The 142,026-nt window shown below is 54.6% G+C and overlaps 2 protein-coding genes across 3 annotated transcripts; both read left to right on the top strand.

Annotated features, from left to right (window-relative positions):
* The first annotated feature begins 56,828 nt into the window (after positions 1-56,828).
* Znf469 (zinc finger protein 469) lies at positions 56,829-70,975 on the top strand. Its single transcript, XM_052728943.1, is given in 3 exon segments — positions 56,829-56,894; positions 58,213-69,109; positions 69,111-70,975. Coding segments are annotated over 2 exon segments (11,421 nt in total). The 5' UTR covers positions 56,829-56,894; positions 58,213-58,339; the 3' UTR covers positions 69,762-70,975.
* Positions 70,976-80,968: 9,993 nt separating this feature from the next.
* Zfpm1 (zinc finger protein, FOG family member 1) lies at positions 80,969-141,794 on the top strand. Of its 2 annotated transcripts, none has more exons than XM_052728551.1 (10): positions 80,969-81,053; positions 104,162-104,284; positions 107,883-108,032; positions 126,653-126,786; positions 135,769-135,868; positions 137,555-137,764; positions 138,346-138,576; positions 138,874-138,969; positions 139,055-139,201; positions 139,363-141,794. In XM_052728551.1, exons 2-10 carry the CDS (start codon positions 104,176-104,178, stop codon positions 141,126-141,128), a joined length of 2,943 nt encoding a protein of 980 aa, XP_052584511.1. In that variant the 5' UTR covers positions 80,969-81,053; positions 104,162-104,175; the 3' UTR covers positions 141,129-141,794. The 2 variants fall into 2 exon arrangements, with proteins under 2 accessions (XP_052584511.1, XP_052584512.1); XM_052728552.1 differs by lacking the exon at positions 80,969-81,053 and adding an exon at positions 81,379-81,621.
* Positions 141,795-142,026: the final 232 nt, after the last annotated feature.

Raw genomic sequence — 142,026 nt, 5'->3', positions numbered from 1 at the left:
TCCCAAATGAATAAATAATAATCGCAAGACAGTAAATGGTTCCCAGACACTATAAGAAAACTCATCCCATCAGAAGGGAAGGAGGGTCCTGTGCCAAGTGGGAGCCATGCTGGGAAGTAGGGGATGAGAGGCTGGAAAGCCACTTCAGGCCGACAGTGACAGTTGGGTGGGCTCAGCCAGGGGACCGAGACCCATCTCATGGAAGGACGCACTGCTGGTATGGGCGCTACCATGACACCACAAGAAGGCACTTGCTCTGGATCATCCTCCAGATGACCCCTTACCCAGTTAAGCCTTGAGGAAAGCATCCGGGCACTGCAGAGCCCCTGAGCCACAGTCCTAAAAATGACTCTGGGCGCCATGTAGCAAGAATAGTCGAGGAGGCTGTCATAGTGGAGTTCATGATGGGAGATGTGGCTGGGACTCCTCACTTCTCCATAGATCTTGCACAGGAAGCAGACAGTAGACAGGAAGTGGGGCTACACGATAAAACCACAACCCCCCCCCCCAGAGACCTACTTCCACAGATGTAGAACCCCCCCCCCCCCCGCAAGGTTCTACAGTCTCACAAAACAGTGCCACCATCTGGGGACCGAGTGTTCAAATACGTGAGCCATCAGAAGACAGTTTACGTTCATTTTACTGTCCACCCTCGCCTCCCTTTGCCAACTCTTGTTCTCACCCAGATCCCAAGCTGTATCAGCCAACCACTGCTGTGTAACAAATAGCCACAGAAATCACAGCGGCACACAGTGATAGGCATGTGTTTCTCACTTACCTTTGGGTCAGGTAGTACTGTTAGGCGCATCTGCACTCAGCCGAGCAGGCTGCAAGCCTGGCCTTCTTCAGCTTCACCCCACGAGAGTCTCATTCTTCTCAGTCTGAGGAGATCCCAGGGCTTACTTCTGTCATGGCAGGCTCAGGATCCCCCAAGGGAAATAGGAAACACAGCCACTGCCCAGGTCCTGGCTCAGACTCCGTTGTTCATCCACCTACATTCTTCTCACTAAGGCCACCCTCTTCCATAGGCAAGGACCTGCTGTCACTCTGTAGAGATCAATGAGAAAAAGGTGATTTCTTGCTGAAGTGTCTTCCTTGCAGGCCTGTGTTGGTGAAGGACATTGGGTGTAGCTGTAGGAGCAGAAGGCTTAGGGGTGAGAAGAGCTGTGTGGAGGACTGTGCATCCACTCACATGGGCCTCAGGCACGTCATGTCCCTCTTGGCTTCAGGCCCCATTTCAGAGCAAGATGAGGTCTCAGGACTGACCATGCAGGATCTTAGGTCTGGGCAGGCTGCCTTCTTCAGCCACATGGGGACACTCTAGTGTCATGTGCATTCCACAGGGAACCTCATTATGACGGAGTCCTCTTCTCATACCTTTCTCCAGCTGCTGAACACTGACCAGGTGGTCTTTCACACTGGTGACACTGAGCTCTGGAAGGACAGTGGGTTGCAGAGGATGACAAGTCATCTCAGTGGGGTTCATCAGCCAAGAGGACGAATGTCTATTTCACTAGGCTCTGCATCTGTTCATCACAGAGGTGCCCTGGCTCTGCTTCTCCTGCCCTTACCCTTGTTCTGCTGGCCCACTCACCCGTTGATCTGCCCCCAGTCCAGCATCACTCTGATGATTGGCACCACATTACCCTGGACGGAGCACAGGAAAACGACTCCATCTGCTCCCATTATTCTTGGATGAAGTACGGTGTGTGAGGTGGAGTTTTGGAAGGCTAGGCTGTGGGCTCTCCACTCAGATTTCTGGCTGAAGTACTGAACTTAGCAGCCGAGACCATTAAAAAAGAATTTTTATTCCATTTCTACTTTCTTTGTTGGTGCCCGGGCTGACATCTCCAGGGATCAGAATTCTTGACTTCATCCAGTTGGCCTTGTAAATGCAGGGACAGGCCAGCTTCAGGAGCTGGGCAAAGGGCGATACATGGGCTCTGGTTTCATCATTTACAGGGTGCCTAAAAAAAAGGCTGTGGCCGTGGAGGGTGGGACTCCATGGTGCTTGCCCCCTGGTCTCCAGGTCAGGGATGCTGAGCTCTAGCAGACCTCTCCGGGACACAGTGCCAGCTCCTTCTGAACCCCTCCCTGTGGACTCTGGCTTGAACCTTCACATGGGGCCACTTGAAGCCACAGAACTCACCTTCCAAGCAGAGACCTTTGTGTCCACTTTTACGAAGTGACAAGATGGACAGCTACATGTCCAGGGCCCCATGGCCACCTGACAGACAGCTGGCCCCAAGCCAGAGCCCATCTTCTAGCTCTCCTGTCCCTGTTGTGTTCAGGCTGCCCCAGCTGCTGTCAGGCTGTCCATGATACCACAGAGTGGGGCTCAGCAGTAGAGGGCATCCCACTGTGAGGGTGGCATGGAGTTCCCACCACTGTGGCTGCCAAACTGCTCCTTGGTTCTCTGAGGGGTGAGCTCATGAACTGGGAGAAACATTCTGATTCTTCCTGGTTCTGAGAAAAAAAAAAAGTAAAATATATTCATGGGAAAATGCAAACGTGTCCACATGTGAACAGACAGCGTAGCCGAGCTCTGTCCAGACTTGGGGAGTTCTCATCGGGTCTGGCTCATGTTTTGTGGAGCAAGCCCTGCTCCCACCCTGTCTCCTGCCTACTAAGGGTTTGGGCCCCACCCCAGGTTCCAAAGCAGTGTCCAGGGGGGCCTCTGATCCTCTGGACGAAACCCCACAGTGATGTTGGCAGCATCGATGTCCCTCTCATATACCTGTGAGGGCCACTCTTGGAAATAGGGCCTTGGGGAAGAGCCAGTTAGGATGAGATCAGGAGGGTGGGCCCAAGGCCAGTGCCTGGTGTCCTTTTAAAGGGGAAAATTGGACTGGGACACAGGCCCATACAGAGGGAGTCAGGACAAGAGGAAGGCCTGGGACCCAATGCTCCCTCCAGTCTCAGAGAGCTGGCTACGCCCCTACCTTGTCCTCAGTCCTGCCCCTCTGTCCTTTGGCCTGGACTGGGCATGGCTTGAGAAGCCCCAGAGGGACCTCTGGTCCCAGAATGAAGGCTAGAAGTTCATTTTCAAGACATCCTCCATCTACACGAGTTCCTAAGTGGCCCTGACAAAGGACCCCAATCTGAGGGTTCAGACAACAGAGATGCCTTGTGTTTGCTCTGTTTTGAGACCAGGTCTTGTATATCTCGGGCTAGCATCGAACTCACTATGTAGCTGAGGATGACTTTGAACTCCTGATCCTCCTGCCTCTACCTCTAGAGTGCTGGGACACCACTACATCCTGTTTTATGTGGCTCTGAGGATAGAACCCAGGGTTTGTGCCTGCTGAGCTGTACTCTGCAACAGAGCGCTGCCTCAACACAGCAGACGTGACTTCTGTCACGTCACAGGCCAAGCTGGTGCCTGGCTGGCTCCTGGGGACCCTGAGAGGAATCTTCTCAGGCCTCTATCCAGCTCCTGCTGCCCAGCAGGGCTTGGTGGCCCTTAGCTAGGCCATGTCACCCTGTCTCTGTTCTGTCTTCATATGGCTTCACCCTGTTTTTCTCCTTAGGTACACCCCACCCCAGGCACATAACTTGGGCCACCTTCTCCATCATGACCTCTTACCAGGTCACACCTTCACAGACCCTGTTTCCAGCCCAGGGTGTGTGTGTGTGTGTGTGTGTGTGTGTGTGTGTGTGTGTGTGTGTGTGTGTATACAACTCTGAGTCAGGGCTCTGCATGGACTCATGCAGAGCATGTGTAAGTCTGTAGCCCTGTCTGCTGTGTGGGGCGGGTAGATACAGTTCTCTCACCCCGGTTTCCATCGCTTCACTCGGAAAGATCTGCAGGCAGCACAGCTCTAGCCAGGAGGCAGAGGGTTCCAGCAGTGTGGAGAAGCAGTGAGCAGCCATGTTCCCTGTTGCCAGCAAATCGACTCAGATTCCCAGGCCACAAGCAGGGTAGCCCAGCTCCACAGAGGAGGGGGCCGAAGCCCACAGCGGAGACTAGTCTTTGCAGCCACAGAGAACTCCACAGAGGCCTAGCTTCCACAGTTCTTCCACAAAGAAGCCAACACACTACACAAACGCATGCTGTACCCACACAGTAGCTGGTAGCACACACACATACACACTACACACATGCATGCTGTACTCACACAGCAGCTGGGAGCACACACACACACACACACACACACACACACACATGCACGCACGCACACATATCCTATACTCACACAACAGCTGGTAGCATATACACTACACACACACAAACACACACACACACACACACACACACACACACATCCAGCAGCCAGCTACACTTATGCACACTCATGCATGCTGTATCCACACGTCACACAAATATATTATATGGCACATATGCTATGTATGCTCATACCACACACAGTACATGTGTATGCATGATACACATACACAGTGCACACACTGCATACTAATCCATACCATACATGCTAAACAAACACACGTGTATATCCCCCACCACGTTAGTGACACACAGAGGAACATTCATGTGTGTCTCATACACAACCCACACACCACACAGAGTACACACCATGCACACAAACACACCCCCATCCACTTAAGCTGTGGATCACAGTTGGTCCCAGCTGCCAACAACCTCTCTTTTAGGCAGCCTCACCACAGGCGAGCTCCACCTTCTGTCACATTCCCTCTTGCCCGTCATCATAGGGGTGATGGCCTCAACACAGGGTTGCTGTGCGTCCTGAAGAAAGAGGCAGCCAGCAAGGCCTCGCTAACCTGACCGCTGAAGATGCCCCAGGCAGCTGACTGTCGGGCCCTCAGTTCTCTCACACAGGCCCTGTCTTCTGCACCATCCTCTCATCTCCAGCCATGTAAGGACCTGCCCAGATCCAGCTTTGGCTCAGCTTGCCTGTGTCCCAGCACTGCTACCCACTGGCTCTGACAGAGAACAGCAGGGGGGAGCATGGGCCCGGCCTCACCATGCCCCTCGTCAGCTCGCCTCTCTGGGCCTGTCCTCCCTTCTGTAAGACAGTTAAGAACGAGAAAGGGTAGCCTGTGCTCGGCGGAACGATAGTCCCCAGGATGCCCACGTCCCAGTCCTGTGACATCCTGCCTTGACAAAAGGGAACCTGTATGCGGTGGTTCCTATGGGCTTTTATATGCTCAGGAGGTGTGGCCTTATTGGAGGAGGTGTGTCCCTTGGGGTGGGCTTTGAGGTTTCAAAAGGCCATGCCATTTCCAGTTGGTGCTCCCTCTCTGCCTCAGGCTGGTGGTTCAGATGTGAGCTCTCAGCTCCTACTCCACTGGCATGCCTGCATGCCTGCTGCCATGTTCTCCGTCATGATCGTCATGGACTCTAGTTTCTGGACCTGTGAGCCCCAAATTAAATGCTTTCTTTAAGTTGCCTTGGTCACGGTGCTTGTTTGGTCACAGCAATAGAAAAGTCACTGTGAAGCCGGGTGCAGTGGCCCATGCCTTTAATCCCAGCCCTTTGTGAGGGGAGGAGGGGGGCAGATTCAAAAAAACAAAAAAAAAAAGAAGAAAAGAAAAAGAAAGAAAAGTCCCTGTGATGTCCCTACTGTGACATAAAGGAACTATGACTGCCACCACCACCATCCCCACCATGGTGAAAGGGACTTTGCTGATAGGCTCAGGCCTTAGTTTGGGGCTTGACATGGAAGCATGTCCAGCATCATCCAAGGAACCAAAAGTCATCGCAGGATCCTTTGAGGTGGGAACGCTGCTCCTCTGGTCAACTGGAGCCATAAGGGTGCACATGGGGTCCCAGAGGGTACACCAGTAGCTCTGAAGGTGGAGGGAGAGTCCCAGGTCCAGGGATATGGTGACCACCAGAAGCCAGGAAGCAATGACCGTGCTACCTTCTGGAGCATCCAAGAGGAAGTGGCTCTACTAGACCTGGAAGGTAGAAGGTCAGTGAATGACCTTGAACGCAAGCTTCCAGAGTGGCTGTGGAGTGAGTCAGTAAGGCTTGTTTTGTTTTTCCTCTTTTGTGGGAGTACTAGAGACAGACCCAGGGCCTTGTGCATGCTAGGCAAGCCCTTACCACTGAGACGTGTCCCAGCCTTAAACATGTGGTTTAAGCCGCTGAATGTGGCAGTTTGCTCCATCAGCTACAGGTACCTGAACACCCCCCAGATGAGGCTATGTGACCTTATACAAGTGTCATGACCTTGCCAGGATGTGGCCTTGTCATTAACAGATGACTAAAGATTCTGCTCAGCACTCACTCTAGGAACTGGGGCCATAGTGGTAAGTCATGTGGCATGCAGCTTGTCCCTGATGGGACATTGGGGGGGGGGGGGGGCAGTCAAAGACTCAGATGGTATCTACCTGCTGTGACACAGGATGCCTGTTAGTAAGTTCCCAGACTGCTGTGGGATATCTTTCTGTATGCTGTGAATATGTGTTGCTCTGACTGATTGATAAATAAAGCTGCATTGGCTTATGGCAGGGCAGGGTGGAGCCAGGCAGGAAAATCCAGGAGAGAGAGGAGGAAGAGAAAGGAGAGGCAGGGAGATGCCATTCCACCGTCCAGGGAGCAGCATGTAATGGCACACAGGTAAAGCCAAGGAACACATGGTGACATACAGATTAAGAGAAATGGGCTGAGTTTAAGTGTAAGAGCTAGTCAGTAATAAGCCTGAGCTAATGGCTAAGCAGTTATAAATAATATAAGCCTCTGTGTTTACTTGGGGGATGTGAGTGGGAGAGATTTGTCCCGACTGCCGGCCAGGCAGGACACAGGAAAACTTCTGACTACACCAGATTGCCTTGGACCATAGTCACCTTCCCCTAAAAGAAGGATGTCACTCTTCCAAGATATTCTCCCATCCAGCTCCTGCTGGCTTTAGGACTGTTGTAAAGGGCTCTGACCTCCAGGAGCTGGAGTCCTGTGGGTCCTTGAATGGCAGAAATGCCTATGATGTCACCACTGCTCCCAGGAAAGTCGCCAGAGCTGCTGGCCCATGTTTCTGTTTATAGAGCCCAGTGAATTCTGGTGGCTTCACGGGGCTATAGAGTTAGGATCCAGGCAGCCCTCTGTTGGATCCATATACAACCCCACCCAGTACTCCCCTACAAGAAGCTATCAGGAGCTTCCAGGACATTCTGTGGATGCTTGGAGTAACTGTGCACATCCCAAAGGTCCCGATGGATTCCTGGCTCAGGTCTAACCCACTCCGCCTCCACCCGCCCTTCTCCCCTGCTGTCCCAGATGCACAGTGACAGAGTGATGTGGCTTTCACTTGCTGTCTCGTTTGGGCATGCCCAGTGGGTTTCAGAATTGGACCATCCAGTTGAGGCATGAGTAAACACGTGTCCCGTGTGTAATGTCACTGTGTCGGCACCATGTGGAGGACAGAGGTGCTGACATGCCACAGCATGTTTGGACCCTGGATCACGGTGCTGAGTGACAGGCCATCACAGACACTGTTAGGGGAATGACTCCACAGAGAGAGGACAAACCACTGTTTCTGGGGCTGCATATGGGATAGGCGACTGCTGATGGGAACTAAGAATCTCCAGAGCTGGTAGAGGTGACAGATGTCCATCACTGTCTGTGTCCCTCATATATCCAGATCTTTAACAGCGACCCCATGGTAAATCTCATGTACAGATACTTTGTAATTTAAAGGCTCACACAAACCCATCCCTGGACTTGGGACTCTCCTTTACCATGTACCTTTAGCAGCTGTGGTACAAACAAAAATTTTTGAGACTTGGCCTCACTGTATAACCCAAGCTGACTTCAAATTGTGATTTTCCTGGTTTGGCCTCTGAGTGTTAGAATGATAGGTGTGTACCACATTTTCTAAAAGTAATTTAACCAGCTGTGGATATAGCTCAGCTGGCAGAATGTTTGCCTAGCATGTAGAAAACAAAACAAAACAAAAAAACAGGTTTGATTCTAGCACTATATAAATTGGGAATGGTGGCCCAGACCTGTAATCCCAGAACTCAGGAGGTACAGACAGGAGGATCAGGAGTTCAAGGCCATCCTCAGCTACATAGCAAGTTCTAAGCCAACTAGGCTACATGAGACCCTGATTAAAAAGTAAGTAAATAAACAAATAAATTAGTGAAAACTCCTGTGGAGGGCCCAGTGGGAGCGGTGAGGGGTAGACATATGCTCAGGGTCTCCTATTCATGAACCTGTATACCCACATGCATGCCAGCAGCCCAGGCACTGGGGCTGAGCCATCATAAGGCAGCCAGGCTACAGGGATGAGTTCCTGAAGCCACCCAGCCTCAGTTTCTTCGAGTGTCCAGCAATGGCAAGCCTCTAGCTGACTTCATTTGTGGTGTTATGGAGAGAGACGAGGGCTGTGGTGTGTCTCTAAGACTCTGCCATGGATAGTTGGGCACAGATGCTCCCATGGGAAAGGGCCCAGCTGCTCCCCCAGCTGGTGGCAGTCCCACGGGACAGTAACAATCTGTGAGCATCTTCTCTCCCCTTCTTCCTCCTCCAAGGCAGCTTCATACCACAGGGAGCTACCAAGCTCAGCCTGTGCCCCGCCCCACTGTGTGCCAGCCCCTGGGCACCTCCCACAGAGAGTCACTCCTCTCAGCTCTTGCCCATGGCAGGCTCTGTCCTGAAGGGAAGGGAAATGGGGCCAAGGGCTAGCTCAGCTCCAGTGGGCACCGAGGCAGGTGCAGGTTGGCAGGCAGCAGGGCAGGGGCAGCAGTCTTGACAGGAGGAATGCCATTCAGTGCCTGCTAGGCACTCCGTCAGAGGCACTTGAGAGAGTTCAATGAAAGTGGCTGACCCTCCTGGGGTGCTTGCGCCGTCCACCCAGTTTCTCCTCTCAGGAGAGACTCAATGCCAGAAGTCGGCATTCAGACCACGTGACAGCTCCTGTGTTCAATAGCAACCCAGGGATGAAGCCTCACATCCTGGTCAGCTGCCCACTGCCAGCACAGAACCCAGCTGTTTGTAGGGCTGGGACTCTGGGCTTCCTTGTAGGATAGCTGCTGCTTGGTTCTCTGGCTACCCTCTGAAACTAGAGCATGGGGGTCAGTAATGGAGGCTGTGCAGCCGTGGCCTGTCTGTACGTAACAGTGACGACCTCAGGTTCCAGAGATCCCTCACCCAGCCATGCACCCTCAGCCAGGCAGCCTAAGCTGACAACTCTGGTTTCCCTGCCGGTCCAACAGGGCCAAGAGCAATGTGTCCAAGACTCAGAGACGAGTGTGGAAGCCTTTTGCCCCAGGCCTGGCACAGACACACATACAGAGCACCTGTTGTTACTATGCACAAGTCTGTCCGCCCATCCTCCTCCCATTTATCTCCTGTTCAGGCCAGTCTTCTGTGGAGAGCATGGACCCTGAACTTTCTCCTTCCAGTGGGCAGGCTTCCTTCCAACCTCCCTAGACAACCTTGACTTAAAGGGGCTGATTTGGCACTGAGTGGGCACCATAGTGAAAGTGAGAAGTCACTGGCAAAATTGGGTTGGCTGAGTCCAGAAGCCCATGTAGAGGCCACCAGAGAGCGGCATCCAGCTTGGCTTATCCCCTCTGGGCTTCTGTCTACCCTGGACAGGGACCACAGTGCTCGCCCATGCTTGTGAGAGGGACAAGGCTCCTGGCGAGTATAGGACAGGGTATCAGATCTGGAGGCAGGGCCACATGCTGAACGGCTGACTACTCCCTAATCCACACCCCTGCCTTTTCTTCTCTAAACAAGGCTGGGGGCCCTCCTGAGGTCCAGAAGCTCCCCCAGAGAGTTAGCAAAGTGGTTTCTCCCATGACTCCTGCAGTGGACTGTAAGTGGTTCCTGAACTTGGTGGCCTCAGCTGCCCTTAGTGCTACCCTGCCTGGCCAGGAAATGAAAACCCTGAAAACACAGCCTAGAGCCTGGAACTCCTGCCCACCCCAGCCTCTGTGCCAACCCCAAACGTACAAGCTGCCCAACCTGAACCAACTTGGGATGGATCTAGCACAAGCCCCTGGCTCCTGGGGAGTTGAAGTGAGGTCCCAGGGTTCAGGTTGATCCTCAGGTCAGCTGGCCACAGCCTGGAAGCAGAAGTCTGCCTGTATGTTGCTGGTGTGTCCAGAGCTCATGGGAAACCAGGGGTCCTTGGGCATGCTGGCCCCAGTACATGCGGGGAGAGAGAGCCCTCTTATCTCATTCCATGACACCAGATGGAGGTGGGCCACAGTGTTGCCCAGGTGCTGAGGAGGTGTGCAAAGGGCATGCCAGCCTGGGCCTGAGGGGCACATGAGCAGTTGTAGCAAATACAGCCAGGCTGTGGCTGCCAGTACACCTTCTAAGATGCCTCTAGGCCACTCCGAGTCCAAACGACCCTCACATAGACAGAAGCTGGGAAGAGCCCCTGACTGGCAGGTTTCTGATGAGGGCCTCATTACCCTGTGCCACTTTTAGGACAGAGGTTCCAGAGCTGGCAAAATGCCCCCTCATGCCCTTCCTCAGCCATTATCAAAACTGAATATCTGACCCTGCTTCTGACCCTGCTTCTCCCACCCTGTATTCCCATCAAAGTCATGTCTGAATGCTTGACCCCCACAGACCTATCACTGCTCGGCTCCCAGCAGACACATCTGTCAGGATGGGGAAGACTAGGGTCTGAGGACATTGCACCAATGTCCCTGGTCACAGGGGACCAACCAACCCTGGGAGCTGGGGGTTCAAGTGAGACGTCATGGAGAAGTGGTTGGGTCCAAAGCTTTGGGGGTCAAGTTCTAACTCTGCTTTCTCCTGGGTCTGACCAACTGCACCTTCTGCTGTCAGTGTGACACGGGCCTCCCCAGGAAGCAGCCCTGCCTACCCCACAGTACAGTGCACAAACCAGGTCTGAGCCTATGGCGCTGGGAGGGACTGCTTCTCCTAGTGAATATGTGTGTATGCATGCATGGGTGTGCACACACACTCGTACCTGTGTGGAGCTGAGATGGTACGTGTCTGTTTCGGTGTGTGCCTGTGTTGGAGTGTGCCTGTCTCAGTGTGTCCATGTTGGCGGTTTACCTGGGGTATGTGCCTGGGCACATGTGGTCCGTTATTACCTTACGACTGGACATCTGAGAGCACATATACCTGATCTTGAGGTTGTGATGCGACCGTGTACTCACACAAACTAGCAGCTATGACATCACTGCTCAGCATTGACAGAAATATCACCAGAACCACACCCATGGTTTTAACTACGGACATTGTCACCCCAGGCTCCCTGCAGATGGCAATCATAGAGGAAGCATCTCATGGGGTCCTGGCATGTGGGGGCTCTAGCTCAGCCAGGTGCTTGCAGCTCTTAGGAAGCTCCTTGGATAGGAACCACAAGCTATGCAAGATGCATGGACTAGGATCAGTGGGACTGCGTGGGAAGCCTGGATCTCATGCTGATGGCTGTGAAGCCTTGGAGAAGCTTCTAGATACTGGGTGTGTTCTGCTGTGAAGTGGGAATGGAGCTGTGGGTCTCAGCACTGCACTGTATAGTTTAGGGCTGGGCCTGGGAGGGCCACACACACTCCCTTGCAGCTATAGCTTGGGGCCTTGGAGAGGGTAGCACTGAAGGAACACTGGGGACAGGCCTGTCCCTCTGCATCTTCAGGCCCAATGACACAGCTACGGTCCCTGAGGTGCTTTTGTGCTCTCTCGTGTTCTCTGTCTCTCTCATGTTCTCTCTGTCTCTGTCTGTCTTTGTCTCTGTCTCTCTGTCTCTCTTTCCCCCCCTCTGTACAATGGGAAGAATAAAAAAACCCCACAGAGATGTCATAAAGAGCCTTGGAAGACATCAATCAGAGGCAGAGCCAACTGTCACCAGGGTGAGCTTTCCCATCACCTGCAGGTGGCTATCACCCAAAGCTTGCAGAAGGCCTCCCAGTGACCCGGAGAAGTTGAGCTGCAAGTCGAGGCTGGGTCCTGAACACAGGAGCCTACCTGTCCCTAGCTTAGGTGGGTGGATGGAGGTCAACTGGGAAGTGGACCGATCTAATGGCCCTTTCCCACCTGGTGCTCACGGTATGAGGACCACCCAGGAGGGGAGAGCTGGGCACGTGTTGATCACTGGGATAGTGTGAGACATGATGTGGTGATGGTTCAATCGGCAGACAGTCAGCATCCAGCACATCAGGCCGCTCCCAAGTTGTGTGGAGTTATTTTACTTTTGACTTTTGGGAGATCATGATTCAGTCAGTCCTTCAGTAGCCCATAAATGAAGAACTCTAGTGTGCCACAAGTGTCGCTATTAAGGAACAACCCAGACATGATGCGTGGGCAGGGAGCAGAGGGGAGCAGGCAGTGAGAACAGAGCCTACTGGAGTGAATGAAGCAGAAGCGAATAGACTTTTCCCTGAAAGTCCCCTTGTCATCCCACTAGGGCTACAGAGGGGAAACTGAGGCATGGAATAGGTGGAGTGACCAAGATCACCTGTGTGCACAGGGAGTCAAAGAGCTCCAGCTGGCGACCCAGGGGCATTGAAACACACATTCCATCATGCTGGGCTGCCCCCAGGCCACCCCTCTGCATCTATAGCTCTTCCCAGTGCGTCACAGCACGTGACCTCAGACCCCGAAGCACAGAGGCAGCATTGTGAGGGCCAGCTAGGCAAGCAGATGGCCCGGAGGCTGGGATTCCCCTGTGCCCAGGGCTCTGACCTTACATCCTAGGGTTCCCCAGCTGGAAGGACCACAGGGCCTTCCCACCTAGCCCTGGGGCATCCCTGTGGGCCAAGATTCTCCAAGACTATGAGGTCCTGTATCTACAGAAAGCTCCACAACTCTAACCTACCCAGGTCTGACCACCAGCACAGGAACATCCAGAGCCCAGCATAGACACTCAGTGTTGTCTTGATCTGTCTCCTGTTTTCGATGTTTTTAGGATGGTCAATCTAATCTGTATGGAAGGGAACCTCACTGTGTTCAATATTATTGGCTATTGGAATATCAAGTATTTTTAGTTTCTTTCTTTCCTTTTTTTTTTTTTTTTTTTGAGGTAGGGTGCTCGAGTGCGTGAGTGCATGAGTGCATGCATGTGTGCTTGTGAGTGTGTGTGTGTGTGTGTGTATTGAATTAGGGTCCTGCTATGTAGCTCAGGCTAACCTCAAATTTGTGAACCTCCTGCCTCAGCTCCCTGAATGATGGGATTACAGATGTGTGCCACATCACCTAGCCCAAGTGTTTGCTCACTTACCTAAGATGATGTCTCTTTTTCTTGTTAATTTTAGAAGTATCTAAAAAAAATCTAGATACCATCTTTGGTTGGGAGAAAAAGTGTTGCAAATATTTTCTTTAACTCTAACTCATGTGTGCTCCCAATATTTGATTATGAAATGTTCAAGGATATAAAATGCTTGAAAGAATTTGACACTAGCCTCCTATATGCCTGGATTCCATAATTGACCGTAAGTGTACTTGTTTTGTGGCCACTAGATTCTTCAGTACATCCAGCAATCCTTAGATGCATTTAAAAGTGGAACTCACTATGTAAAACAGGCTGGCCTTGAACTCACAGAGATCCACCTATCTCTGCTTCCTGAGTACTGGGGTTAAAGGTGATCACCACTATGCCTGGCCTCAAAGTAAAACAGTTTTTAAAGAATGAGTTGATTGTCCAATACGCTGCCGAACAGCTAAAACATGTCATCTGCTTCCCGTAGCTTCAGATGAAGCCTTGAACTTGCTGAGGCAAGCCCCCGACTCTGTTCTTGTTTTTCAGTATTACCTTAGATACTCATCCCTCAATTTTAAATTAGTTTATTCATGCCTACCAAAAGATCCTATGAGACTATTCAAATTATGTCAGCGTCACCATCAGCACCATCACAGCCGTCACCATCATCACCATCATCATAACTGTTGTCACCTTCATTATTACTATCAACACCATCACCATCATCACCACCACCACCACCACCTCCACCACCACCACCTCCACCACCATCATTGCCATCTTGTTTTGTTCAAAGCCCACACCTATGTCATCTCCCTTTGTGTCCCCACAGAACTTGTCATAGAGACTGGCATGTGAGTGCTTAGCTAAGGTTCTTTTAAGTAAACGGAATAAATGTCCATGCTCTGCATTTTGACAATATGAAAAAATGAGTTAGATGCTAAACTCTCAAACTGAGTGTTCAAGTTCACTTTAAGGATGAGAGGGAAAAAAATCAAAGCTCCCAAACTTAGTGATGGTGTTGGGATCTGAGCATGCTCTGGCTGTCTCTGAAGCCTGGCCTTGTCTCCTGAGGAAGTCTAGGGAGAAGGCCCTCTGCTCTGGAACGTCTGTGTACTGTGAACAGGAAATCTGGGAGGAGGGCTTCAGAAGGAAACGTGCATGGTAAACTCAAGCAGGCATTTCTAAAGCGGGGCAAGTGGCCCCAGCCACCAATGGAAGGCTGTGTGAGCATTCTTTGTGCTGGAGTTGATAGGAGCGCATCGACCACCCACTATGCACCAGGCACTGCTGGTCCCAGAGGCACCTTCCTGGGCTTGACACACAGCTAGCTGGCCACCGGCTGGGCTCTGGCCCTGGTCTCTGGGGTCCAGGGCTCATGTCCTCATCTGGAATTCAGAACAATGCGATGAAGAGTCCAGCTTTCCAAGACACGTAGTTATGAAAATACAAGAACACAGCTCTCCCAAGCAGCTCCACGGCGGTGAACTCAGTGGACCTGGGCTGGCGCAAACAGCCCTGCATTCTTACCCCTAGCCAGCGTCCGTGCAGAAGTCCCCTGTGCCCACAGATGAAAGCATCCCCATCCCGGCTTAATTCCGGATGAGTATCCTCCCTCCAAATTATGAGAGGAAATTCAATATTATTTTAGGACTTGCCTTTGCATAATAGCCAAGGAGAGCGGAGAACAATCCAGGGCTTATGTCAAACACAAACAAGCCATTCCCTCAGCTGACAGCCCCAATTCTGCCCAGGAAGGGAGCTGGGCATCAAGTAGCTGTACCTTTCTGGATAGATCAAGAATAGATCATAGCCATGGGAATGCATGGTGGGTGGAGCAAGGGATAGACAAAAACCCCAGCACGTGATGGACAGTGTTAGGGATCCTCCTGGACTTGGACAGGGCCCTGACCCTGAGTATAGGATTTGCCTGCTCTGAGGAAGGCAGAGCTGGTCTGCGAAGCCCTGTTTTCTTGAGCACCTAGCTAAGTCTTTGCTACAAGCAGCCTGGAAGGAGGTGTGGCTACAGGTGCAGATCTAGAGGACTTGGTGGTAAGGGAGGGCATGGCTGTGGGCATGGTCTTGGAAGGGGAAGTGGTAGGGGCATGGCCTCTACTGTGGCTCTGTGGTTCCTTGTTCTCAGAAGGGGGTCTGAGCAGTGGTCTCTGTAGGTGGAGTGGCTGGCTTCTGGGCAGGGTGTGGCACTGTGAATCCTCCTGGACCCTCAAACTAGAGATTTCCTCTGGCCCCAACTAAAAATCAACCCTTCCTTCCAGGTAAGCAAGACATTCAACACAGGCATCCCTCTGCCCTGTGTGCATCACTGTGGGCCAGCCTGGAATGCACATAAGTGCAAGTGACATTCGAGTTCACCTTGCTCCTTCCTGGAGCTCCTTGGCATGCTTTGGTTTGTAGGATGGAGACAGCACAGGAGGACAGGAGTCACCTGCCACCATTTCCGCCTAGCAGGAGGCAGCCAAGCCATGGGGGGACAACATGGAATTAAAGTCATCCCATAGCCCTCTGCTGGGTGATCCTGGGCAATTCACTTTGCCCTTCTGAGCCCAGAAACCTTCTCTGGAGACGACGCTAGCATAATATCAAGTCAAGTTCACAGAACAGCTAGGCCAGCAGTGGCAGAACACGCCTTCAATCCCAGTCAGTACTCAGGAGGCAGATCTCTGAGTTCGAGGCCAGCCTAGTCTACAGAGCAAGTTCCAGGACAGCCAGGGCTACAGAGAGAGAACCTGTCTCTAAAAACAAACAAACAAAAACAAATTCACAGGACAGTCCTCACAGCCATTACGGGTAGTACTCTTCCCACCACCCTGATTCTCAGATGACGAAGCAGGCTTACTCTTGCTGCGCTGGGTAGACATGCACCAAGAGGTGAGAAAGCTTGGTCCCAGGGTCCCAGAGCCATAACGAAGTAAGGTCAAGCAGCTTGTATTTGTTCCTTTTCTCATTGCTGTGGAAAAATTACTTGGACAGAGCAACTTAGGGGAGAAAGGGTCTCTTTGGGCTCACAGTTTGAGGGATCATCAGTCACGGTGGGAAAGACTCGATGACAGGATCTTGAGGCAGCTGGTCACATTGCATCTGCAATCAGGAAGGAAGCAGAGTGAGATGAACACTGGTGCTCAGCTCATGTCCTCCTTTTTACTCAGTCCAGGACCTCAGCCCAGGGATGGTTCTGCCTTTCCCTCCCCAGTTAACCCAGCTTAGAACCTCGCTCAGAGACAGGCCCAGGGGTTTGTCTCCTAGGCAATTCTAGATCCTGTCAGGATTAGCCATCACACTGTTCTATAGTGTGTCAAAGTGACATCTGTCTGCCCCTGTCATCCAGGGTCCTGGCACTAGCCAGCCTGTGCAGTATGGCTTTGACCATGTGAGCCCTAAGACAAGCCTGTTGCTTTAATTGGCATCATTGTCCTGTTTCGGAAGCACTGTGCTCTCCACAAAGGTAAGAAACTACAGCAGAGCCCAGGCAGGAGAAGTTCACAGTCATCCATTCTGTAACCCGGAAGCTCTTGCCCTCAGCTGATCTGCTATGGTGTTCCCCTCCTAGGAGTAAATTTTAGTCTTCATGTTGCCTTTCAGTAAAATTAGTGCAGGATTGGGGCACAGTGCAGTAGTAGGACACTTGCCTGGTGAGTAGGATCCCTGGGTTCCATTCCCAGTGTAGGAAAAAAAATGTAGACACCTCTTGTAATAGCTTTTTACTCGCTATTTACTGTGGGGGGAAAAGCCTGGCCTTCATGCGGTTTTCTGGCTGCAGCCTGCTTGTTCACGCCATTCTTCTATGGAAGGTCTTCTATCCTCAGCCTCCAACTCTAACCTGGTATCATAAGGAGCTGAGTGGCTGGTCCCCCTCATCACAAAGCTCTATCATCCTCAAAGTGAGTTCAGGAAATGGAGCCTCTGGCTCTGAGTGTTCTGGAACATGTGAGGTGTGAATGTTCGCTCTCTAGCCTTAACCAGCCTGGTGGACCTACAGGTGATAAGTCTTCAGTAGTCTACTAAAGAAAATAATGTACTGTTATTCAACTCCTAAAAGAAGGTGGATGTCCATGGTGCTGTGGGCTCTGGCATTCCTCACTCATGTCCCCTGTCTGTACTGACTAGCTTTCTTCAGGACTGAAGTGTGTGAGGCCCCGGAACTGCTGTGACAGATCCCTGCACACTAGATTAGTGACATCAACAGGCATGGATGCTCTCTTGGTCTCAAGAGAGGGCTGGGGTCAAGACTAAGCTCTGCTCAGTTTCTCTGCTTTGTTTCATGGTCCTTCATGTGACCCAATGTGACAACAGTCACCTGAAGAGGACCAAGTCTTACCCAAACCAAAGTGGACAGCTCCACAGGACATACCAAGGATACTGCTGACCTCCTGGCGCCCTCTTTCCATCATGGAGAGCCAATGGCTTGCTCAGGGTCACACCTTACAAAGCCTTAGCCCCAAGCAAGGTATCATAGCTCAGGCCTACCCCTGAACTCAGGCCTCCTGCCCATTTTTGTGCCTTCAGACCCAGAGACCTACAACCCACAGAAGGAGGCACCTACTCTGTAAGTCAGTCTTTCTGATGCCCTGGTTCCACAGGACCCACTGCCCAAAGCTACAGAAGCCGTCCCTGGGCACAGCCATTGGTGCCTTCCCTAAACAGCCTCCTTCCTGCATGTGGCCCCCTGCAGCTCCTGTCATGCATGTCTGCACAGTGAAGTATTCAGTCTCCCATTTAAAATAAACAAAACCCCCAAACCTTTGCCTGGGGCTGGGTTCAGCTCAGCTTAACACCCCTTAAATTCAGCCCCAAGAGGCCCTTATGACAGAGGAGTACCCTGGACTTTGTGGGGCACCTGGACACTCCTCATGGCTTCACTAGTGCTTTAGTGAGGCCAGCTAACTCAATATTCAAGCTGTATGCTCCTCTGTTAGCCCCCGAGAGTCAGGCCAGGAGCAGATGTGTCCCCTGAAGATAGGCCCCACCATACCTCACTGACGCCCTGGTACACAGCCTGAGAATATCCCTGGCAGGGACTATAATATGTGCCCTTGAGTTACATGCTCTGAAGACATCGCTGACCCTCTGCGCCCAAACGCAGTGTGTTCTTCATGCTCTGTAGGATGGCAGCCAACAAGGTGTGTGCCATGCTTGCATCATACAAGGTGTTTCTGGCTCAGTGGCCCTGTGCAGCCCTGAGAGAAATGTTCTCTCTGGGTCCCCACGTAACAGCTCACCATATCAAGACTTCAAGAAGACAAGGGAGCTGGCCCAAGACCCTCAGTAGGTCCCAGCAGCAATCCCTGTGACCCATCTTGACCCCAGAGCCATTGTGATGCCTGAGCTCCCTCACAGGTGACTAATGTCTTCCCTCCCATCAGAGCCTGATTCTCCATTCCTTGAATTCACTCCCACAGTGTGACACCAGTAAATGGGGCACAAGCAGCAAAACACAGAAACTTGGCTGGTGGGTGTTTGCCCTCCATGCTGAGAACCTGTAATCCCCACTGGCTGAGCAAGCCAGCTAACTGCTGGATGATGAAGTGTGGGGCCCAGCAACATCTGTACTCAACTGATGAAAGACAGCCATGGACAACCCAGGCCCACCAAGATGGCACCAGTCAGCCAAGCCAACCCACACCAGAGAACTGTTGGTGCCCTGTGGATCTTCAGTGCCCATATTTTAGCCATTTGTTGTGGGATTGGTTGTTATGCAGCAAAGACTAACCGCTACAGCATCAGATACAGATATTGCTTCTTCTCTGTCTTGAGACTGAGCTGCTTGGTCTTCTCCTGAGGCAGGAATACAAGACAGGGCTTAATAGGTGCCATTCTTCAGGGAAGGGAAGTCTGAGACACAGACTCACCCTAGGATCCTCACACAGCCAAATGCCCACCCCTCTAGCTATGTAGACCATGCCAGTTGACAATGAGCTTGGTGCAGGTCCACAGACCTCTGACAGAAGCCCTGCAGGTCTGATCATCAGTGTGATGAGCCCTGCAAGGGGAGGTGATCTTCTGGGTCCCACACTATGCTCTGCAGAGGCAGAACTCAAGCCTAGGTCTCCCACAAGTAAGTTAAAGCACCATGCTGCCAACAAAACATGTTGACACTCATTCTCAGAGCGCATGTGGCCTGTCCTTCCTGGTCCAGTTCTTTCTCAGTGACATCACTAGTGACTGAACACTGCTTGTTCTTTGTTCTCTGTTTGCAATGCTCAGTTTGGGATCCTGGAAGCCTCGGTGCATTGCTCTGTGACATTTTCGTCATTACTATGCTCTTCACTTTAGTCCTCCTCATGCCATCCTCAAGCCCATCATCCTGACATCACCACCACCACCAGCAGCAGCAGCAGCATCACCACCACTATCATCACCAGCATCATTACATCATCACTCTCATCATCAGTGTCATCACCACCACCATTATCCTTACCCTAACCGCTACTATCATCAGCAACACCATCATCACCACCACCACCGTCATCCCATCATACCCTCACTGTCAGTCACGGCAGCACCACTATGATCCTGTTTGCCATCATCCTCATCATTACCAGCAGTAACAGCATCATCACCCTCATCCCATCTCATAGTTACTGTAGCTAGAGTTTTCCTGCCTGGCCCACAGTCAGGACAAATCTCTGACACCCGCCAGTCCCACAGCCATTCAGACCCAACCAAATAAACACAGAGACTTATATTGGTTTCAAACTGTATGGCCGTGGCAGGCTTTTTGCTAACTGTTCTTACAGCTTAAATTAATCCATTTCTATTAATCTATACCTTGCCACGTGGCTTGTGACTTACCAGTACTTTACATCTTCCTTGTCCTGTTGGCGGCTGGCAGTGTCTCCCTCACCCAGCTTCCTGTTCTCTCCATTCTCCTCTCTGTTAGTCCCGCCTATACTTCCTGCCTGGCCACTGACCAATCAGTGATTTATTCATTGACCAATCAGCAACACATTTGACATACAGACCATCCCACAGCAGTTACTATTATCATTACCATAATCAGTCACCATTATCACTGTGATCCCAATCCTCATAGTCACTATCATCCCCATCCCCATCAGGATGTCATCACCACCATCATCATCATCACCATCATTGTTACCATCATCATCACATCACTACTGTAATAAATCACCATCACCATCATCCCCTCTCCATCAGTATCATCATCATCATCACCATCATTGTTACCATCATCATCACATCACTACTGTAATAAATCACCATCACCATCATCACCTCTCCATCAGTATCATCATCATTACCATCATTGTTTCTTTTATCAACATCATCATCCCCACCACCACCATTGTCAACTTCACCGTCATCTTCTCCACCCCTTACCACCCTCATCATATTGGGATGAAAACACTGTCCGATGACCCTGTGCCAGGCACCTCTTAAGCACATTCTATTATTTCACTGAATCTTATGACTACCCTTTAAGATGGTTTCTATATGTTAATTCTACCTTTCAAATGAAAACGTTGGAATTTCTGGGGGCATGGGAGGGGAAATGCAACTTGTCCAAGTTCCACAGCTGCAGCAGGCAGGGTCTCCTTCCTCTCTGGCCACCATTGCACAGACTCCCTTCAGGGGTGTCTCCTCTTGCAGTGAGACCATGGAAGCAGGCTGTGGGTAGTGAAATAAGCGAGGGCACAGGAGAGTCAGCAAATAGGAACAGAGTGTTGGATTTGCCCTCAAGACAGGATGCTGAACTACCTCTATGGGGCAGACAGGGTGACGTGCAGATGGCAGTTTTGGACTTCTGGCCTAAAGAACACATAAAGCCCTCTTCAGGGACTGAACCCTGCTTATGCCCTCATGGCATCTCTTCTTCCCTAAGCCTCAGTTTCTGTGTCTGTGATATGAAAAGCCTAGAGCAAGCTGTGTCCCCGAGGCTTCTGGGCCTGGTCTCCTCATGACGACACCCATGACGTGTCCACACTAGGTTAAGCACGGAGGGCTTTCTGGAGGTGCAGTTTTCCTGAGAAGGTTTTAAAGGACAGAAAGAGCTTCTAGTGTCAAAGGTGAGAGCATTCCATGTCGGGGAGTGAGTATGGTGTGATGGAGTGGAGGGATGGACCCTGTCTGTCATGGACGGATAAAGCAGTGTTCAGGCCCAAGCTTCTGCAATGGAGTAGACAGTAGGTCCTGCCACCTAGGGTCCAGCAGAGGAGGAGGGTGCACAGATAGCTACAGGCCACAGCAGGAGGAGGTGACCCGTGTGGATCTTGAAGAGTAAGTCAGAGTTTTCCCAGCCAGCAGAGGTTGCAGGATGAAGGAATTTTCCAAGAAAGAAGAACATCAAATGCAGAGTCATCGAGGAGTAAGGGACTGAGGAGCGCTGGGATGACAGACAGCAGCTCCTACAGCTTGAGTTGAGGTGGGGGAAAGTGATCCCAAGACTGCTTTAAGGGCACGAGGCTGTAGCTGAGTATGAATCTTTCCTATGGGGGCCAGGAAGCCACAGGGTCCTTCTGAGAGGGGACATGGCACCTCAGTCTGTTTAAGGCTTGTCCATGGAGTCCATGAACATTTATGCAAATGTCTGGTGGACGGTGACCCCCATTAGCAATTAAAGCATGGCGAACGTGTTGACAGCATGACCGCTGGGCACCCGTGGGGGCCAGGAGCTGCTGGGTACCTGGCTGCTCCAGCCTGAGGTTCACACCACTCGCGTGACACCTGCAGTCACACCCTGACAGCACGGATGTAAGAACGGCCTCATGCCCCGAGCCTGTGTCTGCCGCAGTAACAGGGCTATGTGCACAGACAGGCAGTAATGGTGAAGACAGGCTTGGTGTTGTAACAGGCTCTCAAGTGTGGTGGGTGATTGACATTAGTAGACTTCTTATTGATAGGAAAGTATAATTTGTGGCCAGTGTAGAAATGTGGGACAGTGGACGTGAAAATAAGTCACCTATAAATGTCACCAAAGGAGCTAGGGAGATGTCTCAGTCAGGGAAATGCTGACTAAGTAAGCTGAGGATGTGAATATGGATCTCCAGCACCCATGTAAAAAAAAATGCTGGTACAGTCCAGGTCCTCTCAGTCTTGGGGCTTCAGAGACAAAAGAATCCCTGCAACTCACCAGCCAGACTGTCTAGCTCAACTGGCAAGTCCCAGGTTCAGTGAAAAGCCTTGCCTAAAAATGAGATTGAAAGTGGTAGAGGACACACAGTGTCAACCTCTGGCCTCCACACACACATCCATACAAACCCATGTACACATGCACACATATAACATACACAGAAAGCCACCAAGACTAGTAAGAGTCATCCGTGAGAATCCATCGTGGGTGTCTCTTAGGGTTGGGGAAACTGAGGCAAGGGGAGGCACCACAGTGTTGAAACTTGAACCTGGAGTCTCTCTCAGGCTCGTGACCCTTTGGTAGTGAGGTGGACAAGTTCCCAAGTCCAGGTCTTTGAAAGCCCCCCAGGGGCAGTATTATACTGTTACCAGAGGTCCATGCTTCCTACCCAAGGACTCAGCTTGTTCCTCGTACGTTTCCTTTCTGCCAGTTTTTGTGTTTCTGTTCCTGTATTCGCTCAACAAATACAAACTATTCTACATGCCAGGCATGCTCAGGGCCCTGGAGTCACTGCCACTGGCTGGACTGGGGCCATCAGCCTTCACTGTCGCACAGAAGGAAGTCTGCTGACTGCTATCCTGCCCAGATGAAGTCAGAGGGGACCATTGTTCAGGCCATAGCAGCAGGTGGTAAAACGGAAGCGAGGTTTTTCTTTAGTGTCGCCAAAGGGAAGAGGTGCTGGCTTGAGTCTGGCTGGCCTGGGATGGTAAGTTATCTGGAGAAAGATCCCAGGAGCCTTGCCACATTTTTTTCTAAAAGAATGTTGGAAGTCTCAGTGGCCAGGTATGGAAAAGACAGCTTGGGCACACTGAGGCCATTCAGGGTGCTGACGCAGACCCAGGTGGCAGAGAGAAGGACGCTGCTGTTCACCACAGACCCTCAAAGGGCCAGTTGTCTGCACACTCAGTGGGCACCCTGCAGATGAACAAAAACACTCCTCACAGTGCCTTTTACACAAACCTTTCTTGCAAACCTTCCCTGGCACCCCGAGTGAGTGATGGACTAGGACATGCAGAGCCACAGAATTATAGAAAAATAAAGGCTTAAAGATTTAGACGGAGGACATCCAAGTTCCTTTGCAAGCCAGGTTGGGATGCAGAGAAAGGATGGAGGCTGGCCCCAGGCTGCTGTCCCTCTCCTCCATGCCCAAGGAACTGCCACTCCTTGGGCCCAGCCTGGTGCCTCAGCCTGGCCTCACTCTGGTTGTGACTCATGAAAGGGCCCATTCATGCCCTGGCTGCTGGCTTGGGTTACTGCAGCGGCTGGTCTCCACAGCCTCTGTTTTCTTTTCATTAGAACTCCCGTCCTGAAGGTCCGTGCTTGGCTGAGTCAGGGATGCTCCAGAGAGGATGTCTCGACAGAGCCACCCACAGGCCCCAGCACATTAACTGAATGGCAGATGGGGAAACTGAGGCCACGCTGCTCGGAGTGTAGGAGTGGTTTGGGCTTAAGCCACCAGCTGCTATGGTACCTCAGACACTCAAAGGGGCTCAGAGGCAACCAGAAGGCAGGGAGCCCTGATAAGATGAGTGTTTACAGCCAGCAGGGTTCCTTTTCAGACATGCCCAGAGCCTCTAGGGATCCAGCTTCCCATCCTACACACGGGATGAGTGGTGTTTACCAGGGCTGGGAGCATGGAGGACCTGGTTCCCAGCAATATAGCCTCAGCCACTCCTAAGAAGGACTTTCCAGGGGCTCAGACAGGTGCTCAGGACCTTCACACCCTGCTTCTCTCAGGTCTTCCCAAGTTCCCTTGATGGAGGCAGGACTCGGACCTCAGGCAGTGCCCATGGGAAGCTCTATGGGACCGAAGAGGGAGGGCTTCATGGAGGAGGTGTCAGCCTAGTTGGGGTAAAAAGGCTCTCACACAGAAGACCCTCTGCCAATGAAGGTCAGTGGCCTTGACCAGCCACGTGCTCAGTGAATGTGGGTGGGTGAGCATCATTGATGTGTGAAACTCTCAGGAAGGACATCTTTGCCTGACCCCTCTTTAAAAAAAAAAAAAAAATGGGACCACTTGGAAGCTAAGCAGAAAAAAAGTCTTGCTCAGGGCTCTGAGTCATGCGCCACCGTCTGTCTGGAATGTCTCCTGGCCCTGCAGCTATTCACTCAACACTCAGCCCGCCCTAACTGGGCCTGACCAGTGAAGCTTCCCGAATCAGATGAGGTCAGGGTGGTTTGACCGCAGACCCCTCCTTTGCTGTCTTCTCTCCCCATCCCTCACTCCCTCTTTCTTCTTCCCTTCCCTGCAACCTTTCCACCACTATCTGTCCTCTCCTCCCTCTCTTCCCATCCTTCCCTCTCCTTCCCTCCCTCCCTCCATCCTCCTTTGCTCCTCCCTCCCCTCTCCCTGCTCCTGCCTGCTCCAGGTACAACAGGCCCCTTATAATGTGCGGAGTTAAGAGATGAGCTGAGAGCAGCATTGAGCTTTATTCATTCCTGTGTGATTTCCTTCCTCTACCCCAGAGCCTGTATTTTGTTTTCTGATGCCAGGGGAAAAACTTGGCCCCAGTTCTGACCAGACACTCAGGAGCAGGGTAACCTGGGGATCTCAGAAAGCTGTTCCCAGGGCCAGCACCCCTACATCTTCAGAAGACCCACATGTTCCTCCTGCCTTGGACAGCAGTTGCTAGGTACAACTGATCTTGACACCCCCCCCCCCCCGCCCCCCGCTCCGCCCCGTGGCAGGGCATGTGAGGACAGAGGCACCAAGGCCTCTGGCAGCTCTGCCCTCCTGACCAGGGGATGTTGAGATGGCTGCCAACCAGAGCAAGTGGAAACTCAGAGAGGTTGCTTACTTACCCAAGGACACAGAGCTGGCAGGAAGCACGGGAGTGGGTGGAGCCAAGCGTCTAGTGAACTCTTTGGATGGTTACAGACCTGAACTTCTGAACTGACCAGTGGGATCCACAGACACTGGCCGTGCTCCTAGTGGAGCACATGGCTGCACTTCCCACCAGCCCCACAGATGTTCCACTCTCTGCACTGGCCTAGTGGCAGTTCCTAGAGAAGTCTCTAGAGCTGTCAGAGCATCCTGATGAGGAACAGGCATAGGACCCTCCAAGTCCACTTGCCTCCATAGGCCCCAGGCCCCAGGACAGAGAGTATGGATCTACCTAAGCACACATCCCATGATGTGGGAGCACCACTGTCCCTTTGGCTTTTCGTGAAATGCCTTTACATGAGATGCTGAACTGGCCAGGGAAGGAAGGGGAGCTTGACCCTAAGCCTGGAGCCCAGGCTGTTCCCACTCTACCCTAGCCTCAGTGAGGAGGCAAGACAGGCAGAATAGTGTGATGGTTGTGCCCAGGTGTGCTCCACCAGCCTCCCATGCCTGTCTGGGTGTGCTTCTGTGGTCTTCCAGCCTCATCCAGCCTCCATTTCTCCATTCTAGCAACTGGCTTTGAAAATGCCCGGAGGAATCCAAGCAGCACACAGTTGCTCAGGCTCTAATTGAGGCTGGTCTATGGGGTGGAGCATCACCTCTCAACACTTATTGGGGTGAGTGTCCTGATGCCCCCAAATGTTTCTGGTGCAGGCATCTGGGGCAGGGTGAGACCTGGCCTTCAAAGTGTGTGTGTGTGTGTGTGTGTGTGTGTGTGTGTGTGTGTGTGTGTGTGTGTATGACTTGTGACCACAGGCTAAGGCTAAGGTAGCTGGAGTCAAGCTTGCTGGAGTGTGACAGACAATGTGGTCCGGGAATCTGCCGACGGCTTCTGCTCCTCCCAGCCTGCTCTGGTGATGGTGGTGTGGTTTGTTTCTGCTTCAGGCAGAAGTTATGACGATGACTCAGGAGCACTGCTGGCTCCCTGGACGCTCCAGAGCCAGGAAACCTCTGCCAGAGAGTGGCCAGCACCGGCCTTGAGTGCTGGGTTGAGAGGGCCTTGGTCAGGTCTAGAGACCTGGACTCTACCAAAGTGGCTGGATAAATCGAGTTAGTCACTCTGGGTGAGCCCTGATTCCCCTGGCGAATGGAGGTTCAGAACTCTCAGTTCTTCCCAAACAGTTCATGCTGGGGTGAAAGGCAGGAACAGAGGTCCATGCTCCCCAGGAACCCCTTCTCTTCCCAAAGCCACCATGACTCACCACCCCGCCCCCCAGCAGCTCCTCCCAGGGTCAACAGGTCACACTGTCAGGAACTCTGGCCCATGTTCAGGACTGAGAGGAGGAGGTAAGGCTACTGGAGATGAGCCCAAGGCATCCATGAGGACCCTGTCACCCAGAAAAGCCACATAACAGTATTCTCATGCTCACATGACTGATGTCTAGAGTTGGGGGGGAGACCTTGTGCCAGCCATCCCATGCACAACTGAGGCTTCATAGTATCACAGTGGCCCCCACCTGCGCCATCCTGAACAACACTGGTCAGTCACAGGCAGATGTGGAAGAGTACAAGACAAGCTTCCTCCAAACAGAGGGCTGGAGACAGCACAGGAGCCTGGAAAAGGTCAGCAGCTCCCAGAGCAGAGGAGGCCTGCTGTGCTTGTGGCCTCCTGGGCAGTAGAGCATGGTTATAGGCTTTACACCTGCCTGGCCCCAGGAAGCACAGGGTCCACCCACTGTTAAAGGCTGTGGCAACAGGTATGGTCACCAGTGACCATGTCTATTGTGTCTGTACCCTGGGCAGTGTCCAGGGGCACAGAGCTAGAGAAATGTGTACATACACTGCATGCATGCACACATATACATATCCACGCACGAATACATGTGCACATGTGCACACACATGTATATGTTTACACATACACATGCATAGTATGTATGAATACACATGCACACACCAATACACTGGTGTATTTTGAAATCCTGGCCTTTCTTAGAGTCAAAGCAGACACCAAGAGGAAAAGAAGGTCATGTCTTCCAAGGTCTCTGAGGTGGGGACTCCTGCTATAGGGACTAGGAAGCCCTGTTGCTGAGGCACGCCTGCACTCCCAGTTGCTCAGACCTTTCCTGGGTGTTTTCTGAGGAGCAGGAGATCCTGGGTCCACAGGCCCAGAATGATGCTGCAGAAATGTGATCTGAGTCCCAGTCCTGGGGTACAGGGCAGGGTGGGGGCCTCTCAGCCCCTACCCAGGTTCCATTCACATTTGCCCATTTCTGGCTCCCTGTCACGTGCCATGCTGGAAAGTCCCAGGAAGATCAGCTTTGCTCTGCAGTTCACTAGAGCTCATAGCGAATCACAGGTGAGTTGTTCCGCATAGGCCTTGGGGCCTGCCCAAGGCCAGGAGTTTCCCAGGAAGCAGCCTAGAAGCCTGGGCCGAGCCTTGCTTTGCATGATAAAGGTGTTCCCAGGAGGAGTGAAACCGGAACTTCTGAGTGGCAGCTAGACCCACTGTAGGGGTGGGGTGGGGGGAGCTGTTGAAGGGACTCACTCTAACAGGGTCTCTGTCTGTGAAGAGTCTTCACCTGGTCGTTTACCATGGAGAAGCCCACAAATCCGTGGTCAGTAACCTGGTTCATCTAAATTGGGGGTGACCTCAATGGTCCTATCTCTCTGCACTTGGTGTGTGAGCTCACATCTTGTCTGTGTGTGCATGCGTATGGAAACCAGAGGTCAGCCTCGGGTGTCATTTCTCAAATGTTGTCCACTTTGTTTTGGAAGATAGGGTCTCTCATTGCCTTGGAGCTCACCAATTAAACTAGGCTGCCTGGCCAGCAAGCCTCAGCATTCTGCCCAGCTCTGCTTCCCCTGCGCTGGGATTATAAACATGCACCACACCTTGCTTTTTACCGGAGTGCTGGGCATCGAACTTACGTCCTCATGCTGAGCTCAATATCTTAAAATAACCCCTTCCAGATTTGTGGCCTCTGGCAGGTCCCTGATCTGTGAAGCTTAGGTTCATGTGTTGGATGTAGCATTTGGTCAGATGATCTTAAAGGGGCCCCTCCCTCTCTAGGGACCTAAATGGGACTCCTTTTCTCCTTACTGTGTTTCAATGTGCCCAGCCCCAGGCTGGATGAGGGCCCAGCAGGAAGCCACCAGGGTTGGGGACTGCAAGCTCTTCTTTGATGACAAGAGCCCCCTGGACATCTACTACCATAGTTCCTTGGAGTGCCAGACTTGGGAGAGGGGGTGTTGCTCAAGCTGAAGTTTCCCTTAAAACAGGTGCCAGTTGTGATCCGGCCTTCTGACCTTCCGGGCCAGAAGCCAGAGGAAGAGGTTTAGTTGCTTTTGGTGGCCCAGGGACTGGGAGGACAGAGGGACGGACAGAAACTGCGACTGGAAGCCACACGGTGGAATGGTGGCAGCTGTTTCCAAAGTTGCGCCGAAGCCAGGCTTTCCGCCCAGCGGCGTGCCAGCTGTAGAACTGGCCAAGGAGAGTGGAGGGGGGTTGGTGGCCCGGGAGAGAGTTTCCCACCAGGCCGGCGTGGCTAGGTGGATCCCATGAAACCAACACCTAGGAAAAGCCGTGCTAAAAATAGCCGGGGCGGGGCGGGGGGCAAGCGTGTAACCCAAGCCGGGGCGCTGCTGTCGGGCTGCGCGTCCGGCCTCCGCGCGAGCGCTGCCCGCGGACCGGCCCGGGAGGCGGCCCTCTGCTCGCACCCCGCCCCAGGCGCAGCGCGGCGGCTCGGTGCCCGGCGGGCGGGCGGCCGGGGCGCTGCGGGCGGGGATGAGCGCAGGGGCTGCGCGGGCCGGGCGCGGGCGCCCCGCGCGTCCCGGGAGCTGGAACTGCGCGTGGCCAGGGCGGAGGTGAGTGCGCGGCGCTGGAGTGTGCGGGGACGGGCGCGGTCAGCGCGCCGCGCTCAAGGCGCACGGCCGGCCTCGGGTCCCCAAGCGTAGTGAGACGAGCTGAGTGCGCCGAGCACCGAACACGGGGCGGCCTGGCGGGGGCCCTGGAAGAGCGGTTGGCGATGTCGCCGGCGTGTTTCGAAGCGCAGAACCGGCGTCGCCAGCGCCCTGGGGAGTCGGAGCCGCGGGGCTGCCGGAGGTGGTGCGGTGGCTCATTCATTGCGCCCTGGAGCCGTTCGTCTGCGACCCCACCGCCGCCCGCTCGGGACATCCTAAGGTCCGATGCCGCGGGCGGGATGGGGTTCTGCTAGGGGACTGGAGGGTCGCCACGCTGTTGCTTCCGCCTGGAGGCCCATCGCGCCCCCACCCACCCTTTGCTTTGGGGCAGCTCCGCTGGAGAAGTCCACAGAGTTAAGCTAAGCAGACCGCGGGGACACTGCGCCCCTCGTGGCGATGGCGGGAAGGGGAGAGTATGGGGATTCGTCCCGATTCAGTGGCCGCCCAGACCCTGTCCTGCACCCCGGACCTCAGGGTGGAGACAGCGATGCACACAGGAGACTGTGAAAACGGGGCAGCTGGGCTGCCGAGTGGGGCTCGGACTCCAGCTGAGGCAGTTGACTGCTTCTCTGCCGGCTGGGCTGACCGGACTGTGTGGGGACTATGCCACGTGTTACTACTGCATTTAATCTTCAGTCGTGAGATGGGTGGGACCCCGTGCTCTCGATGAAGAAAGCGAGGGTCAGAGTGGCCTGCGTTGCACAGATGGAAAGCAGCAGAGGAGCTGACAGTGTCTACCCACACTGCCAGTTGATCCTGGTCCAGTTCTGCCTGTTAGAGGGATGAAGGTGTGTTGAGGCCTCTATGTCCTGCACTGTCCCAACTGTCTTGACTCAGCCAACACCCAAGTCCGGAAAATAACAAGACAAGCAAGTAAAATGCCTGGGCGTGTTGACAGGGCTAGTCGGGGAGAGCAGGAACTGGACAGGGGGTCCCTTTAAGATGACAGCCTTCTTCTGCCACAAGCTTGGTCCGACAGGTCCCAGATAGATGGGCAGAGCCAACAGAGTGTGTCTTCCTAATTGTGAATAGGAGAAGGACAGCCCAGAGTCGCTGTGAGGTGCAGCTTGGAAGATACAGGTGAGAGCCAGGGAGTGGACTCCTGACGGGCAATACCCCAGGCTTTGTGAAGGTCAGCAAGTTCCAGGGTTTCAGAGCCAAAGAGGGCTCTAAGGTCGTGAACTTACAGCCCTCTGCAATGTTCTGGTCTCCACAAGACCCCACCCTTCAGGTCATTAGCTGCTTGCAGGCCTCCTGTGATGGGATCTCACCTCTTCAATAACAGCCTGCGCCTACTGTCCTGCCAGTAGTAGGGGATCTGTTTAAGTTTGGCCCAGAGCTCCTAGCTGTCAGTCATCTGGAGTGACAGGCAACCTATTAAGCTAACTCACACAGCTGCCCTTGGCGAAGTTAATAGTATGCCACTTCCTACCGGGTCTTTGGAGTGTGTAACTTTTCTGACTTAGCGCTGCAGGCCAGGAAGCATCCTGCCACCACCCTTAGGAGACATGCCCTGGGTCTCTGCATGCCCCTCACCCTTGTTAAACACCAGGGTGGCCTGGAAGCAGAGGCTAAGCTACCCACTTGCTGACACTCATCTGCAGCGTGGGCTTCTGGGCCAGCCCTCCCACCCCTCTTGAGAAGAATTCCATTTCTGTGTCTGCTTCCTCCTCTAGAACTGTAACCGAGTGAGTGTGGGGGTGGGGCATATCTTCAAAGAAGTACCCAGGGTGGGGACATTTCGGGCAGGTTGTGTGGCCTTGGGCAAGTCACCAAAGCTCTCGGGGCCTGGGTAGCAGAAAGATGGGAAAGACCTGTGAGGGTGTAAGGTTCCAGCTGACAGTCAATGTGGGGCAGGTAGCCAGGACACACGATGCCATCTGCTTTTCCTCAGCAGCCTTCCATCTGCCCCCCTTCACCTCGTTTCCTCCAGGAACTCCTGAGTGAAAGAGAAGGATGAAGAGTGAGATCACCCGCAGTGCAGCCCCTACCTCACACACCCACCCTGGGGACCAAGCCCAGGACCCTCATTTCCCTTCTCATCTGGGACACCTCCCATTCTGTCCCTGTCCTCGCTGGCCATCACCAGAGCAGGTGAAATGGTGTCCCTCCCCCAAAGGAACAACACTCCCAGTATGGTCCAGCCCATTTCCAAATAGCATTCTGCTCCCTCGGACTCTGACTGACACCCTCAGCCCCATTCTCTGTGGAGCTGACCGGAGCATGGCAAGAGGGTGATACCAGGTGGGCTCTGGGCTTTGTGTTGAGGTGAGATGGCCTACCTGGAAAGGTTTCTTTAGCCTCCCCCTTCTATTTATGCATGCCATTCACCCTGGGGGCTGGGGCGGGGGTGGTGGAAGCTGTCTAGTGTTATTTATCGTCCACTCCCATCATGAAGTCTGCCAACAGTCCACCATTTCCAATGGCAAAAAAAGTAGGTCAGTCCAGGTGGGTAGATGTTCACTGCACTAGGGTGCTTTGCTCACCAAGACTCCACACAGCCCAGGGCTCTTTCCTCGCTCGCAGAGGAGCACTTCATCTTGTGTATGAAAGCCCCCACATTGGCCCCATGATGTCTGTGCTGTATGTGAGGGGCTGTTTTTGCTTCCAAAGACTGCACTCAGCCTAGTGAGTTGTGCATATTGGAAATTGACCTCCCTTCCCAGAGACCCAAAGAGCCAAGGCAGCCATCATTTCCGACTTGGGACCCCCTCCTCAGGTGTTGTCTTCTTGTGTACATCTCTCCCCCATGGTAGGGGAAAGGGTGAGGAGCCGGTGGTGAGGCTCCCGGGACCCACCCGGAGGTGCTGCAGGCCTGGCTTGCCTGTGGTCAGCAATGAGTTCCTGCCTCCAGATGTTCTTTAGAACTGATCTCTGCCCCTCTCTCGCTGCTGCTGCAGAAGCTCGTACTGAGTCCAAACTGGAGCACGTGTGCCTGGCAGAGTGGAGCTGGGGCCCGTGACCTGTCTTTAAACCATATGCTTCCATGTCCAGCCTGGCAGGATTGAAGTGGTCTCTGAGAATTACACTGTTGTTTAAATGGAGCCTGCTCTAGGGAGGCAACGCCCAAGCTAAGCTCTGCTTCTGAGCATGGAGAGGCTATAGGGAGGCTTGTCTGAGGACACTGGCCATGCACCCAACACCCAGCCATTCTAGACCTCCCCTAGCCAGTCCTTCCCATCACCCAGCGCTTAAAGAAAGAGGGGTGCAATATCTGCTGAGAGCTGGGGATCAAGTTCTCCTTTCCTCTAGGTGACTCTCAGCCCCCGCCCCGCCTCCGCTCAGTCCTGCTTCTTCCAGATCAGAGGGGTGAGCCCCATGGGTGAGAAGAATGTAAGCCTCTGAGCTCCAGGCCTAGTTTCTTTTCTCCTGGCCCCTGCAGTATACAAGACCAGGACAGGCTTGGAGCCATGGTCTGCAAAGAGTGGCCAGAAATGGGAGGCTACTCTGCTTGACCCCTCCCTGACCTAGGACCCTAGGTTACTGAACAGACTCTATCTGACTGTGAGAGAGCAAAGACAGGTGAGAGCTTTGGTAAATGGCCTCCCACGTGAGTTGCTGGAGACGATGCCCAGGAGACAGGCTGAGGAAGCTTCCCCTCCCATCCCGGCTCCTCCTGCTGGTGCCGGTGCCAGTGGCAGAATGGGGGACATTCCGTCCCCTGGCTGCCTCTCACAGTGTCTGTCCTGTCTTTGGCTGCTCCGGGGCTGGCATCTCAGCCAGCCACCTAACAGAGTCAACATTCATGAGCAGCAGTCAAGGCCCCAACCGGCTGGGGCACTGCAGCGCCTGCAGAATGTGACCGTTAGGAGCGCCCCTGAGCGGCATTTTCCACATTCCTCGGGGGCCACCCGGCCAATCTGGCCTTAGCTGTGTGTAAACAGGCTGCTCTGCAGGACCTGGATGTGGCCACTGGGCACACGGGAGCAGGAGCATGGAGTGCTGAGACTATGTCCAGGCCAGGAGCCAGCCTGCTGGTCTGGTCCTGGAAGAAACAGCTCTTTTGGCAGAGGCTGGGGTGCAAGCTGTGGTGGATACCATCGCTGTCCATGGCAGCCTACAAGGCAGGGGCTTTCCCCCCCCTCACTTACCACACAGCACCCTTTCAAAGTGTAAGGTTCTGTGGGCTTTAGTATGCTCACAGTGCTGTGCCATCACGATCTAGTTCTAGAACATTCCATCCCCTCCCCCCAACTCCTCCCAGCCTCCAGCAACCGCTAATCTCCTCTTTACCTCTATGGATTTGCTTATTCTGGACATTTCGTGTACATACACTCATGCTCTGTGGCTTTCTGTGTCTGGCTTCTCTCACTGGATGTCATGTGTTCAGAACTTGAGAGCTGGCTGCCTCCGTCAGAGCTTCGGCCTGTGTATGGCTGGACAGTGTCCTGCTTTGGGCACCATGTACCCGTCAGTGCAGCAGATGTGTGGTCACTGTGCATCCTGCTGCTGTAGACATGTGTGTTCAGGTGTTTGTGTAGGCGGATGTTTTCATTTCTCTTGGGTAATCCCCTCGTGGACGTACCGGGCCCACGGTTGCTCATGAAGAGCCATCAAACTTCGTTTTCCACCATGCCTGTGCCTTGTCACATCCCCACAAGCCAGTGAACAATAGGAGCCATTTACTCCTTTCTGAGGATGAGGGCCATGGACTCTAGTGGATAATGCATTGTTCAGGGTCAGATTCCCACTCGGCAAGGCCAAGAGAGCAGTGGTCAGGACTCAGCCATATCCAGGGGACAGTTCTTTCCTGTTGTAGGCTCTATCCTGCCCCTCCTAAGATGCCAGAGACCCCACTTGCTCACTGGGCTGTGTTCCAGCCTCTGCGCAAAGCATGCCGTGTCTTCCTCGTGAGACCCAAGCTACCCAGACTCCTGCAGGAGACTGGGCCTTGGGGAGGGATCCTAGACATGATCAAAACCGCATCCTGTCAATCCTTCTTGCAGCCTCCTTCAAGGGAGCTGGCACCTGACTAGAGTCACTGGGTTTAAAAGACAGTGGGTTATCAGACCCTTGGGGAGCCCCTTGATAACGGCTCTGAACTGCCATTGAGAGCGGGAGAGCATCTTGTGCTTTCGGAGCTCAGGTGGACTATTCAAACCTGTCTCTATCCTGGTGGGTCCCTGATCCCATCCTGCAGATCTTGACCTGGCCCTGGAATGCACTCGGGAGAGGCAGGCCAAGTGGACAGGATACACACAGCTCTTGGTGAGGCACGTGCCCCAAACTACCCAGTGATACGTAATGATGGTCAGGGGGACTAGGCCAGGCCACTAAACCCCTGTGGGCCCTGGACAGGAAGTTGCCACTACACCGTGTGTTTCTGCTGATATAGCCAGGGCAACCATGTCAGGTGGATATGGACTTGATAGGGGGAGGACTGGGGCTTACATGACAAGGCCCTAATGCTGGCACTAAGCACCTATCCAGAGAGAGTCTGGAAGCCAGGATGCACTTCAGGGACAAGTGCTGTGGCAGTTCACTGTGCCAGGAACGCAGGCTGGGGGAGGAAGGGACATGGACCCAGCACCTCAATGGAGAAGCTGAGGAGAAAGACTCCATGGTAGTTCTAGGAAATGCAGGGAGATCGTGGACAACCTGCCTTGGAGCCCAAGCCAGTGCAGAGCAATAGCCCAGGGACTTCCCCACCTTTAGGGCCCAGAGTGTGGCCAAGGGGAGGTGCTGAGGCCAGGGTCTGCAGGGGGAGGGGAACTCTACCTGAGATTTCATCTCCCCAGGAGCAGGCTGCTCTTGCCCTGTTTTATAGGTGAGGAAATGGAAGAACAGAAAGTGAGGTGACTTGCCAGGAAAGATTTATGATGCCTGCCATCAGGAGCCCGGGACCTGTACATGTATGCGCAGCTGGAGGGCCCAGGTGCTCTCAGAAGCTTGCATGAAAAGTTTCTCTGTAAAGTGCTGCTCCAGTGGGTACTGGCCCGGTGTGAGGCCACCAGGGCCACGCTGTGGTTTGTCACCCAGGGCTTGTTCTGTGGATATCAGGCCAGGCCCATGGTACCTGTACTGCCCTAGCCTGAGAACAGAACACATGTGGCCAGGACATACTTCATCCAAAAAGTATGAATGTGGTTGGTTTTTGTTTGGTTTGGTTGGCGTTTTGTTTTGGTGTGTGTGTGTGTGTGTGTGTGTGTGTGTGTGTGTGTGTGTGTGTGTGTGTGTATGTGTGTGGTCAACCTCAGGTATTATTCCTCAACTATCATCCACCTTCCTCTTTTTGAGACAGGGTCTTTTACTGACCTAGAATTGGCCAGTTCAGCTAGGCTTGTTGACAGGGACTCCACCTGTCCCCACCTCACCGGTGCTGAGATGACAAGTCCGCACAACCATGCCTGACTTTTCTTGTGGGTCCTGAGGATGGATGTCAGGGTCTCATACTCATTGCGAGCGCCTTTTTGACTGAGTCAGCTTCCCAGCCCTGGCCATTCATTTTGGATGCTGTACATAGAACATAGTTATAAAGAGTTTTGCTTTGCTGTGTGTTGGTGCTGGATGATACATTCTCCTTCTAAAGCTGTGATTCCCCTTATCGTTATATCCGCTTGGCTCATGGCTTTGCACTGAGAGTTTCCAATGCCTTCACCCACTGACTAACAGCTGTAGTGTTCTGCCTCTCCGTGCTTTTGCTCAGGAATCGCCTGCACAGCTGGTTGTCCAGCTACAGGGTGAGCTATAACCCTGCCATTCCCTTTGGAGTAGGTAACTAACAGAGACCAAGGAGACAGCCCAGTGCCTGAGGACCCAGGGAAGACTCCCTGGAGCTTTAGGTCTGTGAGCTGGCTTTTGAAGGATGACAAAGGTTTGTCATGCATTCCTAATAGGGCACAGGAATCTGAACAAAGGAGGCGGCATGTGCAGTGGCCCAGAGACACTTCCCTATGGCGTATCCTGAACCCCTGGTGTTTCTTGTCCACAGCTATTCATGCACAGCTCCTGTCTGTACCCCCCGACCACTGCCCAAGAACTCAGTCCACACCAGCTGGCCTCTATGTTGCTGTTATGAATTAGCAAATGGAATGGGGCTGTGGACCCCCATGTTACCTATCATCTGTGAAGCCCCAGCAAAGCCATACTTGTTGAGAACCTGTTTCCTCAACTTCCCGATAGAGAGACAGGATGTAGCAACTCTGGGAGAACTAAGTATATGCTGAGTCCCAAGGGGACAGCACTGGCACCAATGGACGGGGCTCAGAAGTGTTGTAGGTCAAAGTCACCAAGTCACTCCAGGGGAATTTAGGGTGTGTTAGATTTATTTATGCGCTATGAATGTGGTTGTCCATGTCTCTTAGCTCTGGTATCCCTGGTCTGGGTCTACCTCTGGGTAAAGCCCTTGGGACAGCATACCCAGACATCTGTGGTCCAAGAGAAGCCTCCCAGATTGTGTTGTCTGCAGGGCTTTCCTAGGGACATCATGATCAGCCTCAGGGTCACCCTAACAAATGAAGGAGGCCAGGATCCGCTTCTCAGGCTGACCTATACTTCTTACTGGAGAGAAGGCTTCTGGGCCTGCAGAGAACCAAGAATCTGCATCCACAAGCCTTGCCTAATGGAGGGGCTCATCACAGCCACCTCTGAGGCTTTCCTGAGAAATTTCTCACTTTGGAGCATGGGTAACTGATCTGGGAATTCTGAGAATGTCCAAACACTGTGTAGGCTCTGGTCAGAGCTGCTCAAAACACAGGATCATATACTAAGGTGACTCAAAGGCAGAAGCTGTGGGTAACATATGGACATGACAGGAGTAGCCTGATGTCTTTAATCCTTTTGATTTTCACACTAGCCCCCCTTCTCTCGTTCCTGGACCATGACACCAGTTGAGGGCTGTCCCCATTCAAAGTTAAGGGCCAACAGAGCCCTAGTGCAGAGGGGCCTCTGGGTGTGGATGTGGGATGAGTCGGGATGTGGGTGGATAAGTTGGTCCCTACAATCTCAGTAAACATCTGGCCACATGGCCCGGCAGGAACCTGACCTTGTGGGCACCACTCAGCTGGCAGCTGTGACCACTCTATAAATATATTCTGAACTGGACCAGCCCAATTGCATTCCTGCCTCCGCACCCCAAGTGCCCTCCCAGCGGAAGACAGGCCGCCAGGGGCCTTGTGCCTGGCCAGGCAGTCACTCCTGGTGAGTGGGAATATGTCCACCCTGGGGTCAGCTCAGGGCTCACAGCATCCGATTGTTATCTGAGTACCCACAGCCTGCCCAGTACCGGCGTCTGCATTTAGCTTGGGGAAAGGCTCCCGTGCCGGCAGCCTGCTTTTCTTGGATGTCTAAGCTGTGTTTATGCCAGGCTGGAGCCTGGGGAGTAATTAGAGTCTCCAAGGGGCCTGCCTGCCCTGGGTGGCCAAGGTCTGGGCACCAGTGCTGTCAGAGTCAGGGACCCTCTTGGGGAAAGGGGAAAGGTGGGTTTGGCCGAGGCTAAGCAGACAGCGTTCGGCAGAAGGGAACTTGGAGTGGGATCAGCCCTGAAGCGGTGAGCTCTGTTGAAGTATGTTACCTCTTAGAGCCTCTGATTCCCACATTTATCCAGAGATCACAGGCTCAGCCTTTTTTGAACAGGGTGAGGCTGGCAGCTGATCTGAGAGCCTTTGCACACTGTGGGCTGGCCCTAGTGCCCCCCATTATTGTTCCCACAAAAAGTAGAGTTGGTGCTATGTCACCAGACTCTCACTCAGGGGTACCTTAGGTGCATGTGTCTAGCCAAGGTCACCAGGGCTCTCAAAGCATGAGCATGCTGGCTTCAGGCAGAAGGGGCCACATCCTCACCTGCACCTGCTGTACAAGATGAGTGTGACATCCAGTGTCCTTTCAGAAGTTGTAGTGGCCACATGAGGAAAAGAAGTGGGTGGCAGGGCCTTGATGGGTGTGATTTATAACAAACCACTTATATTCCACGTGAAATCTGTATTTTTAAGTATCTGAGATATGTTTTCTGATTTTTAACTCCCGGCTTCAAAGGCAAGGATCTGTTTGTGTGTGCTGCATCTTGGGAGCCACACATGGAAGGGAGCAATGAGGGGTAGATCTGGGGGACACAGGACAGATATCCCAACCTTTGCCCTTTGGGCCATTCCTAGAGTTGTCTCTGGGTAGTTTCCCCAAGACACTAGCTGTGAATTGTCATTGACTTGATTCTAAAGACCAGGGGACATCAGGTGTTCAGAGTCGGAGGATTCTAAGTCTCCCAGAGAGTGACTGTGGTATCTAGACACTGAGCATGCTAGAGTCTGTTCAATGTGTCTCCTCTTACAATCTGTGGTCACTGCAGATACCCCACATCTACTGCACCCATGACCCTCTCAGCAGCCTTTCCTCCCTCCCGTTCTACAGGTGCTTTTACTATGCCTCATCCTCTGTGGCAGCTTTACCAGCACCAGCTTCTCTATTCTGAGATCCAGACTTTACTGCCAGCTTGCTTCCTGCAGCTTTGGGATCCCTCCCATGGCTCCCCTGGGAATGAGTTATCTCTAGCAACCTTTCACCTAGAGAGTTTCAAACAAGAGAAAGTTTCTCCTATGACTGTGGTGAGCCCATTGGAGAGCACCATGGGCAGGCAGATACATACATTTCATAATCCTTGTGAACACCTATACTTATGTCACTATATGTTATGCATGTTTTTACATAAATGACATGTAACTACATGTACATGTATATATTGTCACAGGTGTGTACTATATATTTTTATGTATTACTTGGTTATTGAGTTTGAGTGTGCCATTCTTGACTATATCAAACATTGTTTGGGACTTTGCCCTGATTTTTGTTGCCTGTCCCCTCATAGTCACCCTGTGGCAGGTGACAATACTATGCCACCTCCCACTAGGGCATCAGAGGCTGAAGTGAGATTGCACAACCCCGCAAGCAGGCAGGATGACTACCAATGCATAAACTCTAAAGCCAGTCTCCTGCACTCTGCCCTGGGTCGTCTACAATCCAGAGAAGCTACAGGCACATGGCACCTGGGGCAGATCAGCAGCATGTGTCAACTGGCATCTCTGGCCTGGATCAGTTAGAAACAGGTGCCACATCCAGAGAGCTCTTGCTTTGTCTCCAGCACCTGTGCCCAAATGCTGTGGCCCTGGCTGTGCAGGTGCCCTTGGCAGGGCAGAGTGAGGCCCTCTGCTGACAGTTAGTGTCCAAACGGCAGAGGGGAGTGAGGGCATCTGCCATGTGGACTCAGGTTCCACATCCAGCAAGCAGAGGATCCCAGAAAGCTCATCTGTCATTTCTAGGTCCTGCTGCACGTTTGACCCTGTCTCCTTTCTCTCCATGACTCTGCCCTTTAGTTGGCTGTCCTTGTACTCCAGACTTAAGTATGAACAATGGAAATACAATTTAGACATCACAGAAGGGAAGTTACTGTCTTGTGAGCCCAAGACACATGCACGGAGTGGGTTTCAGACAGAGGTATATCCAGGTTCCCTGGCAGCGCCATCAGAATCAGCCACATCCCTTGGCCCATTCTGGCTCCAGTCTCCAGAGACCCTCTTCAGGGTAGCTCAGAGACCACTCACCGCAAGCAGTTTCCCTGATCTGTGATGGACAAGCTCTTCTGCAGACAGCTCCAGGTCACGTCTATCCTGAGACCAGCAGTATGATTGGCCCCTCCCAGGGCTCTGGGGTGGGAGTGCCCTTCCTCCCCACCCTGCATCCCTTTGTCCCCAGATCTCTGAGGCTGTCGTCTTGACTAAGATGGCTGTCCTCTTGACTAAGATGGCCGCCAGGGAAGACCAGTGGTAGGGAAGAGAGGCTGGGTGGTGAATTTCAAGCTCTCAGGGCAGGAGGGCAAGGGCACGACTCTGCTAAATTAGCAACATTGGCCATCCTGTGGACATGAATTTGGTGTTAATACACACGGAAATGTGTCTTCAGTATGTGAGGTAGACAAATTGAAGGACAGAATGGGAAGACAGGTGATGGGGAGACCTATGAGGGTGTACATTACACAGACGATTAAGAATGGATGGAGAGAGAATTGATAGATGCATAGATGACAGAGGGATAGATGATAAAAAAAAAATCATTTAGTGGTGGATACTCCTCTGTGACACTTAGGAGATTTGAACAAAGATTTCATGGCCTGAGAGTTGAGGGTCCCCACTGGAGAGGCCTGGGACTCTGTGCCACAGACCAGTTGGAGCTGTGTGTGGGCATGGGCACCAAACTCAACAGTGGCATAGGTGCCTGTGCCCACCTCCCACTGGACCTGGAGATCAGAATGCTGTACCTGCCCCCATGTACCCTGCCAGAGGCTGTTGCAGGGGCCGTAGGGTGCTCAGCAGCTGAGTGGGCAGAGGCCTTCAGTAGGCAGCTACACAGAGCCTGTTAGAAAAGATGGAACAGGAGCCAAAGGCTTGCTGTCTATAAAGCGAACACCCGGGAAGCGGGCCTTTGATCCCGACACCTGTGTGTGATCCTGCCCTCAGGGGCCAGCTCTGTAACCTCGAGCTCTTTAAGGTAGCAGTGAGCACTGAGTCCTCCTCAGGACTAGCCCTTTTCTTACACCCTAGAGGAAAGGTCTCAGAGTGGGCCAGACTTGGGCACAGAGCCCCTGCTGCAGACTCTTCCAGGAACTGTCCTTCGCCGTCAGAGATGTCAGGCAGGAGGTGCCACAGAGAGAAAGCGTTCAGCCATCTGCGGCTTCTCGTTCTCTGCAGTTTGGGGTTCTCTGCTCTTGCCTAGCAGCCACTCATGGGACTGCTTTCAGTTGGCAACTGGATTCTGAGTTCAACCCCTGGGGGGCATTTTGGGGAGTGCCAGGGCCCTCTACTCCCCTCTCTCTAGATGAGAGCAGAAACAGCAAAGCTCCACTGCCTAGACTTTCAGGATGTCACTTCCTCTTGTTTATGTTGGCCAGCCTGGGCCCTGGGAAGGGGACATAATCCCTGTCCTGACATGAGGTACCTTGGTGGCCACATGATGTTCCCTGTGGTGTCCCTTGGCTCAAAGATGGCAACACTAGATGTTGAAACAAGCTTGGATGAGGGGCTCTCTATGGTGGGTGGTCTGGGAGCCACAGATGGCCAGGGAATACAGCATACATGAGCCTATGTGAGGGGACAGTGGCATGACAGAGATAGTTGCCCTCCAGTGAGCCCCATAGACACAGGAACCTGATGACCTGATGTCCAAAATCGTCCTTGATGTCTACACTGCTCTGTATCTATGCATCTTAACAGCCGGTACCTTTGGGGGAGGGGGAGACTATAGCAGCTGCCCTCACCTTTCCCCTCACTGAAGTCTCAGGATGGGTAATCTGGAGCCAGGACCCTGGGCAGCAACCCCCTTCCTCTTCCCCCCTTCCCAGGGCTCTGCCATGCTGGACTCAGCAGATGAACAGGAGTCTGGGACACAATGATGTTGTGGGAAAAACACCTTCCAGTGTCTGCTTTGGCTTCAGGTGGTGGAAGCATGATGGCCCTGCCCTGAGGATCTGTGGACTATGTGACACCCTCCTATCCTTCTCTGGACCTGGATTCTTGTCCAGGAACCCAGGGATTGTGTCATTGCTGCCCTGGCAGGGATTAATACAAGAGTCAGCCCAGACAGATGTGGCAGTAGATCTTGGGGTCAAGGTGGCACCAGGGAGCCGTGTTTACTGTGGGGTCAGGTAGCAACTGGGGGAGCTCTTCTGTCACTTTGTTCCAGAGCCATTGCTGAGGTCCAGAGTCCACAGAAAAGCCTTCTGGGATTGCAGACCTAAGTTGGATTCTAGTTCTACACCAACCCAAGGGGTGACCCTGAATTTCCATCCCTTGATAGGATGGATGGATAATGGATGAGTGGCCCTGAAATATAGCCTCTGGGGCCTAGCATCCATATGGCTCCACCACGAGGAGTTCAGAAGAAAAGCTGCATACACCCAGGCCAGCAGTTCACAGCCTGGCTGAGGGACCAGCCAGAGGGACAGCAGCTGCTCTTCCCGATGGAAGAGTGAGGCGGACAGGCCCACAGACAGGCCAGGGCCCACGTTCAGCCTCTGCCTCCCTGGGATCATCCTCCTGCCTGCCGGCCAGGCCAGGAAGGAGCCCCATCTGGGCTGCTGTGGGTCATGGAGCCTCCAGGCCAGGTGGCCCCCTTGGAGCCCGAGTCCCTTCTCTCAGCTGTGAAAACAGCATTGACATCAGGAGGGCAGTCCACATCAGCTCCACACAACCTCCTTAAAAAGCAAAAATAAAAAGTGTATATGTGGTAAGTGTGTGTGTGTGTGTGTGTGTGTGTGTGTGTGTGTGTGTGTGTGTGTGTGTGTGTAGGTAGGTACATAGGTAGATAGGTAGGTGAGTACCATCTGCCAGGCACTGTGCCAAACACAAGAAACACAGCAGTGACCCTGTCCCTGCTTCCTGGAGCTTCCTGCTGATGCAGATTCACCCTGTCTTCTTGGGCTAAGGACTTGCTCCTATCCATGCTGAGGTCTTTGTGTTCCGAGCAGACACTGCAGCCAGACCACAAATTCACAGATGTACAGGAGAGAACTTCAGGGGAGGTGAGGCCAGGGGTGCCTGTGGGGAGAGGGTGCTCCATGCCATGTTGCATCTGAAGAGCCCCACAGAGATAGCTATGTCCCTGCCTCAGTTTACCCTACGTAAGTTTACATTTACCCCAGCTTGGACCCCTTTGTGGTTGATGAATCTGTGCCTGCACCAAGCTGGCCTCATCTCTCCATGGGCTGGCTCCCTTCACCACTTCATTTTACCAGAGGGGAAACTGAGGCTGGAGGGCCAGCCCAGGGACAATGATTCTGTTAGGCAATCCCAGGGCTCTGCTGACCAGTGGCTTTCTGTGGCTGAGAACAGGGAGCCCTACCCTCCAGGGAGATGGCAGCAGAAACTACCAGCCATAGACATCAGAACGCAAAGCCGTGGGTATAAGAGAGTCCACAAGAGCTGAATGAGAACACAGAGGAGAGGGCAAGGCAGGAAAATAGGGTAAAGGAGGCCAGTGGGGAATCAGGCCAAGCTGGTGACCCTGTACAAGGTGACCCAAGCTGGTGACCCTGTTCAAGGTGACCCAGGCTGGTGGTATAGATTCACCCTGGACTATGGTAAGTCAAGGATTCACTCCTGTATGTGAAGTGGCTGTTCCCTTCCTCTGTATGTCCAGCAGGGTGACCATGTGTCATGGTTTCCCTAGAACAGTCCCTGAGGCCCCATCCTGGCTGGCCAAGTCTTTCCTGTTTTAACTCAGTTCAGTGGCCTCTAAAACCCTCTGGGTTGGTGCCTGGCCCTGGGCATGTCTTAGACATGTCCCTGGAGATGCACAAGGATGTCTTAACTGAGGTAGAATCAGACAGGCTGGTCATGGTGACCACTGCCCCCCACGCTGCAGACCTGCTGCTGTCTCAAGAGCAGTGGGAGACAGGGAGAGACTGCCCTCTGCGCTGCAACAGCTTCAGAGCAGTGAGATTTGATTGGGGCAATCCTGAACGCCTCCAGAAACAGCCAGAACTTCCCTCATGATGGTTATTCTCATGTGTTTACTATAGATCATTTTTAAACTTTCACAGAAGCAGACATAGAGGTGCCATATGCCCCACACCCAGCCACCACCAGAGGTGGTACAACTCCCGGTATCTGGCTTCATCAGCTTGTGTGCCTCAATCACTCTGTATTGTTAGAGGACATCAGAGATGCCAGGCTATACTCCTGTAGGGAGGCCATATCACTGTAGAGACTTCTGCCAAGACAGCAGGTACCCTTCAGGGTGTGACAGACATGAGAGACAGGGCTGGCATCCACACCGTGTGCTGACAAGCTACCAGTGTGTGTTGGTCATCTGTGCGATTTCAGTTAGCGCAGTGTCATGGTGACTGTGTCCTGGTGTCCTTTCCTCAGCCTCTTGGAGAGAGGGAGGACCACAAGGAGACCCTGCCCCAGCTACAAGGCAGGCCCTGGGGCTACCTGGAATCTTCTGAGACAAGAGTTCCTGAGCACTCACACATAAGCCAACGTATAACCGAATGCACTCCCCAGCTGGCTTAAGCCTTCTGGTCTTGTGAATGTGAGGTGTGGGCACAGAGGGACACTATGGAAAGGAGGTACAGACAACCAAGGTGGACTAAGCAGGTGTTAAATGAGTATGGTTGTGAGGCTTAATCCCCACGACAGCCACATGGATGTGTGACAGACCCATGACACAGCAGTGAGTACCCAGAAGGACCATCTCTGAGTCCCCCACGTGGGTTCAGGTTAGTTAAACACAGGGGAAAAAATCCAACTCAAAGTAGGCTTAGCAGAAAGTACACCATTGGCTCAAACAGCCTGGCTATGGAGGGGTCCTTCGGGTGTAGCTCAATCCAGGTGCTCAGACATGGACTGAGAGGAGGGATGGGGCAACTCCCTGGAGGAAACTTGAAGTGTTGCTGCCAGCAGCAAGAAGATGGGAGAGGTGACAAGGGACAGATGGACACAACAAAGGGCCAGGGAGGAAAAAAAGCAGAGTAGGAAGCCCCCAGCCCAGACCCCCCAACTGCAGTCTGGCAGCCTGGGCCACACCCACCCAGCACATGTTTGCATCCTGCAAAACTGTCCACGCTTTTGCAGAAGCAGGAGAGATGTGTCCAGGCTGAGCCTGGGAGCAAATATGGGGTAGGACTAGGCACTGATGCCTGTGGGGTGGCTGTCAATTCTCATATCGTCCTGGGTCTCCAGCACTGCCCCTTTCCCACTGACCTCATTGAGCCTCTCACCCAGCACCTAGAGATTCTGGCCCAGTGGACCTTGCTAGAGAAGGCTTCCAGGGAGTTGATGCAGGTCTGCACTGAGACACATGACACTGTTGACCATGACCAAGGCACAGCTGGGCCTGCAGACTCAACTGGAATTTAGACACCCCCCCAACCAGGAAATGCCAACAGATCTTGAGGTCTCCAGACCCTAAAGCCAGTCCCTCTGAACCTCCATGGTGGGGGACTGCCTCATCTGACCTGTCCCAGACCCTTCCTTCCAGGACCTTCCTCCAACCCTGCCACTGCCCAGGCCAGACCTGCCCTTTGCTGTTGGCCCCAGAAGCAGAAAAGCCCTGCAGCTCCATGTGGCCCTGTGTTCCCCGACCCCCGCCCTGACACACCCCAGAGCTCTTGGCAGCTGGAGAGCGCTAACGTGGCTGAATGGCTTTGGGGGACTTTGAAGGAAACTAATTAAAACCAGCTGAGATGTGGGAACTGGGAGGTGGGGAGCCAGGGGCGCTTTCCACAGGATGTGGAGGGTACAGAGGCCCTCGTAGTGGCCCACTGCCTCTATGCTGTGGCCAGGGAGCCTTGCTGGGCTGACAACCCACCCAGTCCACCTCAGCCTAGCCAGAGGTGAAACTGGCAGGGATTGCCCTGCTATGAGGTAAGGGGCCTGAGTACAGGAAATGAACAGAAGTGTGGTATGTTTTAGGGTCCATGTGTGCATGCGTGTGCACTCATGTGACTGTTTATAAGTGTACTCCTGGGATGTGTGACTCAAAGTGGTCCTGTGTGCATGCCTCAGTTTACCCTCTATCCAAGGGTGCTCTGCAGCATTTGCTCAGTTGGGTGCTGACCTCCTTCCTGGAAGGAGCTGCCTGCAGGGTCAGGACCAGCCGTTCAGCTTGGTCAGTCAGTGTGGGGTTCAGCAGAAGATGCAGGACTCTTTGGAAGACTTGACCCTTGGTCTTTACATTATTAAAGCATCCCTCACTTTGTGTCTGATGTCCAGAGAGGGTGATGTGGGAAGTACCCAGTCTCCACCTCTATGGGTACTGTTGCCTCTAACTGTGCATACCTGGGCAGCCGAGGGCTCTGGTTGGTTTTCGTGAGGTCAGAAGTGATGTCTGTGTTCGTTACTTTTCCATTTCACTGACCACAGTATCTGATGGGAAAAAGGAAGGGAGGAAGGAAGGAAGGAAGGGGGGAGGGCAAGGGAGGGAAGGGGAAGGGAAGGGAAAGGAGGAAGGAAGGAAGGAAGGAAGGAAGGAAGGAAGGAAGGAAGGAAGGAAGGAAGGACGGGCTTATTTTGACTCACACTTGCAAATGGTTAGTTTCCTTCCATCGTGGTGGGGAGAGCCTGGCAAGCAGCTCCATTCATGGCAGTGGGAATGTATGGCAGAGGCTGCTCACATCATCATGGACCAGGAAGCAGAGAGCACACTAGGAACCAGTGGCAGGTACAGCCTTGCATGGCCTGCATCAGTGATCTACTTCCACCAGCCAGGCCCCACCTCTTGGAGTTTCCAGAGCCTCCCAAAATAGCTGGAGCAAAGCATGAGTCTACGGTGGCGTTTCAGATTCTAACCACAGCAGCTTTCCTTGGTGTCAACCCAGCTGGGTCTCCCCCTTTCCTTAGGGCAGTGTAATATCCCCATCAAGCCAAGAGGAGACTATGGCTGCCTCCCCAGAGCCCCAGGTGTAAGAAAGCCAATGCTAAGCAGGCCTCAGCTTCACAGCCAGGTCCAGGCTGGCCAGGGCCAGAGAAATCTGTCATACCCATTTTTCCTGATGGGAAAGTGGAATCTTGAAAGGATGTTCTCATCACTGTTGTTTTCATTTGAGCTGAATTTGGAAGCACACACCTACAGTCCCAGCACTCGGGAGGCTGAGGCAGAGGGAGTTCCAGGTCAGCTCCAGAACTTAGTGAGAACTCTGGTGTGTATGTGTGTGTGTGTGTGTGTGTGTGTGAGAGAGAGAGAGAGAGAGAGAGAGAGAGAGAGAGAGAGAGAGAGAGAGAGGAGAGAGAGAGAGAGAGAGAGAGAGAGAGAGAGAGAGAGAGAGAGAGAGAGAGAATTTCATGTACCTGAAAAGGACTTTGAACTTCAGATCCAGCTGCTCCCATTGAGTGCTGTGATCACAGGTGTGCACCACCACACATGGAGCTTGCTTTTTTTGTTTTTTGTTTTAATGTGGTTTTGAGAATCAAACTCAGGGCTTCATGCACCCAAGGCAAGCACTCTACCAACTGAGCTATAGCCCCAGCCCTCGACTGTTTTTCAATTAACCCTTTATTTCCCTCTATTGCTGGGCATGGAACCCAGGTCCTCACTCATGCAAGGCAAACACTCTACTCTCTAGCTACACCCTGGCCCACAAATCACTTTTTAGGTAGCCACATCCACTTTTTAAATGGCCCATCTCTGCCACTCTAGTGCAGACTGGGACAGATAAATATACAATGGTGAAGCCACCGTCGGTATTACTGAGAACTGTCACCTGCTGGACAACGTGTTCCCACAAACTCTAAGAGGCAGGACCTGTTTTCAGACCTGTTTGCAGGTGGCACATGAAGCTCAGAGAGGCTGAGTCAGTTATCTGTGGTCACACAGCAAGGAAGTGCAGAGCCTGCTCTTTAACCAACACCTACCAAGAAGGATTAATGGCACTTGTGCTATTAATCTCTAGGTTATCCTATACTCAGTGCCCTGGCTGATCGAGTCCAGGAATCAGGCCACATGTCATGGACTGTCAACTGCAATTGGGTCCCTTATCTGTGTCACAAATCTCATCCCAGACCGTCCGGGGAGACTGGGTCTGTGAACGTGTGCCACCAGGGCTACCATTTTGGCCAGTGGGGTTTCCCCTCTAGCATGACAGGCTCTGGATCTCCAAAGCAGCAAGCCCTGCAGGCTGTAGGTGCACAGACCACCCTGGGATCCCTCCTATCACCTTTACCCGAGGTGGCTACCCCACTGCCTACATTAGACTCCCGTGCCTTGGGGTATGATGTCCCCAGAGGTCTAGGCTGGCGAGAACTCCTGTAGGGAGGCCCATGCCCACAGCCCTACAGTTACCCCACTTGGTTTGTGGAGGGGTCTGAGCTGAGTGATAAGGGACTTGTCATGCCTTGGCTCGTGGGCAGCTGGGCACAGGCATCTAGTCAGATGTGGCAGCACCACGGAAATCGCGAAGGGGCTCAGGCTGTTTGTTACTGAACCTGTGATGTGAGAATCCACTGAGCATCTGCATTTGGTGTTTACCACATGCTGTGAGGAGAAGATTGGTTAGAAGAGTTCCCAGAGGACACTCTGCCACCCTCCTATACTCACTTCCTTTTGGACAGAAAATGGGAGAGACAAGCTCACTGTGACTTACTCCCTTTCTGCCCTGGTCATCAGGAAGCTCCTCCCCTAAGGCTTATTCTTCCGGTTTGTGTTGTGAGCACTTTGTGATCACTAAACTTGCTGTGGTGCCTTTTGGGCAGAGAGAGTGCATGTTTTGAAGAAATGGAGTTGGGGTGGCAGGATTAAGGAATATGGGGGAAAGCTGCCACAGTGGGCCACTGTGGAGACAAGTCTCAAAATGGCCAGATGACTAGAAATCCGTCCTGCAGTTCCTTATAAAGCACTGGTGTGTGCATAGAACTAAACAATAAACTCACTCCTTCCAGAACCCACTGTCTCCTTCCTGCTTACTCCTGTTCTCGTGGGCTTCTAAGACTGCCCTGTCCTCTTACCTGGGTCCTTCCATGTGGGGCTCAAGCCGGGCCTCACCCTCTTGACCCAACTCCCAGGCCTCTGTGCACCCTAGCCCAGCAAACACTCTCCTGGAAAGGTGGGAACTGGAGGAGGAAAATACCACAGAGAAGAAAGGGGGCAGAACAGGAGAGAGGAAGAGGGGAGGAAAGAGAAGGGAGGAGGAAAAAAGGGAGGAGGGAGAAGGGAGGAGGAAAAAAGGGAGGAGGGAGAAGGGAGGAGGGAGAAAGAGCTGTGCTGGTCCCAGCCAACACAAGCCTGCAGGCCACGGAGCTGCCTGTGAGATGAATGTTAGCCTTATTCAGCAGCACCCCATTTCCCTCAAATGGGCCCCTCTGTAACCGGCTGCTGGGAATGGGGGCTGAGCCCAGTGAGGGCATCCCTGCTAGGCCCTTCTGCAATGAGAGGGTCACATGGCCCATGACCACAGAGATGTGGCCTGGAGCTGGGAACCCAGACTCAGGTCAGTGTGCTGGGTGAGGAGATTCCTGGCCTCATTGTGCCTCAGTTTCTTTACCTGAAAAAGTAGGGTGGTGACAGAGCCAGAGTGGGCTTATGAGACCAGGGCTCAGCTGTACAATCTGTGACTTTGGCAGGACCCATGGCGGGGATGCAGGCTGGAGACCCATCCATATTGGGGCAGGAGACCCCAGTGGAGAGGAGTGACCTTATTATAGGATAGGAAGACCCCATGGGAAGGGAAATGGAGACCCTGCGGAAGGAATGGGGAAACCCCACAGTGTGGAGGGGGAACTCGCAGTGTGGATGAGTAGACCTGCTTAGCATGCAGGAGACTGTAGCAGAGTGCAGGAGACGATGTGCTGTAGGTTTCATGTGTGTTGTGTGCATGTGTCATGTGCACATGTCGTGCATATGATCCCTGGATACAGAGAGAGAGAGACAGAGCTGGTGGAAACAGGAAGAGTATGCACAGGTTGTGTGGCTGCAGTCAGGGGACTTTGCTGCTGACTGGCTGTCTGCTGGCAGCTTCGCCAGACCCAGGCTTCTAAGTCTTCACAGCCTCTCTATCCCCAGTCCCTGGCACATCCTCAGAGCTCACCCTCACAGGGCCCTTTCTACAGCCTTCTTGTATACTTGGGCACATTGCTAAGCCCCTCTGAGCTCTGCTGCATGGGCAGCCTACAAAGTGATTCTCCAGTAAAGAACTTCCTGCCCCAGTAGTGGTTGTGAAAGTCACTAGAACTTTCTAGGATATGGCATTCCTTTTAAACCCAGGAGACCTCTGAGGATATCCCTACTGGGCCAGTGGGACCAGTCAATCTCAGCCACAACAATGTCCCATTACTGAGGCAGGGTGTATTGTGTGGGTGAATAAATGAATGAGTGAATTAATGAGTGCATAAGTGAAGGATTAAATGAGAAAGCAAATGAGTGAGTATGTGAGTATGTGAATGAATGAGTATGTGAGTATGTAAATGAATGAGTATGTGAGTATGTGAGCATGTGAATGAAAGGGTGAGTATGTGAGTGAATGGGTGAGTATGTGAATGAATGAGTGAGTGAATATGTAAGTGTGTGAATGAAAGGGTATGTGAGTATGTGAGTGAATGGGTGAGTATGTGAGTGTATGAATACATGAGTGAGTGAATAAGTGAGTATGTGGACAAGTGAGTGAGTGAATGAGTGTATAACTAAATGAGCGAGTATATGAACAAGTGAATGGGTGTGTGAATACATGAGTGAGCAAGGATATGAGTATATGAACAAGTGAATGAGTATGTGAGTGTGTGAATACATGAGTGAGTGAATAAGTGAGTATATGGACAAGTGAGTGAGTGTATAACTAAATGAGTGAGTATATGAACAAGTGAATGGGTGTGTGAATACATGAGTGAGTAAGGATATGAGTGTATGAATCGGCTCTGGTGAGGACAGCTGGACCTGTGTGCCCAAAGGAAGGTCACAGCCAGCAAACCACAGGCTGAATCCAGCCGACAGCTTCAGCCCACACAGTAGTTATTTTGTTTTAGGTGAATTTGTTGCCAGGTTTTAAAATGGGGAGATTTCACTTTAAAACTTGGATTTCAGACTTTTCCTGAAAAATCGGGACGCCTGCCTTGTCCCTAGTTTCCTGACAACTCCCAGCGGCCTGGCTGCCCCAGCACCCACTGACCAAGTGGGGCCTGGGAAGGGGGAGGCCCAGGGATGCAGAGAGCCTACCCTGGGCATTTCCACAGCCCCAGCGGTAGGTGGGACATCCCTCACACTCCTTCCCTCCAGCAGATGCTGGCCATGTCCCTTGTCCCAAGCAGTGTCCCTGGCAATGGAGGACACAGCTGTGCATACTACACAGAAATGTCAGCCCTCAGAATGCCATGGAAGAACAGGCAGCAAGGCCAACAGTTCTGTGTGAGCAAGAAAGGGGACGTAAAGGTCAGTCCCCTAGAAAAGGTCAGGGCCAGGGAAGTAAGGGTCCCTGGAGATGGGTGGGCTCAGTAGGTGACTTTCACATAGGGACCCAAAGGATGGGAAGAGGTAGGGCACACCTGCAGCCACACAGAGCCACCCTTCAGTGACACCTCTCTAATCCTCCCATTGCAGCCCCTCAGGCACTCTCGGCGGCGTTACAAGCCTTGGTGGCCCGGATATCTAGCCTGCCCAGGGTTCCCAGCCCCAGGTTGCCGAGGAGCCACGCAGACAGCAAATTACAGGCTGGGTTGGGCAGCAGCCTTGGGAACGGCTGTGGTCGACCGGAAGAGCTTGCAGAGGAAGCCTGCTTAGGCCCGGGAGAAATGACACAGTGACAGCTCACCCTATCCACCTGTAGGCCCAGGCCTCTGCAAACTCATGGATCGGGGCGAGGTCTTGGGGTACCCTGAAGTGGTGGGGTAGATTTGTAGGCATTTGTGCATTTGGTCAATCCAACAGGCTATGGCATTAGGAGCAGTCAGTCTCAGGGCCGTGGTCATGGTCATAGGCACTTGATGTGGAGGGGATTTGGGGGAGCAAAAGGGGTTCAGCGTCAGTGACCCAGCCGAGGAGTGTATCTGGGAGCAGAGGGCAGCCTGCATTTGTTGTGCAGTTGGACCCCCAACTATGAGGACTACCTTGGAGTCCTAGCAGTCCCTATGCCCTCAACTCCCAGCAGGAATGGCCGAACGAGCACACGGCTCCTTTTCACATGAGTGTGAGCCATCCGGGAGAGCAGAGCAGCCAGGGGAACCAGGAAGAACACAGTGAAGAGGAGGGTCTGATAGCCAGGAGGCAGGAGCACCTATGAGTATGAGGGACAGACCCATGTGACTCAGCAGGATCAGAAGCCAGGGAGGCCACCGGGAGAGGACAGTGGGCAGGTCCCACAATAGGAAGCCATTATGGGAGCCTGCAAGGCTTCCTTTGCCTTCCCAGGCTGGGGCTTCCTGTCACTGTTGTGGGCCATATGGGGAGGACATTCTGGTAAGAGTCAGCTCTGAACAGGTGCTTCAGAGCCAGGGTGTGCTGGGTCACCCCTCCCCAGGCTACTGTTGTCAGAGGGCACATGTGACATTAGTCATTGGTCAGCCAATCTAGAGGAGCAATCCAGGCCTCTAGATTCCAGCTGGTTGAGTGATGCCACCCAACCTTGAGAAGGACAGCTACCATTGAGAAGGCTACTGCTCTGAGCCACGAGGAAGTTCATGTCCTCAGATGCCTTCACTCTGTTCTATGGCCTAGGAAGAGTCACTTGCCCTGAGCCTGTTCCTCACCTGAGTAGTGAAGAACAGCAGAATCTTCGAGAAGATGGATGTGGTAGCTGTCCAGAGATATCCTGGGCCTTGGAGCCATTGCTGGCTACAGCTAGGTGGGAGCCTTGACAAAGAACAGGGACCATTCCTGTTGGCACCAAGCCTAGGCCCACCCACTGCCCTCTTTTGGCCTCTCAAACCTCAGCCAGGGCCAACCCCAGAGGACAGAGGGACAGAAGCTGGGTGTGTCTCAGAGCATTCTATCCAGAGGGCCATGTGCCATGGGAGGCAACCACACCCATTTTAGAACTGAGCACACTGAGGCCAAGACCCCTAAGCTGGGCCTGCACCACAGAGGTAGATGGAATACTGCTGTGGGGAGGGGTGCAGATGTGCCTCGCATGGGAGATTAGGACCTTCCTCATGTTCCCCAACCCCGTAGCAGGGAATCTAGCCCCTCAGTCTCACTCTGCAGACAGTCTCTGGGATACAGCCACAGTCCAGGTAGCCACTGAGACCAGCTTGTCCAGGAGCTAACAAGAGACAGTAAGGGTGGACAGAGCCTGAGAGAGATTACAGCTGGAGAGAGTACAGCCCATGTGACAGCCGTATGACCTGGTGCCCACACTCTCTGAGCTGCAGTTCCGTATCTGTACTTGAGGAATGGGCACCTGCTTCCAGGAATGTGGCTGCAACAGGGACACCATGAATCTCCCTGCAGAGAGGTATTCCCTGAATTCCCCTGCACCTATTGCCCGGAGAGGCCTTGCCCTCACACAGTCAGCACTCGGGGGCTTCCTTCCTGGAGCTGGGGCAAGTGTGGAGCCCTAAGCAGTCCCAGCCCTCCCACCTGGCCTCCACTCAACCTGCTCCAGCCCCTGCTGACCCTCGTATCCTCAGGCAACAAAATTATCATCACTTTTAGTGGGAAAAGGGTAGATAGGATCAGGAATGAGATGCAGCAGAGAACCATAGGCAATCCCCAGGGAGGGTGTCAACCTCATTCCTTGGGACACATTTCCTTGCCCATACACTGCCAGCATGAACCTCAGGAAGCAGACAAGCACAGATGATCAGCAGGTCACATTGTTCCAGAGGGGTGACTCACCGTATCTAAGAGAGTGTCTCACACCAAATCCTGAGACTGTGTATGACATCCTGCAGGCTTCCTACTGCATGCCCAGGCCCAGCAAAGGGCTCTAGTCTCATCACCACAGATAAGACCACTGAGAGGGCCAGGCAGGACTGCCAGTATGGTCATGGAAGGCACCCTGGGCTGTCACCGCAGGTGCTGGAGCTGTGGAAGGCAGGTGCAGCCTCCTCGGTGAACAGATGTACTCCAGACCCCATCTGTAGGTGTTCTAGAGCAGAGTCCACAATGAGCTCCTCACTTGGAGTTCCCGGGACCACTGAGCCAAACCTCACCTCTACATGGCAGAGGATCTTCAAGATGGAAAGTGGGAAATGGCGTAGGGGCCAAGCTTGGTATTGACAGTGAGCAGTGAGCTGTGTGCCAAAGCACATGCCCCCTTGCCATTGGGCACCTCTAGACACAGGATTAACCTTCTGCTCCTTGGTGCCTAAGAAGTGTAAGTGACTGGCATGGGCCTTGGTGAGTCAGCTCATGACCTTGGGCTCTTGCAGCACTCACACTGGTCAGGGAGGGCTTCATAGAGGTGTTGGCGCCTGAACTGAAGACTGCTCCTGGGAAGCTGTGTTGTTGGCTGAGGAGCCTGGGTGCAGAATCACTGAGTAAGGTTCCAGCAGGCTTGTGCCCAGTTGATGTGTGGAGTCTGGGCAAACAAAGTGTCCCCTCTTGGGACCAGCATCATGCCCCGTAGCACAAAGGGATGAGGAGAGGGTGGCCGGTACCTGGCCTTGCCCTGTACCGGCTCTCAGCTATTTGGGCAGCAGTGTGGTCCTGCCTTCAGGCAGGAATCTTGCCTTCCCCACTGCTACCTCCTTGTCATCTTGGACAACATTATTGTGTCCCCCCCACACACTCCCTTATCTCCCTCCTGCTAAAGGATCTCAAATATGCACCCCGATAAGGCAGCGCAGGCCTTGCTTCCCAGCTCCTTCCCAATGCCCGCCTCTACTTTCCCCAGAGTAATTAAGATAAATGCAGCTGATAATGTGCGCCGTATTCTTAAGCACACCCTCTGGGCCACATCTCAGATATAATTTTACCTGCAGAGGTTTATCTGAGTGCTCGGGTAACAGTTTGTAAGGAAAGCGGCGGCGTTTGAAGAAACAGGAAAGGGGAATCGCTGAAAGAAACATCAAGGCAATGCTACTGCAGCCCCTCCCCGGGCCACTGGGCAGCCCAGGCAGCTGAGAGAAAAGGGATGCCCCACCCCTCCAGGGATGCTGGGGCCAGCCAGGGATCTGGGGCTCGGATCTCTCCTCTAGTTCAAAGGGGTCCTGGCCTGCTGAAACCCATACCAACACGACAGCACCAAGAGACTTTGCCAAGAGCCCAGGCAGGGGAGAACCCTGCTCATGCTGCCTATGGTCCTTGCACATGAACAAGGAGCCAGGGTCTGGTACTCTAGCCCCAGGGTGCTGGTGGCAGAATATGGGTACAAAGACCAAGGACAGGGTAGATTGAGTTTTGCCACAGGCTGAACAAGTGGAGACAGAGCTGTTCAAGTACCTGGGACCAGCCAGGATGGAAAGGATGAGAATCAGGTGCTGAGACAAGGACTCCAGGCTTTGTTGGGTGTAAGAGAGACAAGGAAGGACCCATGCTGTGCCTGCATTTATATCACTGCTTGGCGGTGTTCCCACTGTGTCATCTTGGGCAAGTCACAGACCTCTGTGAGCCCTTATTTCTGTCATCTATAGTTGTTTGTTGTCTATCTTTACAGTAACCTGGAAGCCGTGAATCAGCCACACCTCATGCTTGTCTGGCACAGCATCTGGTGCAGGTATAGACTAATGGATGAAGGATGAACAGATAGGTGATGGACGGATGGATGGATGGATGGATGGATGGATGGATGATGGGTAGATGGATGATGGATTGTAGATGCATGGATGATGGATGGATGGATGGATGGATGGATGGATGGATGGATGGATGATGGGTAGATGGATGATGGATGGTAGATGCATGGATGATGGATGGATGGATGGATGGATGGATGGATGGATGATGAATGATGGATGATGGGTAGATAGATGATGGATGGCAGATGCATGGATGATGGATGGATGAATGATGGATGATGGATGGATGGGTGGATGGATGGATGGATGGATGATGAGTGGTGGATGATAGATGATAAATGGTAGATGCATGGATGATGGATAGATGGGTGGGTAGATGGGCAGATGGATGGATGATGGATGGTGGGTAGATGGATGATGGTGAATGGGTGAATCGATGGTGGATGGATGGATAATAGCTGATGGATGTTGAGTGAGTGGATAGAGTTCTGTGTGGCCCCTAGCCAGCCTCCACCTCTTCCAGCCTCTGCTGCCCATCTTAGAAAAAGGCCCCAGCCAAGCTCCTAGAGTCTGCAGCTGTAAGGAGACATGTGTCCCTCTTGAACACACACCACCAAGCAGCCATCAGTTGGCACTTCAGCAACAGCAGTCTGAGAGAGGTTCTTAGGGCCTGGCCATCTCTAGGATCAGGAATGTAGGTGCGGTTGGTGTCCCTCAAGGTCGAAACCCAACGTTCTTGGTGGTCACAGACTCATTAGAGACTCAGCTGAAGCCAGGCCCACTACCTAGGTGGTTCCTCACATGGCAGGCCTTAGCTCTTTGCCATGTTTTCTTTCCAGATGGTCACTCTATGTCATTCCCCACGTGTGCAGTCAGAGAGCTGGGGCATGGCCTGCATAGGGGAGTCCAGTACCCTCACTGCCACCAGGATCAGTCCCTTAGTAAGTTGCTATGTTTAGGCTGCAGGGATGAGGTCAAAGGATACTTGACTATTACTTTTTTTTTTTTTACATTTCTGTATTTCGTTTGTTTTTGGGGGGGAGGAGCACATGTCACAGTACACATGTGAAGGTCAGGGGACAGCTTCTGTAGGAGTTAGTTCTCTCCTTCCACCATGTGGGTCACAGGAATCAAACCTGAGTTACCAGGCGTGGTGGCAAGTGCCATGACTTGATCAGCCATCATGGCAGCACCTGTCTATCTTCAAAACTACACAGACAGCATCTCTCCAAGTTAGGAGTCCCGCAAGCTGTCCCTTCAGGTCTACTTGACCACGTGCAGAGGCCAAAGGAAGAGGCTGCCCATGTGGGGGGAAACTAATGAGGTCTTTCTGTGGAGTGCCCTGGAGTGAGTGAGCACCGGGGCTCACACGCAGTGACAGCAAGCGAGGGGCAAAACGCCAAGCGGAGGCGTGCTCAGGACCAGAGCACGCTGGTGGGAATGCTCATTTCGAGACCTGCTCTTCGGGACTGGCAGGTGGTTTGCAACCATGGCCCTGGACAGGCTAGGAGCCTCAGGTCCGACAGCTCCCGGGATGCCCAGTAGCTAGAGTGCAGCTGTGGCAGAATGGCTGGCACCACCCTCGCCACCAGTGGGGCTGTCATTTACTCTCTCTGCTTCAAGACACATTGGAGAGAAGCAGTAAGCTCCCTTAGGGCTCCCCTCTCACGGAGGAACAAGCAAGGATCCTCTGGAGGAGACAGCGCACCCCACATTCTAACACACTGTCCCCTCTCTTTGCAGCCAAGAAGGTCCTGTTCCTCGGGCAGTTGTTCAGAAACCCAGTGAGGGGCTCCAGATCCCCAGGTATGTGATGAGCATAGCTAGAGTGCATATGGGGAGCCATATCCCTGACTGGAGGAGGTGCCTTGTCTCTGAGGCTCCCTCCACCCCAGCACACCACTCTTGTCTCCTGCCCAGACAATCATTGGGAATACCACCTGGCTAGCCTTCTCCTGAGCCAGGCCACCTGACAGGCAGTTTGAAACCATAGCTCTGAGCAGGGTAGATCGCAGCATCACCTGGGACCCCTGGCCCTAGCAGACCAGCTCTGACAGCTCCTGGAGTAGGTAGTGGCTAGGGCACAGCTGTGGTAGACTGGCCCGTACCACCCACCCACCAGTGGACCCAGTTATGCCCTAGGATGCCTTCCTGAAGCCAAGAGGTTCACTAGGAGCCCCACCTCCTCCTCAGCCCTCAGCAGGGGCTCCTGTTCTTAGATGGTAGTGTCACTCATCAGGTAGGGGCTTCATGGAGGACCCTGAAGCTTATGGCTGCTTATGTCGCCTTCCACCTAGTCCCTGGGAGTTTCTGGACCCCAGTAATATGGCTGAGTTCTGGAAAAAACTGGGAGGTGCCCCTCTGGAGGGCCCACTCCCTTCACTAGCAGTGAGGCCTTGGGAAAGTTGCCTGGGTTCCTCGCCCGTAGTCAGAGGTGACAGAAGCAATTCTGACTGTCTGAGCCCCTGTGAGGACTAAGGAGTCACATTCAGCAGTGAGGTGCTGGTATTAACACCATCAGTCCCATCGCATAACCAGTCAACAAGTCTTTCCCAAGGACCCAGTTGCCCATCACAGTGAAGACCAGAGAAGGGAAGGAGGCCTTCCTCCAGGCTGGAGAGGAACCTAGATGTGGCAGATGAAGTCCTGTGTTGTCCCATCCTGTCCCCACAACCCCAACCAAGTCTACCCTGCTCTCTGGTCTTCTGTGGTTGCTTCCCGACGTGAGTGGTATGCTGCCCACTGCTGGTGGACAGTGGAACTCCATCTACCCTGAAAATGTGGGACAGGCCATGTTCTAAATTAGCGGGGCATTTCCTGCCCAGCAGGTAGCTAGCTACTGGACTCCTCTGCAGAGGCAAGTGGTCTTCCCTGATATTCAGACCCCGTTTTCTCCCTCCACTTTTCACCATACCTCCTAATATCCCTGGCTCCATTTGTCAGGGTCCCTGCTCTCCGGCCAGTCACCCTCTTTTCTAAGACGGGTTTCTGTGACAGCCACATAAGTGACTGCTGCTTCTGACCTAGACACAGTCCCCGTAGGAGGCTTCCAAGTCCAGCATGGGCTCCCTGTCTTCCCCCAAGATCCAGCCATCATGACCTCATTTGTGTCCTTTCCTTGCAGGCTCCACGCAGGGCCATGAGTATAGGCTTCCCTGAGCCCCACCAGGGGGTGAGGATGGCCACCCAGCCCATTACCTGGGCTCCTCCTCCAACCACTGCCTCCTCCTAGCACCCGGGACGGTGGGGCCATGCCAGGAGAGCGGCCCCCAACTCTGCCCAGAGACTTGCAGCCCTGCCAAGTTGCCAGCGGCCTGGGGTACCCCTCTCAGCACCCGCTCAAGGACCACAGCTCTGCCAGCAGGACCACCCAGGACATGAGAGATGAAGGCAACAAGGCCCAGGCCCAGTGTTCCCCTGAAGCCCAGCTGAGTCTGGCCAAAGAGGTGAAGCCAGAGGACGGGCTACTGAGAACACAGGCCCCAGCAGGACAGAGCTCTGTACAAGCTTACTCATGGCTGGCCAGCAGGATGGAGAGCAGTCGCCCACAGCTCCACAACCTAAGCACTTCAAGGATCAGATGCATCCTGGATGAGCCACCTAAGGACCTACAGCATGAAGGCCCCCAGGTGTCGGAGACCAAGGCTCCTCGGGTCCAAAAGACCAGAGCCCGCCGCAGGCCCAGCATCCCAAGGGCTGAGGCCCTGCCCTCCCCAGAAGAGAATGGCCCCCAAAGGTGCTTTCAGGAGGCCCCTTCCAGCTTTACCTCCACCAATTGTACCTCACCAAGTGCCACCCCTGGGCCCTTGCCCCAGAGGGCCCCCCAGAGCAGTGGCACCAGCCCCCATAGGCCTGCTTCTGGCCCTAACGTCCAGGCCATTGGGACCAACCCCTGGCCTCCTGCTGCTGAAAACAGCTTCCCAGGTGCTAATTTTGGGGTCCCCTCTGCAGAGCCCAAGCCCTTCCCTGAAGGCAACAGGCCTAGCAGCCCCCAGGGGGTCTCTGTCCCCTACCCCTTCCCCGTAGAAATGGCCCAACATGAACGAGCAGCTGAGACAGTGTTGTACACCTTCCACCAGCCCCTGGTAGCATGGACTGAGGAGGCCCTGGGTACAAACCCTGCCTACCCATCCTTGCCCTGCAACCCAGGCCAGTCAGGGGGAGTCAACACTCCCAGTGATCTTGGAGGTGCCCTCTCCCCACCTAGTGCTGCTCACTTGGTCCCTAGCCCCTTCCATGACAGTTTGCACAAGAGCCTGACCAAAGGCCTTCCTGAAGGGCCCTCTCCAATTCATGATGGACTGGGGAGTCCCAGGGGTCCCCCAAATCCTCCACCTCAGAGGCACTTTCCAGGGCAGGGGTATGGAGCTAATGGGGTGGGTACCAGCCCAGTGCCTCTGGACACAGAGCTGCCTGCCCCTGGGCCACCACCCACCCATCTGCCCCAGCTGTGGGATTCCTCAGCAGCTTCTTACCCCACATCCACCCTCAACCCTGCAGTTGCTGCCAGAACTGCCTTCTTTGAAGGCCAGCAGCTCTGCCTTCCCCAAAGTCCTCCCCTGCCCTGGTCCCCAGTGCTTACGACCCCTGGGCCAAATTCTCACCAAATGGGGGTGCTGAGCCGACTGACATTCCCCAGGGGGTCTTCTGAGTGGCAGGGGGACAGCCAGGGAGGCCTGGGTGCTTTGAATACAATCCCCAGGCCTGGGGAGACGCTGTCAGCTCTCAGGAGCAGCCCAGGACAGCCAAGCAGTTCCCCAAGGCTGCTAGCCTATGGTGGGCTAAAGGACCCTGGGACCCAGCCCCTGTTCTTTGGGGGAACCCAATCCCAGGTGTCACCTCAAGGGGCCCTCAGCCTGCCCCCACCCAGGGTGATGGGAGCCTCTCCCAGCGAGTCCCCTCTTCCCTCACCCGCAACCAACACAGCCAGCAGCAGTACCTGTTCATCCCTGTCGCCACCATCCAGTAGCCCAGCCAACCCCAGCTCTGAGGATAGCCAGCAACCTGGACCTCTCAGGTCCTCAGCCTTCTTCCTGCCCCCCACCCATTCCCAGGAGACCAGCAGCCCCTTCCCTTCCCCAGAGCCCACACATACCATCCCCACATGCTACCCATCAGAGTCGGCCAAAGCCTTCCCTCTCCCCACAGAGGGACCAGGAGCTGAGGATGCCTTCAAGAGCCTGGAGGGAACCCCATTTCCCCACAAGAGCCCCTCACTGGGCAGAGGCAGGTTGCAGGGATTTCCTCCAGAGCCACCACCATACTCTGCCCAGCACTTCTCCCTGAGCAGCGCCAGCCTGGACCAGCTAGATGTACTGCTGACCTGCAGACAGTGTGATCGCAACTACAGCAGCCTGGCAGCCTTCCTGGAACACAGACCATTCTGCAGCCTGCTGCTAGCCAAGACCAAGGATGGTGCCCTGCGGCCCCCAGGGCTCTCCACACCCACCACCACCTCAAAGGCACCCACCGATGCACACTCAGGCTTGCTTGAACACAACCAGGCTGCCCCCTTCCTGCTACCCAGAGATGATCAGGGGGACAGCAAAGAGGACTCCCTGAGAACAAGCTTCCTGCCCACCGGCCTGGCTGTCACCCCCTTCCCACTCCCCACCTCGGACCTTGACATGGAGGATGATGCCAAGCTGGACAGGCTTATCACCGAGGCACTCAATGGCATGGAGTACCAGTCAGACAACCCTGAGATAGACAGCAGCTTCATTGATGTCTTTGCTGATGAGGAGCCTTCAGGCTCCAGGGGGCCCAGTGCTGGGCATTCCCTCAACACACAGGTGGGAACAACTCCCAAGAATGCTACCCAGCCCCAGCTCCCATCCAGAGTTGTCATTCCAGAACCCCAAGCTCCCTGCACCGGAGACAGGGGCTGCCCAGCCCAAAACAGGCCCAAAACCCGCTCCCTGGGCTTGGCATCTACAGAAGCAGATGCAACCACCCTGGTCAGGCAGCAGAGGAGAGGGAAGCAATTCAAGTTGTTTCGGAAAGAGCCAGGTGTGACCAAGGGCACTAACAACTCTGCCAGAGCCATCTGCCTAAGGCCAAGGAAGAAGGGCCACAGTGCTGAGCGGCCCCGGCCCCAGGACCGGCGAAGTCAGGCTCGCAGAAGTCAGGCTCGCAAGGTCTATGCTCCTGCAGACCACAGCATCCCTAGAGCCACCTCTAAAGAGACCAGGAGCTCCAAGCACTTGCAACTGCCTTCTGGGAAGGACCCCAGGAAAAGGAGGGGGCGAGGGGGCTCCTGGAGCAAGGAGCTCATCCACAAGATAGTACAGCAGAAAAACAGGTACCACAGACGGCAGACGCCACGTGGCCAGGTCTCCCATGTCTCTCTGTTGCCTGCAAGACCACCTAGCACCCAGAAGGGCAGGCTTAAGGGGCAAGGCTGTGCCTCTGAATCTGAGGAAGAGGGTGATGCGCAGCAGCAGGATACAGGGGGTCCTGTCCAAGACTGTTCCCGCCACAGCCGCCACCGGTGGCGCCAAGGCAAGAAGAGAAAGAAAGAAGACTTGGCCCAGGACCCAAGAAAGGTCGTGAGGCAGGAGGCTGGTGAAAATGGGGGCTCCCTGACTCCAGAGAGAACACCCAGCCTCTTGCAGAGCTTGGATGCTAGAGAAGTCCCTGTGGAAAGAGGCCCTGAGCAGACCGATCACCCCACAGAAGCCCCAAAGCATCCTCCACAGACCCAAGAGGAAAATCATGCCATTCTGGGCTTCCCCCAGGAGGTCAAAAAGCCCAGTGTTGCTGCTGAGTTACACTGTGACACCACAGAACTCAAAGAGAGGTCCAGTTCTCTAGCTAGCTGTGGTGGGGGGAGCCCCAGACCCACCGCTTCAGTGCCACCACAGGCTGGCAGCCCCAGGCCATTGGGAAGCCACCCTGAAACACTATCAGGAAAGAGCATGCCAGCGCCAGATGCAGGCTCTCTGCTGGACACTTCTGGGTACATGCAGTGCCCCAGTTTGCATACTAGAGAAGATTCCTCTGCTTCCCAGCCTGGAGGGTGCCTGGCACCCACTGATAAGGTGGCAGATGCTTTCTACACTGAATCTAGAATCCCAGTCTTCAAGAACTCTGCTTCTGGTTGTGACCCTGACCACTGTGACGAACACTCTATAGGGTGTCCAGCTGCCAAAGGAGGACCCCTGCCTAACAGTGACACCCCCTGTGAATTGTTCCTTAGATCCAAGGAGCTAGCTAACTGCTTCCCTGAAGATTTGTGCTCCAAGCCGCCTTTAACTATGGACACACTGCCTGCCCCCAGCTGCTACCTTGGCCAGGATAGTATGGAGACTCTTGAGTCAACACCACCAAAGAATCCACCCTACCCAGCTGAAACAGACCCAGGCAAGGTGCATTCACCACTGACCTTGGAGTCCACATCCCTGTTTGCAGGGCTGCCTGAGGATGGATTTGACCCACCGCTCTACGACAGCTTGTCTGCAAACAGGGTCACCCACATACCACTGGTGTGTGCTGACCCTCTTCCTAAGAAACCTCTGACAGACCCCCTGTACCCCTCATTCTTGCTGCTGGAGGAAGTTTCTCCAGGGCTGCCTGGCCCCTTTCCTGGCCTCTCCAAGGGAAAAGCACTCAGCAAGAAGTGTCCCTTTGAACAGACGGTACCTCCCAGCCCTCCTCCTGTGCCTGAAAAGGGAAGTGACTGTAGTGTTACCCCTATGAGCAATCTGTGCGAGGATGAACTAGAGATCAAAAGATTGGTAACTGAATTAGAAAGCCAACTACAGGGGCAAGGGAGTACACAGGGGGGCTTGGGAGGGCCTGAGGAAGCTGTACATGAAGGCAGGATGGACCCAAGCCCAAGGCAGGCCTCCCTGCTGCCCACACCTCAGGCCACCTCACCCCACAGAGACATCCTCTCAGCAGCCAACCTTACAGGTCTTGAGGGATCAAGTTCACAGCAGGAAGGGGCCCTCGGGAACCCCCCAAAACAGTGGTCCTACATAGCCTCTTGCCACACAGGCAAAGCAGCACCTCCCCCAGGTACCCAAGAAGACCCTGGTTCTGGGGCTCCTCTCAGTCCTGCAGGTTTCAGCCTCAGTTTTCAGACAGTACCGGAGGCCCGCATCCCCAACACAGGCGCTCAGGTCCCCCTAAGTGACCATCTGCCCGACTCCAACAGGCAACAGGCACTCCTGCTACGTGCTGAGAGTTTAGCCAAGTACAGTCCAAACCGTGAGCTTTTGTTTTCTAAAAATAGTGAAGCTTCTGGAACACAGGAGAATGTCCCACTGCTGCTTCCCAGTGAACATACAAGAGGGCATTCTCCGGACCCCTGTGAGACCCAAGAGCCCTGCCCAACTTCCTCTGCACCAGAAGGATTCAACAGCCCCAATGCCTATCTGGCCCTAGAGCCCAACTTGATGCTTAAGGGTGATGAGGGTGTCACCTCCCCTCCAAGTGTTAGTCCCAGCCACGACTCTAAGGGACACCTTGAGGACCAAGCAGGAAGTCCCATAGGAACTATGCTAACCAACCCCATTGCAAAGGATCCTGGCTTTAAGGGTGACTCTGTACTTACAGGGGCCTCTCCACTATCCACCCTCCAGAGTGACAAGGCTTGGTCCCATTCCATGCCAGATCCTTCTTGGGTGGCCAGTGCCCCCATTGGACAGAGGCTCCAGGAACCAGCCTGCTGCTCCTTTCCTCTGCTCCAGGTCCTGAATGCTAGAGCCAAGAGTGAAGACAATACCCAGGGCCTTCAGCCTGGGGACCCCTTGGAGGCCAGTGTGAAAGGGGGCTCGTCAGGGGCTATAAAGACGTCAGCTCTAACTACAGACATCCAAAAGCAGCTGAGGTCCAAGGCAGATGGACATCTGAGCTCACCAGGTCAATCTGAGGAGACCAAGGGCCAAGGTCAAACTAACAGACTTCGGCCAAATAACCGGAGGAGCCTGGGGAACCCAGACACACTCACCAAGGTCAGGGCCCATTTGGGAGTTAGGCCGGCCAGGAACAGAGGGGCACGTCAGGGGAACAGAGCAGCCCGGGGATTTAGGAGGCAAGCACTGCCCTCCACAAGCCCCACCCACCCTGATGGCACAGCCTCAGTTTCCATCCTGACTACATTCCCTCTCCAGATGGGGCCAGCACAGAGAAGCCCAGAGAGGGCAGCCAGCCCACAGCTGCAGTTTAGCCAGGAGAGTTCAGCTCCTTCCAACAGGGACCTGGCCACTTGTGCCCTCTCAGCCATCTCCCCAGCCACACCTACTCCCGATGACCTTGAACCCCTACCCCAGGAAGACCCTGGGGCCAAAGTCAAGCCTGTTGGGCCACCAGTGCCTTCCTCCTACAGAGACCTACCCAGCCCCTACCGTCAGCCAGCCTATCCTGTCTTGACACCTCTGGGACAGGCCAGTCATGGCCAAGCCACCAAAGATATTGGGCCCCTAACTCCTACATCACTGATAACAAGCCACTGTGGCTCTGAAGAGGCTTTATCCCACCAGTCACTCTTGGGAACCAGCAGTCCCAAAGACCCTCCCTCGGGTGCACTCGGCCTCATCAGTTTCTCAGACCCTGTAATACTTGACAGGGACAGCCCCAAAGGCATCACAGTAAGAACATTAGAAGATTCTGGAAAAGAGGAGCTGAGGACATCTCCTGCCCATGCCACTGCTCCTCCCCCGGGGGGTCCCAGCTCCCCCAAAATAACCATCAAAGCTGCCCCTCTGACCAGCATTCCCACCAAAGATGACCTAGATTCAGATGAGAGACCGGAGGTGCCAGATCCCCACTGCATGGGAATCCCACCTCTCAGCAGCCCAGAAAGGACATATTTCGAGGACCCTTTCTTAGGGCCCCAGAGCAGCACACCCTGCCCTGGCCACAGGGAAAGCCACAGCATTATAGCTGTGCCCACAGACCTCGCCATCCTGGGGACTACAGAACCAGACTCTCAGATCTGCCAAGAAGATGAGGCAGCAGCCAGTATGGAGGAACAGGACAACCCAAGAACACCCAGGGCAAAACACTGTGATGTGACCAAGGTACCCAGAGCCAGTGCCCGAGGAGTGCCTACAGGACTCCACTTGACCCTGGCAGCCTCTCTGAGCTGCACAGCCACTGACTTCAAGTCCAAATCTCCTCAACACCGCATCGGTACCTCTCATCATTCTCCTCAGAAAGGCCCCTTCAGTCCCCAAGAGTCTAAACGGAGGCCCCGAGGCTTGAAAAAGAAGCCAGCATCTACAGAGAAGACCTCAGCTGGGCTACCCATGACCTGTGAACTCTGTTCAGCTTCTTTCCTCTCCAGAGCAGGCCTAAGCAGGCACAAAGCCCGGAAGCACCGGCCACAAAAGGAGGCTAGCTCCCAGCTGAGCCTCATGATCCCGCCAGCTTGCCAGCCTCCAGATTCTGTGACCCAAGCATGCAAGACCCCTAGGAAGAAAAGCTGCAAGATGGTTGGGAAAGGGAGGTCAAGTCACTCACCCCTGGGCCCTGGCCAGTCTTCTGGGCCACCTTCCCTCCAGGCTTCTACAACACCAGAAGACACCATGGGTCCTGAGATGTTGAAGGTGACTAGTGAGAAATCTGAGGGACCCAGGACAGCAGACAGTCCTCTCAACCAGCAACCACACACCCCAGGCCTGATTGAGCAAGGAAAGGGTACAAAGATTCCAGCCTCAAAGCCAAGGAGACGGGATGGGTGGCGAGCAGACCAGCTCCTTCCCAACCAGACAGAAATGAGAGGCCAGAGACAAGGTAGAGAGTCTGCTGATTCCCCCAGCCATTCAGAGAGAAGATCCAACAGGAAAGGGGGAAAGCTGAGAATGAGGAGGGAGAGGCAAGGTCCTGAAGATACTGCCCAGGTGACTTCAGACAGGGACTTCTCAGATCCATCAGCCACATGTGGCCATCATCTCATCCCTCTGAGCTTCTCGTCTGAGGGAGAATCCCCCACAGTAGGGCCCAGAGCTCTGGAGGATGCTGCAGTCATGGACACAGGGCCGCTGTGTACAGAAGAGATGCCAGCACAGAAGGCCCCCCAAGAGTGGCAAATCTGTCAAGGGATGATAAAGGGGGAACATCCAGTGGAACAGAAGGCAGCCTGGGCACAGTGGTTCTGGGGACCAGGAGAGGCCAGGGCACTGGCTATTAGTGGAGAATCATCACAGGCTGTTGAGAGCCAGACTGCAGAAGACAGCAGAGGAGCCGAAGGTAGGTCAGATGGAGGCATTGGGAAGGGGACATCTGACTTGCCTGACAGCCCACACAGTCTTGAAGTGGACAATGCCATCAGCAGCTGCCCCCGGGGTCCTGTCAATGACCCAGAAACCCAGGGTGGAGTTCTGGAGTCCAAGGGCACCACTCCTGAAGCCCCCAGCCCAGGTCAAAGGGAGCCTCCAAACTTGTTTGACGATGAGATAACCTTCTCTCAGCTCTTCCCCATGGATGGCCGCCTTACTCAAAAGAAGAACCTACGTGTCTACGGGAAGCGCTGCAAAAAACCAAAGCGCTCGCCACCAAAGGAGCCCAGCACTGAGGTGGCAGCCAATGCCTCACTCTTCTCCACACGCCTGCCCACAGATCTCAGTGACTCAGGCTCTCTCTGCCTGTCCCGTGAGGAAGAGGACCTGTGGGATGATGAAGCCATGAGTATGCCTGAGTCCTTCCTCTTAGATGGACTCCTGAGCAGTAAGGCACCTGGCCTTGACCCCTGGACCCCCAGCTTCAGCCTGTGGGCCCTGGAACCCAACAGGGAGGCCAGCTATATGGAGGAGGCGCCTTCCTGCTTCAACGAGAACCAGGATGAGTGGTCCGAGGCCATCCCCCAGCTGCACATGGTCCCAGCAGCCTGGCGAGACCTGGAGCTGTGTAGCCCTGCCTGTGAAACACCCTCTTCCCTTGGAGACATGAGCCCGGAGCCCCCTAACCTGGAGAGAGAACATGATGGTAGGCTTCCCGGAAATGCCAGCCTGCCCCCGCTTTACGTTAAAGACTTTGAGGTGCTCAGCACCCAGCTAGAGTTACAAGATCTGTGCTTTCTAGGACCCTGTGATGACCTTGCTGACCTCCCCAACCCAGATATCTTAGACTTCCAGGCCACAGCAAATTCACAGGGGCCTCCAAACAAAAGAATGGAGGAAGCTGCCAGGGCCAGAGGAGGCAAAGGTAGAGACCGGCCAGTGAAGGGCAAGAGGGCCTCTCACAAGTGCAAGGTGTGTTTCCAGCGCTTCCACAGCCTGGGTGAGCTGGATCTACACAAGCTGGCACACAGCCCCTCACCACCCCCCACTTGCTACATGTGTGTGGAGCGCAGGTTCAGCTCCCGGGAGCTTCTTCGGGAGCACCTGTGGGAGAAGCATGTGCAGGGCAAGGCGGGGCCATGGGCCTGCGGCATGTGCCTGAAGGAGGTGGCCGATGTCTGGATGTACAACCAGCATCTGCGGGAGCATGCAGCCCGCTTCGCCCGAAGTGGACAGGCGCGGCGAGCCCTGGGAGACCTGCCAGGGTGCTTGGAAGAGGAGAGCACTCTCACACACTTCCTGAACAGCATTGTGGAGCAAACATCTAAACCCCAGAGGACCAAACACTCAATTGACAAGGCCAGCAGGGAGGCATCGGAGCAGGAAGGAGAAGCAGGGAAGAAAACCCCAGGGAGAAGAGTGAAGCACAAGGTGCCCGCCTCAGTCGCTCCCAACCAAGATGGTGCCTTGCCGGCCCTCAGTCCGGCAACGGAAGGAGGCAGCCCATCCGCTCTGACCGGCAGCTCTGTCATCTGCTCTGGCTCTGCCAAGACGCCCCCAACTCCATCCCCAGACCCTTGGTCCCACAGTGAGTCCCTGCTGCAAGCGGTCCCAGTGCATGAGGACTGCAAGGACCCCTCCCGGGACTGCCACCACTGTGGAAAGCAGTTCCCCAAGCCCTTCAAGCTGCAGCGCCACCTGGCGGTGCACAGCCCACAGCGCGTCTACCTGTGTCCCCAGTGCCCACAGGTCTACCCCGAGCACTGGGAGCTGAGGGTGCACCTGGGCCTGACCCACGGGGTGGAAGAGGAGAGGGAACTACCACACATGCCTCTCTATGCCTGTGAGCTCTGTGCCAATGTCATGCATGTCATCAGGAGGTCCTTTGTCTGCAGCTCCTGCAACTACACCTTTGCCAAGAAGGAGCAGTTTGACAGACACATGGACAAGCACCTGAGGAGCGGCCAGCAGCCCTTTGCACTCCGAAGTGTTAGGCGGCCAGGGGTTCCTGGGAGGAAGACCCAGGTCCCCCAGGACGTGCTACCCAGCAAGCAGCACAGGGTGGTGGCACCCTCCAGTCCCTCTAAGGCCAGCACTGACAGAGTCCCATCCACAAGCAGCCCTACTCCAAGTGACAGCTGCCTCCCTGCACTACCCCTGATCTGTTCAGAGACAGCTCCTAGCCCCACCCTGGACCAGCCCAGTTCTCAAGAGAGGCCTGTGGACCAGGCAGACCACTCACTCAAGGGGAACAACCCACCATTGAATGGCCAGGACCTTCCACCTCCGTCTCTGTCTCCTTTCTCGGCTGCCTCGGCTGAAGGTACAGGTGGCCGCAAGCTGGACAGAGCCCTGGAGAAACCAGGAAATGAGGCTTCCTTAGGCAGCCTTGAGCCACGTAAGTGGCAAACTCCCCCAAGAGAAAAGAGAGCCCTTTACCTGTTCTCAGGGAAACACAAGAGCCGGGGCACCCGAGGCAAGTGTGCCCCTGACTGTTCCCCAGGAGACCCCTCCAAGCTCCAGAAGGAGAGGCTAATGATCACACACCACATAGTACCTGAGGGGAGAATAGAGGTTCCCTCCCAGAAGGGAAATGCCACCAAACCAGGAACCTGCTTGAGTTCTTCCAAGCACAGATCAGCAGCACCCCCCAGCAAAGCGCTGAAGCTATCAGAACCACCAAGAAAACCTATAGGGATGGGGACCCCAGCATCTGGAGAGCTGGTCCAGAGTCCTGAGGATCGGGTAAAACCCAGCACTTCTAAAGCTAAACTGAGACCCAACTCTCAGGACACTGGGGGGTCTACAGTCTGGTACTCAGACAGGGGGTGGCAGCCAGCCCCAGCCAACCAGTGGGCAGCTCCAAAGTGAGATGGCCTCGACCCCCACTGAGCCCAGCTGTCCTAGCTGGGGGAGCTCCACCCCTGACCAGCCCCCACCTCAAACCCACACCAAGGGCAGTGCCAGGGGGCCCAGAGAAGCTGATCATCAGGGGGTCCAAGTGCATTCAAGTCCCAGGGAGAAAAGAGAAAGCAATGAGAAAAAGAAAAAGGGCCAGGCCCTGGGACTGGCTAGGCATGGAAGCCTGGGAAGCATGGAGAGAGCCCTCTCAGCCCTTGACAAGTCACCCAGGGCTCCTAGAAAGCAAGCAACTCCCAGCCGAGTCCCCCCTGACAAGTCCAGACCTAGTAGCCAGAGCGGCAGGACAAGGCCACAGCCGTCATCACAGAAGAGAGGGGACCTGGGCCACACTTCTGAAAAGGACCCATTCCCCCAGGCAAGACCCCTGTCCAGGCCCTACAAAAGGGTCAGGGCTGTCTATAGTGCTGAACACATGGAGCCCCGAGACCACCGGACTGCAGAGGCCCAGAGCGACCTCCTCAGCCAGCTGTTTGGGCAGAAACTGACCAGCTTCAAAATCCCTCTAAAGAAAGACAATTCCCAGTAACCCACAAGAGAGGATGCCTGGGAGTCCAGCTGATGGGCTCCTGTCTGGCCTTCGGAGTTAGAGGCAGCTCAATTTGAGACCACTCATCTGTTTCTCTGGCCCTGACTTCCCCAGATTCTCCACCAGATTAGAGAGCTGAGTGCTGGGAACAGGGCTTTGTGCTGGAAGGCGAGGGTTGAGGGAAGGACCAGCCTCAACCCCCCTGAGATCACGCACCTGCTTTCTTGGTACCAAGTACTTGAAGAAAGTGGCTCACAACCCGTCACTGCCACCATGTCCTGTTGGCCAGGTGCCTCGGGCTGTCAAACTCGTTATTTGAAGGTTTGCACAAGGTCCCCCATCTCCTAGCAGGAAAGCACATTGAGGCCGTCAGCCAGCCAAACAGTGGCAGCTGCCTCGTCTTGCTGCTGTTGCTAAGATTCCAAAGTGACCTTAGAAGTCACATGGGAGAGGACCATGTTCTCTACTTGGGCCATTTCTGAGCCACCTGGTCCTTGAGAGGGTGACAGGACCATCCTCCCAACCACAAAGTCATGCTGGTCTCCAGATGCACTGCGGATGTTTCCAGCACCTTGCCCCCAGGGACTGGGTTCCTATAGGGAATGCAGAGAAAGCAGCACCTTGGCCAGTGCCCAGTGGATCCCTCAGCCCTATGGCCCCTTCCGAGTGCCTTCCTCCCCTCTGGGGCTCTGTCTCTAGGTCCCAGAAAGCCTGATCCAAAGGTTCTGGTGCTATTCCCATGCTGTAATGTGAATACAGGCTCCCTAGTCTTATTTGAACCACGGGATAATTAGGGTGGGGAGACCTACAGCCCAGGTCTTGAGCCTCACAGGTCTCCCTAGTTGAGCTCCAGTCCCAGGGTCCCAGCAGTGAAGGGACCCTCAAGGCTGGGCTGTGGGTGTGGTTTGTGCACTGGCATGAGCCTGCCAACTACACACCTGCCAATATAGCGTTGTGTATCAAAATGGGCAGGAGGAGATGCTTCCCCTTTCTCCTAGGGAGTCTCAGAGATTCCTGGCTTGTTTTGTTGTGTAGTTTTTAGCTTGGGTGCAATGTGAGTGTCAAAAGGTTTTATTTTGACATTTTAAACAAGACCAAACCAGGCCCAAACTGCCTCCATAGAAGGTGCTGGGGTCTTTCAGAATGCCTCTTTCCAATGGATAAAGATGTGGGCAGGGGGCCCCTGAGGTCGTACTGTTAAAGTCACAGCTAATTCGTCTTTTCAAATATATTCCCACTATTTTCGCAGAAACCTCTTGTCTCTGTGGTATCTGTCCTTGCTCCTGCTTCCCCCTGGAGCCCATATGTGGCTCGGAAAGCATTTGCTTTGGTGGTCATTTCCCAGGGCCACTGTACACTGTGGGCCAAACCAAAGTTGTGGGGACACATAAAGCAGGACCCAAGAGGAACTGAGGGGGGATAGGAATCCTCTAAGATGGATTTAGGAAAACAGAGAAGTGGACAAGGTGGCATAAACAGGACCAGGGAGGGGCAGGGAAGGAATTTGACCATACAGGGCCCTCGCTAGTAGTGTTTGGGCCAGTGATGCTCAGCGGAGTGGCTTGCACGGTCTGAGTCTTAGAAAAGGTCTGGAGGGCTCCAGGATGGAGACCCAGGGAACCAACAAGATTCACTGTTCTGCCCTATCCTTCATCTCAACAGGGTTCAGGTGGCACCCTAGTTAGCAGCTGCCCCCTCACCTAGGACGAGGTTGAGTTACTGGTCAGATGTCACAGACTGGTGGAACTCTGCCCTCTCACACACCCTTAGGACCTGACTTTGAGGGCAGATTCCTGGAGACATAGGCTTGACATGAGCAGGCCTAACCCTGTCCATGCATGCCATCCTGTGACCCCTAGACACACATAGGGCATAACCCCAGTCTGACCACCAGGTGGCAGCATCCATCCAACCAGGGAGCCTGACTTGCCACCTGAGCACAAAGGCAGCCCTCGGGAACCTACAGGGCTTCAAAGCGCTTTGGACAGAGATAGGGATTTCCAAACACAGATGCATCTGGTAGGCAGGTACCCTGTCTGCACCAGCAGGCACACACTGCACACATGGCCCACACATGAGTGTTCACACGCGTGCAGGCACTCTCTGAAAGCACACCTGCTCAGCCTCCAGGACACATCCAGGTGCCCACTGCCTGCCCGGCAAATACTGATACCTGTGATTTGGAATGCATCTGGCAGTCAGGGGCCTGGCTCTAGGGAAGCCCTGGGTAGGCTTCCCTGAAGACTACATTGAAATGAGAGCCAAGAAACAGTGAGTTACTCAGAAGGGGGACTGCAGAGAGAACCAACCCTGGGAATCATCAGGGTCACTATCACACAAACATTTCCCTTGTCCTTAAGCAGGGCCACTGCACCCCTGAGGCTCTGAGGCCTCTTCTGGCTGTCATTTACCCTCAGGATCTGCCTCAATGGGAGGAGTACACAGGCTATAGATTTCCACGGCATCCATTATAAGTCCCCGAGTCTATCTCAGCCTGCCTAGGGAGGAGGGGAGGAGAGATGACCATGCCCAGGATCAGATGGAGGACAGGTGACAGGCAGAAACTGTGAGTTTCAGCTGGGGGCTGGACAACAAGACGGTCAAGAGAGTCACTGGTAGCGTAGACACACTTGGCATTTCTATGGGTTGAGCCCATTGTCTCTGGGGAACTGAGGCTGGAGGTTCATGGAAATGTCTGCTACCATGTCCATCATGCCTCCAGGGATGAACCTGACTGGGGAAGTCAGGAAATGAAGAAAAGGCAGATCCAGAAAGACACACAGAAAGAACTGGTTTCGGGTGGCCTAGGTTCTCTGATGGAGAAACCTCAGCACCCTGGAAGCACAGTGTGTCTTATTCTATAGAGTTGAACAGAGAGGCGGGGTTGCTGCTGACAGCTGAACAAGAGGGCAGGGTTTATGGAGTACAGCTGGATGGAGGAGGCAGGTTTGGATAGTCTCACAGGAGCAGTCTCTGTAGGGAAGTGGCCTTCAGGGGGAGAAAGCTATGGTGGCCATTCTCTGCACACACTGTCAACGTCCACACGGGGACCAGAAGAGAAGGCTTTGCCATTTCCCTCAGATTCTGAGGCTAGCGTCCTTGGATGGCTGTGCCCATTGTCAACAGCACACATTCCCTCAGGACCTTACACACGCAGGGCTTCCTCTGCTCCCCAACAGGCTGCTTTGGATACTGCCTTTGCTTGTAGTGCCTTTCGGAATCTGTGCTCCTGGGCCTAGGAAAGTGTGCCCAGTGTGGGGAGAATTGAAAGGACAGTACTGGGCTGGCAAGGTGGCTCTGTGGGTGAAGGCACTTACTGTGCAAGCCTGGTGACCTGTGTTCAATCCCCAGAAGCCACAGAAAGGAGAGAGCCGACTGATATTTTCTGACCTCCGCACATACATGCGCTATCACACACAACAGGAAGGAAGGAAGGGAGGGAGGGAGGGGGGAGAGAAAGGGAGGGAGGGAGGGAGGGAGGGAGGGAGGAAGGAAGGAAGGAAGGAAGGAAAGAAGGACAGGATCCAGAAAGGCACCTTTAGGGGAACAGGAGCTGCCCAGGTATGAGAGAGTACAGTATAATGCTAGGTGCCCATGGCTGGGTTCTTTGTGGTGTTCCCATGAGGCATTAGGGCTTATAGATTCCAGGAGCCACAGAAGTCCACATTTGTCCGTTTGGGCCAGGCAGACCCAGTTTCAGCCCACAGATTCTTCCAACTTCCAGAAGCTGAGGTGAGTGAAACAGGACCTTCCCCAAGCCACAGTCCCCAATACCCTGGGGGTGGGGCATCATAGTCAGGCAGACACAGTGAGACCTGTACTGTTGTCCTCCCAGTGTGCAAGGGAACCCAAGGTCACAGACCACTTTCACACAGAACACTGTCTGCCTTCCTGGCTGCTGGCATGGCCTTGAGGGTAGAAACTCAAGGCCCCTGGTCTCCAGCCCTGTGAAGGCAGGGAGGAGAGGCAGGAGTAATCCACCTAGGCCCACGGTTTGGCTGGAAATGAGTGAACAGCCCCCAGTCTCTATGGCCCAAGCCCCCAGTGCTGTTTCTGAGGCCCCAGGGGAGCATATGGCTTTGACACAGTGATGAGAACAGCAGGATTTGGCTCTTTGCTCCAACCCTAAATGGCTATCATGCTCAACACACATCCTTCTACCCTGGCACTCAGCAGCTCTCTCCTCAGCCCCAACTCCAGATGGAAGGCTGGCTGGCACAGAACATCTGGATTTCACGACCAAACCTGGGGCTTAAATGGGCTCTGTAAGATCTCATGCGAGGCTGTGGGATGGGAGGAAATGGTGTTTGTGAGGCTCTGGGCTTGCCGCCATGACAAGCGCTCACTGATGGCTGGGGTGGTTCACACTGCTCCTATTGGAGGCCTCGGAGTGATATCACAGTAGCTTCCACAGTCCCCAGCAGGCCTGGATGGGGCTCCTCCCATGGTGTAGAACGGGACATAAAACAGAGGCCACTGATGCTCCTCTTTGGAGAGTAGGGGACAAGTGACACACAGCAGCTGCAGGCCAAGAGCAGTTTTAAGACCCAGCCAGGTGATGCTGGTCTCCTTGTTCCAAGCCTACTGAGTCCCATGAGGGTGACTGTGGGTCTAGCTTTGTTCTTGAGGTCGTGTTCCAAACAGACTGTCCACTGCTTCCCTAGGATAGCTGTGACTGCCAGACAGACCTCCCTCCCCTCTACCTGAGCACAGCTGAGGGTTGGAAGAGGCCCTGAAGACACAGGGCCTCTGTCCATGCCTGCAGCCACCCCAAGAATCTCAGCTCTCGTTTGCACCAAGGGTGCTCAAAAGACCTCGTGACCACATCCTGGACACACACCAGTTGAAGCCATCTCTCTGAGGGGTCTTTTCTGGCCCCTGGCAATAGGCCACGGTCCTTTCTTCCACCTAGCATATTGGGGCTCTTGTCTATTACCTTAGTTCTACTTGAAAACACCAGTTTGTTCCCCAGAATCTTGTCATAAGCAATGATGGGAGCCACTGTACATAAACATCCAACCTGGCTATAGCTGGCCATGACCTGAGTTCCTTGGCACCCTATATCCCACAGGTCCCCATACCTAGAGTATGGTTGATGACCCTGGCTGTCCGGACAGACCACTTCACAGCCTTCATCTGCAGCTGGTCCCACAGCTGGTGCTGAGTACCCCACTCCATACATGACTGCTGCCCTATAACTAACACCCCAGTAGTCAATGCTGAATAAGGATTCAACGTATGGTTCTGGGTGCTGACTGAGCAGGTCCTGCTTCTGTGTCCCCTGGCCTCACTCCAGCAGCTACAGTCAGCTGAGGTGGCTGAAAGCTGAAGCTGGCTTCCTAGAGACATCTGCCTCAGGCCAGTCCATTGCCCTAGGCTTTAAAAAGCCTGTACAGGCATCATCCTTGCTGACTTCCCATTGGCTGAAGCAGGTCTTGTGGCCAGAAGGTGGGTGAGACTAGGAGGGTTGGTGGGTGTGGCCTGCTCAGCCTACACCCGGCTTCCTGCGGGTATCCAGCTCCTCCTTTGCCTCCTGTCTTTACTCTGGTCATTTATCTCTAACCTCCCCTAGCCACAGCTACGCTGAGGAAAGCCTGTGAGTCAGCTCTGCATTGCATACAACAAAATACCTGAGGCAACCATGCAGCTAAAAAAAGAAAGACTCCAGTTTGCTCACAGCTCCAGAGGTTCAGGGCAAGCACCTGCACCCACCCATTTCTAGAGGGTAATGAGTGGGGGGCATCCATGGCCAGAAGTCACAGGAGAAACAAAAGTTACATGTTGATTAGGAGCAGAGAGAGACCAAGAGAGGATTGGGACTCCCTGTCCTCTTGAGTGCAGATCCCAGTAACCAAAGGACCTCTACTGAACCACAGTTTGTAAGGTCTCAGCACCCCCAAACATTGCTACATTAAAAAAAAACTCCAACATAGGCATTGGGGGGAGACTTGGCATCCTAGCAACACCATATCACCCCCAGCTACAGTGTCTCCCTTTTTGGCTTCCCAGAAAGACACATACCCTTCCAGTGTATTCTACAGCTACCCATTGCGTTTAGCCTTCCAGAGCTCTCACAGAGCTAGAGTGTCTGACCCTCCAGTACTGTCCACCTCCGTTACCATGTTACAGTCTTTCTTTGCTCTCCTCTGCCACCCACTGCATCTAACCTGCCCGTGTGGTCCAGACCACCCATTATTTCTGGCTATTGTCTCCCTCTTTCTCTAAACCCGCACCCCTGAGGCAGAGGTGTCTGTGGTTCACTGCTTAACCCCAGACTTGGTCCACCATCTTCGTGGAGAGAAGGAAGAAAAGAAGGAAGGGAGAATGGAAGTGAGAGAGGAAGGAGGGATGAAGCAGGAATGGTAAACGTGTAGAAGGAACAGTTTCTCCTGACCTCCAGCTCAGACGTAGGTGATGTCCAGGAAAGGCTGTATTTCTGTCCACACCCCTGCCTGGAGGGGGAATAGAAGTCACATGAGGAGCACCATGAAGGGTGGATCTTGCTTACGCTCACAATATCCAATGACAGCATCTAGGCATAAGCCTGCAGTCCCCGGCTGTCAGCTGTGTACATGACCCTGGAGGCCAGGTGAGCGGCGTGTGCAGGTGGCCCAAGCCAGCGCTTTCTCCCTCCGCTGACTTCTGACCTCTGTAGTGGCCATGAACAGGGACAAGGACTGCCTGAGCCCTCCCCCCCAGAGCCAGTCAGAGCCAGGGGAAACAGACCAACGTTCCACACTGCCTAGACAGCCAGCCGGATTGGGGAGCCAGCACCACCAGACCTGCCTCCTTCAGCGCCCTCCCAGTTCCTAACTTAATTTATTTTGACATCCTGGCTGCCTTTTGACCTCCTTAGGGAGTCACGTGGTGTTTAAAACTCATTATCCTCCATTGAAACAGGAAGTTAATTAAGCCCTTCACAGAGCTGGCGCTGACAAATGTCGGGATGGGCCCTTAGCACGGCTGCCTGGTGTCTCCAGGGCCCAGGATGACTGGCAGTAGAGGAAGAGAGGCCTGACCCAGGTAAGGGATAGGGGAAAGGTCTAGGCCTCTCCCCCAAAGCAGCATTCTCAGTATCCATTCTAAGGCAGAGTATGGGCATTTTCCAGGAGGAATCCAGCTCTGCCCTTACCTGCTGTGTGACTCAGGCAAGTGACTTCACCTTGCTGAGCCTCCATTTACCCACTTGGCAAATGGTAATTCTATCAGTTCCTCCTTCAGAAAGCTGCTATGATCGATACAAGGACAAGGCAGTGCTCAGCATGGGATGCTCACCATGGAGGCTGGTACCATGATACCCCCTCCTTGCCACTGCTAGTGAGAGATGACTAAGTGCCTACTGCTGAAGAGCTACCTGCAGCTGCCCTACAAGCTGGAACAGAGACGACAGGGATTCCCTCTGGAAAGGTGAGCAGGATGGACCAGGCAACGGAAGGGAAGGGTATGCATAGCACCCAGACAACTAATGCAAAGGCCCTGTAGCCACAGGACTTTGGGACCCACATTAGGACCTTTAGTAGTTAAGGCAGGGAAAAAAAAAACCAGGGTCTCACTCAAGGCAATAGTGGAACTCATGACAATCCTCCTGCCTTGGCCTCCCTAGTAATGAGATTAGAGACATGTACCACCACACTCAGCTAAGACAATGTTTGTGTAGTTGACATCATGACTCCCATTGGCTTCAGCCTCTAATGGGGATGTGAGTGAGTGTTGGACCGGCTGGAGCTGGAGACAGTGGTCAGGATGATAGTCAAGGGGGTCTAGAGGAGATGGGAAGAAAGCCAAGTCCTAGAGCATCTGAGCCACCAGAAGATGAAGAAGCCACAGAGACTGGATGACTGCAGTAGCAAGTGGGGTTTGGGAAGGACTGAGAAACCAGTGCAAACTGTCATCTTGCAGCCCGACCTCTGGCCCAAGACCTTATTCCCCACACCCATTTTGGCCTCATATAGTCAGCCGGATGCTCATGCCTCCCAGCTTCTGTGTCAGTGACCCTCCCATTATTCTATTCTGAGCATCCTCTTTTTCCTTCGAGGTCTAGCATAAGTTTCTAAAACGTGCTCTGAGTCTCTTGGTTATAGTCCAAGAGCCAGTGCAGGGGTGAATCAGCACAGAATATGCCCACCAGTCAAAGGAGCCAGCCATAAGGTAGAGGACTGTGGCCAGACAAGACCTAAACCTAGACCCCCAGGGTTGGGGGCTGGAGACTGAGGTCTGAGGAGCCCTAGGCAATTGTGACCACTTCCAGCACCAGGAGGAGACCAGCGTCCTTCCCAGGGTCCAACCCTTCAAAACAACAGAAGAGGATGCAAAGGCAATTGGACCTGTGTCCAGGTTACTTCCTGAGGCAACATCCCAGCTCTCTGTCTCTTGAGCTGGGTTCTTAGAAAGGATGTGGGCCTGTCCAAGCCTCAGTTTCTGCAACCATGACATCTCTGGGCCATCACCAAAACAGCGGCATTATATGTCCTAGAACCACCCTGCTGCTTTCTGCCTGGAAGATGCCTCCTCCATGGCATAACCCTTTGAGACCTACCTACACAGGGTCCCAGGAGAAAACCCAAGCCAACTCTGAAGGGGTTCAGAGAATGCTGACAGTAACAAAACCTTCACCCTGTTCTGTGTGCCCACAGTGGGTGCTGGCACCCTTGGCATCTCTCAGCAAAGCTTTTGGGGACCTACTACTAAGCCTTGGGTCCCTGGGAGAGCAGGCGTCCCTACAACCACAGGAGGATTTCCTTGCTCAGAACTGAGTCGCCCTGCTCTCCACACGGAGGTGACCACAAGGTCCTTGGATGAAGCAATCCTGTTTCCCTGCTGACTCTGGCTGTGAACTTGCCACTCCCAGTGGACACTCAGAGCAGGGGAAATTGGGGCCCACAGTGGGCGCCTGGGGAAGTTAGAGGGGAAGAAGGCACTCAGGAAGCTGCAAGCTTAGGCAGGACTTTCTACTAGGCACAGAACCTTGGAGACACACAGCCCCTGATGGGAAGCTGTTATGGTTCAGCATTCTGCTATCACCATGCTGGGACTCTTCATTTTAAACACGAGTCCCGTATTTTCATTTTGCTTTTGGTCCCGCAAATGATGCAGCTTGTCCTGGTCGACAGGCTCTGTGTTGCTGAGTGTTGTCCTTCTCTCCCAGCCTGGACTCTGTATACATAGCATCATACAAATAAATCACATCAGGCAAAGAAGGGCCCAAAGAGATGTCATCTAACTCTCCTGCATCCCAGGCAGACATTACTAATCGAAAACCACAGTTTTCTCTCACGACTCTCAGATTCCAACTCAACACAGATCTCGTCCAGCAGCTCTAGCCTAGGTGCAACTTACTGAGCGCCCAGCTTCTCACCACATCCCTACATGCCAGCCCCTAGCCACCTCCCAGGACTCCCAGCTCCTGAGCCCCTTCCTGTAAAGCACCCTTCCCTTGAGAAGAGGCAGTACCCAAGGAAACCGACAAGAGGTAAGCCTTGTCCAGTGCTGAAACATCTTGGGGTCCCTAGACTGAGGAGACCCAGCAGATGCGGGGTTCCAGCTGTAGAAGGACAGCTCCTTTTGGGAAGAGGCGGGAAGCTGGGCAACTCTGTGCAGCTCTTGGGTCCTAGCCTTGGTGTTCCTGAATGACCAGCGGAGAGGGGGCAGCATCCTGTCCCACTGGACAGTCCTAAGAGGTCGACACCCCTCTCCTCCTCTTTGCAAGGGCCCCAGTAACAGAAACTGGAAAGAAACAGGTCTCACACCTAGAACACCTGATACCTGGCATCTGGCAAACTTCCAGGGGACATGAATGGTGACAGTTGTACCAGCTGAAGACTGTCTACTAGGCGAGGGCCAGATGTGTTCTCTGTGGAGACCTTTCTGTTTCCCTGCGTGCTATGAAGAGGCACAGCAGACATCAATGACAGCCATTTGAACTTTCCATTTGGATGAGGACATGACTCCCATCTCCAGCTGTGTGATCCTGAGCATGTCTCGCCTCTCAGTGCCCTCAAAGAACACGAGGTACATTCTTGACTGTGTGGGCACTGTAAACCTGCCTGCTTGGGGCTGGATGAACAGGGAAGGCTGGGGGACTGGGGACAACATCTCCTTGGCAGATGTCCACTGTGGCCTCGGCTGTAGTTAAGCAAGAAGGCCAATGGACCCCTGGCTCCTCGCAGATTTCCAGACAGGTCTGAGTTCAAGAGGGAAAAACCTGAGATTCCCCAGCCCATTAGGCCTAAGACAGAACCACTTAGAGGCCACAACCATCAGAAGCTGCAGAACACAGGGTTGCCGCTTCCAGGAGTCTCATACTGAAGCCTCCTTCCAGACCAGAACCTCTGTCACATGCCAAGTCCTGAACAACACAAATTCTGTGTCCAGGCCTCGGTCATTCGGACCCCACTGCTGACTGCCTGGAACGCAGAGACGCAAGGGACAACATAACTTAGGCCATGGGGGCGGGGCTCCAGAGCGGAGGGGCGGGGCCAGACAAGCCAGGGGACTGTGTTGCCGGGCTGCAGGGCTGCAGTTCAGAACAGGTCTCCAAGTCCTAACCAGGCCTGCGGACATAGCCTCAGGAAACTGGAACTAGCGAAGGGGGCTAGAGGTCTACCAAGAACCGAGGGTGGGAATTCTGGACAGGGCCAGCGCGGCCTGGGGCCAGCCCGCAGGAGGTGAGGACAGGGCTGAGGACTGGGCAGACGTGGGTAAGGCTGGAGTGGGGGGCGGGGAAGGGCCGGGCTTGAGCAAAAGACTACAGGGCAGGGGCGGGGCTAAGGAGAAGGGCGGGCCTGCGGAGGCGGGGCGAGGCCGAGGAAGGACGAGACATGGGCGGAGCTAGCACCGGGAAGGACGGGCTGGGGGCAGGGCCAGCACTGGGTGGTGGGGAATACAGGGGCGGGGCCTGTGAGAGGGACGAGCAAAGGGGCGGGGTCAGGTCGTGGACAGCGGTGGCTGTGTTCTTGTGAGGAGGACGAGCTGAGGGGCGGGGTCAATGTGAAGAGATCAGAATGAGGGACAGGGTCAATCTGAGGAGGACGGCCTAAGGAGCGGGGTCAATATGAGCCGAACAGCTGAGGGGCTAGAGCATGATGAGGACAGGATCAGAGGCAGGGTCAATGTGAGGAGGACGGCGGATGGGCGGGGTCAGTGCGATCCAGCGGCGGAGGGACAGGGTAAATGTGAGGAGGATGGGCTGGGGGCGGGGTCAATGTGAGGAGGTCGGGCTGAGGGGGTGGGATCAATGAAGAACTGGCTGAGGGGCGGGGTCAGCGCGAGGAAAGACAACCAGGCAGAGGCTGGGTGAGTACGCGGAAGCCGAGGCAAGCAGAAAAGCCATGAGCAATAGTTTGGGGCGGGGCCAGCGGGAAGGACGGTCTGGGGGCGGGGCCAGCGGGAGCGGGAAGGCGTGACCGCGGAGGATGGTCCGGGGCGTGGCGAGAGGCGGGGCGGCCGCCAGCTACGCGGAGGCCCCGCCCGCCGGGCCAGCCTGCCGGGAGCGCCCTGGCGGCGGCCGCGGGATCGCCGCTCGCGGCTCGCAGGTTCCATTGAGAAAAGCCGAACGGCGGCGGCGTCTGCGCCGGAGCAGGGAAGCCGCCACCAGCCCGCCGCCCGCCGGGCAGTCCGCGCGCCCGAGCGCAGGGCCGTGGCCTCGGGCCTCCGCGGCGGCGCCGGCGGCCCACGCGCGGCGCGGCGGGCTGGGGGCGCGGGCCGAGGCAGCCGTGGAGCCCACGGGCCGGGGGCATGAGCCGCCCCGCCGCGCCCCTGCCGCCCGCCGCCGCCCGTCAGGGGCTAGAGGCGGCCGCCGCGAGGGCGCGCGGCGCCGGAGACATGTCCAGGAGGAAACAGAGCAATCCCCGGCAGATCAAGCGTGAGTCAAACTTTGCCCGCGGTGCCCGCCGGACCCCTGCTCGCGCCTAGCCTCCCTGCGCCGCCCCTGTGCGGCCGCCCAGCCCCGCTGCGCCCGCGACCTTCACCCCGCGCCGCGCCCCCCGCGCGGAGTGCCAAGCGCGCCGTAATCTAATCTCTGCGGGCGGGCAGGGCCCCCGCGTCTCGTCATGGGCACCCAGGGGGTCCGGGCCCCGAGAGGGTGGCGGGTCCCGAGAGCCGGAAGGAGAGTGGCTGGGGGCGCGGCTCCGGCAGAGCCCGGCCACCTCGCGGCCTGCACCTCCCCCGCATCTCAGAGATGGTGCGGCGATAGGGCGGCCCTGATCTGGGCTCAGATAAAGTTTAAAATATTCCATTCTGCAAGTCCCATCCTGATAAGATCGCTCTGTCGGGACGGGCTGAAATTGTGATCTTATCTGGCGCGCTTGACTCTCCCAGGCTTTGTATCTAGAGGCAGAAGGAGAAAGACCTGGGAATAAGGGGTACCTAGGGCCGCGGGGCGGGCCGGCGCCCACCGCAGCGCTGTGACCGCAGAGCGGCGTGGCTGCGGGGAGTGAGGTAGTGGAGGCTGCTGCAGCCCAGGCGCTCGGCACTGACTGACCAAACCCCCTTTATCCGCCCCCCAACTCTGGAGTTTTCGATCTGACCTCTGCCTGCTTGGGGACATATGGAGGTCTGACCCACCAACTGCCCCGAACAACACCACGCGGGCAAATAGTGCCCTTGTGTGCCCATGGGCACCCTTCCTTCCACCCCCGCATCCGAGGGGCTTTTCTGAACCAGCCAGGGACCTCAGGGACTCGAGCGTCGTTCCTGCGTGCGTCCAAGTTTCTCGCAGGTCCTCCGTGGGCACTTTCCCGAGTAGGGCAGGCCCTGTACTCCTACATCATCACCCATGCCCCCACAATAGGAGCTTCTTGTGCTCTCTGGGCCACTAGGTTGCGGGGCCACTTGGCTGCACTAGGAACGAGTAAGCACACAGGAAGAGCTCCTCCCCACGCCACACCAATAATAACTTCGCGCTTCTCCCGACAGGGCGCGGGGCTTCCTCCCTGGAGCTTCCCCCTGGCGGGAGAAACAAGTCATTTGGGCTGCCCACGAGGTGACAAGGGAGGGGGGCATCCGGCTTCCCAGTTCCAGACGCCTGGCTGCCTCCTCTGCCCACATGACGCTGCCACCAGGACCCAATGTGCATTCCAGCCTGTGAGGGTGTCCCTACCACTGAGGTCTCGGGAGAGGGGGACGGAGGCAGGAATCTGGGTTCTGGTAACCCGACTCCCCAAATTCGAGCCGGACCTGTTTTCCGAAAGTCTCCTTCTATCATGTCAACTGAAGTATTAAAGCCACCCACAGGTCCCGATCTGTGCTGGTTCTCTGGTTTCTTTTTCCCCTCCTCCCCTGTGCGCCTCTGCCGGGTTCTGTTCTCGCGTGTATGTGTGTGTGCGTGAGCGTGTGTGTGTTTCAGCCTGATGAGAAATGCAGATAGCTAGGGCAGGGAGATCTCAGGTTGGGAACGGATCGCCAGCGCTGATAAGGCCGCGGGAGCCCAGCAGAGCCCAACCCACTTGGGTCAGCGAAACCCCGCACTCTGAGAACCGGGACCGGGACTGTGCAGGAGAGCCCCTCCGACCCCCTCACAGTACCCCATGACTGGAGCAGAGGAGGAGAGCAAGCCTGGGGGAGGGCGGGGCCCGGAGCTCTCTCTCTCTGTGCAACTCGTGGCCTGGGCTCCTCCTCCCCTAGCAGATCTAAACGCGTTAAGATGCGAACGTTGATTGTCACCAAGCGGCGGCGCCTGCCCGCCCGCTCTCTGCCCAAGGCCGTGCGTGAGGCCCTCGCAGCTGCGCGCCGGCTGCGCTGGCCTCACCTGTGGCGGGTCTCAGGGTGCGGAGGGGAAGCAGGCTGAGCTCTGGGGGCCGCCGCCCTCCACGCCCCCACCAAAGCAGGGTTGCAGCTGCCCGCGCCTCCGTGCGCCTTTTGTTCTGCGCAAAGATAGATGTGCCGCGCTGATAAGGCTTGCAACCGATGGCAGCCGCGATAGCGCTTCCATTTATTAACTTCAAACGTGGGAGAGGGGGGAGGGCGAGGCAGGAGCGCGGCCCTAGCCGGCCAGATGGCTGACATGATAGGCCGGGCCCCTGGAGGGGGCGAGGGGCAGGGTGTAGCTCGGGACCCTTGGTGCCCCGGCCCGCCAGCTCTCCTCCTGCCCAGTCGATGTGAGCTCTGATAAGGGGGGGCCTAAGCGCGGGCCAGTCCGCCCAATGGCGATTGCCAAGAGTGATAAGACGCCTTATCTGCGGCCACCAGGCCCCGCCGGGTTCGAGGCAACAGCAGTGTGGGGGCGTCCGGCGGCAGCAGGGGGCCTGGGCAGCAAAAGAGGGAACAACGGGGGGCGTCCATCTGGGACACTTTCCCAAACACTCTTAATCGGCAAGAAGTTGATCTTCCCCCTGCGGCCAGTGGTACAGTCCATCAAAATGAAAGAAAACTGACTTCGTGCTGCCTGCGGGGAGGGGAGAGAGAGAAAGGACACTCCTCCCCTCATTCCAATTAGGTTGCACTCAGAGGCCAGGGGCGGTTTGTCACCTGCGAAGGGTGGTTTCCCCTGAATCATGCTGGGTTGCTCTTGGTTCCTGGCAAGTCTTAGGTGTGACTCCCGTGGAGTTTATTGAAGAAAAACTCGAGGTGGTTTCCACTGACCTGACTGCTTTTGGGAAGCCCAGCAGGTACACATCCGGAGAGCTCTGTATAGATCTGCCTGAGCAGACAAGCGTTTATTGAGAGTTCGTTGGGTGCTGTGTGCAGTGGAGTGTTTTTTGTTCTCCTGTTGTATGCAGTTCTGTGTTATTGAGTACCTGCTGTATGCAAGCACTGACTCAGCTCTATCCACGGTATGAGGAAGGGAGAGAAGTGGGGAGGCACAAGCAGGCGAGAAGTCTGGGGTCAGGGTCGCTTCTCAGTAGCCGCCCTCTAAAGTGCCAAGAATAGGCCAGGCATGGTTGCACTTCAATGAATAGTAACCTGGCCTCAGTTTTCTGCTTTGGAAGACTGGGCTCTTTGGGGATGTGAAGAGCTGAAAGGCAAGATGCCAGTAAGTGAGAATGAAGTCAGGAAGGTACTGACATGTAGGGCTGGCCTCAGTTTCCCTCTTTGAAAAATAGGGCTGAGATAAGCACTCAGGGCTACAGGGAGTCCCCAGGTCAGGCAGGAGTCAGTGATCCCAGATGCTTAAAGACCTAGGTCACTGGGCACAGGCTTGGAGGAGGAGTCCCGCCTGGTGCAGCAGCCCTCTGTCTCTGAGGAGGTGTTTTCACACATTCTTACAGTTCAGTTAAGCAAATTATTGGTAGCCACAGGATGACTAATTTGCTCCAAGCTCAGAAGCCATCTGCCAACTCCTTCTAACACCTAACACCCACCCACAGGGCCAGTGGTGCTGACAGCAGGAGACAGCCCCATTCCCAGGAGAGACAGAGTGAAGACCCAGTAGGAGGCTGGGATTGAGCTGTATTTTATGGACACAGAGGGACTGTTTACACAGCATTTCCCACCCCCCTTGTAAGATAGGTGGTGCCTCTGGTCAGGCCCCTCAAGGGCTTTGGTGGCCCATGACACTTCCTGGAGATTCCTCTGCCTCCATGTCTGCCCTTTGTGGCAGTGTCTGTCATCCAGGGCTCAGTGAATGTGAGCTGCCTGCTCCGGTTTTGACCCTGCTGTCCCAAGCCCTGGTCATCAGCACTGGCCTGGTGCTTGATGGTCCTCTAAAGTACTAGAGCTCAAACATGGCGCCTATGCAGAGCGGTCCAAGGCAGGAGGCACTCCTTAAGGAACCCTTTCCTGACTCTCTGGAGCCCACATGAGGTCTCCATTTCTTGTGGGGCCTTCTGATCCCACCTGCCAGTGGCTATCCTACCTTCCTGGAGCGTGAGAGGGCAATAGGTGGACAGCATGGGCAAAAGACAGCAGCATCACTGGTCACGGATGACAACTAAGTGCTTACCCTATGCCAGGCCTGAAAGAACTTACATAGGCCCCATGCTCACCTCGTATCTCCAGGGAAATTGAGTGCTAAAAAATTAGCTTTGTGTCCCAGAAAGTAGTGAAGCCAGAGTTGGAAGTATGAAGTGGACACTGCCCCTTGCTGTTGGGACCAGGAACTCCATCAAGGTGTCTCACCATCCTCTGGCTTTTGCCTGCTCTCAGTCGCAGTCCTTAATTTTCACATCTGTACAGTGGGCCTATGGGAGGAATGGAGGCCTCTGCAGTCTTTTGCAGCTGCTCTTGCCATTCTGGTGCTCCTATCTGAGATGCTTCAACTCAAGGGCAGCCCCTGGGGAAGCCTCACCCAGCCCTACCCTGGCCTGAGCCCTGGACCCAGTCCCTCTGGCCCAGCCCCCCCGGAGGTCACAGGAACCCAGTATGGCACCGATTTAAGTGGGTCAGTTGGGGAGAAAGGAGGAGGAATGTGATGCCATTAATTGTGCCCCTTATCTCCTGTTTCTATGCCAACCAGACGGTCCCGGGGCTTGACGGCTCGTGAATAATACTCTAGGCCAGCCTATCTGCCATCGACAGGCCTCACGGAGGCAGCTGTTGCCTCCCGATTGGTATCACAAAACCCATGGACCCAGCCCACATAGAGCTGCCTGGCCATACTCAGGCCCTGGCTGGTTCTTGCCCACCTGCCCACCATCCCCCTGAGGCTGCCTGGAGGTGCCTATGGTCCCTGTTCCCATTTCACAGATGGGGACACTGAGACCACAGGCACACACACATTGCTTTACAGACCTCTTCTGGCTGAAGGTGTGGCAAAGTGAGGGACAGCAGCATCACTGGTCTTCAGGAATCATGTCATACATACCCCACTCTCTCCCATCTGTCAGGCCATGTGACCTTGGCAGGCCCCATCCCTATGAGGCTCACCATGTGTCGTTAGTGGGAGAGCCAGCCCATAAGTAAGAGCTCAACTGTCTGCAGGTTACAAGTGTGTACATGGCCCCTCAGTGGGGTAGAGGCAGCATAGTGGGGCTTGGGCTCCAGTAGAGTTATGGGGGCCCCCGTTCAGGCATCTTCAGCCTCAGTGCTTTTACAGGGCTGCTCTTACAAGCCTGTCTCAGTTGTGTACCATTCCTTGGGCCCCCCAAAGCCAGATGTTTGCTAGGAGGTTCTGCCCCTCTTATTGCCCATAGGACTGTGGGAAAAGCCTGTTAGGAGAGCGGGAACTTTGCTTTCCCATCCACAATGTGGGGGTGACAGTGCCTGTCTCCCAAAGCAGCTGTAGCCTCCCCCCTACTGCCCCCTTCCCTTCCCTCTCTCCTCCATCTCTTCATGTTCAGGTCAGGTCTGGTTTCCAGTCTGACTGAGACGGGACATCCCTGTTCCCAGGCTCTTTCCCATGAGATCTCAGCATGTTACATACAGGGGCCCTGCTCTTTGGCCCACAGTGTGGAATAGACGTAGGGTCCAGGTATCTTCCCTGTTACTGGCCAGCCTCTCCCTCCTGCATATTGGCACTGATTTGTCAAGGGAGCACCTGAACTGTGCAACCTCGGGGTGCAGCTTGCCTTCTGTGAGCTAGCGATTCCTTGTCAGAGAGGACAAGAGTAGAGCTTTCCGTGACCTTCCTTCACACACCTCTGTCCTCTTCTCCCCTCTGTGCTCTACAGTGTCCAGATCCAGGCAGCCAAGTGGAACCCCTGGATCTCCCAGGTTAGTGCCCATCTACAGAGGAGCTGGTAGTCTGGTGAGGGAGAGAAGGCATGGGCAGAATGGGGGAGCAAGGGGCCACCGGAAGGTCAAGAAGCTGTCCATGGCGTGCAGAACTGCCTGAACGGAGCCCCCCCCCCCCCATGTCTCAGCTGGCTGCCTCTACCCCACTGAGGGGCCATGTACACACTCGTAACCTGCAGGAAGCTGAGCTCTTACCCATGGGCTGGCTCCCCCACTAATAACACATGTGAGCATGGTGAGCCCCACAGGGATGGGGCCTGCCAAGGTCACATGGCCTGACAGGAAAATGCCCCTGTTCAACTTCACATGAGGATGTCTAGGCCCAGGAGCTCAGACCTGCCCTGACCAGGGCCCAACAAACCACAGGGGCTGCTGAGAGCCTAGGCAAACAGAAGCAGCCCATACTGGTGCCTGGTGATACCTGCAGTGCTGGCTAGGGCTGTCCCCAAGAGGCCAGAGACTACCCTTCCCCACCCTCCCCATTCCAGTTGTGCGTTCATCCTTCATATATGGCACTAACTTTAGGATACTCAGTTCCCAGCCCCAGCTTCTTCCCAGGGGCCTCATTCAGTGTCATCCCAGTGCTCGGCCAGCCTGGATTCTCTAACCTGAAGAATGGAAACAGCAGATCCTACCCTGTCCAGTGGTGTTCACCACTTAAGCAGGGGCAGTATACAGTAGGTACTTAAGGGACAGTGCTGTTCAGAGTAGACCCAGTCAAAGGGACCCTTGGTGGCATGACTCCCATCACCTGTGAACTCTAGGCTACAAGCAAGCCCTTGCCTAAAGCCAGACAGCCACAGACAGGTCCCCCATGGAGGGAGGCTCAGCCTGGCTTCTCAGGAGACCTATGTGTAAGTGGCCTCTCCTGCCTCAGTTTCTACTTGCAGAAAGAGCAATAAGAGCACCTCTTTGTTGTGGCCATAGGGGAGCTTGGAGGTGCACACTGAAGTGCCAGGTGGCTTGTTACCGGGTGGACACTGCCAGTCCTGTTGGCTTTGGTGTTGGCATATGCCAGAAGCCTGAGTGTCGTGTGCTGCACACGACCCTGGTGACCTTTTCCCACCCCTGTTATGAGTGAGAACATCAAGGCCTTGCCCAAGGCCAGTCAATACAGAAGCTGGGTCTGAGGCCAGGGTGGAGAGTCTCTGAGCAGAGATCTGTAACCCACAGTGTCAACCGCACCATCTTGCATGTCTCTGGGGCCTCTGCATGCTGGCTTTTCTCTTCTCCCTCCTCAGCAGTCCTCTGGGCAAGAATGTGGTACTGATGTTATGCAGAATTGGGTAGACACATCAGCAGCGCCCCCCCCCCACCGTCTCAAGTACCCCCTTGTCCTTTGCCTGCTTCAGCTGGCAGTGACCTCTAAGCCTCAGCTTCTGCAACTGTGAAATGAGTGTTCTGCAGCCTCTCTGAGCCAGTGAGGTATAGACTGGTCCCCATGCCTTGACCAAGGGCTGCAGTAGACGCAGCTGGTGTCACCCATCACTGACCATTACTGAGTGCTCCCTTGTACTCAGTACTTTCTCCTCATCTCTAAGCATCTCTCTAGGTACTTCCTTTGGTTGGGGTTCTCCCTTTTACCCAGAAGAAATAGAGGATTGGAGTGCTTTTTTTTTTTTTTTTTTTTTTGGTCCTTAAGAAATGGAGGATCAGAGATGCTGCCTCAGGGTCTCACAGCTATGTATGAGGTTCTCACTATGGAAAGAGAGCCTGCCTGGGATGGTATGCATAGCCCTGTCTGCTCCCACCATACAGGTGGGTGCACTGTACGGCTTTGGGGCCCTCGTGTGAGTCCCAACCTTCTGAACCTCAGTTTCCCTAACAACACATAGCACTATGATGCCTACCTGGTGGGAGACAAGGATTAAAGAGAACTGACAGAGGAGACATGGCCAGCAAGAGCCAGTGAAGAGGGAAAAGGGGCCATTGTCCCCTCCCTCTACTGCTGATGGCCCGTCCCCACGTGTCTGTAATTCTGTCTCCCGAAGACATCTTCTTGCCAGTTCCTCCTGACATCTGACTTCAAGCCCTATAGCTTTCCATCTGCCCTTAGGCTTATACTTGCCTCAGTTCCCTATTCTCTCACCCCAGGAGGAAAGAAGGAGGCCAGGGCTAGGGGTCTCAGATGGCTCTTTCCTGCAGAACTTCCTTTGCTGTTTAGGAACAAGGTATCCATCCCCACCTTGCTGGACTGCCCCCAGTGAGGGGCAGGGCCTACAGCTACCCCTCTAGGACCCCTGTGGTTTCTGGCACACAGAAATTTGTGATGGGAGAGGAAACTGGGGCTCCAAGCCCTGGGCACTACTGGTGTGGGTGACCCACCCAGTCTCCCCACACTCAGCTATCGCAGGTATGACTGTGAGCACATGCTGAGTGTGCCCCAGCCCAGCTTTGTGTCTACGCCCACCAGCCTGAATAGACCTGGGCTCAAGGCCCAGATGGGGAAACCAAGGCTTAGAAAGTTCCAGGATCAGATAGATCCCTGGGAGGGGGCAGCCACACCCATTTTCAAACCCAGAGTCCGAGGCTCTCAAGTGGGTCTCAATCACAGCCAGCTCTGGTCTCCACATTGTTCCCGACTGTGTGACTTTGGGCCACGGTTTTAGCAAAGATCAGCGCTGTATAGACTCACTGGGCCTCACTCCTCTGCTGCCTTTATGCCTCTTGCCTCCTTCCACTTCCTGGGCCACCACAGCACCTCCTGCCTTGGTCTTCCCCATTGAGTCCCATACCCAGCTTGACCAAGTACAGTTGCCCAGGGACAGGGGCACCCCAACACTCGCCTGGCAGCCTGGACAGTCCATGGGCACCAGGCCTTCACCCAGTTGGCCAGCCAGCCCTCTCCCGGAGCAGCCGCAACCCGGTCCTCCCTGCACTGCCTCTGGTCCCAGCCTCCTCCGGCGCAGGTTTCAGCTCCTGTGATAACTCGGAAAGTTGAACTGGCCCCATTACTGCACTGAGATGGTTGGCAAGATACGGCTCGATAATGGAGGAGATACCCACGTCTCGGTGGCCAGCGGCCTGGGCTCCCGCCCATTAACATTCCCCACCAGCGATCCGCGCTATCTCCTCTCCTTCCACTCCTCCCGCAGATAAGAATGGAAATTCTGACTTCATAGCTCGCTGATTAAAGTGTCTGGATTTCTTGATAATACACAGATAAATTATGTTTTTGAAAAGGAAGGTAGGGAGGAGGGCGGAGAGAAAGGGGCCCTAGAGGGGAGCCCTTGGCCGACTCTGAGGAGATGGCTCTCCCAGCCTCTAGGCCAGGCTGGTAAGTCACCAAATGTCCAGCCACTGAAACTGTGGCCAGACCCAGTTAGGTCCATCAGGCCCCACTCAGAGAAGACACTGGTACACAGATACCCAGGCCATAGTGTCCAGCCTCCAGAACTGGTGACAGCCCCTGGCACACACACACACACAGCTTTGGGCAGATCTCCATTCCAACGTGGCCTTGTTTGCCCAGCAGACATGGTGCCTCTGCAGCCTCACCAGGAAGCTTTGCCTGTGTGCCCTGCTGCCCTTCAGTGCCTGGTTAGACCATAGGTAGTTCAGTAAATGTCAAGGTGCCTATGCAAAGCCACGCCCACCGGCTGTGAGGGCTCTGCTCTGCAGCACTCAGAAGCCCAATTGGCTCCAGGCCTGTCTTCAGCCATCGTGCCTCCCAGCTCGGCCCAGCTGCCACTTGTGACAGGCGGCACCCAGATGGGACTCGGGTGCCATTGCAAGCTTGTCTGGATAAAGCTGCCTCCTTCAGCTGATCCGAGATTCTCGCTGATGGTGTGATGCGCCAAGATTAGGGCTGCGCCAGGCTAATCCTCCTGCTGAGGGACAGGTAAGGCAGCCATGGGGGAGTGAGGCACCTGCTGTGTGGGAAGAGAAACCAAGGCCTGTCAGCCCCAACACCTCTTGGGGCCGTGGCCAGGCCAAGCTGGCCCCCCTGGCAGGAAGCCCCTGTGAAAGGCCAGCTGGGCCCAGTGGGGTGGGAGCATTCAGCTCTGCCCCTGTCCTGTGTATATAAAATCACTCCTGAGAACTGAAACACTGGAATCCCAGAGGTGGGAAGGCCTGAGGAGGGCAGGAACTTTCCTGTGTGGTTCTGGGTCTTCCCAGGTATGTATGATCCCAGTGATGGCCATACTGAGGATAGCTATCATGATTGAGTTGTGTATATACTCTTGGGCTTATCCTGCCTATGACACTGAGTCCTCCCATTATCCCTCATTTCTCTTCTAATGACTCAAGGCTCAGAGAGGTTGAATAAATCGCCCAAGGTCACACAGCACAGGAGGCACTCTGACCTAGAGGCTCTGTCTAAATCTGAGTCTCCATCTATCTAAAGGTTCTGGGGTATTTGCAGAATAACCCCCCACACACAGCTCTATAAAGGGGCCTGGTCCCTCCACTTCAAAGGGAAGGAGTGGGTACAGAGAGGGCAGTGTTCAGCACTACCCAGCCCTATCCCTGGATCAGTGCAAATCGGTCTGGCTGGCCTTGAATTCAGAGACCCTCCTGTCTCTGCCTCCTGAGTGCTGGGATTAAAGACGTGCACCACCATGTCTGGCTAAATCTGTGTGTCTATGCTCTTGCTTATTGCTTGTTCTCATTTCATGTGCCCCACAGGCTCCTTTGGTGAGAAAGTTGGTTTGAGGGTCTGGAGAGGCAGCTGGGTCAGTAAAGCGCTCTCCACACAAGTGCAAGGACCAGCGCAGATCCCTATACAAAAGAGCCAGGCCTGGCAGTGTGCACCTGCAGCTCCCATGCTGAGCAGGCTGAGACATGCTGCCTGTGGGAGCTGCTGTAGCCCTCTAGGACAAACCGCTCCCACAGGACTCTGGGCTGAGGTGTCGGGCTCAGCGTTTCTGATTACCACCACCTGGATGATTCTAGAATGTTTGTCAGCCTGGGTCATGATCCCCACCACCACCAATCACCAGAATTTCATACCTGGAGTGTCACAGGAGTCACACACTGAACCAACCAACCCAGGGACATGAGAGGGGGTTAGGGGCTAGCCTACCCATCATCCTTCAGGCATCTCCTTATTCTGAGCCTCAGTTTCTAAATCTGTAAGCAGGGCTGTGGATACTAAGATTGCATCCCGCAGACCCTGGACCTGCTCCGCAGAACCTCAGCCATGTTTGCTGGTCACCCCATGGGCCTCATGCCCCCTAGCTGTGCCCACGTTGTGAGCCTCCAGGCCAGAGAGACGTAGCTGGGCTCTCAGTTCCATCTGCCCTGGCTGTCTAGGCACCTCACTTCCCTGGGTCTGGCTACCTCACCCATCAAACAAGGCAGTGGGTGTCCTTGCAGGTCCTTGTGAGGAGCTGATGAGGCAGAGCTTGGGGACCCTGGAATCCCGGCAGATAGGTACCTTAGGACCCCCGCCCTCCCAGGTGCTCCTCGGGGCCTGTGTCTCCCTTTCTGGCTGGTGCCTGAAAGAGAGAGGCCTCCTCCCTAAGCTCCACGGGTGTGGGAGGGATTGGGGTGGGTGTGTTCCGCCCTCCCAGGCCCCCAACAAAAAGAAGAAAGAAAAGGAACCTTGATAAAAAGAGCGATAGGCGCCCTGCGTGGAGGAGCCGCTATCGCCCCATCTATCTGCCTGCTCACTCACGGTTCTTTCCCTTATCTCACCCCTCCAAATGCCAGGAACAAAAGCGTTGCAGACTTACACATACTGCCAAGCCCATGGCCCAACTTGGGGCTGCCAGGAGAGATGGCCCCTACATCTAAAGGAAAAGTTAGGCCCCTCACTCTCATCATTTTGCAAAGGGAAGATTCAAATGGCCCATTCTGAGACATGGCAGCCGGGATGGAGCTGTCCAGGAGTGGACGCCTAGGGGTGGGGGAGGTCCCCATAGTACCCCTTGCATGTTGGCTCTGTGACCGTGCGTCAGGATCTTCTCTCTAAGGCACCCAGGATGGATTTAAGTTGTCCAGGATAGTTACAGTGAGGCCTGAGTGGAACCAGTGTTCCCCGTAAAGTTCCTTTCTGCCTGAATCTTCCTCAGATCATCCGGAATCTAATGCTTCCCACAACACCCCCTAGACTCAGTCCTACCTCTGCCTCCCACCCCTTCACCCCCACAAACTCCAAAGCCCTATAGATGTCTTAACTTCCTCGGCTCCTAAGAGAAGCACCACTGAGCCCCCCCACCCCCTGCAGAGCAGAACATAGGTTCCTCCCACCACTGTCCAGCCCCTGCTAGCAGCCAATGAAAACAGAGTGCAAATGGGCAGACCTGAGGCTCAGGCATTGGCTGAAGCTCCATGGAGAGGGTGCGGCCTTACCTTAAAATGAGTGTGCACCTGTCCAGCCTAGACCCACAGGGTGGAAGTCCTCCCAGGCTTCTGAACCTTCCTCAGGATCCTTGTGTTTGCCTCGGACAGGTTGACCTTTGAGTAACTTCTGTTGACCTCAGAGCCTAGGTCACACCCTTGGGTGCCAGGACCTGAGCATTCCACAAACAGTGCCGTCAGCTCCAGTGACAAATGAGAATGGGGAGGTGAGAAGTGGGGTAAGGACAGACAGCAAAGGCTGGCAGCTCCCCCTATCTCCCTCCAGACCCTGCTCCTGTTATTGTCACCATTTCCTCCTGCTCCCCAGTGACTTCCTGGGAACCTTGATGTCCAGGTCTCTGTGGCCCCGGGCTCTGGTGAGGCCAGATCTTGTGTCCAAGGTGAGATCACACCTTGGCTTCCTAATCTGTAAAACGGAAAAGAAACCTAGTCCCTCAGCCTGCCAGGCTGGTTTCTGGACCCCTACCCTGCCCCAGGCCTCGGTTACCCCACCCAAATCATGGGGCCATTCTGAATGCAGCAATGTCTAAAGTTGCTCATTCCATGCCTGTTTTTTTTTTTTTTTTTCAAAGCCGGTAGAGATGGGAACCTGACCTTGCCTCCATCCTCTCCACTCCTCAATATACTGTGTTGCAGAGTTGGACCCACAGTCACAGCAAGGGGTCATTGACTCCCACAGCACACTCAAGCCATAGGTGTGGTGTTTTTTAAAAATGTGAAAGTGCAAAATAATGGTGGGATAAGGTCCACCAGAGAGCTTGGACTGAGACCTACGGGAAGAAGAGTGAGCAGTGACCTCATGACCTCAGTCTTGGCCCCCACATTCTGGGTCTCTGTCACCTGTTTTTATAAAATGGGTGTGAGGGTCGGAAGCACATGACTATACGACACCATCACAAGGCCTTCCAGGGCCACCCTCAGTCTCTGCTGAAGGACTTCCTTCTCACGTGGGCAGCTCTGCCCTCCCCCAAAAGCACAGGGTGTCTATTGCTGGGTAAAGGCTACCTGCTTGGTTCCTAGATCAGCCTTGTCTGTCTCCGGAGGAAAAGGAAGGAGGGGTCAAGTCAGCCTGAGACGCTGGCATTACCACAGACAGAGAAGTCTGAGGGATCAGCCAAGTGCTACAGAGACAGGGAAGGGACCATGACTGGTGCACTGATGGTGTGGAAGCCCCACAGTGTGGAGAGCATTCTTTTTCTTTCTCTCTCTTTTTTTTATTTTTTCTTTTTTGGTTTTTCAAGACAGGGTTTCTCTGTGTAGCTTTGTGCCTTTTCTGGATCTCGCTCTGTAAACCAGGCTGGCCTCGAACTCACAAAGATCCGTCTGCCTCTGCCTCCCGAGTGCTGGGATTAAAGGCGTGCATCACCACCGCCCGGCAGCGAGAGCATTCTTGAATCAGAGATGGAGGGGCAGACGCTGAGCAGGGTTGGGTTGGATTGGGTGAGGGGTGTGTGGACGCCGATGGTGTTGGTGAGGATGTGAAAGGCACATAACACAGGGTCTCATGTGTGAGCAGGGCACTGAGAGGTTGGAGCACCCATAGTGGGTTTGGGCTAAGTGCTCAGAGCACTTTGCTCTGCCTGACTACCACAGCCGCTGTGGGCTCAAGGTGGGCTTGGAGAGGAGAGGGCCCAGCCCAGCCTGCTGAGTGGACGGCTTGTCACACAGGAGCCGTCTCCTTCTAAGCAGCCATCTGCCTCCATCCCTCTGACCCGTACCACGCAGCGACGGCTCCATTAGTGAAACCTGCTCACATCGCTCAGCTCTTATCACCCATCGAGAGAGAGAATCACTCCAGGCCTCAGCGCCCATCTCCACCGTTTTGTTTCCTCCTCTCTTGCTCGAGGCTCTGAGCTGTGGCCTCAGCCGCCCCTGCCTGGCACGTGGCCTCCACAGCCCCAGGTCCCATCCTGGCACAAGGCCCCCAGTCCACTCGCTGACCATCCTCAGGGTGCACAGCTCCAACCCCTGTGGTGTCCTGGGCCCTCCCCCATGCTGCCCCTCCCCCAGAAGCATAGGCCATGGGTTCCTGGAGTGAAACAATCTTGTGTAATCTATCAGTGGCTATCAGGCCCATCGAGGGGAGGGACGGGAGTGGCTGGGCCTAGAGATGGCGCCAACCTTTAGCGTTGATAAAGTTTCCGAGTTCAGCTGTGATGAATGTTGAGTAAGCGCAGGCCGCAGATAGGATGTGGACTTGGCAGGCCCGAGGCTCCGGCTGAAACCAATCTCTCTCTATCAGCCAGGCTGGGCTTTCTCAGGCCCCGGGCCCTCTTCCCTCCTCCTAGGCTCCCTTTCTGTCAGCCTTGCCCCACCCAGGTCCCTACCCCTGGGGACAGGGTAGGAGACCAACTTGCCGGTTAGATCTGGCCTGAGAGAGGGACCAGGCTCAGGCCAAGGGGAAGATCCTGAGGACCCTCAGGGTGCAAAGGCCCAGTACACACCCCACCGCCGCCGACAGGCCCTGCGTCCTCAAGTTTGGCATCTGGTGGTGCGGCTCACAGTACCCAGATTAAACCTTAGCTCCCTTCCAGGCCTTTAGCCCTGGGAGCTCAGCTGGGACTTTCTGTGCCCCCTCCCCGCCCTAGGCCTTCCTGCACACACTGCCTGAGGACCCTCCCTGGGTGTTCTCAGTTGTAGCTTAAAGGCCACCTCCTCTGAGAAGCCCCAGTACCCCCACATCCCCTGTGGACTGAGCCAGCCCTCCGAGGTACAGAGGCCTATATCCCTGTCTCCATCCCAGACTGAATGTCCTTTCTTGTCTGCACAGTCAGTCCCCAGCCTGGGATGGACCTTCCTGGAACTTCCTGATCCCTCCAGAGCCTCTCCATCCACTCCTCACCAAAGCTCTGTAAGGTCCGGTGTGGGCCCCTGAACCTTGCAGCCTGGCCAGCTCTCCATTATGTATGTCCCCGAATAACAGTGTGAGCAGCTACCCTGAGGCCCCGTGGTGGCTAGGATGGCTGCCTTCTGCCTCAGTTTCCTCGTCTGCCCATGGAATCAACATCCCTGCAGGGTGGTGCTAGAAAGGCTCTGACGACCCAAGTGAGTTGTTGAGGGCAGTGTGCTTGTGTCTACAAGGATCTGGGCGAACGGAGCCGAAGCTTCCAAAGATGACAGACAACCAAGGAGGGGGCAGGAGACATCTCCACAAAACAGTGTCCTGACTCCAACTGTGCCAGGAGCAGCTAGCAGAGCCCAGGCTCTGGCTCCAGGAACAGACATAGGGACCCGGGATGGACAGAAACAGAGGTGGGAAGGAAGATGTGAGGTCAAGGAGGGAAACTGAAGCCCAGCAAGGGTAGAAGCAAGACCTCAGTCCTGAGAGCCTCATGGACCTGTACCTGTATCTGAATCCTTCTCAGTAACTCTAGGCAAGGCCATCCCTGCTTCTCTTCACTATGAACCAGGATTAGGGGGCACTGCAGAGAGACCTTGTTACTCTGTGCCTCAGTTTCCCACACTTAAAAGCAGGGTAATGGCAAATTGGAGAGCTAATAAGAGTCAAGTGCCAGTGGAATTAGAGTGTTCAGAGCTCCAGCAGCCCTTTCTCGGTCCAGGGGCCTGGCCAGAGGCCCTGGCACTGTCTCTGGTCACTTGAAGTACAAGCCGGGGGTGCCTGGGTCCCACACGGACTAGCCAAAACAGCAACAGGCCAGAGCTTGGCGTAGTGAAGCCCACCACATTCTGTTAAGTCAGAGCTGGTTTCTGTGTGAGGGCTGGAAACAGGAGTGGGAAAGATTTCCAGGAGGGGAGAGCAATGCCCTGGGTGGGTTCACAGCTTCGTGAAGCCCCGGGCCTTCTGGGGACAGGCAAGAGAAGGTGACTGACATCAGAATTTTCAGTGACTCCTTTTAAACTTTTTGGAACTAACTTGACCTCAGGTCACCAGAGTGTGCTTTTCACAAGGCAGGGTCACATAGAGCCCTGTATTTTATCTGGGCTGCGTGCCGCCCCCATACACCTGTTTGTTTCGTTTGTTTGTTTGTTTTCAGTAAAGATCTATGCCTTTAAAAGCTAAGCAGCAGGGAAAGCTTGTATTTGATGGTGTGTGAATCATATCTCAATAGGATCTTTTTAGTGTTTGAATGCTGAGGTCTGTCTGGACCCGTGTTGACTAGATTGTAGGTCCTGACCCTCCATCAGACCCCCTATTTGGTGCCTCTGTAAGACCACCCAGTGACTAAGAAAGGCATGTATCACCTTCCAGGATGTCCTGAGCTCCAAGTCCATGCCAGGTGGGGTAGGCCTTCCTGATGCTTACAGCCAGGCACAGAAGCAGTCAGCAGGTCAGCCACCTAAGACCACAACAGGGTAGAGAGAACCAGACAAGACACAGAAGATCATAGGGCTCAGACTCCTCAGAAAGAGATGTGAGCTCCCCAGCCCAGGGTATGTGGGAGTACCCTCTGTGATATGCTGGGTGAGAAAGTCTGCCTGTCCCATCCCATATCTGTTCAATCCCTGTGCCACCCATGCAGTGAATAGTCCAGGTTGCAGGCTCAAAAAATGGTGAACTCTGGCTGCAGCCCCAGCTTGACTCTGATCACTGGGAACCCCAGGGGTCAGACATGCTCCCCGTTGCTGGAGCAGGGTGTGTACTCAAGTGAACAAGCCATGCTATTTGGCCAACACTTTTGTGACCAGCCTAGTTATAGGCAGTGCCCCCTCCGGGCTCCGTATGATGGCGTACTTCCAACAGCGTCCTCATCCCAGCCACCACCGTTGTGTACCGCCTCTTCAGCACCTCCCCAGGGGCATCCTGAGTTGAGGCTGAGGTCAAGGTTGAGACAGACACTGAGCTTCAAGTGGCCCTTTACCCTTCCCAGGCATGCTGAACACCCGCCAAGCCTTGAGGGCCACACAGATCTCTGACCTTGTAGTGTGCAACCTAATAAGCTGGTGGGACCAGAAGAGGCAGCCCACCGCACTGGGTGTGGGGACTCTGAAGGAGAAGAATCCTCGAATAGACTGAGGAGTGCCATAGGAGGCTCAGCAGCCACTCAAGGGCAGGTTTGGGCACTGGTGACAGATACCCTACATGGAAAGCATGTCAAGTGGGCACATGCTGAGGGGCCTGGGCCTTCTCTCACTGGCAAGACAACTTTGGGCCATGTCCAAGGTGTATGGCTGGAGGTGAAGGGGACTCCGCTGTGAGAGCCCTGCTCTCCTGCACTGTACATAATATGGCCTGAGGTGATCCTGAGGATTTGAGGCCATGGGGTCAGAGTCCTCTCCAAGGTTCTTCAACCGGCCCCATCAATGCTCTTCGACAGGGGTATTGTCAGGCTATTAGAGCTGAAAGTGAAGTCAAGTCTGTCTGAGGAGCTTGGAGTGTGTAGCAGCCTGCAGCTCTGGGATGCCATGTGCCTCAGTTTCCATGCCTCAGCATTGGCTGGATCAGAATCCCTACTTAGATGGGGCCTGGACTCCACCTCGTCCTGCTGACCAGGACCCACTGTCACAGGTCATGGTGGCTGCTAGCCAGGAAGTAAGGCTTTAGACCTTAGACTTGAGATGCAGGCCCGGAGACTCTCTGGCTGTAGTCCCCCACTGGGCTGAGTCCTGTGAAGCTAAGCTCCCTAAATTTGGCCCCTGAGGGAGGGCAGGGCTATCTTGCCGCCTGTCTGTCCCCGCCATGGCCCTAGCTGCCCGCTGTCCGGTGGTGGGAAAGTCTGTATCTGTTGCTATTTTCTCCCTGCTATCGGGGCCTTATCTGGCCACTGGGTCCTGCTGGAGGCCAGGGTCTCCCTCCTGGCAGTGCCAAGCCATTCCAGTGAGGTGAGGAGGCTAGGCCTCTACCAGCCAAGATGGGAGGGGGCTTCCTATTCCTCCCAGTGCCCCCCTCCAGCCCTGAAAAGAACAGCCGTTGTCACAGTAACCCCAGGCTGTGCTCCCAGCCTTTATCCCATATGGCTGTGTGGACTCCACCCAAGAGGCTGCCCCTCATTTTCTATGAGGGAATATTCGGTCCTGCTTTGCCTGGTGTGCACTGCCCCTCTACCCCACTCCTTCCTCCCCGGCCCCCTGGCAGGGAGTCTCTTCCCTCGTCAGTCCTTGCCACCTCCTCCGGGAATCCTCCCCTCACACCTCTCCCCCTCCTGCCATGCTCACTGGCACCTTTCCTCCTTTGGGGAAAGAAGTTCCGTCACTGCTTTGTCTCCAGCTCCTGGTCCTGAATCTGGCACAACAAGGGCATGGGAAAGGTTTGATGGGTGAATCAGTGAGTGTGTAATTAGATGAAATTAGGACTGAGGCTGTCTGTTCTCTGGGGGGTTTGCCTGGGATCCTTCTCTGATCTCTGTTGCCCAAGGATGGGCAGGCAGCTATTCCAGATCACCTGTGTTCCATCTATAGGAAGAGAGGAAAGAATCCCTGGGGGATCCTAAAGAAAGGACCCTATGCCAGGCAGGCTCCAATGGGCCTCGGTCCGTGACTCCTGCTGGGTTTGGGGAGGTGGGTGCTGCTCCGGTTTTTACAGTGGTCCCCATCCCCATGTGGTGGTCTGCAAGGGTCTCACCCAGGAACAGAATCCTAACCTGGACCATGACAACCCTCCTTGCTGCCTGGGGGACACAGACTGGGGGATTTTATCCCTCTTCCAGAACCTGCAGGGACCTCCATGTGGTGATTTCAAAATGACCACCACCACCCTTCAGTGCAACTCGTCCAAGCTGAGAGAGGGCTGTACTCATCCTTGCATACACAGGGACCTGGAAGGGAGTGGGCATCAGCCTGCCACACAGAGCCTGTCTCCATAATTCAGTTTTAAAGCATGAAAAAGGGAGTTGATGAAATTCCACTATCAGCTCTGAGCCAATATGCAAAATATCTCACCCCCAATCAAATAGCTATTATGTTTTCATTCCCAAGCGGCGTCCGGCTTAATGAGCAGGAGATGGATGGGCGCTTGGGCATCTGCTCCTTGTGATAACCAAGGGGCTTGGGGCACTATGGGGGCTGCTCCCAGTACTGTCCTGACTGTGGGTGACCACCACGGTGGCCTGTGGATGCCACTGAACAGAAGTGCCGTCTTGTGCCCAGACATCTCCAACCTGGGCAGTAGCCAGGCAAGAGGGCTAGCGTCAGCTTCACTATGGGTAATGGGAGGTGTAGTTTGAGACAGTGCTGAGGAGACAGCCTGTCTGCTCAGATCCTAATGTTGTCCAGGTTCCTTTCTCTCCATGCACCATCCCCTTGCCTTTTCCTTGAGGATCATGAGCAAGTTGCTCTGCCTTAGTTGGATGGGCCTCAGTTTACCTGTCCATAAAGTGGGTGCAACCCAGACTTCCCACTGGGGGATGTTAGGCACTTTATGGAAATGGAATTTAGATAGGACTGGCCTTAGGTTCCCCACTCTACACCCTCACTGTTCTTTGCCCCAATTCCCATGGGACCCAGTCTGGCTCACATTACATACTCTGTATTTCCTCTACATACCAAGATCTAGCCCAGCATGAACCCTCTGTGCCTTAGTTTCCCCATCTGAGAGAGGACTGGAAGATGACCTCACTAAGCTATGTAAGCGAGAGAGGTTAAGGAAGGACATTTGTGAAATGCTGAGCCAAGGCCCCTTGTACACAGTTTGTGCTTAATAAACCACTTTCCCCATCTCCTGGTCGTGCTGGGCCATTGGTGGCAGTAACCAGTGACAGCTGGTGTTTGCAAAGCACTGGCCCCCAGCACCCTAAGCTGCACTCTGATAGTGCCAGCAAGCCGTCCTGGGAGGCTGCAGCTGTGAGAGTTTCCATTCATAGCTGAGGAGATGGAATACAGAGAGGTAGAGTGGCTTGCCCAAGGTCACAGAGCAAGGACACATTTTTATCTGTCATTCTGCCTGTTGGGGATAGTGAGGGTTCCCAGAGGGACCCTGGCATACGGCATCCTAGGGAGGGACAGTGTCCAGCCATGGTCCATGGAGACCCCCGACGTACAGGGCCACCTTGCTTCTTTTCTACTCTCCACAGCCCTTATGGGGCCAGGTGTACCAGAGGGCCCAGTGCCTGCTTCAGCTCCGTTAAAGCCAACTGAGGGCTCAGAAGGCCATAGCGGCTCCAGGCAGAAGTGCCACATCCCATCTGTGGGCTCTCTCTGTTTGCCAGTGGCGATTGTCTCCCTGCATTATCATAGCCATTTTAATTGTTCTGGAACGGAATTAACAACATCAGAATGAGCCGTCTTGCAGCCCGGGCTTCTTTCTCCACGCTCATCCACAAGGCTTTGTGAGGAGCGCTCGCCTTTGTTCTTGTAAATGGAGGAACATCCCAGCTCCAGGCGCCTGGGTGTGGGAGAGCCACCTGGGTGGGCACCAGGTTGGGCTCCATGACCTTACTAGGGAAGAATGTTTCTGCTTGTGCCCCCTCATTGGCCCAGCTCAATTTCAGTCCCAGAGTTGCTGAGAATGGGCTTCATCCCATTGCTGAAACAGGCTGCTGAGACTCCAGGTGGCTTCCAGCCCCTGGAGAGGCATGGAACTCCCACAGAGGGATGGGTGCATGAGCCTAGGCAGGGAAGTCTCCAGTGCCCTGAAGGATGGCTCCGCTCAGGGTGGACCCCACCACAGCACTGTTTTCCAGCCCTAGTTCAAGGTCATACGGGTCAAGGCATGTGTCTGCCACTGTGAGCCTTAGTCCTGTTTCTGGGAGGCTGGGTCCAAAGCTGGCACCCACAGTACTGCAGCTAGGAAACCTATCTCATTTCTCCTTCCTGGGACTTGTGATGTCACCCCCATGCCCCAGGCTGAAGACGGCCAGTGTGGTGGGGCTCTGCCTGTTAGTTAGCTTCCACCCCCACCCACCACACTCTGTCGCTGGTGCAGTTACCCTCTCCCACACATCACATCTCCTGGTCTCACCCCCTGCGCTTGCCTGCGTTCCTGGCTTAGGAACCACTATGGTTCTTTGGTTTTTCCTGCCCCCAGGAGCCACAGGCAATGTCATGAAGCCCCTGCATCCTAGCTAGAATGGTATCTGGCTCTCTGAGGTCAGTGTGAGCAGGATGGCACTGACCCCAGTAGTGTGGACTGGATTACAGCCATTGTAGTCCTTCAGACAGAGAAATCTGTCCTCCATCCCATCTGAAAGATCACTCTACAAACCTGGTCCCAGCCTGGCCTCTATTCCATCCTCATGGGTCCCCACGCCATTGACATGACTAGTACCATGGATCTCACAATGGCCTCAGTATTGGGTGTGAGCTAACACGTGTTGGTATTGATGGCCCTGCCACAGGCCTGTGGGTCTCCCACAGAACCCCCATTCCTCCTGAAAAGGAGCAGCCCTGAGCCGCTGTTCTGGGGAGCAGCAGGTTTCATTAGCTGTGAGAGGCTGGGGGCCCCCAAATATCAAAGGGGTGCATCCTAGACATCCCCCTGCCTGGAGACACTGGCCTGTCTCCAGAAATGACTGAGGACCATTGCTCAGTTGGTAAAGCACTTGTCTACCATACACAAAGCCCTGGGTTAGAGCCTCCACACTGCATATACCAGGTGTGATGGTGCATGCCTATAATCTCAGCAATCAGGAGGTAGAGGCAGGAGCCTCTACCACATAGTACAGTGGTTTTCAACCTTCCTAATGCTGTAACCCTTTAATATAGTTCCTCATGGTGTGGTGACCCCCCCAACTATGAAATTATTTCATTGCTGCTTCATAACTGTAATTTTGATACTGCAGTGAATCATAATGTAAATATTTGTGTTTTCCAATGGTCTTAGGTGTGACCTCTGGGTTGAGAACCATTGACATAGTAAGTTCAAGGCCAACGTGGAATACATGAGACCCTGTCTGAAAAAACAAAACAAAACCAAAGATGGCCCTTACATGTCTTCTGTCCCCTCCTCTACCCTAGGGCAGACACCCTACCAATCATGCATCTGCTATGTTTATGTCCATCATGTTTTTGCCCCATGTAGTGAGCATAAGAACTCGCCATTGGGGAGCTCTGGACCCAACCCCAAGTGTGGGGTGGCTTGACATATGGGGCCTGAGAGTTTTCCTGCAGGACACCATGAGCAAAGAGTAGACATGTCTGCTGTGTGACCCCATGACTCTGTGTGTGACCCCGTGAGTCTGTGTGTGAGCCTGTGAGGCAGGAAGACCTGAAGCATCCATCTGAGTCCAAAAGGACTCGGTGTTGGTGTTTCTATTGGTAATGTATGGTTGGGAAGGGCTGTGACTCTTGTCCTAACAAGCAGGTATCCATTACCTGAGGAGGGACAGACAATGTGAAGGACAAGGATAGGAAGTGCATCGAGTGACACCAAAGCTTAGGAACTGTTGCAGTGTCGGGGTAAACACAGGGTGAGCTTGCATACTAGGTGCAGGAGACCAGAAAGAGTCACAGCCTCTGCCGTGATGGGTACCTGGCCCTGCCCTTGTCCTGCCTACTCTCCCCAGGCCCCAAAACTGAGCCTGTTTGGCCATTAGGAAACCAGAGTGGCCTTATCCAGAAGCACCTCATGATTTCCCTGGGGCTCATGTCCACAGGTTCTCTCAGAGATATGGAGGCCAGAGAAGAAACCCAGGCCATGGACATCAGCCCCATGGAGGAGAAGGCCACATCCCCTGAGGCCCCAGCCATAGAGGAGCCCCCAAGCCCACCCAGAGAAGGTGAGTGTCCAGCCTCATACTAAGGTAACTGAGGCCTGGGTGGGAAAATCCAGTCCAAGGCTAGACCTCAGGAAAACCAAGCCACTCTCAGCCTATTTACCCCTATGAAATGGTGTCCACAGGATCTGCAGGGCCATGGCTTAGGCTCCATACACAGTATCAAGCTATACTCAGGAAGAGCTATGAGGCTCTTGAGAGGCAAAGAACACACTGTATATGCTGTATTGAAGGATGAGGCCCACAGAGGTTAAGAAGCTTGCCTGGGATCACAGCCCACACTCCAGCAAGAATCTGACCTAGGTCTGGGTTTAGACTCATCCCACTGTCACATTGCCCCCTTTTCTCACCCACATGACCTCCTCAGACTCTACTGGGTCTCCTGGTTGCAGTTTCCCAGGTCAGTGCATTTCTGGAGCTGAAGACAGGCCATGGAAGGAAATCCCACAGACCCCCACACCACCCAAACTCTATGAGGCCAGTTCAGGCCAGGTGCTGGAAGTAGGACAGTGAAACTTCAGATGCCCCCTGAAGTCTGGGGAAGAGGGAACTCACAGGCAGAATACTTGAGAGATCAGCACTTGGCTTGCATTTTTGGAGGCCACTGAGTTCTGGAGAGATGGTAGAGAGGTACCTAAGGGATACCTGCATCCTGACTCAGTATCCCGGGCTCTACCTGGTTGTGAGTCTAAAGCCCTGTCATGTCTATCTGCGGCTCTGAACTTCAGGAGCACTTCACTAAATACCCATGAGCCTTTGTTCCACCTACAGCCCCAAGCTGCAAGGGCATACCATTCCATATCTACTATTCTTTGCAGAGTCTGAATTAGCCCACACTAGCCTCTTCCAACCCCCACCTAGTGCCGGAGATTAAACCCAGGGCTTCAAGCATGCTAGGCAAGCACTGTACCGTTGAGCCACACCCCAACCTTGCCCGCCAGCCTCTGATTGGACAGTGTAGCTATTGGGCCACTTGAGAGGATAGTCAACTGGTGACATGACCAGAAGTGAAGGAGAGGCAGGTGGTGACCTTAAGCAGAGATCCCCAAGGAACCACCTGTGCTGTATGTGAAGAGGGCTGGTGCTCTGGCAGTGGTGCCAGCAAGTGTGTAGGGGGACACAGGACAGAGCAGATGGCAGAGGATGGACAACAGAGAGGGTAGGGGGGACAAAAAAGAGGACAAAAGGCCTGGGGAAATGGGCTCAGTCCATAACGCGCTTGCCACACAGGCTTGAGGACTGAGTTTGAGTCTCAGCATCTCTAAGATCTAGGTGTGGTGATGCGTGCTTCTAACCTCAACACTGGGAAGGTGAGCAGGTGTGTCCCTGGGGGTCACTAGTCAGCCAGCCAGATTGGTTGAGTGCTAGGCCAATGACGGACAATAGCTCAAAAAACAAGGTAGAGAGCAATGAGGAAGGACCTCCAAGGTTGTTCTCTGGCCACCACACATGAAGACACACACACACACTCACACACACACACACACACACACACACACACACAGTCTCACCCCCCCACAGTTTCTCTCTCTCACACACACACACACACTCACACATACACACACACTCACTCACACACTCTCACACACACACACACACACACACTCACACACACGCAGTCTCACCCCCCCACAGTCTCTCTCTCTCTCTCACACACACACACACACACACACACTCACACACACGCAGTCTCACCCCCCCACAGTCTCTCTCTCTCTCACACACACACACACACACACACACTCACACATACACACACACTCACTCACACACACTCACACTCTCTCACACACACATACACGCTCACACACACACTCACACACACGCTCACTCACACACTCTCACACCCCCACACACAGTCTCTCTCTCACACACACTCACACACCCCCACAGTCTCACACACACACACACACACACACTCACACACTCTCACCCCCCCACACCCCCACACAGACACACTCTCACACTCTCACACACACACACACTCACACACTCTCACCCCCCCACACCCCCACACAGACACACTCTCACACTCTCACACACACACACACTCACACACTCTCACCCCCCCACACCCCCACACAGACACACTCTCACCCCCCACACTCACACACACACACACACACACACACACACTCACACACACACACACACACACTCACACACTCTCACCCCCCCCACACCCCCACAGACACACTCTCACACACACACACACACACACACACACTCACACACACACACACACACAGTAGGGGGATAGGGTGGAGGGTCGAGTGGAACAAGGAGGAAGACGAGGAGGACTATGATGGCAGGACAAAAGAGCTGACAGAAAAGGAAGGACAGGGGGACATCAGAGAGATCTTTACGAGTCTGAATAGGGAACAGAAATTCCGGATAGACCTTCATCCCTGGGGGCTCCTCACTGTGCACCCCACCAATGTGCTAGAGTCCCTGACTGAATGGCTGCAGGCCAGGGACCCTCCCACTTCCCTTCTTTTTCCCAGGCCAGCACCCAGCCTGAGGCTCTGGCCCTTCCTTGGCAATAGCCCTGGGGGTCAAGCCCTGACTCCATCATCCTCAGCTCTCCAGGGACACCTGCCCCAGGAGTGAGGGGGCAGGTGCCAGGCCAGGCTCCAGTCAGGACCTTACTCATTGTTACTGTTTGCTTTGCTTTTGCCGGCATACAGTACTGAGGGGTGAAGCCAACTATGGCTGGCCCTCGACCACCTCTCAGCCTCAGTTTCTGCTGGGTGACCTCCAGGAGAGCAAGTGGCCTTGCTCATAGGCTGCTACCTTATCTCCTTCACCATCGGTGCTACCGGCAGGAGCTGCACTAAGGCAGCTGTGGCCGAGCTGCCAAAGGGCAAATGGTTGGCGGCTACTGGACTTTGACCCATGGCTTCCAGGGGAGCGGGTCTTTATCTGATTGGGGAGCTGGGGCTGCTGAGAGGGTAGGCGGGTGGGGCCGGGAAGGATCTGGGACAAACAGCCAGGCCTGCACCTGGCACCAGCGGCTGTGATAACGCAGTGATGGGCTCGATAACGGCGCAAGAGCATATCTGACGTTCAGGCGGGTCCAGCGCGGCTCCTCACAGTGGCTGGAGCTCAGATGCCAGCCACTTTGATTTATAGCCAAAAATAATAGGACTTTTATACCATGAGATTGATTTATTTGATGTTAATCACAGCCCTTATCGTGGTATTAATAATCTGCTGTTCCCATGACGTCACCCAGGGGGCTTTACAGGAGCGCATCGATCGGGGGCCACACTGGTTATCTGGCCAGCCAGGAAGGCAAACATGCCCTTTGGGCTGGAATTGGGTGCGGGGCTGGTGGAGGGGCCCAGCTGTTGCAGAGACCAGTGAGCCAGAGGCCACAGGCCTAGGTGCACTGGGTGGGCACTGGGCTGTGACAGACAGCTGCTAAGGAATAATTATTACTGCTGTGATCAGCAGGGGCTGAGGGCTTTTTAAGGCCAAGAGGAAACCTGTAGTATTAGATAAAGCAGGAGGGCAGGTGACTGTGTGCCCCCTAGCCTCCGTTTCCCTCCTGGTCACAGGCTAGCCCAGAAAGAATGTGACAATGTTTTCCTCTTTACAGATGTGAGTACACCCACAGTGCCAGCACCCCCTGAGTCCCCAGAAGGTCCCGAGGATATGGAGGGGCAGGAGTTGGAGATGCCACCCCAGGATGAAGAGAAAGAGGAAAAGGAAGAAGAGGCAGCCATGGCCAGTCCCTGGAGTGGGCCAGGTAACCAGGCTGACTAGCCCAGTACAGCATTGCTATGACCCCAGGGCAGCCTTCTGGGCTAGCTGGAGACTAGGTTATCTTGGATTCTTGGAGAGCACTGGTGCCCAGGTCTGTGCAGTTGGCCCAAGCAATATGGTCTGAGTTGGACTCTGGAGTGCTCACACCCAGAGCCTGTGGTGTAGACAGAAGCATTTGGAGGGTCTGGTGTGACTGGTAATGAAGACTGAGAGATGACAGCAGGAACAGGCACCTGGAGGGGTGTCGAGAGGATGTAGCTGGAGCTGCCAGTCTGGGGTCTTCCCAACAGCAGATGGTTGGCATTCTAAGCTGGCTGGTGCCCAGGTGGGCTCAGACTTGTGTGAGGAGGAGAACACCTGCTCTTCCTGGGGGCTGCAGCCTATCTGAGGTTCCTAGTTACCATCAGCCCCACAAGCCAGTCAGGCCTGTACCTTTGCACATCTTCAGGCAATGAGTGCTGCTGGTCACATGCTAAGCTGGAACTGGCAGCTGGCTCAGATCTCCCAGGTCTCAGAATGTGGCAGTCATGGTACCCTTGCTTCTGATAAACAGATACCATGGCCCAGGAGCACAGTGGGGGTGTCAGTGATATTTCCAGGGCTCTTATTGCAGGCTGAGGGCTACTGTGCAGGGCAAGTAGGTAAGGTGGGTTAAGTGGTGTACGTATAAGGGGTGTATCAAGGAGGGAGGAGTTGGGAGGCTGAGCGTGTGGGTGGGAAGCACATGTGTACACAGTTACTGAGTGTCAGCTGTGTATGAGCATGTAGGAATTCTCACAACCAGATTCCTGTCTGTGTCTAGAAGGCATGTCAAGGGTCTTGTCTTGCTGAGGGATCAGAGGAAGCTTTGCCGGGGCAGAGACCCTGTTCCTCCCCTGGGGAACTAGGGATCCACATTGGAAAGGGGTAGAAATGGACTCTTAACTGAACCTATGGGTGTTTTGGTGGGGTCCTATGGCATTAGAAGAGTATGGGAGACCATTGGTGTTGTCTGCCACCAGTGCAAAGGAAGATGAGTGGCAGGTGTGACTGAGGGGTACACAATGAAATAACAGCCTGAGGCCAGAGAGGAAGGGTTGGCCCGGAAGGCCACAGTCAGAATGGGGACCCGCACCCTGTATGGAAACTGAGTCCACTCACAGAATGCCCTATGGCTAGTTGTCTTGGGGCACTCCCCTCTGCCATCCCTTAGTACATTGATGCTTAGCACACCTCTTGGCTCTAGATGACCTGGCTGAGATGTATGACAAATTTGTCCACTCCTCCTGGGTGCCTGGTGGGAGTTGGGCACTGACCCAGGGTCCTGTCCTCAGTTGAGACCAGTGTCCCCAGATCTCGGTACCATGATGGGAGTAATTGCACTTGATCTCACGGGTGCCAGGGCCTTCTCCACCCACAGGTCAGCCTTTTCCACTCACATGCCCAAAGCCATGGAACTGGGCAGAGCCTTGTGTTCAGACTGCCCCACTTCTAACCAGCCTTATGCTGACTCAGTTTCTCCAGCTAGAAGGGAGTCTGTGAGTACTGACTCAGCACCAGGAATCCCTGTGTGTCCCTGTTCCATGTCTAAGAGCATAAAGGGGACAATGCCTGCTGGGGATGGCAGGGATCATGTGTGTCTATGGACTTCGGTGGCCACATGGATGGTCTTTACATCAGCACCATGGAGCCAGCAGAGTGTCATACCCACTTCAGTGCAGAGCAGAGCATCACTGGCTGGGAACTGCTGCTACAGAGATCCAGAAGCCAGGCCATCAACATCAGTATTGAACATTACCCACCGTCCTTATCCACATAAGTGTTATTACTTCATTTTTTAGATGGAGAAGCAAGGCCCTTGTAGTTTGCAGCCCGCCCTGCCCCTGTGAAGGCCGTGCTCCATGGGCTGTGGTTTGGGGTCAGGGTACAGCCCAGCTTCCCGAGTTATTTGCATCCTCAGGGGCCAGGCGGTACCCTATCGGCTCCCACAGATAGGAATTTCTGTGCAGTGGGCAGCGATGGGGTTGATAAGTGGCTGCTGGCCAACCGCCGTGGTAGCCATTGCCTATCAGCTCCCACACAGGCCGTGCTTATCACCTAGTGGGAAGCTGCTGGAGAGGCCCAGGGGGCTCTTATCTCCAGGGCCGCCCGAGCCTGTGATGAGGTTGTAGGGTTAAGGCCTGAAGGCAGTGCCCAGTCTGGTGACAGACCAAGTGGCTACTTTTGCCTTGCTGGTTGCCTTTGACTCTTTCTGACCTCTGGCCTGTAGCCCTCTTCCAGCAGGTCCCAGCACCCACCCTGCCTGTTCCAGGGAACCCGCCTGAGAGGTATCTTCCACTGTTCCTCTCTGGAGAGAAGGTATAGAGCTGGCTTGGACTCCAAGTCTCCCTCTGGCTCTGTCTGGCTCAGAGAAGTGCCTGGACCTGAACCCATTCCCATCTATTCTGCCTGAAGTGAGGTGGTCACTGGACCCATGACAGAGCTGACAGTCCGGGGCTGGGATCTCCAGAGGGCTCTGCCCATCCCGAACACAATCTGATGTTGCTTCCCAGGCTTATAAGTATCAAGGACCACCCATCAGATTCCTCTCTAGATGAGACAGGACTTCAACAGGCCCCAGAAAGTGGCTGTCAAAGCGCCTGGTCTCAGGGCTTCTTCATAGCAGATGTACAGATGTGAGACAGCTCATGGCCTGATGGCCCAGGCCTAGAGCAGATGAAGAAAAGTCCTCCAGGAAGAGCTGGCAAAATGGCTTAGCAATTAGTGTTTGCCACATAAGCATGAAGATTGGTGTTTCACATAAATGCCAATTGGACATAGCAGCCCACCTGTTGTAGTTCCCGACGGAGACAGAGGATCCCCAGAGCAAGGTAGCTAACAGTACTGGTCATTAGTGACCTCTGTCTGCTTGAGAGACCCTGCCTCAATGAATAAGGTGGAAGAGTGATCAAGGATGACTACCAGCATCAACATGCACACACGCACACATGCGCATGCGCGCGAAAACACACACACACACACACACACACACACACACACACACACACACGCACGCACGCACAGGGGAAATGGAAAAGGGGGGGAAAGACCCCCAAGAAACCGGCATGTGGCCTCCTAGTTTCCATGCTGCCAGTGATACCCAGGAGTAGTCACTTGACTGCTGCAGATCCAAGTATAGTTGTACTTGCTCAAGAGCTTTATCAACACTAGAGTGCAGCCCCAAGGTCGTGTCAATCACCATCACTGTCATGATTTCCTGTCCTCTTCTGGTTCTGTCACTGTGTTTAGTTCCCTCTGCCCCTGTCTGGTACTTGATGACTGTAGCACTCCACAGTCTGGGGGTAGTGCACAATGATGTTTTCATCCATCATCACGAGTTCTGTGTCTTGCCAGATACTGGCCAATCAGTTCTTCCATGCTGCAGGAGCCCAGCTTTGCTGAGTGTCTATGGGTGGCCTGCTGACCTCTGAACCTCAGTTTCATAGTCTGTAAAAATGGAGTTGGGGAGAGTCGTTGTGGCCCTCCAACTTGCCACCTACTAGGCACCTGGTTTCCCTCATACAGGGGTGCAAGCAAACCTTCAGGGTTCAGAAACCCCTCCAGCAGCTGATTTTGCATTACATTTGCACCTGAGCAACACAATGGGCAATGTCTTGTTGCAGATCTGATGGCCACACACTGCCCAGAGTCCTGCTTTGTACTGACCCCACAGTGTGGTCTCAGCACCCTCTTCTGGGCAGTGGGGATGGTGTCGCCCCATGTAGATTATAAACCCCAAGGAAAATGCCAGGAAAGTGCCTTCAGACCTCGTGTGATAAAAGTCCATATGTGCACAAGACAGGGTAGCCCTGCTCTCAGTGCTCAGAACAAACCAGATGGTGCTCTGTAGAATGAGAGGACCTTGATGGTCCTTCTAAGGTTTGCTGTGTCTTGCTGTCTGAGAGGTTTGTAGATGCCAGAGAGCAGAGCTCACAAGAAAGGAATGGCCATGCCAAGGCCCGGAGAGCTTGGAGCCTTAGCAGTCCATGAGCCAAGGGAGAGTGGAGTCAGAGGGGCTGCTGCCCAGGGCCCATCAGGTGAGGGGAAAACGGAGGATTGGAACAGGAAGGCTTATGTGCTCCTGAGGCATAGCAGGGACACACCCTGGGTCTGAGGGAGCCACAGATCATCACACTGTGGAAAGAGAACTCGGGAAGTTGTGTACAGGGTTTGGGATACCCTTGCTGAAACCAGTCCTGGCTTCTCTTGGTCCTCAGCTGAGTTCTAATTGGGAAGAAGAATAGAAAGGAGAAAGTCTGAGTTGTCATCTTTGAAATGACCTTGTTTGCAGGAGTGGTGGCCGTTTCAAATCCAGCTATGCGGAGGGCTTGAAAGTAGATCTGTAACCTTGCCCAGCTGCCTTGTTGTGGAATGTGGGGACCTGTCCCCATGCCTGGTGCCCCTCAGTGTCACTCTTCCTATCACCTTCCCTTAATGTCAGGAGGACGCGGCTTGCAGACACATCAGTCCTGTCAGGATACAAGTCCCATCTAACTCTGTCAGCACCCCTGCCCTGGCCCTCATGGCCCATCTGACATGATCTTGAGCAAGTAGCAGAAGAGAAGAAATGAACGAGCTGCTGTTAGTCAGGTAGCCTGGTGTGGAGTCCTCTTCCTAGGGATTCCTCCAGTGCTGGCCTCAGCAAAGGGATTGATAGCCTACCCAGTTCCTTCCCTAAGACTCCATAGAACTGGGGGATCTGGGACACAGAGGGACCATGACTTTCCCAGGTCCCCCAAAGGCTCCATGCATGCCATCTGTACACCAGCTATGTGATGCTGCCTGTGCCAACAGAGTGGCACTCCATCTGTGATGAATCTCTCTCCCACTCCCTCCCAGTGTCTGTCTGGGAGGCCAGAGCAGGTACTAGAATGGGATGCACATTGAGTCATGATGGGGGCCTCAAACCATCCCCTGGGGTGTGCTTTCTGGTAAAGTGAATGGAGAGACCCAGAGAGTTCCACCCTCTGTCAGTATGAGTGCAGCCATAGCTAGCGGTGAGGGTCAGGAATCTGCAGGACTCCAGCAGTGTTCTTCTTCCCCTTGAGTGTCTTGAGCCTGGAACTTACTCTGGTCGCCACTATTTGAGAGCAGGATCCAGGGGCCGAGCCTGAAGTTGAGGCAGACTGTAAGAGGAAGGGCAAGAGGACCTGAGGGTGACTTGAGACAGCTACGCCAAGCACACCAGCACCATGTGGACATGCTAGGTGACCCAGGACCACTCCTTCAACCATCCCCAAGCAGGACCCAGTTCTCAGTTCTGGAAACCCCTGGAGGTTTCCAGGGGTTGAAGGACAGGCAGCAGAAGAGCCGCCTGAGCTCCTTCAGGCTCACTGCCCCGAGTCCATGTCAGGATTCACATTGGGCTGGGCCCCAGCCTGACCTCCTGGGAGGATCTATGCAGAGAGACAGGCCAGCGACAGAGAGAATAAGCAGGTCTGCCATGGCCGCTTCCCCATACAGGGTCAAGGTGCTAGGCCAAGGTCTGGCAGCATCCTGAGGCCCGGGGAGGGTGGAAGAGGAAAGCACTGGCTGGGAAGGAGGTAGCACCCTGTGTTCAGCACCTCTTCCCATGCCCAGTTTTGGAAAGGAGGCGACTGTAGAATTCTTCCTGGAGCACACGGTCCTTGGGAAGGATTAAGACCTGTAAACCCACCCCAAGTTCCAGAGACAAAGTAGAGCAGGGAAGAGGAGTCCTGTGGTTCCTTACAGCTGAGATCAAGGGGCACAGCTGACCCCACAGCCCTGGCCTGAGGAAGCCCAGCTGTGTGCTGAGACCCCAAAGCCCAGCTGCCCAGGCAGCGTGTAGAGGAAAGAAAAGTCAGAAAGGACTGTTTCTCTTCTACCCAGGAGTTTCTTGGAGCCCAGAACTCTTTCCAGGAGCTGCTATGAACTGAGTGAGAGCCAGTCAGCCCATCCCAGCTCCTGGAGGCAGGGCCAGGAAGGGTGGCCATGTACCAGGCCAGTGTGTCCCTGAGCAGTGTCAGTCAGCAAAGGGGATGGCTGAGTGTCAAGGCCAAGTGGGAGAGCAGATGGCAGCACCAGAGAAGGACCCCATCTCTAAGCTGACAACTGAAAGGCAAATTAGGGTGAAGGGAGGTGTTCAGGCAAGGAGCTGGAATATGCAAAAGGCCTAGGGCACTGGGCATGGCATGATGGAGCCTTAGGGCTAGGGTGAGCGTGGGGAGAGATGGTGCTGGGCATAGACGGGGCAGGGTTATGAGCCATAGAGTTTGAGGGCAGCCCTCACAGCCTTGTCATGGTGCCAGGGATAAAATCCTAGCCCTCAAACGCACTAGGAAAGCACTCCACCTCTGGGCCACACCCAATCCCGAAATTCCTGGCTGCACAGTGGAGATTCTGAAAGACGTTGGGAGGGTCTTTGATCAGCTGCCTGGGAGAGCAGATCAGAGTTAGAGCATCCCACAGTCTCAGGGTGGAAGGGCTGCTACTAGGGCCACAGAAGATGTTGTTGACCATTTCCTGTTGGAGGCCCCAGCCAGATCTCCGGCCCAGGGTCCCAAGGAAGCAGGAGATGGGGACCCCTCCCTCCCATGGAGCGGTAGCTTGTTATCTAGACTGTGTCCGGCTAACTAATCTCGCAGGCCCGGGTTTCTGTGTGAACCTCAAGGCCTGTTATCTGGTGGCTGAGGCAGGACGGCTCGTCCTGATGGACAGCCTGGGAGATGGGCCGATAGCTGGCCATGCTCCCCTCCCCACGACCGTCTAGCTGGCATGTGTGGGTGGGAAAAATCATTCCAGCTATTTTGTGTTATCATGGGGCCTGGCGTGGCGGGTGATAGGCCTATTTGTCTTAGATTAGCCAGCGGGGGAGGGGGCACTAGTAGATGGCAGGGGTCACTCTGGGGTCAGCTTCAGAGACCAACCCAGCAGTTTGGAGTCCCTTTGAAGACTCATGTTGTTCTGAGACCCCAGGGTTGCTATGAACAATCTGAGGCTAAGAGATGGATGAAAAATCCTAAGGAAATTATATCTTTACAGTCAGGCATATTCTTCCTGGATAGTCACTGACTACCTCCTAGGGCAGTCACTCTCGGGGGCTGGAAAGACACAGGGAGGGCCTTGCTCTCCTGGGATGTATGGAGACACTTCTACCTCCGTGTCTGAGGCCAGAGACGATTCTAGATGGTGTCAGAGTGGGGCTTTCTGAGCCAATAAATCATCAGCCACCCAAACTAGTGTGTTGGGGCAGAAGCCACGGTGAAAGGCCTGAGCTGAATGTACACAACTAGATCTAAATGCAGGTGAGGAGAAAGGAGGCGCAGAGGTAGAGGGCCCCATCAAGGAGGGACTGTGGTGGTAAGCAGGTGATTGTCCTGGAAACAAGGTTCAGAGGTCATAGCCTCGGGTCAGCATGGGCCATGGGAGGATGGCTGACAGATGGAGATGGACACCCTGGCCCTGCCCACACGAGTCCTGGGCTAGCTGTGGCTCCGATTCCACCTTGACAACTGTTCTGAGGCCTTGGGCCCTGGAAACTGTAGAAGTGGCTGTCACTAGCACTACTACCCAGGTGACCTGTCAAACTGCCCCCTCCCCATGCTGGCTCCCATGCCCTCTTTGTTTCTCATACATTGAGCACTGGGTACATGCCAGCCTGTTACAGATCTCAGGTTTGAGGACTCCATCCGAGCAGCAGCTGGAGTGGCAGCCAGTCACCAAGGGACAGAAAGGTGGCTGAGACATGGGGGCAGGGCCAATGGCTATGAACTCCAGGGCCCAGGATTCGTACAGAGCTCTTTCTGACACCTGATAAATGGCCCCTAAGGTACAGCTGGTGTAATGGCATCAGGGGACCAAGCATGCCAGGTAGGTCTGCTCTAGGAGCAGATCCCATTGGCTGCTGTGTTGGTAGAAAGAGAGCCCAGAAAAGACTTCAGAAGAAATGAGAGTTCACTATCCAGGCAGCAGGAGGCACTGTGGTACCCCACGACAGATGTAGAAACTGAGGCAGACAAGCAAGATGGGCAGTTCCGGGGAGAACTGAGCAAACCTACCTCTTGGGAGTGTCTATTACCTACCATGAAGTCTCAGCACAAGGGGATCTCACTGGACACTGTAGGCAGAGAGGGTAAGTGGACAGACAATAGGACATCCAGTGGGAAATGCAGGTGGAGCCCTAGAAGGGGCCCCAGGCCTGGCTACCCACCGCATGTGGCCTACTGACCTCACCCCCTTCCGGGACCCGCTGTCTGTGGCCAGAGCACGCTATCTCGGTGGCGGCGCTAATCAAGTCGCTTCCTTCTCTGCCCTCCCACCGGCTTCCTGCCCAGCCAGCAGTCCCACAGCTGGCCTAGACATCAGCAAGGCAGGTCCTAGGAGCTTGGTCCTTGCCAGGGGAGCTTCCACCACTGCCTTCCAGCAGTTTCCCTCCTGTCCCCTCCCTGGTTACAAGGTCTGCATGTCATTGCAACCCTAAGTCGTGGTCTCTTTAGAACAGTGGCCACAGAGCTGTGTGTGTGGTAGGGGACTGCCACAGAGCAGTGTGTGTGGTAGGGGACAGCTGTTGTTCCTGGTGCCATGGCTGATGATGCCACCTGTGTGGTCACTGCTGCTGCCCTGAGCCCCAGTGTCGTTACCGTCTTCAGTGCCGTCACTGGCTTCCTGGCCACGGGTACCCTGACTAACAGTGCCCCTGGCACTGTGACCATCACTGGCAAATCGCACTTGCTAGCACTGTCACCCCAGGAGTAAGAGCGGACGCAGACTGCCAGTTAGTTCTCTCTTCTCTGTCATGCCCAGTCCTGGCCGGAGCCACATCTGCTCCAGCTATTTCTATCATGACCGCCAGTATCCATCTAGTGGAAATAAGACAGGAGCATGAGGTGACCTTGGGTCTATGTTCTCATTCCTCTCGTTTTTACTGGTAGCAATGATGGCCTCATCCAGAAAGCTGTCCTTTCTCTCTGGGATATGGACAGGGTGACTAGGGTAAGGCCAAAGTGGAGCAAGCTTGTGCTTCCCTACACCCACAACTGGAATCTACACAGGTCCCGGGTCCAAGGCACAGTACTGGGACCCATAGGTACTGGGAAATGTTCCCTCCCCTCTCTGTCTTACCCTGCCCTAGAAGGGAAACTGAGGCAGCTCTGCTTAGTTTGGGCAGCACTGCCCTTATATGAGCAGCATTTATGAGACTCCCCACCTCCCTCGTGAGACCCAGCATGCTGTCAAGACTTACCCAGACCCAGGATGGGAGCCAGGAAGCAACCCCCACCCACTCCCTGCCAGCCCTATGACATATCTCTGTTCTTTGAGAGGTGCCCCTTCCCCATAGCCACGACGGCTCCTTATTTATTTATTTATTTATTACCCCTCTATCTCTGTGCGTAACTTTTGATTTCCTCGCTGCGTTTTTTCCATTATGGAGGCGGTGGACGCAGCCGATAAGATCGGTCCCCAGAGATGGGACAAAGGGGCCGCCGTCGGCTCGAGGGCTGGTCATATCCTGCACGCAAGGGCCCAGCGCGGCCTGAGATGAGGCAAGATGCTATCATACCTTATTGTGTCTCATGGGGGCCCTGCCCACCCAGCCCTGCCCCCAGCTGGTCTCTCCAGGTCCCCTGGAATCACCATAGGCTTTGGATTTGTCCTTCAATCCACTGAGCCTCCGTGCCCCCCTCCATATGACTTGTGTGGGGTGTGTTGGATGGAGCCCTCTAACCAAGGCCTGCCACAACCCTTTGCTGCCCAAGCAGAGACTTGATGGAGCCCTGCGAATTTATCCAGAAAGACCATGAGTGTGAACTGAAGAACAGCAAGGATGGCCATTGTAGTGAAGCCAGAGGACATTTTGACCCTTAAAAAAGTCTCTACAAGAGCCGGGCAGTGGTAGCGCATGCCTTTAATCCCAACACTTGGGAGGCAGAGGCAGGTGGATCTCTGAATTTGAGAGATCACTACAGAGTGAATTCCAGGACAGCCAGGACTACATAGATAAACCCTGTCTTGAGGGGGGAAAAAGTTATACAAGAGAGTGGGAATCATTTTGAGAGATGCAGACTCCATAGGAATGCTGTAGGAAGTTCCTGAACCTGACAGGCTTGGCCACAGCTCCACTGGTACATGGAGCCATCAAGCTGAGTACTGTCTCCCACCCCTGCCTTTGCCTAGTTCTGCCCAAACTCCCCCTGCCCCAGGCCTACCCCCAAAGCCTCTGCATTCTAGATCACATGCAGAAAGTGGACAGGCGGGACAGGTGCCCCAGGACCACAAGCTCCAAGGCCCAGCCACGCTGGGTGCCTGATTCCAGGGTCAGCAGGGAGCTGCAGTAGGAGACATGTGAATCTAGGGCAGGTCCCTTTCCTGAACCCACACCAGCCCCTGCTCACACCATGCCATCCTCTTCCCTTTTCCAGTTAGGGAGCTTGAAGGTCAGAGTCAGGTCAGAGGCTTGGGTTTGAACTTCCAGTATCCCAATGTGATCCCTGGCCTCCAAATTCAAGATGAAGTCGACAGAGGCTTCGAAGGCCAAGGCTACTGCAGATGACTCTTCTGAGGGGAAATGCTAACGAGCCTTTAAGCCTCCTTGCCTCTCAACTTGCGCAGTGCCTGACTCACCCTGGGGTGCAGGCCTAACATCCAGAGAGATTGGGAACCCTGTAGCCAAGACCTCAGACACCCCATTTGCATATACCTCCTTCGTAGGGGCCTCTGGTCTGTGCGCAGAGGGTCAGCAGGTGCTCGGGCCCTGGAGGACCGATGTGCTCCAGGTGGTAGCCACATCCCGACGGGCTGGCCTCCCCAGCTCCTGCCTCACTCTCAACTCTTGGCCCCAAGATGTGAGTGCCTGTAGGCAAGGCGGACAGCTGTCACTCCAGGTAGGAGAGGACTCACCTTTTCACCCTTGGCAACAGCAGCCACATTCCAGACCTTCACATGCCCTCATACCCACCCTTCTGACCACTTAGACCAGAAACTGTGGCACCAGAAGGCAAAGGGATGAAGGCAAGGTCGGTGAGTGCACTGAGCTGGAGCCAGGTGAAGCCAGGCTCTGGGCAAGGACCAGAGTGTCCATGCCATCACAAGTAGACAGGAAGATGGGGTGCTCTAAGCTGATGGGGCTTCCTCTGTTCCCATCCTGGGGGGGCGGAGATGGTGAAACACCTAGCATGGAGATCTTAGAGAAGCCTAGTCAAGACATACACACACACACACACACACACACACACACACACACACACACACATACACACACACACACACACACACACACACACACACACACGCTTCAAGGCAACATGGAAGCCATGACTCTCAGCCTCCTCAGGCAAGTGGGGTAGGTAGGAAAGAGCTCCTCGCCTGGGTGTGGCACCCAAGCCACTAAGGGATCTGTGTGTCTGTTGAGGGAGTAATGGCGGCTCAGGCTATGCTGGTCTGGCTGCTTTGGCTATGCCCTGAAGAGAAAGAACTAGTGTCCCTCTCCAAGGAGTCCTGTCTCCAGGTTCAGTAGGGGTGATCAGAGCTAGAATCCTGGCTCTGAGCCATACAAGGGCCTAGGAGGAGCAAGTTACAGCCACCTAGGCACTGTTCAGGAGGAAGGCATCCCTTGCTCCATTACAGCCTATATATGTACCTTCTGTGAGAGCCAACTCTTCACCAGAACAAGCTCAGTTACCCCAGGTGGTGAGAGGCCCCCAAGATCCCAGGAAGGAAAAGCCCCACCCTGCATAACCTGCTCTTCCCAGGTGGACCCAGATCTGCCATTAGCAAGGGCCAGGGTTCAGCCGATAAAGGCTGACTGTTGTTCCATGTCAAAAAATCAATACTCAACATGCACAGTCCCAGAGACCAGGGAGAGGCCGTGGGCTAGCTGGAAGGGGCAGGGCTTCCGCACTCTGGACCAGCCCTCCAACCCAGCACCAGTGATTGGAGTTCCCAGTGACCCAGACCCTAGGCCAAACTGACCACACACACACCCCACCCTGCACCTTCTTTGTAGACAGGAAGCTTGAGGCTGGCCTTTTCCTCCCCAGGGCCACCAGAGTGGTGCCTGGACCTGAGGAGGAGGCTGGATGGGCAGGCAAAGCAGCTCACAGAAATAGGGAACAGAAGCAGTGGTGTTCTTCCACCCCCTGGGACTAGCTGCCCCTTCTCCCAGGCACGATATCCTTCTGGGTCCGGGACACATGATGCCTGGAATATCCCTGAGGGCTGGCAATCTAGGGAGCTAGACACCTGTTTCCTCTGAGGTTTGCGCCACTGGGAACAGTGAGGTGAGAGGGAGGGGACCTGGGCACAAAGAGGAGAGGACACATGAGGCTTCCCAGGATCCTGGTACAGCACCCATGGACCAGTTTACCCATACCTGTTGGTTGTGGACACTGCTTGCACCTGTATGTCCCAACAGCATCCTTTGCTGCCTTCACAAGAGTGGACATATGTGCTTCAGAGCAGAACTCAGAACTGCTTTTTTTTTTTTGGTAGTTGTTTTTTGGGTTTTTTTCTGAGATAGGGTTTCTCTGTGTAACCATCCTGGCTGTCCTGGAACTCACTTTGTAGACCAGGATGGCCTCAAACTCACTGAGATCCACCTGCCTCTTCCTCCCAAGTTCTGGGATTAAAAGCATGCACCACCACCCCCGGTACAGAACTGCTTCTTGGTATGAGCGGATCACATCCTTACAGGACTTGAACCCAGCTTTCTGGTGGCCCCCAGTCATTCCAGCCTGGCCAGAAATACCAAAGCGTGTCAGAAATCAGTCTTTATGAAGCCAACTGACTGATTCCCATTCCCCTGGTGGCTGGCATCTCCAGGCACTCTGCGAGGTCAGACCTTACCTGAGGGGCAGGGCAGAGACCCTCCCATGTGCCATGGAGATCCTCCCAGCCTACTATACCTCTGCTTCCTAGTGCTCAAGCTTGTGTCCACGCTGTCTGTGACTCCACAGCTTACCTGGTTGGTGCCATCATCTCCCTCTGTAGAATACCTGGCAGAAAATCCTTCCATCTTGGCTGTGCCAGTGACCACAGACTTGAGATTCCCTGCCCAGTTCCTGGAGAGTGAGCACTGGGGCCCTGCTGGGCTTTCAGGATCATTGTCTGCCCCTATTACTGCTCATACTCCTACCTGGAAGTGGGAAATCTGGTGGCTAAGTCCGGCATACCCAGGGGCCTGGTCCAGGGGATTTGCTATGAGTGAGCCAGCACCACCCGAGTTGGAGTCATGAGTCTGGGGTCAGAGGGAACTGGCTGAACTCACCTTACTGGCCATATAACCTCGGGAAAGTCCCTTGACCCTCTTTGAGCTTGCTTTCAATGCCTCCCATGTCTTCCCTAAAAAGTGTGTAACAGACAATCGGAGGCCTCAGCAACCAAGCAAGGGCCGGCATAACACATAGGCCCCTTTTTACAGCCAGATTTGTCTTTCAGTATGGCTTGGTCCAGAGAACCTGTCCCAGATGCTCTCTCATCCCTCCTTCATCTGCTGTGTGACTCTGTGTGGGGGGGGTCACTTGCCCTTTCTGGGCCTTGGTTTTAGGTGGAGCAGATGTTCTCTGGGCCATATAGTTTGTCTTCCCTGTTCTATATTCATATCTGTGGAATCTTCTAGATCCCGCCAGACTGGGGCTTCCCTCCCTCCCCGCTGGTGCCTTTTTCTTCCTTTACTGTGACTTTTATCAAAAGCAAACAGGATGATCCTTGTGATAGGGGCCGCTCCCCAGCTGCCCTGTGGGAGTCACAGGGCGGGTTGGAGGGAACGATGGGCTGATTAGATAAGTAGGTACTGGTGGTGAGCTGGTGGGCACCCACATACCAACCACAGACTCCACAGGGCATGGTGGGGGCTTTGGGTGGTTGGTTTGGTGCTCCAGAGGCCCTGGCCATTGGCACAAGGGGTCTGGCCCCATTTGAGGTGAGGAAGTCTCTTGCTGACACTCCTACACACCACAACCTCCTGTTTTAGAATTGCATGCCAGCAGATGGGGCCATTACCCACACGGGAAAACAGGGGTGACTCGGGTCTTATCAAAAGGGTACTCTGAGGTCAGGGCTTAAGAGTGACCATACTTGGGCCAGGCAGTGGTGGCCTTTAACCTCAGCACTTGGGAGACAGAGGCAGGCGGATCTCTGTGAGTTTGAGGCCAGCCAGGACTGTTACACAGAGAAACCCTACAAAAAGAATGGCCATGCTTGGGGAGCCAGAGAGATGGTTCAGTGGTTGAGAGCACTTGTTGCTCTTTTAGGGATCCAAGTTTGGTTTCCAGCCCTCGTGTCAGGAGGCTCCAACTCCAAGGGGATCTGACACCCTCTTCTGGCCTGTGTGAGCCAAGATACACACACGGCATACCTACACACAGACACACACTATAAATAAAACATTAAAAAAGAAAGAAAAAAAAAGAGGGAAAGAAGGAAAAAGGAGTGGCCATGCGTGGGCCTGTGACCTTGGGGGAATTTGCAAAAGATCTCTGGGTCTCCATCATCTACATAAAGAGGAGGCCAGCCGGGTGGTGGTGGCGCACGCCTTTGATCCCAGCACTTGGGAGGCAGAGCCAGGCGGATCTCTGTGAGTTCGAGGCCAGCCTGGACTACCAAGTGAGTTCCAGGACAGGCGCAAAGCTACACAGAGAAACCCTGTCTCGAAAAACCAAAGGAAAAAAAAAAGAGGAGGCCAACGCCAGGACTGGGCAGTGTTGTGCAGCTGTTGAGGGAAGCCACTTCGATTTCAAGGCAGAGCTGGAACTTAGGGGCCTCAAGTCAGGTCTGAGGAGCTCCCAGGCCAAGAGCACCCCCTGTGAGGCCAGTTTCAGCACTGTAGTAAACACGGCCCTTTAGCCTTACAGACAGAGGCTCTTGAGGATGACCTATGAGCATATGAGCAGCCCTTCTACAACATAGTAAGCTGAGGGTCCAGCAGGACAGAAACAGCTGCCACTAGGGCAGTGTCAGGACTTGGCCTGTTGGTTTGAACACAGTTCTGCCACCTAGGGCACCCCAACAATAGCCAGATCAACCCCTACCCCCAGCCAGGCTCCAGATGAGGAGGTGGATCCTGGGCTTCTGTTCCTGGGGGGTGAGTGCCCTGAGGGCCGTGCATGACTAACATTGCAAACAGATAAATATGCATTAGGTTCCTTGAAGATGCTTCTGGGGAATGCAATTAAGTCCTAGCACGTGTTCTAGAAGCAATGTGTACAGTTGTTTACCTGAATAAATTAGCCCTTGACCCAGTGCTGGACCTGCAGTGACTGCCTGGTTTCTGTCAAGGGCCCACCAGAGAGCATTAGGGAAACTGAGACCAGAGCCAGAATATTTCAGCCCTGGAAGAAGCTAGCTGCTCCCTCCTACGTCATCCTTCAAAAGGGTACTGGGGTTGTGTGGCAAGACTCTGGGTCAAACTCAGCCTGTCTACTACACAGTCCCGCTGGCTGCTGACCCTCTTTGAGCCTCTGTCTCCCAGGAATGCCAGGAGGAATCTCGTAAGTCGTGTCTGGTGTTGGGCTGAGGGACAGAAGACGGGACCAGGGTTCATGTTAGGACTGCAGGTTTTAAGGGACAAAGGGCACATTCTCCGTTCTCCACTGAGGGAACAGGTGGACAAGGCCTAAACCAGGCTGGAACCCACCATAACAGCCCACCATAGGAGCTGCCTGTGACCATGAGGGCATCCGGACAGCACCTTGTTCCTAGAATTCCCAGGATAGAAGCTGTGGCCCCAATCCCTGTCCCCGGATACCCCTCAGAGCTCTGCCAACGAGCATGTGCCACAAACCCAGAGGCTAGATCATGGCCACATGGCCACATCCAGCCCAGGTTTCCTGTCACCACTGTTGAGGTCCAGGTTTTCTAGAAAACTGTCTTCCCAGCCCCTCACCGGCCAGGTAGCCCCGAGCTTGCTTTCTTGCACTCTCATTCTCAGGGTCCTTGGAAATGACCAGCTTCTCCAAGCCCCACTTTTCTGGTGCTGTTTTACCTGCTAGGAGAGCATCTCTGCTGGGTGCTAGCTCATTTTTTGGCCACAAGGGATTGGGGCAGGAACTAGGTTATCTAAGTAACTGAATGTTGACTATCACCAGAGCTGCTGTGCACCATTGCACAGGTTGCCTTGTACACAGTGCTGAGGAAAGCTGAGGCTGAAATCAGCTGCCTTCCCCTTACTCATCTGCCTCAAAAGGCAGACTGGCTGACCTGGACCCTGGACCAGAGAGGTGTGTTACCATAGTGATTGTTGTACATCTCACCTCTCCAAGGCCTCCCCCAGTCCCTGAGTACAGAATGATGGTGCTGTCCCCCTGAGAGAGGGACCACAGCTCTTATCAGCAACCAGCCCTCTCTGGCAGTGCATGATACCCAGAGGATGGGGTGGCTGCCGTGGGAAATGCCAGCCATGTTCTTATCTGGAAGGCTGAGCTGTGGCCGTGAACTCTGATTAGGGTGCGGGGCCGTTTGCTAGTGGGTGAGTGAGGGGGTGGCACCGACTACCTCCTTCCCCATGGGGGATGGAGGCAAGCTGGAGCCCAGAGCCGGGCTCCCACAGGTAGCAGCATGGATGAGTGTGGCTGTAGGGCTGCCCATGCCACGCCCTCAGGGTGACCTACATCAACTGCCTCCTTACCTTGTGCCCCAATTTGTGAGGACACAGCCTCAGGTGAAGGTGTCTCTGCAGCAGGGAGATCGTGACAGGGACCAGGCCCCATCTTCCGAGGGATGTTCTAAACACAGAATAGAAATCATGTGAGGGTAGATGACTTAGCTGTCTGTCTCAAGATCCAGGCACACCCTTCTCAGGATAGTAGAGCTTTCTCTGTCCCTTCCTGACACCTCGGTGGGATGCTGGGTAGCCAAGCTTAAAGCACAGACTCTCAGAAGAACTCTCTAATGCCATTTCTGTCCTGAGGGCCATTATGTGGGGACCAAAGACATAAGCACCCAAACCAGGGGAAGCTGACGGGTCACAACAACCGATAGACAGCCCTGTAGTCAGTCCAGGTTTGGATACTGACACCTGCTGCCAGCTGTGGGCCTATCAGGGCCTCAGTTTCCTCGTCTACACGGGAAATAAGCTTCACAGGAGTTAGTGTCTCCATCCCTCTCAGGACAGTGCTGCCAAGCCCTGCTCCTGTAGATGGTACTGACCATCCTGGTGTCAGCTTTGAACCGTGCCCTGTGGGGCAAGGGAAGGTGAGGGAGGGGGAGCCAGTGGGACAGCCCTGCACCAGGACAGTGCCCTGGGTGAGCTGCAGAGGACTGGTTGCTTTTATGAAGGGTAGAGCCTGCCTTCTGGCCCCTCAGCCCCTCTCCCACTCCCAGGCTGATAAAGGGGTGCAGGCCTCCTTGGCCTCCAGCCCTGGTCCACTGCCATCTTATCAGCCCCGGGGAAGACAAAGGCCCAGTTACAGCTCTCCACGGGGCCTCCTGGCGTATTTACACCTTATCTCCACCATTAGCTGGCCAGTTATCTGATGATCGAGCCCATTAAGGCCACAGCCTGCCTGATGGGGCTCCAGGAAGTGGGGCCGCCACAGCACTCTGGCCAGGGGACCAGGCCAGGCCATGTGAGGCCTCCACAGGCTGGCAGCCTGAGTAGCAGGTGGACAGGGCAGAGGGTGTGTGGCCTGAGGAATGACCATGCTCCCACCTCCTTTAAAGACACAGAGGCTCAGCCGGGCGGTGGTGGTGCACGCCTTTAATCCCAGCACTCGGGAGGCAGAGGCAGGAGGATCTCTGTGAGTTCGAGGCCAGCCTGGTCTACAGAGTGAGTTCCAGGACAGGCTCCAAAGCTACACAGAGAAACCTTGTCTTGAAAAACCAAAACCAAAACCAGAAAAAAAAAAGAAAGAAAGAAAGAAAGGAAGAAAGAAAGAAAGAAAGAAAGAAAGAAAGAAAGAAAGAAAGAAAGAAAGAAAGAAAGAAAGAAAGAGAGGCTCAAGTAGGGCAGATGGCTGGCCACGTGTCCATGTGTCCCACAGCTAACACCAATAAGTACAGCTGAGTCTCCTGTCCCAACCTGCAGGCCATGATCCATGAGAAGTTCTAGAAGCCTCATGTGGCATACCCTCTGGCCCTGTATTCTGCATCTGCCTTTCTTAAAAGACACTGTCTTGCCAGGCGGTGGTGGCGCACGCCTTTACTCCCAGCACTCGGGAGTCAGAGCCAGGCGGATCTTTGTGAGTTCGAGGCCAGCCTGGTCTCCAGAGTAAGTTCCAGGAAAGGCGCAAAGCTACACAGAGAAACCCTGTCTCGAAAAACAAAAACAAAAACAAACAAACAAAAAAAAGGCACTGTCTTTTATTTAGAACCACCTGCTAATCCAGGGTGATCTTATCCCATGATCTTTAGTCACACCTGCAGACCTTTTTTCACATGCAAGGGACATTCACAGTTATAGGTGATGTCTTGTGAAGGGCCACCATTTGGCCTAGCACACAAGGTTCTGCATGTGTGTGGCACACACAGGTTCTGCAGACAGTGACCAAGGCCATGGTGTGGCCTGTCCACCTCTCTGTGGTGTTTCTGTAATCCAACGTGTCCTCAGAAAGGGCAAAGGAGTGGGGGCTATGGGTCAGAAGCGGGCTGGGGGGGTCACCAAGCAGCACCTCACCCCACCATGTTTTTCTTCAGAGGAGCTGGAGCTGGTACTGCAGGACGGGCAGAGGTGTGTACGGGCCCGACTGAGCCTCACTGAGGGCCTGTCCTGGGGCCCATTCCGTGGGAGCATCCAGACCAGAGCCTTATCCCCTGAGTGGGAAGAACCGGTAAGGAGCTGAACCCTGGCTGACCAACCAAACCTTTTGCCTTTACCCATGGGGAACTTTGGTGGAATCCAAAGAGCCAAGGGTGAAAGGGGGAGGGACTTCCTGGGAGGCCTCTGAAGGGGGAGGGACTTCCTGGGAGGCCTCTGAAGGGAGTGATACTGTGCTTTGGGTCCCAGGATGACTTCCTAGAGGACAGGAGCCCAGCAGGGGAAAGGAAGGGGGTCCAAAGGGAATGAGTGGCAAGGAACAGGGTGCCCATCAGGTTGGGAGGGAAAGGTGGCCAGGGGTGGGCAGCAGCTTGAATGAAGGGGAAGCTGCAGGAAGGTAAGAAGTTCCTTCCGACACAGGAACAGGTACTGGGGTGGGCGTGGCTTTCCGGCACTGGCTCAGCTTGCTCACTCTAGCAGCCCTGCCTGGGCAGAGATTTCCTAGGGCAGCCTCCTTCCCACCACACAGCTACACTGCCGTTTGTCTTGGACTTGCTTCTGAGGCCGCTTCTGTTATGGCAAGTCGGCCTGGCTTCCTCCTGCTGGGATGTGTGGGTTCCTTTTGAAATCGTTTCAGATGGAAAATGACACCAGGACACAGAGACCTACATACAAACATGGGGCAGGAATTGGAGGGCCTTGTGCAATGTCCAGAGGTAGCATGATGGCAAAGGCCTGGGAGGCCCAACAGCTCCTAGGCTAGCCCTGTCAAGCCTAGGATGAGGTGTCTTTATGCTAGAGCACTGTGGTGTAGGCCCTCTGTCTCCTGATGTGGCGTTTGGGTGTGGCTTGATCCAAGATACTCACTGGCTGGCCAGTGCCACATGCTGCTGGGTTCCTTGGGCTGAAGACTGCCTTCTTAGTGCCCTTTGCAGGTGAGGCTGAGACCGTGGGCTGCACTTCCCCAGCATCTGGAAGCCAGGATGCTGCACACACGTGCATACACAGTCTCATCCTCAGAAACATCACAGAAGCACAGACTGCTGAGACAGTGTCCATAGGCAGGTGGGGAGCAGCAAACAGGTCCCTAGCACAGACCACCACTCACAGCCCCTTCTGCACAAGCCACATGTGGTGACTCAGAATCTCTGTGTTGGGACAGCCTTTCTCATGTTGGAAAAGGCTCACCGAGTTCAAATAAGCCATCTACAGAGGCTTGTGGCCTGGCCACATAGCCTTTCAGCTAGCAGGATAGGTACACTTGTCCCAGGCTATCCAGGGAGAGCAGGAGCTGGCCCTGGACTAAGCAGGTCCACCTGGAGTCTTCTGTTTGCTATGTCCCAGGCAGATCCCTTCCTGCTCAGAGCCACTGTTTTCTCAGCCCTTGGGACCGCAGGCAGGACACTCAGAACCTAGAGGCTTCCTTTAGGCCTAGGCCTGCAGAGAAGATAAGGTCAGGCTGTGCTCTGAAGTAGGAGTCAATCCCCTTGCCTGCTGGTGGCTGCATGGAGTACGTAAGATAGGCCTAGAGTGGTACTTGACCCTGTACACATTCAGTACAGCCCGAGGAAGGAGACTGGCCCAAGGTCCAGGGAGGGATGTCACAATGCACAGGACAGCTGATTAAGGTCCTGTAGGAAGGAAGTCAGGGCATTCAAAGTGGCTCTGCAGGGCGAGCATGTCCTTGTGTGCAGTAGATAGCAAGTGACTTGGAGACCACTGACACTGGTTAGTCAGAAAGAGGAGTCAGTGTGCAAGCAGGAACCTGGTAGCCCCTGTCTCCACACTCTAGTCAGGAAAACCCTCATCTCGCAACAGGAGCAAAGGCAGGTCTGCCCAGGAACTGGCCCCCAAGTCCTGGTGTGCCCTGATTCAGTCTCCTCTGTATTCCTTCGGGTGGTCAACCTAGCTAGGACAAATAAGTATGTCCCAGGCACACTCTACATGGCAGCCTCCCCAAACCCTAGGAGGCAGGCCACTGTCCCCAATTTTTAAAATTTATTCTCCCCCTCCTCTCTCTCTGTCCATCCATCTGTCCATCCACGCATGCCAACACATATATGTGGAGGTCAGAGGACAACTTACAGGAGTTGATTTGTTCTTTCTACCTTTGGGGTCTTGGGGAATGAACTCATATTGCCAGACTTAGAGGCAGGCCTCTTTACCCACTGACCCATCTCCTTAGCCCCAAATGTTCCCATTTTATAGATGACAAAGCTAAGCACTGAGGCTCTTACCTAAATCACCAGGATCCAGAGAGCTGAGGGAGAGCTAGAACCCAGCCCAGCTGTGCTCAAGTTCTCGGGCCATCTCAAGCCACCCTTCCTCACAAGAGCCTCTGCCTCTGCCACCCTCTGATCCCAGTTTGTCTCCTGGCATAGCTCAGCCTGGGAAGGTGGCAGGAAGGTAGACTCCCCACCCAGGTGTGAGATGCTGGCCAATGGACTGCAGTCACAATGCCTCTGAGGCTCCTAGTGGAGGGAGGAAGCACCTCCCTCACTCCCCTCTATCTCACAGAATTAAATCCTTGATTAACCCTTATCTCCCCAGCAAGGCACTATCTCCGCCTTGGCGCCAAGCGTCCAGACACACGGTACAGATGATTGATTTCTGAAAGATATGGGCGCCTTTGCGATACTTCGTTTATTGTCTAAATATTTTTGCTAACATTCAGCGGGCTCTTATCAAGTTCGGCTGATGGGTCCCAGTTCTCCCCGCAGCCTAAGGAAGAAGTCGCCTCCTGCCCCATGGCCCTATCAGCCACCAGGCAGTTCCTCCTCTCCCCTAAGAGAAGGAGGAGGGAGCACAGGCAGATATGGGGCCCCTTTCCCGGGCTTCTCTTAGGCTGGGGACTGCTCATCATGGGGACATGTTGAAAGAGAAATTTCCCCCAACACTCACCCACACCAGATATCCAAGGTTAGTATCCAGGAAGGAAACTGAGTCACACAGCCCTAAGTGGAGAGTTGGTAGTCTTGAATCTATGGCTTGCTATGGTTTCCATTGCCTGTAAAAAAAAAAAGACAGTTGAAAAGGCTTCTTGGGGTCCCAGCTTCAAGATGCACCCTGCCCCCCCAAAATGCTCAGAATGGATTAATGAGAAGAGAGGAGATGAGGATACTAAGTAGATGGGTGGACTGATGAATGATGGATGGATGGATGGATGGATGGATGGATGGATGGATGAGTGGGTGAGCACATAAAGTTGGGTAAGTGAATGGGTGGGTGAGTAGATGGGTAACTGAGAGTAGATAGGTGGATGGATGGTGAACAGATAAAGATGGATGCATGAGTAGATGGGTGGTAAGTGGGTGGATGGATGAGTGGATATGGATGCATAAATGGTTATCTAAATGGATAGATAGGTGAGTAGATGGATTATAGATAGGTGGGTGAATGAGTAGTGGGTGGATCAATGGATAAGTGGATATGTAGACATATATTCATAAATGGGTACACGTATGGGTGGAAAGATGAATAGATAGAGGGTAAGGGGGTGAATGGATGGATAGACAAGTGAGTAGATGGTTGGTAAGTGGGCAGATAGGTAGGTAGGTGAATGGAGGGGTGGAAGAATGAATGAGCAGATAGGAAATGGGTACATAGGTGGATGGATAGATGAATGGTAAGTGCACAGCCATTCACCCCCGCCTGGCCATGCTGGTTCTGCCTGTTCATTGTTCCCTCAGCTTACTTACTTTGGCCAGGAGCCCACCATAACATCAGTGAAGGCAGGGGAGGGCCCGAGTGCTAAGCAGGAAGAGATGCTAGAGACACTGAAGTGGGACCATCTGGGCCCAGCCTCTACATGGCTTTGGGCAAGTGTTCACTGGAGTGTGAAATGTCCTTTAGGCCAACCCCTAATGGCCTGGGGTGCTCTCACCTGAGGATTGAGCTAGGAAACCTAGGCCAGTATGGCAAAGCCCAGACTTACCTCAGGCCCCACCCTAGCTAGGGATTTGAGGAAGTGCTGGGGCAAGCTTGGTTTTCAGCCACATCTCTGTGTAACTGGAAGGGAAGGGGTTACCAGGAAAGGCCTCCCTTCCACACAGCCCAGCTGTGCCCACTATTGCCTTACCCAGACAGAGATGTCCTATGTTTGAGTCCTGCTTTGCTAACCTACTAAGGCATTCCAACCCCTGTCTTAGCATCTAGTACTTAGAAGAGACAGTCGGCCAGCCTCAGGAACCTCTGCTGGAAATGGCTGTCTGCCATACTCTGGCAGCAGACAGATCCTCCCATGGATGCCCCGAGTGCTACAACCTGGTGTCTCAGTTACACTCTGTCATGGTTGAAGACAGAGGTCACTATCCTCATGGGTAGAGCCGGTCCTGTGGGTCTCAGAGGCTGAGTCTGCCTGAGGTGTCTGGTGGCCCCAGGACCCTTGGCCACCACTCTGTCTGCTACTGACTCCATGTGGCTCCTGTCTCTCCTTGCCTCTCCTCTTTTTAGGTCACTTGTTATTGGGCCTAGGACTACCCCGCTCCAGATACTTTCATATTTTCATTCGGAGATTCTGAACTCAGACTTGTAAAGACCCTTTCTCTCCGTGAGATCGATCACTCTCACGATTCTGCTGACATCTTGAAGCCTCCATTCTGCCCACTCCACAGAGACTGGGATAGCCGGAGTATCATTTGGCTGGGTCACCAGACGGAAGTGGGGGTGGACTTCTAGTCTAGGCTTGCTGCTGGCCTTGTAGGGGCCTAGGCACCTGTCTTCTCCATGCTTTGGTTTCCCTGTCTGCTGTGGTAGGAGCTTAGGAAACCCCCAGGCACCAAGCTTTGCTCAGGCTCTCCCACCTGCTCCTGAGCCAGGGCAGCTCATCCATGGGCCCCAAAGCCACCTGAGATAAAAGGCTGGGGACCAGGAGGTGAGCAGCAGGGTATTCCATACAGAGGGAAAGCTGGCAAGGATGGCATGAATCGTACCCCTGTGACCTTCCCTGCAGGTGATGTCTGCTCTCCTGGGTCTGCATTCCTCTGTCTGTGATGGCCCAGTTAACAGCAAACCCAGGCCTGACACTTGCTAGTCCCTTGTCTCCTACTATCCTTGGCCCTTCACAGGCCCTGGTCCTTCCTCCTTTCTATTTATTTTGTCCCTAGCACCTGGCACACAGCTGGCCTTCAGAAACTATCTGAGGGGTGAATGAATGAATTTGTGAATGTGTGACTGAAAGGCCACTGGGATGGGGCAGAGCTTCTCAGACCTTGGTTCTAATCCTGTGTGCATAGCCATCTTGGTGGGCCTTAGCCTTGTACCTGTGAAGTGGGCAATGGGCATCTGGGGAAAAGAAAGGAACCCTAGGCTGCCATCACTGTGCAAGATGAGTAGATCAGTAAATTCTTAGCACAGGTGGATGGGTTAGGAGAGGGGTTATAATTGGAGTCACCCTATGGCCACAGGCCTCAGCCCTGGTTTTCCAGCCCATGGAGACCTGGAGTCCAGACCGCAGTGTAGGATGCCATTTCTGGGCCAGGCTGCCCAGCTGAGGACCTACCTTCCCTATAAATGGCTTTAGAAGTTGGACAGCAAGGTTTGGGAAAAGTCTCAGATAAAGTTGTCGTAGCGGATAGTGCACAGATATGGTTTCTGATGGTTATCAGCCCACGGAGTCGAGACATTAACCTCTTTGTTGGGGGAACGGGAGAAGGCTTAGATCCACAGGAGAATTTAAAGTGGCTGACGACATCTTAGACTGGGGGCCAGGGTGAGTTAGAGCCAGGAGGAAGAGACAAATGGTGACTTGAGGGGCAAGAAGGATGAATGCCAGGGCCCTTCTCTGAGCCTGGACACACGTGTACAGATGGAGTGAAGCCTGGGTGAGCTACTGAGAACCGGGAGAGAGATGGCTGCATCGTGCCTCTGATGGCCTTGGCAAAAGGGCCAGGCTGTGAGAATTGAACACAAGCCCCATACTGAAGATATAGCTTGACTGGTACAGCACTTGCCTAATATGCACAAAGCCATGGGTTCAATCCCCAGTATTGTATAAACCAGGCATGGTGGTACACACCTGTCATCCCAGGAATCAAGAGGTAGAAGCAAAGAGGTTGATAGTTCACAGACATCTTTGACAATGTAGCAAGTTCAAGGCCAGCCTGGATTACAGGAGAACCTGTCTCATAGCTTTCCCCTCTGAAAAATAAAATAGACCCCATTCAGGCCTGTTCCTTGCTACCCATGGGTGGGGCAGGACCCTGTGGGGCTTTGGCTGATGCCTTCAACACTAGAGAGGAGCTTCTATTTCAGAACTGTTCAGAAACAAGAAAGAGAGTAAAGGAAAGAAAGGAAGCAAGCCACACACAGGAACCTTAACCTGTCCTACTACCCCAGCCACTGCCAGAGGGGATCAAAGCGTGGCTCCAGCTGACATGGAGGTTCTGGGCCAAACAGGGAGCTATCCGGGGATGTCAGGTGGACTTGAGCTGTGCTCCATCCTCCAGGGCCTAAGAGATCCGGACAGTAAGCAGAGGGAATGTAATCCCTGCCCCAGACCTCAGCCTATCCTGACACTGGGTGACAGGCCCCCTGGAGGCAGAGAAGGACCATGGATGGAGGCCCAGGACATCTGCTTTGGGGCAGCCAGGATCTCATGACCTGATTCCCTGGAGGGCTGATGTGATTATGAACAGCCTCCCCTCGCTCCCTCCTAGCTCTGCTCCCCAAAGTTGAACCCCATGCCGCAATGCTGCAGGGCAGGGGGGTGGGTGGGAGGGATGCAGTATGGTGCTCCCTACACCAGGACCTCCACAGAAAGAGCGGCTTGTGCAGCGTCAGCAAAGTGGCGCGCGCGTGTTTTTATCATGCCGTGAACATGCTGCTCCAGAGAGCGATAAGCGTTAAACCGACCGCGAGGCTGTCAGTCTCAGTTTGAGGGTTTAGAAATATTGGGACGAATAATTAGATTTCATATCGTTACCACAGCACCCATCAGAGGATCAGGCAGATTAATTTTCTCACCCTCCTCCGCTCATTAATATTCATTAGAGACGTGGAAGGCTGAGGCAGGGAGGGCCAGACCCAGCCACCTCACTGCCAGCCCTCTGCTCGGGCCTGGAATAGCTAGGCTATGGGAGTCACAGGTCCCCAATGTGGTTGCCACACCCCATGTACTGTATGATCCCTCGGGTTTGCTCCAGGCTACTCAACTGTGACCTTGAAGGCATATCTGTCCCCTTCATCCCTGGGAGCCAGCAAGGTACCCATTAAGAATGAGCCACCCCCCTGACACCAGTAGATCTGAAACAGGCTCTTGGGTGGAATGCACCCCCTCAATGGACAGCTGGCAATTGCCAGCCTGATCCAGGACCCTTTAAGGCTCATACCTAGGCCCAGAGATAACTTCCTGTTCACGTCATCCTTCAAGCAAAGCGTAAGGCAGCTGTGGCCAGTGTGTGCAGCTCCATAGGCTTCTGCATACCTACACTCACCGATGTCCAGGGAGCAAAGGGCCGTAGAGAGGAGAATGACATGTCTGGGACCCCTGAGAGCTGGTGGCAGGACAAGGAGTCTTCCCAGCAACTGTGTCATGTGGTCTCACTCTGCCAGGATATAGGAAACTGAGGCCAGGGGTGTAGGTGTTACCTGCCGGGACTCTGGGGTTCCCCTTCAGAGCCAGCTTATCTCCACTCTCTGCTCCATGACAAGCCACGTGGCAGCAGGCAGGTGACGTGGAAGCCACCTGGCTGGGCTGTGCTGACCTCATCGTACCTGGTCACTGAGAGTTCCCAGCTAGTAGGCCTTATCTTGCTGGTTCTATATATGCCATGTGAATGGGGTCTCTGAAGAGTTGGTCCACAGGGGCCATAGGGGAAAGGTCAAGCCTGAGTTAGACCCTGATGTTTGGCCCTAGAGTCTATACGGGCACCACATACAAGGAAACCCATGAAAGCCAAGCACAGTCCTGGCAGGGTGGTGCCCCACACAATCAGCAGCCAGTTGTTTATCTTTCCTACCCAATGAGCCAATTGCCATGAACACCACAGGGGTTCTTAAGACCCACAGCATGAGCAGTGGCTCTGGGCCTTCAGTTAAAAGTTCTTGAGGTACAGGTTTCCGGTTAAAAGGCATTTTTATTTGAATAAAACAGCGAGTGGCTGACAGAATAGTGCATGGGCATGCTCTGTATTTGTACACATAGTGCCCAAGTGGCTGGGTCCAGGGACTGAGGTTTGGTCACCCTCCAAGGACAAACAGGACAGGGCTTCTGCTGCCCCTGCTTGCCTGCCACGGGCTAAGTCTCATCCTCCACGTGAGACTAAATCCCAGCCCAGGCTTCCAGCCTGGACTGCACTGAGACATGGCCACGTATACTTCCTTTGCTGCTGGGCTGAGAGCCAGGGTGTAGGGGGCAGGAAACAGTTTCGGTGGCCCTGGGGGGCTGAGCCCAGAGCTCTTTCCTTCCAGGTCTAGACCAAGCTGCAGAGGAAGTGTGTGGCACAGCCCTAGGCTGGAACTTCGACCCCCAACCCCCAACCCCCAACCCTTTTCCTGGCCTCAGTGTCCTTTCCTATACGATGGTGAAAAGGGCAGAGAGCCACAACTACCCCCTACCCTTTACCCGGCCTCAGCAACACAGCTAGCTGGTCTTGGGCTGGGGCGACCCACCATAGGGAGGTGACAGTGTTGCCAATGAATAGAGAGGGATAAAAGTTCCACCCTGCACTAGAGAGGAAAGCTATACTGTTGGAGGACCCAAGGGTCAGTTGGTGTCCCCCTCCTCCCCCTCCCTCCCTCAATAGGAATTGGTATCATGTCGCTCCCTGCAGGCATTGACTGGTGCAGGGAGGCAACGCAGGTCTGCAGGCTCTAGACTCACCAGCTGTGTGCCCTTGGACACACTGCTTGACCTCTCTGGACCTTTGTTTCCAAGAGAGACTAATGCCTAACCCTGGGAAGAGCAGCACCCTGCTGTGCCTCCAAATACCATAGTGTTTGGACTATGCATGTCCCAGCCATATAAGCAGCCAGGCCACTGACCTCCACTGCACAGCGAAGTCCCAATAGGCACTCCCAAGTAGACTGATCCTCTCCTGTACCTGGTCTTCCCTAGGGCCCGGCTGTGACCCTGCTGGTGGATGAGGCCTGCTGGCTAAGGATGCTGCCCCAAGCCCTGACTGAAGCTGAAGCCAACTCAGAGATCTACAGGAAGGGTCTGTGTCTCACATGCCTGCCCCCCTCCCCTCTAAGGTCTTTCAGAAGGCGGGCTCTGTCTGGCCCCGCTCTTAAAGGGACACTAGCCTATCTGGGTGAGAGTGATAGTCAGACTGCTTGAGAGAGCACCCAGAACCCCATCTGAGAGGATGATGGGCAGTCTTGGGAGCTGCAGTCCCACAAATCATCTCTACTGACAGAAGAGCTAGATGGGCTGCACTGGGCCCCTCTGTAGCCACTGAGATCGCGGCTTCTCCACCCGGGCCGAGGTAGAGACTGAATGCAGAGGGATTCTGGGGGCCACTGAAGGGCAGCAACCTGAGGCCCAGCCTGGGTTCTGTTAGACCAACTGTGTTCAGACCCAGACCCACCCCTTACTAGCTGTGGGACCTTCGGTAAGTCCCTGGCTTTCCAGGTTGTTACTCCATCTAGAAAACTGGAAAAGGCTGTGGTCAAATGATTTCATCCCACTTGACCCCCTCCCTGTCTCTCCAGCCTTCTAAAAGTGGGGGGAGGGTGCAAAGGGGGCTCTCCCCTCAGCTAAAACGTTCTGGAAGTCAACTCCTGAGTAAGCCTTCAGGGGAAGCAGAGCGCCCTCCTAAGGTCCAAAGGTATTAAGAGTTGGGTTCAAGTACGTGGGACCTGTGCCAACACCTCATCCCATGTGTGTGTGTGTGTGTGTGTGTGTGTGTGTGTGTGTGTGTGTGTGTGTGTGTGCGTGCACTTGCTTCAGTTTCCCTATCTGCAGAGCAGAGGGGACCATGTTCCCCATCCTATCAAAGGGTGGTCTGAGGACCCAGAGAGGGCAGCCAGAAGCAACCTGTACTAGGAAGGAACATGCCCCAGCACCAGAGTGGATGCTGGCAAGCAGTAAGCCCTGTGCTTGCCCCATTAAGCCTTCCCTGCCCATAGGTTTCTATATCAGTTCTGCCTAAGTGTGCTGTCCACAAAAGACAAGGGCTTATAGGGCTGATGAGGATAAAGGTGACATGATCTGGGTAGGGCCTGTGCTTTGGAAAATCCAAGACAAGCAGACAGGTTCATAATGACCCCAGAAATCCTATGGTCTTTGATGAGTGATTTTTTTTCCTCTATATCACCATGGCTCCCACAGTGAGACTTACCCAGGCCCTACACTGCAGCTCAGCTCCTACTGCTCTCTTAGAGCAGACATACTCCCTTCTTTTCCCGATTTCTGCTGGGTGTGGCCCCTGGCTTGGGACTGAGGCCAACAGTGACCCTACCCACAGCTCAAAGGGAAGCACAGCCTCAGACCAGAAGGTAGCACTCCTGGGTTTTGTTGATTGAGGCTGCCCTCTACAGGTCACTCTGGGAACAGCAGCTGGCCAATTCCCAACAGGATTCGTTCTTGGGTCCCCTGCATCAGAAAACCCCTCCACCCCAGCCAAGTGGCTACCTAAGATACCCTCAGTTATTGCTGCCAGTTCCATACCCACCTTTTCCTGGAAATGGTATACCCCCAATCCTTGCCCAGACACAAGATAGCACCCCTCAAATCCAGCCAGCCACAACTGTGAACCTCAACACAGCCACTTCCTGCCATTTGCCTGGCTTCACCTATCCCTGGCAATACAGTGGGCCCCCACGTGAGGGATAAAGGGAAGGACTTCCATTGTAAACCTAGAATTACTGGTCCCAGCATCATCAATGCCTGTACCCTACAGATGACGCCCTCTGGTGCAGGGTCACCAAGGTGGTGCCTTCGGGTGGACTACTACATGTGTTCCTTGTGACTGAGCCCCACAGTACTACTCCCAGACATCCTGTGCAGGAAGCAGTAGAAGCTGGAGGCCCGGCTCCAGTGCACACAGACATCCAGCTGCTGCCCCAGCAGGCTGGCATGGCGTCCATCCTCGCCACCGCAGTCATCAACAGTAAGTATGCAACACCCTGGGTCAGACTTCGGTTGACACTCAAGGTAAAGATTAGGGCTGGGGCATAACTGAGAGGTACTGGGTTTTCAGCATGCAAGAGGTGTGAAGTATGTCCCCAGAAAGACAATGAACTGAAAAAGGACAGTAACCAGCTAATGCAGGGTGACCTGAGTCCTAGAAGTTTGCACATGGCCTGCTAAGGTGGGGAGGATCTGGGTACATGGCCCATGAGAAACATGCAGTGGAAAGGGGGGGGGGGGGGAGATGTTTGCCCTAAGGCAACGGTAGACGCTGAGTCCCCAGTGCAGGGACAGGAGAATTCCCGGAGCCTGAGTCCTACGGTGAGAAGAGGACTCATGAGTAGGTCACTGTTGTGGGGCAGGGGCGACCTGGGGGAATTACTCAGAGATCCCATTCCTGGTAAGACCCTAGCCATCAGGGACACGTTGAAAGGGGAGCTGGGTTACCAAAAGCCAGTACGTCAGCTTGGAGTCACCCAAAACAGGCGTCACACAGGCCAGTCCCTACTCTCAGGGACCCACTGTCAGTCTGTACCTCATCCCCACTTTCACCCCCACCAGAGGATGTCTTCCCCTGCAAAGACTGCGGGATCTGGTACCGAAGTGAGCGGAACCTGCAAGCCCACCTACTCTACTACTGTGCCAGCCGCCAGCGTGCCGGCTCCCCTGCCTCGGCGACTGAGGAAAAGCCCAAGGAGACCTACCCCAATGAGCGTGTCTGCCCCTTCCCCCAGTGCCGAAAGAGCTGCCCCAGCGCCAGCTCCCTGGAGATCCACATGCGCAGCCACAGCGGTAAGTGCCCAGTGGTGCCTGCTCCTGGCCTCACTGCTCTCCGCAGAACCAAGCACCACACACCAGACAGGTGCTTAGGAAAGTTTACTCTGCTGCCTTGTGCCCACACAGCTCTCCTGTCCCTCTCCGCAGCCTAGCACAAGGCTTACCTGTGGCTACCTGCACACGTAATACAGGGCTAGGTATATGCCTGGACCCTGGGAGGCATGTGGCTGATAAGAAACTCAAAAGGGCCAGGGTCCCGTGTCCCTTCCTTGTCACTGGGATCCAAGGCAGCCTCTCATCTCCATGTTCCAGGAGAGCGCCCCTTCGTGTGCCTCATCTGCCTGTCGGCCTTCACCACCAAGGCCAACTGTGAACGCCACCTCAAGGTGCACACGGACACACTCAGCGGTAGGTGGGCTGGAGAGGGGCGGGTTGGGGTCTCTGGGGCCGCACCCCAGCTCCAGGACCCTGACCACAACAGCATGGCCTGCAGGTGTCTGTCACAACTGTGGCTTCATATCCACCACAAGGGACATCCTCTACAGCCACCTCGTGACAAACCATATGGTGTGCCAGCCAGGCTCCAAGGGTGAGGTCTACTCTCCAGGGGCTGGACACCCGGCAGCCAAACTTCCTCCCGGTAAGCAGACATGCTGGGGCCTCACTGACCCTCTGATAAGTGGGAAGGGAGGGGGCTTGTCCACAGGCAACACATGGTGTCTTTGTCCTAAATCCCTTCTGCCTACCCCATCCTATGTAGGGCCTGCCCCAGGCCTGACATGCAGTCCTGTGTCCTTGTAGACAGCCTGGCAGGCTTCCAACAACACTCACTGATGCACGGCCCCCTGGCTCCCGCTGACAAGGCACCCGCCCCATCCTCAGGACTGGACAGTAAGACCTTGGCCGAAGTCACCAATGGAGAGACCAGAGTGCCCCCCCAAAATGGGGGCAGCAGTGAGGCCCCCGCAGCTCCCAGAACCATCAAGGTGGAGGCTGCAGAGGAGCCTGAAGCGGCGCGTGCTTCCGGTCCGGGAGAGCCCGGTCCCCAGGCTCCATCTCGGACACCTTCACCGCATAGCCCCCCTCCAGTCAGGGTGAAAACAGAACTGTCCAGCCCCACGCCGGGCTCCAGCCCGGGGCCTGGAGAGCTAGCAATGGCGGGGACGCTCTTCCTGCCACAATATGTGTTCGGTCCGGACGCGGGCACGACTACCGGCCCTGCAGCGCCACAGGCCTCAGAGATCCTGGCCAAGATGTCCGAGTTGGTGCACAGCAGGCTGCAACAGGGTGCGGGGAGCTCCGGAGCAGGGGGAACGCCCGCCGGCCTCTTCCCGGGGACTAAGGGCGCCACGTGCTTTGAGTGCGAGATCACCTTCAACAACATCAACAACTTCTACGTGCACAAGCGCCTCTACTGCTCCGGCCGCCGCGCGCCCGAGGACACGCCCGCCGTGCGCAGACCCAAGACGGCCCCGGGGCCGGCCCGCGCGACCCCAGGCACAGCTGCGGAGGCAGACCAGCAGCGCTCGTCGCCGGGGCCCGGGCCGCGAGAGGAAGAGGCGGGTGGCGCGACCACTCCAGAGGCCGAGGTCGCTGGCCGGGGCAGCGAGGGCAGCCAGAGCCCGGGCAGCTCGGTGGACGACGCGGAGGACGATCCCAGCCGCACGCTGTGCGAGGCCTGCAACATCCGGTTCAGCCGCCACGAGACCTACACGGTGCACAAGCGCTACTACTGCGCCTCACGCCACGACCCGCCACCGCGCCGGCCACCAGCACCCACGCCGTCTCCCGGACCGGCGGCTCCGGCGCTAACAGCTCCGCCCGTGCGTACGCGCCGGCGACGCAAACTGTACGAGCTGCCTGGAGCCGGTGCTCCGCCTCCTGCTGTAGGCCCCGCCCCTGTGCCTGTTGTCCCCGCCCCCACGGCGGAGCTGCCCTCCTCTCCGAGACCCGCGAGCGCAAGCGCCGGCCCCACCCCCACGCCCTCTCCAGGCCCGGTACCCGACGGCCCCATAGACCTGAGCAAGCGGCCCCGACGCCAGACTCCGGATGCACCTGCCGCTTTGCCCGCACTGGCCGACTACCATGAGTGTACCGCATGTCGTGTAAGCTTCCACAGCCTGGAAGCTTACCTGGCTCACAAGAAATACTCGTGCCCCGCTGCGCCTTTGCGCACCGCCGCCCTCTGCCCCTACTGCCCGCCCAACGGGCGCGTGCGCGGCGACCTGGTGGAGCACTTGCGCCTGGCACATGGCCTGCAGGTAGCCAAGCCGGCGGCCAGCCCGGGCGCAGAGCCCCGCACGCCCGCCGAACGTGCTCCGCGTGACAGCCCCGACAGCCGCGCGCCACGCTCCCCATCCCCAGTTCCTGAGAACACGCCTTCTGACCCCGCAGATCAAGGCGTGCGGACGCCCTCCAAGGGCCCGCCAGCGCCTGCTCCTTCGTCAGGTGGTGGTGGCGGCCACCGTTACTGCCGCCTGTGCAACATCAGGTTCAGCAGCCTGTCCACCTTCATCGCACACAAGAAGTATTACTGCTCTTCTCATGCTGCTGAGCACGTGAAGTGAGCCCGAGGGGCCGCACCGCCTGGACCCTTGGCATTTAATAAAGACGTTGGGTGTGACAAGCTTGCTGATGGGCCAGCCTGTTGTCTTAGATCCAGTGGGCTTCATTCCATACCCCAGCCTGTGCAGACCTGCAACGGGCACCCCACCGTTTCCTCCAGGACCTAGCCCACTCCAGAGGCTCAACCACCTGAAGCAGAGCTCTTTTCCTCTGCTTCTAGCTCACCCGCAGCCCTGCCACCGTGTGCGTCCGATTGCAGACCACTAGGGAGAATGAAACCTTGTACTTGCTGAGTAAGAGAGGAAGGGCACCAAGTCCCAGAGGGCCCCTCCCATCACAACCTGGGTGGGTCCCTATGTCTACTGAGTTGGCACTGGGGGTACCACCTGTAGTCTTTTGCTGACTGGCTGTAGGCCATGCCTGGCAGAGCCCATCCAAACTCTGTCTAGTTATTGCCTTGGCCTCTTTCATTACTTAGTCCCCTGAGAAAGCAAACAGGCCTGTTCTCTAACTCCATAAGTCTTAACTGGCCCACTATGGAGGTTGGAAATACCTCTGGAAGCCTGGAGCATGGTTTGCCTCTTACCCAGCCCTCTAAGGTGACCTGCTAGTGGGCCTGCACATTGTGCTAATGGGTTTGCACAAAAAATAAATGTTCCTGAGAGTCATTCACAGGCCCTGCCCTGCTTACCACAGGGGTACATAAAAGCCACACCTTTTCAGTAAGAGTTGGCCATACACCACCAGGACAACTAGAGCCCAGGATTTGGCTAGCAAAGGGTTCTGAGAAGTCAGGGGCCCTCTTTTCACAAAAGCTAGCCAGTGTGAATTTACATGAAGGGCTCTGGTTTCCATTCAAAGCCTGGTAGAAGGCAAATGCCTCCCAAGTCTGCGCACACG

Source organism: Peromyscus californicus, unplaced genomic scaffold, assembly GCF_007827085.1.
Source record: "Peromyscus californicus insignis strain IS unplaced genomic scaffold, ASM782708v3 Scaffold_8__1_contigs__length_139910024, whole genome shotgun sequence".
Classification (NCBI taxonomy): domain Eukaryota; kingdom Metazoa; phylum Chordata; class Mammalia; order Rodentia; family Cricetidae; genus Peromyscus; species Peromyscus californicus.
Note: the sequence above shows the minus strand (reverse complement) of the source record. Positions and strands in the feature narration are given on the sequence as shown.

Coding starts and splice junctions, on each gene's coding strand:
- Zfpm1 (XM_052728552.1), top strand. CDS start 81,495: ATGAGCCGCCCCGCCGCGCCCCTGCCGCCCGCCGCCGCCCGTCAGGGG. Junction 137,765..138,345: donor CGCCACCGCAGTCATCAACA/GTAAGTATGCAA, acceptor CACCCCCACCAG/AGGATGTCTTCCCCTGCAAA. Junction 138,970..139,054: donor GCACACGGACACACTCAGCG/GTAGGTGGGCTG, acceptor CATGGCCTGCAG/GTGTCTGTCACAACTGTGGC.